The sequence below is a fragment of the Pongo pygmaeus genome, chromosome 8, assembly GCF_028885625.2.
Source record: "Pongo pygmaeus isolate AG05252 chromosome 8, NHGRI_mPonPyg2-v2.0_pri, whole genome shotgun sequence".
Taxonomy (NCBI): Eukaryota; Metazoa; Chordata; class Mammalia; order Primates; family Hominidae; genus Pongo; species Pongo pygmaeus.
Window position 1 is genome coordinate 38206500 of NC_072381.2, and position 121896 is coordinate 38328395.

A 121896-nucleotide genomic window follows, 5' to 3' on the forward strand; every position below is an offset into this window, starting at 1 on the left:
GGCACAATCTGTAATCCTTCATGGTTTCCATCTAGTGTTAAGTCTGCAGATGCTCAGAATACAAGCATGAAGGAGGCTTGGCAGCTTCCCCCTAGATTTCAGAGGATGTAATGGAAAGCCTCGGTGTCCAGGCAGAAGTCTGCCACAGAGATGGAGCCACCACAGAGAAACTACTAGGGCAATGTTGAGGGGAAATGTGGGGTTGGAGCCTCCACACAGAGCCCCCACTGGAGTACTGCCTAATGGAGCTGTGGGAAGGGGGCCACTGCCCTCCATAGTTTGGAATGCTAGAGCCACTAGCCACTTGCAACCTCAGCATGGAAAAGCTGAAAGCAGTCAACTCCAGCCATTAAGATTAATCCATTAATCCATTAAGATTAAAGCAGATTTCTTAACAGAAACTATGAAAGCCAAAAGGCAGTGTGATGACACATTAAAGTGCTGAAAGAAGAGAATTCTATTTCAAGAACTCTTTTCCATCAAGACTATCCATCAATAACGCAGAAGAAATTAAGGCATTACAAGATAAACAAAAGATAAAGGACTCTGTTTCTAGTAGACCTGCCTTATAAGAAATGCTACGAGGAGTCCTTCAGTCTGAAATGAAAGGACACTGGACAGCAATTCAAGGGCATTCGAAGCTATAAAGAACACAGGTAAAGGTAACTATATAGGTACATAGAAAAGCTGGTATTGTGGTATTTTTTAAATTATGTCTCCTCTGTTTGCTTCCTATAGGATTTAAAAGACAAATGCATAAAATAGTAACTATAAATATATGTTAACGGTCATACAACATACAAAAATATAATTTGTGACAGTAACAACATAAAGGGGGGAGAAACAGAGCTATATATAAGTAATTTGTATACACTACTGAAGCTAAGTTGGTATCAATTCAAACCAGATTGTTAAAAATTAGAAAAGTTAATTGTAATACTAAGAGTAACCACTAAAAACACCTTTAAACACTCACAAAAGGAAATGAGGAGGAAAGCAAAATGGTACATTAGAAAAAAATTTAAAAGAAGGCAGTATTGGAGGGTATTAGCGTGTTATCACATTGCTATAAAGAACTACCTAAGGCTTGGCGTGGTGGCTCACTCCTGTAATCCCAGCACTTTGGAAGGCTGAGGCGAGCACATCACTTGAGGTGAGGAGTTCAACATGGCCAACATGGCGAAGCCCCGTCTCTACTAAAAATAAAAAAAATTATCCAGGTGTGGTGGCATGCACCTGTAATCCCAGCTACTTGGAAGGCTGAACCAGGAGAATCTCTTGAACCCGGGAAGCGGAGGTTGCAGTGAGCCGAGATCACACCACTGCACTCCAGCCTGGGTGAAAGAGCAGGACTCCATCTCAATTTAAAAAAAAAAAAGAACTACCTGAGACTGGGTAATTTACAAAGAAAAGAGGTTTAATTGACTCATGGTTCCACAGGCTGTGCAGGAAGCATGGCTGTGGAGGCCTCAGGAAGCTTACAGTCATAGCAGAAGGTGAAGGAGAAGTTGGCACATCTTCACATGGCAGAGCAGGAGATAGAGGGCAAATGGGGAAGTGCTACACACTTTTAACCAGATCTTGTCAGAACTCACTCACTATCTGAAGAACAGCAAGGGGGAAGTCTGCTCCCATCATCCAATAACCTCCCACCAGGCCTCTCCTCCAATATTGAGGGTTACAATTTGACATGAGATTTGGGTGGGGACACAGAGCCAAACCATATCACAGAGGAATTAAAGGAAAAAATATAAAGTATGTTGAAGAAAAATGCCAAGTTGCAGAAGTAAGTCTTTATCAAACATCACTTTAAATAGATTAGACTCACCAGTTAAAGGTGGAGATTGACTGAATGGATATTAAAAAGATGATTCAAATATATGCCTTCTAAAATTAAATTTAGATCCAAAGACATAAGTAGGCTGAAAAGAAAGGATGGAAAAAGGCATTTCATGAAAATAGTAGTAACCAAAAGAGAGCTGGCTGGCTATACTAAGATGAGACCTAAATAAATGAGATGGCATCCTGTATTCATGGGCTGGGAGACTTAATATGGTTCAAATGACAATATTACCCAAAGAAATCTACAGATTCAAACCAGTCCCTATCAAACTCCCAATGGCTTTTGCACAGAAATGGGAAAGATTATCCTCCAATTCATACGGAATTGCAAGGGGTCCCCAATAGCCAAAACAACATTGGGAAAGAAGAATAAAGTCAGAGGACTCACACTTCACAATTTCAAAGCTTACTGCAAAGCTACAGTTATCAAAACAGTGAGGTACTGGCATAAGGACAGACATACCATCTAATGGGATAGAACTGAGTTCAGAAATAAACCCATATATCTATGACCACATGATTTTCTTCTTTTTTTTTTTTTTTTCTGAGACAGGGTCTCACTGGCTGGAGTGCAATGGTGCAATCATGGCTTACTGCATCCTGGACCTTCCCAGGCTCAGGTGATTCCCCCACCTCAGCCTCCAAAGTATCTGGGACTAAAAGTGCACACCATGCACCCAGCTAATTTTTGTATTTTGCAGAGACGGGGTCTTGTCATGTTGCCCAGGATGGTTTCAAATTCCTGGGCTCAAGAGATCTGCCCACTTCGGTCACCTAAAGTGTTAGGATTACAGGCATGAGCCACCACGTCCAGCCCCAACTGATTTTCAACGAGGCTGTCAAGACCATTCAGTGGGAAAAGAATAGTCTCTTCATCAAATAATACTGAGAAAACTCAATACCCACATGCATGAGTTAAATGGGACCTCTACCTCACATCATATGCAAAAATCAATTCAAAATGAATCAATGACCTAAATATATGAGTTAAATATGTAGAACTCTTAGAAGAAAACATAGCCTACCTTGAGTTTGGCAATGGATTCTTCTATATGACACCAAAAGCACAAACAAAAAAAAATGAATTTTACTTCATCATAATTTGAAATGTTTGTGCATTATAGAACACTGTCACAATGGAGAAAAGACAACACACAGTCTGGAAAATATTTGCAAATCATCTGAGACAGAGTCTCCCTCTGTTGCCCAGGCTGGAGTGCAGTGGCGCCATCTCAGCTCACCACAACCTCTGCCTCCTGGGTTCAAGCAATTCTCCTGCCTCAGACTCCCAAGTAGCTGGGACTACAGGCACATGTAATTTTTGTATTTTTAACAGACATGGGGTTTCACCATATTGGCCAGGCCTGTCTCAAACTCCTGACCTTGTGATACACCTGCCTCAGCCTCCCAAAGTGTTGGGATTACAGAAGTGAGCCACTGCACCTGGCCAATTTTTTTTTTTTTTAAAGACAAGAGTCTTGCTCTGTCACCCAGGCTGGAGTGCAGTGGCGCCATCTCGACTCACTGCAACCTCCACCTCCTAGGTTCAAGTGATTCTCCTGCCTCAGCCTCCCAAGTAGCTGGGACTACAGGTGCGCACCACCAAGCCCAGCTAATTTTTGTATTTTTAGTACAGACAGGGTTTCACCATGTTGACCAGGCTGGTCTGAACTCCTGACCTTGAGTGATCCACCCACCCTGGCCTCCCAAAATGCTGGGATTACAGGCATGAGCCACTGTGCCTGGCCATAAAATGTTCTTATAATTCAACAACAAAAAGATAAACAGCCCAGGCAGGAAATGTGCAAAGAACTTGAGTGCACATTTCTCCAAATAACACAACTCACTCTCGAACAACACAGGCTTAGATGCAGATTATTTTCAACCTAACATAGATTGAAAATGTAGTATTTGCAAGATTGGAAACCCACACATATGGAGGGCCAATTTTTTGCACACATGGGTTCTGAAGGGCTGACTGTAGGACTTGAGTATGTGTGGATTTAAGTACATGCAGGGGTCCTGGAACCAATCACCTGCATCTACCAAATGATGACAGTATACACAAATGGCTAAAAAGCACACTAGAAAAAAAATAGAAGAAAAAAGCATACTAGAAGATGTTCAACATCATTCATCTCTAAAGAAATGCAATGCAAAACCGCAACAATACCACTTTACCCCACCACCCCAATTATAATGGGCATAATTTTAAAAATGGCAGGTGTTGGGGGTATACGGAGAAACTGAAACCCTTATACATTGCTAATGGGAATGTAAAATGGTGCAGCTGCTGTGGAAGTTTGGCAGTTCCTCAAAAAGTTAAACATAGAATTGCCATACATCCCAGAAATACCATTTTTAGGTATATACCCAAAATAATTGAAAATAGGTATCAAATACTTACAGATAAATTTGCATACCAGCACTATTCATAGTAACCAAAAAGTGGAAACCACCCAAATGTCTGTCAATGGATGAATGGATAAACAAATTGTGGTGTATATATACAATGGCATTTTAGCCATAAAAAGGAATGATGTACTGATACATGCTTCAAGGTGGATGAACCTGGAAAACATGCTAAGTAAAAGAAGGCAGACACAAAAGGTCACCTAATGTATGATCTCACTTACATGAAATATCTAGACAAGGTAGATCCATATAGATAGATAACATAACATATTAGTGGTTGCCAGGGAAAAGAGGGAGAGAGAACAGGGAATGACTGCTTAATGGGAATGGGGTTTTCTTTTGAGATGGTGAAAATGTTTTGAAACTAGGTAGAGGTGGTGTTACACAACACTGAATGTACTAAATATCAATACCTCACAATTGTATACTTTTAAATGATGAATAGTATGTGAATTTCACTTCAATTAAAACAAGTAAACAAAGCCTTTGAACAAAGACAACTTCAGGCCTAAATGGTTTCATTGGTGAATTCAATCAAACAATAAGGCAGAAACAATACCAATTATATGTAATTTCTTCCATAAAACCAAGAAAAAATAACCATTCTCAACTCACTTTATAAGGCTCACATGACCCTGAGACCCAAATCTAACATAACATTACCAGAAATGACAACTAGAGTGGTTGCTGGCACCAGTGTGTATCAGCTCAGAAGAGCTGATGGTTGTTTTCAGGAACTGGCTGGCATGTTGTAGCTTCAAATTTGCCATGGTGGGAGTATTTATACCACAGAAATTGGTAAACAGTATAAACCAGATTTCTTTCCCAACCCCTAAAATCTGATTATTAAACATTTACTAGCATATTGATCACTGATCAATATTCCTCATGGTGATAGATGCAAAAATCCTCAACAAAATGTTAGCAAGTCTAATTCAGCAATATATAAAAATATACACATTGTGACCAATTTACCCTGGCAATGCAAGGTTGATCCCACATTTGAATATCAATCAGTGTAGTTCACTATGCTAACAAACTAAAAATGAAAAACATTATTATCCCAAAAAAGCAGAAGAACATTTGACAAAATTCAAGATCCATTCATGATAAAAACTCTGAACTAGGAAAAGAAGGGAACTTCCTTCATCTGATAAAAGGCATTTATATAAAATCCATAGTTTATACCATCCTTATTATTGAATGGCTAAATTCTTTCCCCCCTAAGGTCAGGTTTCATTATGTACATTCCTTTGATTATGTAAAGGATGATTTTTAAACGAGCAAACAAAACAAAACAAAATTCAATGTTTTCTACAGCCTACAAGGGTCATACATACTCTAGTTTCCTCTACCTTTTTGATGTTACCTCTTGCCATTCTTTCCCTAAGTCATATCTCTCTAGCTTCAATATCCTACATACTGTTTCTGGAACATGCCTTGGGGTGTCTGTCTTGCTGTTTTTCCTACCCACAATGCTGCTCCCTCAGATTTCTACTTGGCTCTCTCTGTAATTCAGGACTTTCCTCAAACATTATCTTTTAGGGTAGCATTGTCCTAATCAACCTATAACTCGTTCCTCACTTCTCTGTATCACTTTGTCCTCCTAAATTGCTTGAGTTTGTCTCCAAACACATACCTCAGAAATATTACTCAAATGTTGACACATTGTTATAAAATATATTTTTAAAATCACATTTGTGGCCTGGCGCAGTAGCTCATGCCTGTAATCCCAGCATTTGGGAGGCTAAAGCGGGAGGATCATTTGAGGTCAGGAATTTGAGACCAGCCTGGCCAACATGGGGAAACCTCTTCTCTACTAAAAATACAAAAAATTAGCTGGATGCGGTGGCAGGTGCCTATAATCCCAGCTACTCATGAGGCTGAGGCAGGAGAATCACTTGAACCTGGGAGACAGAGGCTGCAGTGAGCCAAGATTATACCATTGCACTCCAGCTTGGGCAACAGAGCGAGACTCTATCTCAAAAAAAAAAAAAAAAAAAAAAAATCACATTTGTTAGTATCAATGTCATTGTCTACTTTATGCCAAACAGGCAGTAACCTATTTAGCATGGTTTTCATGTCATCAGTGCAAGTATCAACAGTGTAAAAGGCAATCTACATCTTAGCACTCTCAGTCTCAACCTCATAGACCCCTTGAGAGGATCTTGGAGTTCCCAGGGATCTGCAGACCACATTTTGAGAATTGCTGTTTTATTCAAATGGTTTTTTGCCTGTAGGTGATTTTTAACTATTTGTACATTTCTAATTTAGTATACAGGCTCTCGTTCATAAAACTCACTAAACACACACACACACACACAGTGAAACAAAGTAAGGGCTAAGTAAATGACTCACCTGGAACTTGCTCATTTTCTGCTGCTCTTGGGAAAGGCTGAAAACTGCAAAGCCAGAGCAGAAATCATAAGGGACCTTAGCTGGCAGCCCCAGGAATCACCTGTGAGAAATTTCCATACAACATTTTAGTAAAATATATACCTTTGAGAAAATGTCCCTTTGACCCATTAGAAAGCATAGTAAGGACCATGATGAAGTAGCACTCACCTGTCCACTTCTGACTCTGATATTAATCTTGATGAGCCTGGGACATTTTTTAGTGAATCTACACATTTCTTTCCTATTGGCTGTTTTGAAAATTATGTTTCTGTTTTCTGAATAACACAAAAGAATCAAAAACTTAAATATCCAATAATGACTGATCAAATAACATGTATAATACATCCAAAGTATGGAGCCCTTTGCTGACACTAGAAATGATGTTGAAGAGATATATTTATTGGCACATAAAAGGTAATTAAGTTACAGATCATAAACATTTTTTTCTATTATAAACCCAAGGTTAGAAAGTCTGAATTTTCAAAGTTCTCAAACATAAGACATTTCTTCTCCCTAAATTGCAGTTTCTCAGAAACCATTTCTCCAAGAACCTTCTTTTGATGTAAATATAATGAACTTAAAGACTCAGTTCTACCCTAGGCTCTGCTATTAATAAACTTAGTGATTGTCTTAGTTTCAATGCTTTTGTCTTTAAAATGAGTAGGAATTAGATAATCTTGAACAACCCTTCATGTACCATTCTGCTTCGATAAGTCTTCACCCAAGATCACCAATACAGACAGTACCTGCAATGCACTGTCCCCTCAAAACTTGGGCTGGGCCTAAGGTAAAATTTAATTAGGCCCTGATGAACTCTGACTTGAGAATCTAATCTGCTGACAATGACACAAATCTACCTTCTAAAATAACAGTTAATCATCATAATTATCAAACAAGCACTTCATATATGTAGCAAAAGGCAACTACATGTCATAATCCTAAGGTCCTTTTCATAAGCAGCAGAAACCATGCAGGGCATCCAAATTGGAAAGGAAAAATCAAATTATCTTTGTTCACAGGTGACATGACCCTATATTTAGAAAAACATAAAGACTCCACCGAAAAAACTGGTATAACTAATACATGAACTCAGTAAAGCTGCAGGATACGAAATCAACATTAAAAAACCAGTAGCAGGCCAGGCACGGTGGCTCATGCCTGTAATCCCAGCATTTTGGGAGGCCAAGGTGGGTGAATCACCTGAGGTCGGGAGTTCAAGACTAGCCTGACCAACAAGGAGAAAACCAGTCACTACTAAAAGTACAAAATTAGCCAGGCGCGGTGGCACATGCCTGTAATCCCAGCTACTCGGGAGGCTGAGGTAGGAGAATTGCTTGAACCCAGTAGGTGGAGGTTGCGGTGACCCAAGATCATGCCATTGCACTCCAGCCTAGGCAACAAGAGCAAAACTCCATCTCAAAAAAAAAAAAAAAAAATCAGTAGCATTTCCATACACCAACAGTGAACAATCTGAAAAAGACATCAAGAAGCAATCTCATTTACAACAGCTACCAAAAAAACCCCAACACCTAGGAATAAATTTAACCAAAAACGTAAAAGATCCTATGATTAAAAGTATAAAACAGGCTGGGCACTGTGGCTCACACCTGTAATCCCAACACTTTGGGAGGTGGAGGCAGGTGGATCACCTGAGGTCAGGAGTTCAAAATCAGACTGGCCAATGTGGCAAAACCCTGTCTCCACTAAAAATACAAAAAAAATTAGACAGGTGTGGTGGTGCACTCCTGTAATCCCAGCTACTCGGGAGGTTGAGGCAGGAGAATCGCTTGACACTGGGAGGCAGAGGTTGCAGTGAGCCAAGATTGCACCAAACGGAGCCCTTGTCTCAAAAAAAGAAAAAAAAAAGTATAAAACACTGATGAAAGATATTAAAATGGAAAGATATCCCATGCTCATGGACTGGCAGAATTAATATTGTTAAAATGTCCATAGTACTAAAAGCAGTCTACAGATTAAATGCAATCCATATCCAAATACCAATGACTTTCTTCACAGAAATAGGAAACAAAATCCTAAAATTTATGTGGAACCACCAAAGACCCCGAGTAGCCAAAGCAATTTTGTGCAAAAAGAACAAAGGTGGAGGCATTGTACTACCAGACTTCAAAATATACTATAAAGCTATAGCAAACAAAACAGTAGGTTACTGGCATAAAAAGAGACACATAGACCAATGGAAAAGAGAATTGAGAAATACATACATACATTTATAGCCAATTTCATTTTTGACAAAGGCACTAAGAACATACATTGGAGAAATGACAGTTTCTTCAATAAATGACAGTTTCTTCAATGCTGAGAAAACTGGATATCCATATGCAGAAGAATGAAACTAGACCCCTGTCTCTCATCATATGCAAAAATCAAATGATAGTGGATTAAAGAGTTAAATGTATGACCTGAAACTATGAAACTACTTGAAGAAAACATTTGGAAATGCTTCAGAACATTGTTCTCAGCAAAAATTTTGATAAGACCTCAAAAGCACAAACAACAAAGGCAAAAATAGATGAATGGGATTACATCAAACTAAAAAGTTTCGGCACAGCAAAGTAAGCAATAACAGTGAAAAGACACCTAACAAATAGGAGAAAATATTTGCAAACTACCCATCTGACATGGAATTAATAACCAGAATATACAAGGAACTCAACAGCCAGAAAACAAAAAATTTGATTTAAAAAAACTGAGCAAATGATCTGAACAGACATTTCACAATATAAGACATACAAATGGCCAATAGGTATACGATAAAATGTTCAACATCATTAATCATCAGACAAATGCAAATCAAAACCATAATGGGATACCATTTTACCCCTTAAAACAGCTATCATAAAAAAGGCAAAAAAATAACAAATGCTGGGATATGGAGAAAGGAGAACCCTCATACACCCTTGGTGGCAATGTAAACTAGTACAGCCACTGTGGAAAACAGTATGGAGGTTCCTCAAAAAATTGAAAACAGAATTACCATATGATCTAGCAATCTCACTGCTATGTATATATCCAAAAGAAAGGAAATCCGTATATTGAAGATATCTCTGCACTCCCATTTTTATTGCAGCACTATTCACAATAGTCTAGATACAGAATCAACCTAAGTACCCATCAATGCATGAATAGATAATGAAAATTGTGGTATATATGCACAATGGAATATTATTCAGACATAAAAAGAATGAAATTTTGTCATTGCAACAACAAAGATGGAACTGGAGGACATTATGTTACATGAAATAAGCCAGGCACAGAAAGACAAATATCATGTTCTCACTCATACGCAGGAGCTAAAATAGTTGATCTCAAGAAGACAGGATGTAGAATGATGGTTACCAGAGGCTGCGAAGGGAAGTAGGGAGTGAGGAATGAAAAGAGATTGGTTAATGGGTACAAAAATACAGTTAGGTAGAAGGAATAAGTCCTAGTGTTCAATAGCACAGTATGGTTACAAGTGTTAGCAATAATTTATTAGCTATCAGAATAGCTAGAAGATTTGGAACATTCACAACACAAAGAAATGATAAATGAGGTGGTGGATATTGTAATTACCCTGATTTGATCATGATACATTGTATGCATATACCAAAATATCGCATGTACCCCACAAATATGTGCATTATGTACCAAAAAAAAAAAAAAACTAAAATAAGCAGCAAAAACCGCTTCCAGCTAGCATGGTGCTTACAAAATGCCTAAGCTCAGTTATCAGCCAATGAGAGGCATTATAATATCACCACCATAAAATGGGGGAACTGATGAACTGCAGTTCTCATCTTTAAAAAAATTTTTTGTCCCACTTCCTGTCTTTAGAAACTAGCCTCTGGGCTGGATGGGATTCCCAGCTTCTCCTGTAAAATGCAAAATTGAGGGCTCAAATTGTGGTTTCAATTTATACTATGTTTCACAGGCCTCTGAGAAGAGACTAAGGTTGGAAGATGCAGGAAGGCCTTCAATAATTCACCTTTTGACTCAAGGGCTCTGAAGATTCCCCAAGCATTTCTGGAAACAGAACACTACCTGGTTGAGACTGGGTTCAAGTACACTACACAGCTACCTTCTGGTGGTGCTCAAGGGACAAATGCTGTGCTAAATACAAGCCAAGACTGGATTTTAGTGTGGGAAGGCGCATTAACTCAGAGGAAAAAGTGAGGATTTACATCCCACCTGCTAATACTGCGGATAAACGGATTTCTCTCTCTGAATCTTTAGTAGTCACATTTATTTAAATAGAGATGGTTAAGTCGAAAGGATGGTTAGGATGATTAAATGAGCCAATAATGAAAACAGCATGTTTTGTAATAATAGAAGCAGCTCACCTTTATTGAGTCCTGTATCATACTTTACATCTATTACCCTATTCAGTACCCAAAGGCCCCCATCATTTGCCAGATGGGCGTCGAGCCGCACTGGGACCACCTACAGACACTGGACCGGAGCCCACGTCTCTGCGGCTTTGGAGCGCCGCGTCTGCAGCGGCCAGCGCCGCCTGACGTGGCGGCTCCGGTCACGTCACACAATGCGGCTGCTCCGGGCGCCCACCGCCCAGCCACCGCAGCCCTCCTCTGGCCGCCCCTCAAGCAGGTCGCGCAAACGCCATTCCGGGCAGGGGCGCCAGCGCAGACTGCCAACCTCCCCGCCAGGCCGCTCCCACCCGGGGCCCTCCGCGGAGGCCGCTCCGGGGCCAGGAGGCGGCTTCCTGGCTCGAGACCCCGCCTCCCAGGCCCTGCCCTCTCGCAAAAGCCTTCGACACACCTGCAGGGTCTCGGCCTCTGCTCTCGGCCCGCGCCGGGCCCAGGCCCCGCCCTTTGCGGCCCAGCCCAGACCCGAAGGCACCGGAGTCCTCTCCCCACCCTAGGGCGTAAGACAAAAACGCCAACGCCAGAAAGAAGGCACTGCACATGCGCAGAACGTTTCCCTAGCCCTACTCCAGAACTACGCTTCCCAGAAGGCCCGGATGCGACTCCATCTTGGATGACGTCCTGAGGCGCGGCCGCCTCCAGCGGCCTGAGTGATTGCTGTCGGGTTTCCTGGAGAGGGCGCTGGCCTTGCTCAGTGATGGCCGGAGAACTGCACACCGCAGGTCTGGGCCTGAAGACAGAAGGCCACCGTGAGGTGCTCCAAGGAACACTGATGGGCAGTTTTGTTAAAGTGATTGAACTCCGTGGGTACAGGAGTACGTGGAGTAATGAAGGATAATGCCCTGTAACCGCTTCCTCTTAGGAATGCTAGCTTTCACAATTGTGCAAACGGTACGCGAAACGTAATAAACTACAAAATATGTATAAGCTAAAACAGAAAACGAGTATACCACTTCCCAAAAGCAAAAGCGCTTAATGTTAGGTGAACATCTTTCTCATGAATTTACACAAATTTTAACCTAATGGTATAGAATACCATGACTATCATTTCACTAAGGAATATGTATAGCCATCCCTCCTTATCCTGGGGGTGCATATCTGTGGATTCAACTAAGCTCGGAATGAAAATACTTAAAAATTCTATCTTACTGAGCATGTACAAAGTTTCCCCCTTGTCATTATACCCTAAACAATACAATAAAACTATTTACATAGTGTTTACATTGTGTTAGGTGTACAATTAATCTAGACATAATTTAAAGTATACGGGAGGAGGTGTGTAGGTTAAGCAAATACCAGGTTATTTTCTACCAGAGACGAACATCCCTGGATTTGAGTAATCGAGGGAGGTCCTGGAACTAATCCCCCGCGGATACAGAGAGGACTTGGCTGTATATGTAAAACAAATTATGTATTTCCTGGTCAGTAACTTTATTACATTAAAACATGTAGAATCATCTAGAAAAAAAGGTATATATTGTCATGTGTATAAACACACATATATATACATATAAAAAATATGCACACGGCCGGGCGCGGTGGCTCACGCTTGTAATCCCAGCACTTTGGGAGGCCAAGGCGGGCGGATCACGAGGTCAGGAGATCGAGACCATCCTGGCTAACACGGTGAAACCCCGTCTCTACTAAAAATACAAAAAATTAGCCCGGCGTGGTGGCGGGCACCTGTAGTCCCAGCTACTTGGAGAGGCTGAGGCAGGAGAATGGCGTGAACCTGGGAGACGGAGCTTGCAGTGAGCCAAGATCGCGCCACTGCACTCCAGCCTGGGTGACAGAGCGAGACCCTGTCTCAAAAAAAAAAAAAAAAAAAAAAATGCACACATAATACACACACACACACCACCTTTCTGGATGGGAAGTATTGAGGAAATAATTTAAAATAAAGCCTCTTGCCAACCCAGAAAATTCTCTCCACAGATGGAGAAAAGAACAAAACAGTTGCATTATTGAATAAACATTAAACCAGATTGCGATGTGCGTCTCAGGCAACCCACTAATGAGTTTATGAAGACAGGAAGAACTATCATTTTTTGTATTAGCCGGTCTGGTACAACACATTCCATTTTCTCAAGGTAAAAATAACTTGTCCTCAAGTAAGACGACTGTACAACAACATTTGCTATGCATAATTCATCTGAAATTCACCTGATAATTAGGGTAGCCATCAGTGTTAGTTAATTGCCATTATGCAAATGAAAAGTAAAGTTTCTGGTATCTCTATGATATGCAGGTAGTTAACAGCAGGTAGCCAGGAGCCTAGGAGTTTACCACAGAGGCAGGGAGATGGGGTGCAATCTTCCTTGATGCTTACATTTCAAAGACATAACCCAAGGCCATTAAGAAAGACTTTCCTGGGTTGTTAAACTAGCAAGAAGCTTATTTACTTTTTAAAAAGTTTTGCTAAATCTCACAGGGACAGAAAAGGGATTTACAATTACAAGTTTTCCTAAGGAAATGCTGTAAGAAAAGAGGAGTAAAGGTCTTTTTCCCTTTTCGCAAGAAGGAAAATTCAGTTGTTTTATTTTTTTGTTTGAGACAGAGTCTGGCTTTGTCGCCCAGACTGGGATGCAGTGGCATGATCTCGGCTCACTGCAGCCTCTGCCTCCCGGGTTCAAGCAATTCTCTGCTTCAGCCTCCTGAGCAGTTGGTATTACAGTCGCCCACCACCACGCCTGGCTAATTTTTTTTTTTGTATTTTTAGTAAAGACGGGATTTCACCATCTTGGCTGAGGTGGCCTTGAGCTCCTGACTTCGTGATCCACCTGCCTCAGCCTCCCAAAGTGCTGGGATTACAGGCGTGAGCCACCGCGCCCAGCCCAAATTTTTATATTTATATTTACCCTTACAGAAAACTATAAAAAGTAACACAATTTCAATCAAAATTTAAATTAAAAAAATCTTAATGGGGAGCTTAGTTTTGTTTTACTTGATAAAATAACTTTCAACTTCTTCAGGAAACAACCTCAGGGAATAGCAAGGAACTGAAGACTAAACTCTTATTTTTTTATCTTACCCAAATTTCTATCTAAGGGGTCTGAGGAGTTATGCCCTACAAACCATAAATTCACATCAGATGGGTTTTATTTAACCCCATATACTGTGACTTACTTTCCAACCTGACTCTGGCATAACATTATGAGACAAGGAAGAAAATAAAAATATTTTACCCAAAAACATGTTTGTCACATTTTGAAATGGCCCTGCAAGCTGTCCTTTGTGGGAAAATTCGCATCTCTAAATAATCTCTATTAACATAGCTAGACCTTTTCCTTCCAGGCTCTTCCAATTCTGAATATATTGACTGAGAGTCTAGCACCTTTTAAAGGGTCTGAATAGGAAACATTTGTCATCTCTTGTTTTTAAGGATAGCCACTATGAGACTTCAAAAGAACTTTGGTCTCCACAACCTTTTATCTTAACCTGAACATTTCCTTTCTATTAATCCCAGCTCCTTAGACAAAAACTCAACCAATTGTCAACTAGAAAATGGTTAAATTTACCTGTAGCCTGGAAGCACCCCCACCCTTCAAGTTGTCTGCCTTTCTGGAACAAACCAATGTATCCCTTAAATGTATTCGATTGATGTCTCATGCCCTCCTACAATGTAAAAAACCAACCTGCACCCCAAACCACCTTGGGCGCATGTTCTCATGACCTCCAGAGGGCTGTGCCAAGTTCTATGATCACTCACATTTGGCTCAGAATAAATCTCTTTAAATATTTTACAGAGTTGACTTTTTTCATTGACAGAACTTTTTTTGAAAATGCAAATTTAAAAAGTAATTTAAGGCTGGGCGTGGTAGTTCACACCTGTAATCCCAGCACTTTGGGAGGCCGAGGTGGGAGGATCACGAGGTCAAGAGATCGAGAATATCCTGGCCAACATGGTAAAACCCCGTCTCTACTAAAAATACAAAAATTAGCTGGGCATGGTGGTACATGCCTGCAGTCCCAGCTACTCAGGAGGCTGAGGCAGGAGAATCACTTGAACCTGGGAGACAGAGGTTACAGTGGGCCAAGATCGTGCCACTGCAATCCAGCCTGGTGACACAGTGAGTCTGTGTCTCAAAAAATAAATAAATGAAATAAGTAATTTAAGTTTGATGCTAGTTTCGAAAAAGCACAGAAAGATCCAAATATACATGAGAATTTAGTATATGTTAAAATTTTCATTGAAAAAAAAACAGTATGGAGATATATATATATACTTTTTTTCTTTTCTTTCTAATTTGGTCTTGAGGTCTCTCTCTCCTAAGGGTGGCTATAAACTATCCATGTGGGGCTCCTGGAATTTGGTGTCATGGATATTTGGTATGCCATATGTAAAAGTTTCATTTCAAATTTACTGAAAGTCCACTCTTAATTTTTAGGAGTTAGTAAGTTCCAAGAGAAGAAGCAATTTGAAGTCACTGGTGAAGGCTTCACACAAGGTGAATTTTTACATTTGGTTTCTCCACAGCATAAGGAGTAAAACCATTCTTTTGAAATGAAGAAAAGAACCACCTAGGAGACTATCACCCTGACCTGAGGACTTCACTAGGGATTCAGGAAAGAAGACACAGAAAGAAAGCAATCCTCAAGGTGTTATATCTGAATAATTTAATTTTACTTAAAAATGTTTTTATTGAAGTACAAAAAAATACAAAAGTTTGCAATAACATGTGTATCACTGTATAATTGATAAGTGAATGATGAAGAGAGGTGAACACAACCACGTAAACACCAAGGAGTTCAAAGACAATATTACCAGTGCCTGAAGTCTCCTTGAATGACCCATTCTCTATTATGACTCTCCTTCTCAAAGGTAGCCCCATCTTGATTTCTGTTTTTTTGTTTGTTTTTTTTTTTTGAGATGGAATTTCTCTCTTGTTGCCCAGACTGGAGTGCAATGGCATGATCTCAGCTCACTGCAACCTCTGCCTCCTTTGTTCAAGTGATTCTCCTGCTTCAGCCTCCTGAGTAGCTGGGATTACAGGCATGTGCCACCATGCCTGGCTAATTTTCTGCATTTTTAGTAGAGACAGGGTTTCACCATGTTGGCCAGGCTGGTCTGGAACTCCTGACCTCAGATGATCCACCCACCTCGGCCTTGGAAAATGCTGAGATTACAGGCATGAGCCACCACGCCCAGCCCCCATCCTCACTTCTAACAATAAATACCAGTTTTGCAATTTATTATTGCAATTTATTTTACTAATTTATTTTGAGGTAATTTTAGTTTTAATTTTTTTTTTAGAGAGAGTCTCACTCTATCACCCAGGCTGGAGTGCAGTGATGCAATCTCAGCTCACTGCAACCTCCATCTCCCAGGTTCAAGCTATTCTTGTGCCTCAGCCTCCCAAGTAGCTGGGATTACAGGTGTTTGCCACCATACCTGGCTAGTTTTTTCTATTTTTAGTAGAGTTGGGGTTTCACCATGTTGGCCAGGCTGGTCTTGAAATCCTGACTTCAGGTGATCCATCCACCTCTACCTCCCAAAGTGCTGGGATTACAGACGTGAGCCACTGCACCTGGCCTGAAGTAATCTTTAACTTATAAATAAATTGCAAAAGTATGATAAAGAATTCTCATATAGGCCGGGCATGGTTGCTTATGCCTGTAATCCCAGCATTTTGAGAGGCTGAGGTGGATGGATCATGAGGTCAGGACTTTGAGAACATAGTGAAACCCCTTCTCTACTAAAAATACAAAAATTAGCTGGGTGTAGTGGTGCACACCTGTAAGCTCAGCTACTCAGGAGGCTGAGGCAGGAGAATTGCTTGAACCCGGGAGGCAGAGGTTACAGTGAGCCAAGATCATGCCATTGTACTCCAGCCTGGGTGACAGACTGAAACTCCATCTCAGAAAAAAAAAATTGAATTATCATATATCCTTCACCAAGATATTTCCATCATTAATATTTTGGCACATTTGCTTCATAATTTTTGCTATTTGTGTATATTATGTATTAATTTTTCTTAATCATTTGAGAGTCAGTTGTAGGAATCATTCCACATTCCACTCCTAAGTTCTTAGCTGTATATTTTCTATCAGCAAGGATAAAATTCTTAGATAACCATGGTACAGTGCTCAAAATCAGAAAAATTTAACAAAGATATAATATCTAATCTATAATGTACAGTCCATGTTCAAATTTCACTGATTGTCTCAATTAAGTCTTTTTTTTTTTCTTGAGTTGGAGTCTTACTCTGTCACCCAGGCTGCAGTGCTGTGGCACAATCTTGGCTCACTACAATCTCCCCTTCTCAGGTTCAAGTGATTGTCCTGCATCAGCCTCCTGAGTAGCTGGGACTACAGGCATGCACCACCATGCCCGGGTAATTTTTGTATTTTTTTTTAAGTAGAGATGCAGTTTCACCATGTTATCCAGGATGAGCTTGGTCTCTTGACCTCGTGATCTGCCCATCTTATCCTCCTAAAGTGCTGAGATTACAGGCATGAGCCACTATGCCCAGCCTTCAATTAAGACTTTTATAGATAATTGTTTTTCTGATTCAAGATCCAATTCAAAAACTGTTTCTGGGCTGGGCATGATGACTCATGCCTGTAATCCCAGTACTTTGGGAGGCCGAGGCAGGTGGATCACTTGAGGTCAGGAGTTTGAGACCAGCCTGACCAACATGGTGAAACCCCATCTCTACAACAGATACAAAAACTATCTGGGCATATCAGGGGAACCCGCCCCCAATATTTCAACGTAGGTTCTATTTTCCATAAGTGTCAGCCGGCTGAGAAATAAGGAGAAAGAGTACAAAGAGAAGAATTTTACAGCTGGGCTTCTGGGGGTGACATCACATATCAGTAGGACCGTGATGCCCACCTGAGCCTTAAAGCCAGCAAGTTTTATTAAGGATTTCAAAAGGGGAGGGGGTGCAAGAACAGGGAGTAGGTCACAAAGATCACATGCTTCTAAGGGAAAAATCAGAAACTCCTGATAAGGGTCTAACAAAGATCACAAGGCAAAGGGCAAAAACAAGATCACAAGGCAAAGGGCAAAGGCAAAGATCACAAAGCAAAGGGAAAAAACAAGATCACAAGGCAAAGGGCAAAAGCAGAATTACTGATAAGGGTCTATGTTCAGTGGTGCATGTATTGTCTTTATAAACATCTTAAACAACAGAAAACAGGATTTGAGAGCAGAGAACCAGGCTGACCTCAAATTTAGTGGGGCAGGGTTTTTCCCCACCCTAGTAAGCCTGAGGGACGGCAGGAGACCAGGGCATATTTTAGTCCTTATCTCAACCGCATAAGACAGACACTCCCAAAGAAGTCGTTTATAGACCTCCCCCCAGGAATGCATTCCTTTCCCAGAGTATTAATCCTTGCTAGGAAAAGAATTTAGCGATATCTTCCCTACTTGCATATCCATTTATAGGCTCTCTGCAAGAAGAAAAATATGGCTCTATTTTGCCCAACCCCTCAGGCAGTCAGACCTTATGGTTGTCTTCCCTTGTTCCCTGAAAATTGCTGTTATTCTATTGTTTTTCAAGGTGCACTGATTTCATATTTTTCAAACACACATGTTTTACATTCAATTTGTACAGTTAACACAATAGTGGTCCTGAGGTCACATACATCCTCAGCTTACAAAGGTAATAGGATTAAGAGATTAAAGTAACACAGGAGAAAGAAATTATGAAAGTATTATTTGGGAACTGGTAAATGTCCATGAAATCTTCACAATTTATTTTCCTCTGCCACGGCTCCAGCCGGTCCCTCTGTTCAGGGTCCCTGACTTCCTGCAACACAGGCATGGTGGCCTGTGTCTGTAGTCCCAGCTACTCAGAAGGCTGAGGTGGAAGAATCACTTGAACCCAGGAGGCAGAGGTTGCAATGTGCCGAGATCACGCCACTTCACGCCAGCCTGGGCAATAGAGGGAGACTCTGTCTAAACAAACAAACAAACCAAAACAAAAACCGTTTCTGGCCAATGTGGAGTAACAGGGACTGGATTTATGCTCCTGCCTAAAACAACTGAAGAAACCAGATAAAATATATGAAACAATGTTTTCAAGTCACTGGATATCAGGAGTGACCCATGAAACATGAAATAAGTAAGGTCTACATTTGCCACAGCTTACTGCCTTAAAAGAGTTTCCAGGCTGTGGCACAAGGAGGGGGATCCCAGGCTGAGCGTCATAGACTTCTTGAATTGAGGAGACGCAGCTGAGAGTCCAGAGACACCAAGGCAGCTAGAGTTTGTAGGACAAATTACCAAGGAAGAGAGCTGCATAGAGAGAGACAGCTCTGGTGATCTTCAGAAGGTCCCCTTGATAACTCAGCAGAGTGCTGTCTGGAACATGTGTATGAGGAAATCACCTGAGGCTGGGGAATCATCCAAAAAGATTGAAGAGAATAGAGCCCAGTGATGCTGGAAAAAGTGCCTGCTGTCACCAGCCAGGATGAGAAAATCATGATTCACGAGCATTGGGTAGAGTACTCAGAATGATCTCGTCTCAGCAACAAAGAATAATTAGCCCTAGAATAAATGCTACAAATGTTAAAAGCAAGACCCAATACTATCAATTAACTGCACCCCAGCAGAAGCTTCAAGAATATTTAGAGAAATACAAAAACATTTTATGGGGCTAAAAGCATCATAAAATTTGTAATATCTGCTAATCTCATTCAAAGATTAGCAGGCTTGGCCAGGAGTGGCTCATGCCTGTAATCCCAGCACTTTGGGAGGCCAAGGTGGGTGGATCACCTGAGGTCAGGAGGTGGAGAGCAGCCTGGTCAGCATGGTGAAACCCTCTCTCTATTAAAAATACAAAAATTAGCTGGGCATCATGGCAGGCACCTGTAGTCTCAGCTACTCAGTAGGCTGAGGCAGGAGAACTGCTTGAACAAGGGAGTTGGAGGTTGCAGTGAGTTGAGATCATGCCATCACATTCCAGCCTGGGCAACAGAGTGAGACTCCGTCTCAAAAAAAAAAAAAAATGATCAGCAGGTTTGCAAAGAAACAGAAAAATAGTAACTCACTATGAGGAGAAAAATCAACTATGCAAAACTGACCCAAAACTGATGCACATGTCAGATTTAGCAGACAAGGACATTAAACAAGTTTCCATAACTGTGTTCTAGATGTTCAGAGACAAGCAGAGACATGGAAGATATTTATGGAAGATATTTTTTCTTTTTTTTGAGACAGAGTCTTGCTCTGTCACACAGGCTGTAGTGCAGTGGTGCAATCTCAGCTCACTGCAGTCTCCGCCTCCTGGGTTCAAGCAATTCTCCTGCCTCAGCCTCCTGAGTAGCTGGGATTACAGGCACATGCCACCACACGCAGCTAATTTTTGTATTTTTAGTAGAGACAGGGTTTCACCATGTTTGCCAGGCTGGTCTTGAACTCCTGACCTAGTTATCCACCCACCTTGGTCTCCAAAAGTGCTGGGATTACAAGTGTGAGCCACCACACACAGCCAACATGGAAGATATTAAAAGATCAAACCAAATATGTAGAGATGGAACTTACAATGTCTGTGATGAAAGTACACTGAATAGGATTAATAACAGATTAGAAACTGAAGAGAAGATTGGTACATTTTAAGATAGCAGTAGAAACTTCAAAATGAAACAATAAGAAAATATAAAAAATAACAAAGAAGCATCAGTGAGCTGTGGGACAACTTTAAGCTGTCTAACATATATGTAATTGAAATCCACAAGAAGAGGGTGGAGAAGGGGACAGTAAAATTTTTATTTGAAACATTAATGGCCAGACATTTTATAGATTTTATGAAAACCATAGTTGGGAGAACCAGGAAGCTTGATAAACTACAATCTGCAATTATAGTTTGAGATCTCATACTCCTTCTCAATATTTGGTGGAATAGAAAATCAACAAGGATATCTATCAAAAACCTAAACAACACTATCAACCATGTTAGGTTATTGACCTAACATTTATAAAAAATTCCGTTTTCCTGGCTGAGCACGGTGGCTCACACCTGTAATCCCAGCACTTTGGGAGGCCGAGGTGGGTGGATCACCTGAGGTTGGGACTTCGAGACAAGCCTGTCCAACATGAAGAAACCCCATCTCTACTAAAAATACAAAATTAGCCGCACATGGTGGTGCATGCATGTATTCCCAGCTACTCAGGAGGCTAAGGCAAGAGAACTGCTTGCACCCAGGAGGCAGAGGTTGTGGTGAGCCAAGATCATGCCATTGCAGTCCAGCCTGGGCAATAAGAGTGAAACTTGGTCTCAAAAAAAAAAAAAAAAAAAGAAAAAAATTCCATTTTCCAACAATAAAATACACATTCTTTTCAAGTACACATGGAACATTTACCAAAAATGACTATAATTTGGGCCATAAAAGATGTCTCATAAATTTAAAAGAATTCAAGTCATTCAAAATACATTCTTTGGCCATAATGGAGTTAAATTATAAATTAATACCTAATTATATTTGGATAATAATCAAATATTTGGAAACTAAATACCAAACTCATTTCTTCTTCTTTCTCCTCCTCTTCTTCTTCTTTTTCCTCTTCTCTCCTCCTCCTTCTCCCCCTCCCCCTTTGCCTCCTTCTCCTCTTTCTTCTCCTTCTTTCTCCTTCTCCTTCTTCCTCATTTTCCTTCTCCTTATTCTTCTTTCTTTTCTTATTTGTTGCCTAGATAGGAGTGCAGTGGTGTGATCATAGCTCACTGCAGCCTCCACCCTGGGATGAGGTGATCTTCTGGCCTCAGCCTCCCTAGTAGCTAGGGCTACAGGCATGTGCCACCATGCCTCCAGCAGTTTTTCTTATTTTTTGTAGAGAGCAGGTCTCACTGTGTTGCCCAGGCTGGTCTCAAACTCCTGGATTTAAGCAATTCTCCTGCTTTGGCCTATAAAATGCTGGGATTAGAGGCATGACCCACTGCACCCTACTTAAATAATATACTTCTAAATAACCCATGGGTCAGGCCGGGCACAGTGGTTCACACCTGTAATCCCAGCACTTTAGGAGGCTGAGGTGGGTGGATCAGGAGATCAGGAGCTTGAGACCAGCCTGGCCAACATGGTGAAACCCTGTCTCTACTAAAATACAAAAAATTAGCCAGACGTGGTGGCGTATGCCTGTAGTCCCAGCTGTCAGGAGGCTGAGACAGAATTGCTTGAACCCAGGGGGCAGAGGTCGCAGTGAGCTGAGATTGTGCCACAGCTCTCCAGCCTGGGTGACAGAGCAAGACTCCATCTTGAAAAATAAAAAATAACACATGGGTCAAATTGAAAATTAAAGGGGGGAAATTAGAAGGTAATTTGAACTGCATGAAAATAAAAACACATCAAAATTTGTGGGATACAATTACACCTGCACTTGGAAGAAAATTTTTAGCACTAAACATTCAAAAAAAGAAGTCTGTAACGAATGACCTCAGCTTCCCACCTTAAGGAACCAGAAACATTTAAGAGCAAAAATAGCCAAAAGTAAGCAGGAGAAAGGAAATAATAAGCATCAGAGTGGAAATCAATGAAATAGAAACAAATAGAGAAAATAAATGAACTGAAAAGCTGGTCCTTTGAAAAGAGAAATAAAATTGACAAGCCTCCAGCCAGAGCGATTAGGAAAAGAGGGAACAAACAAATGACTAATATCAGGAATAAGAGTGGCACGATGGCTCACGCCTGTAATCCCAACACTTTGGAAGGCCAAGGCAGGTGGATCACAAGGTCAGGGGTTCAAGACCAGCCTGACAAACATGGTGAAACCCTGTCTCTACTAAGAATACACAAATTAGCTGGGAGTGGTGGCTCACACCTGTAATCCCAGCTACTCAGGAGGCTGAGGCAGGAGAATTGCTTGAACACAGGAGGTGGAGGTTTCAGTGAACCAAGATCATACTGTTGCACTCCAGCCTGAGTGATAGAGCCAGACTCTGTCTCAAAAAAAAAAAAAAAAAGTACAGATTCTTCAGACCTTAAAATTAAGCAAAGGGATGGGTGCCATGGCTCACGCCTATAATCCCAGCACTTTGGGAGGCTGAGGTGGGTAGATCACCTGAGGTCAGGAGTTTGAGACTAGTCTGGCCAACATGATGAAACCCTGTCTCTACTAAAAATACAAAAATCTCTCCAAGATTGGGAACAAGACAAGGATTTCCACTCAAACCACATCTGTACTACATTGTTCTGGAGGATCTGCTAGAGTATTCAGGCAAGATAAAGAAATAAAGTAGGCCGGGTGCAGTGGCTCATGCCTGTAATCCCAGCACTTTGGGTGGCTGAGGCAGGCTGATCACAAGGTCAGGAGTTCGAGACCAGCCTGACCAACACGGAGAAACCCCGTCTCTACTAAAAATACAAAAATTAGCTGGGCATGTTGGCACACACCTGTAGTCCCAGCTACTCAAGAGGCTGAGGCAGGAGAATCGCTTGAACCTGGGAGGCAGAGGTTGCAGTGAGCCAAGATCGCACCATTGCACTCCAACCTGGGTGACAGAGCAAGATCCTGTCTCAAAAAAAAAAAGAAAAGAAATAAAGTAGTTGTCTGGGTGCAGTGGCTCACGCCTGTAATCCCAGCACTTTAGGAGGCCAAGGAGGGCAGATCAGCTGATTTCCGGAATTTGAGACCAGCCTGGCCAACATGGCAAAACTCCGTCTCTACTAATAGTCAGGTGTGGTGGTGCCTGCCTGTAATCCCAGTTACTTGGGAGGCTGAGGCAGGAGAATTGCTTGAACCTCGGAGGCAGAAGTTGCAGTGAGCCAAGATCACCAAGATCACACAACTGCACTCCAGCCTGGCCAACAGAGGGAGACTGTGTCAAAAATAAAAATAAAAATAAAGTATTTGACTTCTGGAATGGCAAAATTATTTCTGTGAACCTTTTCTCTAGTGAAACAATCTTACTTGGTGAATTTTTTTTTAAATGACCACTTAATGTTTTTGGAAGTTGTTTGTTGCTGTTGTTCTTGTTGTTTGTTTGCTTGAGACAGAGTTTTGCTCTTGTTACCCAGGCTGGAATGCAGTGGCATGATCTGGGCTCACCGCAACGTCCACCTCCCAGATTCAAGTGATTCTCCTGCCTCAGCCTCCCGAGTAGCTGGGATTACAGGCACAAGCCACCATGCCTGGCTAGTTTTGTATTTTTAGTAGAGATGGGTTTTCTCCATGTTGATCAGGCTGGTCTTGAGCTCCTGACCTCAGGTGATCCACCCGCCTCAACCTCCCAAAGTGCTGGGATTACAGGCATGAGCCATTGTGCCTGGCCTCAAATGTTTATTTTAAAGTACACGTTTTTGGCCAGGCACAGTGGCTCCTGCCTATAATCCCAGCATTTTGGGAGGCCAAGGTGGGCAGATCACCTGAGGTCGGGAGTTTGAGACCAACCTGGCCAACATGGTGAAACTCCGTCTCTACTAAAAATACAAAAATTAGCTGAGTGTGATGACGTGTGACTGTAATCCGAGCTACTCAGGAGGCTGAGGCAGAAGAATCACTTGAACCCAGGAGGCAGATGTTGTAGTGAGCTGAGATCATGCCACTGCACTCCAGGCTAGGCAACAAGAGTGAAACTCCATCTCAAAAAAAAAAAAAGAAACATTTGAACATACAAAGTACCATGTGTCATATGTGTTATCTTCTCTTTCCTATTATATATTAATGTGTAGAGACATTGTTACAGAACTCTCCTTTTGGCAGATAAGCCAAATAATGTTTAATAAAACATTGTTTACTTAAATGTGCAAATATCAGGCACCTAATTGTTTATAACACATATCTGAGTTAATTTTCAAAAGTGGCCTTGAACACTAGTACTTATTACACTGTGCAGATTAAAAGCATGTTATTTGAAGAAATTTCTCCTGCTTTATACTTGTGATATGTTTAAATGATGTGCCTATTTTGATTTGTCTGAAGCCCAGATTGGATATAAACCAAGAACATTCTGCATTTGTATTTATTGTGATGGAATGCCATATTTTCCTTCCTAGGAGTATGCTCCACAGTATAGTTTTCCCAGACAGGCTATTCTGTCTCTGCCAATTATTATTTGTGTGACCTATGTGGTGGTTTAATCTTTCTATACCTCAGTTATCTCAGCTTCAGAGTGAAGATAATATTGCCTATCTCACAGATACTGAACAGTTTGACGTGGAGTTTTTCTGTTAGTAGAGATAAAGGCATTTAAGTTCAGAATTTAAAGATTAGAAATAAAATTGGTGGTCATTCCATTACATGAAAGAAGTTTCTTCTTTGTTAATATGAGATTCTTTTTATTTATATTTTTTATTTTATTTATTTATTTGAGATGGAGTCTCACTTAGTTGCCCAGGTTAGAGTGCAGTGGTGTGATCTCAGCTCACTGCAACCTCCACCTCACAGGTTCAAGTGATTCTCCTGCCTCAGCCTCCCAAATAGTTGGGACTATAGGCATGCACTACCACACCACACTAATTTTTGTATTTTTAGTAAAGAAGGGGTTTCACCATGTTGGCTAGGCTGGTCTTGAACTCCTGACTTCAAGTGATTCACCTGCCTCAGCCTCCCAAAGTGCTGGGATTACAGGCATGAGCCACTGTGCCTGGCCGAGATTCTTGTTAGAATTTGCATTTTTTTTTCAGGTTTTCCTTCTGTTTAAAACATATGAAACAACTGTGTTTAATTTAAATAGAATACTCTCTCTTTTTTAAAAAATAGAATTCTCTCTTGAGCCCTGTCTGTTATTACTTTATAAATATGGTGTGAACTAAGAAGCTGACTTTGTTTTCTTCTAAATGAATAGCCAGTTGATCTTTCACTGTTAAATTCATTCACTATTATTTCATGGATTTGAAATTTCTTTTTTATTGTATACAAAATTATCCTTCGGAGTGGCTGTTGCATTTGTAGGCTCTGCATTACTTTTCACAGTTTTCTACTGCTGGTGCTTAACCCAGATGGGCCAGTCACAGGACCTCACCCTCCTAGTCTCACATTGAAGATTTCACTGATGAGTTTTTGATTAAGTTGAACCACTGAGAGCTTATCCTAAGATTGTCATAACTGGAGGAGTTTATGTTCCAATTACTTGGTGACTGGAATGCATTTTCAGTAAGAGAAAAAATGTGTGGAAACGTAGGAAAGCAAAGAGAAGCATGATGGTGAACAGGCTCAAGCATTGTTTGAGCTGCTGATTCTACAGCTCAAAGACCCACACCATACCTCTGCTGTGGCTTCTTCATGAAGCCAATAAATACCAATATCTGGCTGTGCATGTGTGGCTCACTCCTCAAATCCCAGTGCTTTGGGAGGATTGCTTGAAGCCAGGAGTTGGAGACAAACCTGAGCAACATAATGAGATTCCCTCTCTGAAAAAAATAAAAGAAAATTAGCTGTGTGGGGTGATGTGCATCTGTCATCCCAGCTGTTTGTGAGATTGAGGTGGCAGGTTGCTTGAGTCCACGTGTTCAAGGTTATAGTGAACTGTGATCGCACCACTGCACTCCAGCCTGGGTGACAGAGCAGGACCCTATCTCTAAATACTTAATACATACATACATATCACTATTTTCCGTGTACCATCATCTGTTCTGAGTTCTGCTGCAATCAATTATTTATTGATACTGTGCTAAACATTTTAATTACTATGCCTTTATTTATTTATTTATTTATTTATTCATTTATATTTTTTGAGATGGAGTTTCAGTCTTGTTGTCCAACCTGGAGTGCAATGGTGCGGTCTTGGCTCACTGCAACCTCTGCCTCCCGGGTTCAAGCCATTAACCTGCCTCAGCCTCCCGAGTAGCTGGGATTAACAGGCATTCACCACCACACCCAGCTAATTTTGTATTTTTAGTAGAGATGGGGTTTCATCAAGTTGGTCAGGCTGGTCTCGAACTCCTGACCTCAGGTGATCCACCCACCTCAGCCTCCCAAAGTGCTGGGATTACAGGTGTGAGCCACCGTGCCTGGCCAATTTTTTTTTTTTTTAATATTTACTGGAGACTGGGTCTCACTATGTTGCCCAGGCTGGTCTTGAAGTCCTGGGCTCAAGTGATCCTCCTTCCTCAGCCTCCCAAAGCACTGGGATTACAGGCATGAGCCACTGTAGCTAGCCAAGTCTGTCTTTCATTCAACAAACAGAAGTCTCATTTGGACTTCCAGGAGGTGTCAGATTTCTGTCTATTCTCCCAAACTTGTCTAACCCACCCTATTTGTTGTTGTTGTCCTGTTTTGTTTTGTTTCAGGATTTTAGCAGCCTGAATCCATGGTTTTTAGTTTCTGTCTCTAGCGATAAGTGGAAAAGAAGGATGAGGAATGGGCTTTTCTGGCCCAACCAGAAACAGAAACTAAGAACCCATGACTGTGTTCTCTCCCTTGGACACCCATGCTATAGCATCTTCAGTGTGCTGTGGCAGGGTGGCAGGGTGGTAGGGTGGTAGGGTGGCTGCAGCTGCCATAACAAAGCACTGCAGCCTGGGCAGCAAAGACAATGGAAATCTATGGTCTTACTGTGTGGAGGCTGGAAGGCCAAGATCAAGGAGCAGGTTGGTTTCTCCTGAGGCCTCTCCTTGATTTGTAGATAGCCATCTTTTCCCCATGTCTGTCTCATGGTCGTCCCAGTGTGTGTGTCTGTGTTCTAATCTCTTTTTTTTTAATAAAGACACCAGTCATATTGGATTATGATCCCCTTTTAACTTAATTACGTCTTCCAAGGTCTTGCCTCAAAATGTCAGATTCTGAGGTACTGGGCATTAGGACTTCAACGTGGGAATTTTAAAGGGGATGCTGTTCAGCCCATCACAGATGGAGGGGATCTGTGCACAGAGGTTATCACACTGCTGCACGTGGGAAACTTTGGCTTGTTGATCTGATCCTTGCCAAACCCCTCTTGCTTGCCTGGCTCTAACCAACAAAGCCTCAAAATCTAGACCACGTACAGGCTTCACTGAGCACCTGCATGACTAAGTGGCTAAATGACTACCATCGACCCTTTCTCTGGCCTTAGGATCAGAATGGCCAGCAGGAGGCCATATGCACCTAAACCAGATGGAAGGAAATGGCCCGGGGTGACCAGCTGGCTCTGTTTATCAAGCTCAGGCTCCTCAAGTCCCCACTTGGAAGAACAGTCACAGATTCCATATGCAGATAAGCAGGAAACTGACATCTTTGTCTCCAGCAGTTGTTGAGCTGGTGCCTGCTAAGGAGATGCAGGAAGTTAATGAACTTCACTGAATGAGCAAAATTGTGTCGCTGCTTGAGTAAGTTCATGTTTCTGAAGAGACAGTTCATAGCATGCATCAGATCGTTAACCTGTGCCCCCTTTCCCCAAAAGAGTCACTTTCCAAAGGAGATTCAAATTCTGACCTATCCACAAACCTCACTTCCATGATTTTGAAAGTAAGAGGGTAGATTTCCTCTCAGAGCTCCATCTGGAGTCCTGTGCTCTATGCACCCTTGGGTGTCATCAGGGCCATGACTGTGTGGTGGCTTCCAGAGAGAAGTCCAAGGGAATCTGCCTGATTGCCTGGGGACCTCCTTGGCACAGAGTGATGGACCCTTTTCTCCCAGCACAGAGGGGCACTGGACTAAGGTGTAAGTGCCAGGGTTCTGAAGGGAGCAAATCACAGAAAGATAACTTGTATTTGGCAAGTTCCAGTGCCACACCCACTCCAGAAATTTCCTGGGAACTTGGAAGTGCTAAGTGAGCCCAACTGGAAAGGACAGAATGATGGGAGGAGTATATTTAAAAAGCTAGAGTTTAAAGCTTGACACTGTTCTCTTAAGTTCTTCTGGCTGTTTTTTTCCTCTGCTTATCATCTCTGGAGCTTCCTCTTGGTGCAGCTCCCTCCCCTGCAGACTCAGTCCTGTAAATGCCAGCTCCATTTCCTTTATTTTTATTTTGTATTTTGAGACAGAGTCTTGCTCTGTCACCCAGGCTGGAGTGCAGTGGCACAATCTTGGCTCACTGCAACTTTTGCCTCCCAGGCTCAAGTAATTCTCTTGCTCAGCCTCCCTAGTAGCTGGGATAACAGGCACATGCCACTACCACCTGGCTAATTTTTGTATTTTTAGTAGAGATAGGGTTTCGCCATGTTGGCCAGGCTGGTCTTGAATGCCTGACCTCAAGCGATCCACCCCCCTCGGCCTGCCAAAATGTTGGGATTACAGGCGTGAGCCATTGCACCTGGCCCCAGCTTCATTTTCTTTAACCAGGGAGAGCTCTGGGCTATGCCTGGGGCTCCCCTCCCCATGCCACTGCCTAGAATGTCTCATGCTGTAAGCTGGGGCAATCGTGTAAGCTGGGGCAGTCTGTGTAAGCTGGGGCAGTCGGGGGCTCACCTCACTTGATCCCTGTCTCTCAGGAATGCTGTCCTTCAACTGCCTGATGTCCATGGTTTGGTGTGCCACCATTTCCAATATTTTGTCTGCTGTTTGAGTTCTTTCAGATGGGAGGATAGATTTGGTTCCTGTTACTCCATCTTGGCTAAAAGCGTAAGTCTCATAGCCATTTATATATTCCAGAAAATAAGAGAAGCAAAGGCATGATCATTGTATGTTACTGTATTGTACCACTGTCCACACTGAACCTGTTGCTCCCACCACTGACATGTTTAGGAGTTAGTCTTTGTGGCTGTTCTGAGGCTGCCATAGTCCCCTCATCTTTCCAGTCCCTGTTCTGAGGCTGTAAGTCCTCTGGGGCTCTACCACTGTGTTTGTGGGAGCAAGGCAGATTGCAGCAGCCAGCATGCCCCTTTTGCTCAGGGGGAATAGGTGTGAACGAGATCCTGGTAAGAGGGGCTGCTTCTCCTGGAAGTAAAAGGCCTCTCTGGGGATGAGGCCTGCAGTTCTTTTATTTAAGGGAGTTGGGAGGCAATGGGTGCTACCCACCTTTCAGACTCTGGACCTGTCATTAACAACTTTGTTCTTAACGTCCCACCTTTCAAAGTCATCACCCAGCTGGATAAGGGGTTATAACCTCAAGCATATTCTAAGAATTTCATCACCAAGTCATCCCTTTTTCCTCCTACAAGGAATTCAAGATCTCCAAGCAGCAGGGAGGGGGTTCAGCATAGATATTCAGGTTGTTCCAGCTCAAAACACTGATGTAGACATGGCTGGCACCACCGTGGCTCTAGGACATACTCCAGGTGACAGAAAAGATGGTCAATGAATTAAGGATCCCAAATGGAGTCACAGATGGGAGTGGGGCCAGGGTTTGTGGAAATTGGATTCCAGGTCTCTGCATGGCTACTTGGATTAGCCTTCACATCTTGGGAGGCTGTCCCTATGCAGCAATGAATGGGGCCTCATTAGGGAACTGGGGTGCTAGTTCCTGTTTGTCAGTGAGTGCTCTGTGATCTCACTTTGCTTTTCTGGGCTCAGATTCCTCCTATGCACAACAATGAGGGTTAATATTTGTGATGATTAATTTTATGTGTTAACTTGGTCACAGGGTGCCCAGATATTCTGGATGTGTCTGTAAGTTTCTGAATGAGATTAACATTTAAACCAGCAGACTGGCAGAATGGCTATTGCTAAAAAGCGAAGGCTGGTCTGAAGGTACTGAGTTATCTCAACTGATTGTTCCCAGTCAGTTATAGACTGAACTCCTGGTTCTATTTCTTCTCCCCTTCTCACTACCGCACTTGACTAGTCTTAAAAAAAAAAAAAAAAAAAAGTAAAAAACAATGGATGTTGGCATGCTTGCAGAGAAAAGGTAACACTTATACACTGTTGGTGAGAGTATAAACCTCTACAGAACAAAGTGTGGAGGTTTCTCAAAGAACTGAAAATAGAACCAGCAATCCCAGTACTGGGTATCTACCTAAAGGAAAAGAAGACATTACATAAAAAACACGGCCGGGCGCGGTGACTCATGCCTGTAATCCCAGCATTTTGGGAGGCCAAGGCGGGTGGATCACAAGGTCAGGAGTTTGAGACTAACCTGGCCAACATAGTGAAACCCTGTCTCTACCAAAAAAATACAAAAATTAGGCTGGGCACTGTTTCTCACGCCTATAATCATAGCACTTTGGGAGGCCGAGGCGGATGGATCACGAGGTCAGGAGATTGAGACCATCCTGACTAACACGTCTCTACCAAAAAAAAAAAAAAAAAAAATTAGCCAGGCATGGTGGCAGGTGCCTGTGGTGCCAGCTACTTGGGAGGCTGAGGCAGGAGAAGTGCTCGAACCCAGGAGTCAGAGGTTGCAGTGAGCTGAGATCAAGCGACTGCACTCCAGCCTGGGCGATAGAGTAAGACTCCATCTCAAAAAAAAAAAAAAAATGTGTAGCTCATGCCTATTATCCTAGCAATTTGGGAGGCTGAGGTGGGCAGATCCCTTGAGCCCAGCAGTTCACGACCAGCCTGGGTAACATAGCAAAATCCTATCTCTACAAAATATACAAAAATTAGCCAAGTGTGATGGCATGTGCCTGTAGTCCCAGCTACTTGGTAGATTGAGGCAGAAGTATCCGTTGAGCCCAGGAGGTTGAGGCTGCAGTGAGCCAGGAATGTACCACTGCACTCCAGCCTGGGTGACAGAGTGAGACTCTGTCTCAAAAACAAACAAACAAACAAACAAAACCCAGCATTTATATATTCCTAGCAGAACTATTCACGATATCAAAATTATGGAACCAAGCTAAGTGTCCATCAACAGTTGACTGAATAAATAAAATATGGTACATATACACCACAGAATATTACCCAGCCTTTAAAAAGAATTAAATCATGTCCTTTGCAGCAATATGGATGGAGCTGGAGGCCATTATCATAAGCAGAATAACTCAGAAACAGAAAACCAAATACTGCATATTAACACTTATAAGTGGGAGCTAAACAATAGGTACAAATTGACACAAAGATGGAAATAATAGACAACTGTGGACTCCAAAAGTGGGGAGGGTGGAAAGGGGGTGAGGGCTCACTATTTGGATAATGTTGACTATTTAAGTAATGGGTACACTAGAAGTCCAGTCTCCACTAGTTCACAATATGCCCATGTAGCAAACATGCACATGTACTCCCGAATCTAAAATCAAACAAAGTTAAAAACATAAAAAGCTTAATTATGCTAAAAATAACTCCCCCCCTCAAAGAAAAACAGCAAAAGCCCCCACTAAAACAAGAGAAGCCATAGCTGGTAGGCTGAGTAGACTGTCTTCCTGATGTGAGTGTGCCTCATCTGGTCAGTTGAAGGATTGAATAAAACAAGCCTTCTTACTGACACATTAGCTTTTTCCTGCCTTAGGACTTGAACTGAAACCTCTGCTCTTCCTGGGTCTCATGCCTGCAGGCCTTCAGCCTGGAACTATACAATTGGCTCTCCTGGATCCCCAAACATGGACTCATCATCCTTCAGATCTTGAGAGTTGTCAACTTCCACAATTGCATGATTGCATAAGCCAATTTCTTATGATAAATCTCTCTCATATACACACATATGTAAATATATACACACGTATATATGCAAGTATACAAACACACACACACACATGCACACACACACTTAGTTTCTCTGGAGAACCCTGATATAATACTTAAAACACATTTAATGAGGAATTACAATATTCCAGGTAGGCCTTGGGCTAGGGGCTCCTACAATTTATTTTCAGAACCCTGGGTGGTAGAGTAGATTGACCCAATTTGAAGATGGGAAGAGTGAAAACCAGAGAGAGGAAGTTCCCATGCCATAGAGAAAGAGCCACGTTAGGTTGTCCCCCTCCTGCCGTCCCAACTGTGAGTGTATGTATCAGGTTTGTGTTGTCTATTATTTGAAATTATTAATTTACACTGTCATAAGTAATAGTAAAATGCATTGCCTTTTCATGTAAGTATAAAAGCTCTTTTGACCAGCATCGCCAGTGTAGCCTCTTCCACAAAGGTAATGACTGCTATCAGTTTCACGAGGCTCTTTTCAACCTTTCCTTTGTATTTTATCCATTATACATGAGCCTATAGAAAACATATATTCTCTCATATTTTATAAGAATTTAAATTTTCATACTTTAAGGGAATTCTTAATCATGTTTATAAATAAAGTCTCATGTTATGCTCAAAAGTTGAAATAGTTCAATTCCCTCAAAATTTTTGAAAGAGTCTTAGGAGTTACAGAATTTCACAGTGTGAACAGTGGCTTGAGATCCATGTTTATGTGAAAGTTATGTGATGGTTCCCTTAACTACATTTATGTCAAGAGCCTACAAATAAAGCATAGGCTTGTCTTATGTGCTTTGGAATCTTTTTTTTTTATTATTATACTTTAAGTTTTAGGGTACATGTGCACAATGTGCAGGTTAGTTACATATGTATACATGTGCCATGCTGTTGTGCTGCACCCATTAACTCGTCATTTAGCGTTAGGTATATCTCCTAATGCTATCCCTCCCCCCTCCCCACACCCCACAACAGTCACCAGAGTGTGATGTTCCCCTTCCTGTGTCCATATTTTCTCATTGCTCAGTTCCCATCTATGAGTGAGAACATGTGGCATTTGGTTTTTTTGTCCTTGCAATAGTTTACTGAGAATGATGATTTCCAATTTCATCCATGTCCCCACAAAGGACATGAACTCATCATTTTTTTATGGCTGCGTAATACTCCATGGTGTATATGTGCCACATTTTCTTAATCCAGTCTATCATTGTTGGACATTTGGGTTGGTTCCAAGTCTTTGCTATTGTGAATAGTGCCGCAATAAACATACGTGCGCATGTGTCTTTATAGCAGCATGATTTATAATCCTTTGGGTATATACCCAATAATGGGATGGCTGGGTCAAATGGTATTTCTAGTTCTAGATCCCTGAGGAATCCCCACACTGACTTCCACAAGGGTTGAACTAGTTTACAGTCCCACCAACAGTGTAAAAGTGTTCCTATTTCTCCACATCCTCTCCAGCACCTGTTGTTTCCTGACTTTTTAATGATGGCCATTCTAACTGGTGTGAGATGGTATCTCATTGTGGTTTTGATTTGCATTTATCTGATGGCCAGTGATGATGAGCATTTTTTCATGTGTCTTTTGGCTGCATAAATGTCTTCTTTTGAGAAGTGTCTGCTCATCTCCTTTGTCCACTTTTTGATGGGGTTGTTTGATTTTTTCTTGTACATTTGTTTGAGTTCATTGTAGATTCTGGATATTAGTCCTTTGTCAGATGAGTAGGTTGTGAAAATTTTCTCCTATTTTTAGTTTGCCTGTTCACTCTGATGGTAGTTTCTTTTGCTGTGCAGAAGCTCTTTAGTTTAATTAGATCCCATTTGTCAATTTTGGCTTTTGTTGCCATTGCTTTTGGTGTTTTAGACATGAAGTTCTAGCCCATGCCTATGTCCTGAATGGAAATGCCTAGGTTTTCTTCTAGGGTTTTTATGGTTTTACGTCTAACTCTTAAGTCTTTAATCCATCTTGAATTAATTTTTGTATAAGGTGTAAGGAAGGGATCCAGTTTCAGCTTTCTACATATGGCTAGCCAGTTTTCCCAGCACCATTTATTAAATAGGGAATCCTTTCCCCATTGCTTGTTTTTCTCAGGTTTGTCAAAGATCAGATGGTTGTAGATATGCGGCATTATTTCTGAGGGCTCTGTTCTGTTCCATTGATCTATATCTCTGTTTTGGTACCAGTACCATGCTGTTTTGATTACTGTAGCCTTGTAGTATAGTTTGAAGTCAGGTAGCGTGATGCCTCCAGCTTTGTTCTTTTGACTTAGGATTGACTTGGTGATGCGGGCTCTTTTTTGGTTCCATATGAACTTTAAAGTAGTTTTTTCCAATTCTGTGAAGAAAGTCATTGGTAGCTTGATGGGGATGGCATTGAATCTGTAAATTACCTTGGGCAGTTTGGCCATTTTCACGATATTGATTCTTCCTACCCATGAGCATGGAATGTTCTTCCATTTGTTTGTATCCTCTTTTATTTCCTTGAGCAGTGGTTTGTAGTTCTCCTTGAAGAGGTCCTTCGCGTCCCTTGTAAGTTGGATTCCTAAGTATTTTATTCTCTTTGAAGCAATTGTGAATGGGAGTTCACTCATGATTTGGCTCTCTGTTTGTCTGTTATTGGTTTATAAGAATGCTTGTGATTTTTGTACATTGATTTTGTATCCTGAGACTTTGCTGAAGTTGCTTATCAGCTTAAGGAGATTTTGGGCTGAGACAATGGGGTTTTCTAGATATACAATCATGTCATCTGCAAACAGGGACAGTTTGACTTCCTCCTTTCCTAATTCAATTCCCTTTATTTCCTTCACCTGCCTAATTGCCCTGGCCAGAACTTCCAACACTGTGTTGAATAGGGGTGGTGAGAGAGGGCATCCCTGTCTTGTGCCAGTTTTCAAAGGGAATGCTTCCAGTTTTTGCCCATTCAGTATGATATTGTCTGTGGGTTTGTCATAGATAGCTCTTCTTATTTTGAGATATGTCCCATCAATACCTAATTTATTGAAAGCTTTTACAATGAAGGGTTGTTGAATTTTGTCAAAGGCTTTTTCTGCATCTACTGAGATAATCATGTGGTTTTTGTCTTTGGTTCTGTTTATATGCTGGATTACATTTATTGATTTGTGTATATTGAACCAGCCTTGCATCCCAGGGATGAAGCCCACTTGATGACGGTCGATAAGCTTTTTGATGTGCTGCTGAATTCAGTTTGCCAGTATTTTATTGAGGATTTTTGCATCAATGTTCATCAAGGATACAGGTCTAAAATTCTCTTTTTTGGTTGTGTCTCTGCCAGGCTTTGGTATCAGGATGATGCTGGCCTCATAAAATGAGTTAGGGATGATTCCCTCTTTTTCTGTTGATTGGAATAGTTTCAGAAGGAATGGTACCAGCTCCTCCTTGTACCTCTGGTAGAATTCAGCTGTGAATCCCTGTGGTCCTGGAATCTTTTTGGTTGGGAAGCTCTTGATTATTGACACAATTTCAGATCCTGTTATTGGTCTATTCAGAGATTCAACTTCTTCCTGGTTTAGTCTTGGGAGAGTGTATGTGTCCAGGAATTTATCCATTTCTTCTAGATTTTCTAGTTTATTTACATAGAGGTGTTTGTAGTATTCTCTGATGGTAGTTTGTATTTCTGTGGGATTGGTGGTGATATCCCCTTTATCATTTTTTATTGCATCTATTTGATTCTTCTCTCTTTTTTCCTTGATTAGTCTTGTTAGTGGTCTATCAATTTTGTTGATCCTTTCATAAAACCAGCTCATGGATTCATTAATTTTTTGGAGGGTTTTTTGTGTCTCTATTTCCTTCAGTTCTGCTCTGATTTTAGTTATTTCTTGCCTTCTGCTAGCTTTTGAATGTGTTTGCTCTTGCTTTTCTAGTTCTTTTAATTGTGATGTTAGGGTGTCAATTTTGGATCTTTCCTGCTTTCTCTTGTGGGCATTTAGTGCTATAAATTTGCCTCTACATACTGCTTTGAATGTGTCCCAGAGATTCTGGTATGTTGTGTCTTTGTTCTCATTGGTTTCAAAGAACATCTTTACTTCTACCTTCATTTTGTTATGTACCCAGTAGTCATTCAGGAGCAGGTTGTTCAGTTTCCATGTAGTTGAGCGGTTTTGAGTGAGTTTCTTAATCCTGAGTTCTAGTTTGATTGCACTGTGGTCTGAGAGACAGTTTGTTATAATTTCTGTTCTTTTACATTTGCTGAGGAGATCTTTACTTCCAACTATGTGGTCAAGTTTGGAATAGGTGTGGTGTGGTGCTGAAAAAAATGTATATTCTGTTGATTTGGGGTGGAGAGTTCTGTAGATGTCTATTGGGTCCACTTGGTGCAGAGCTGAGTTCAATTCCTGGATATCCTTGTTAACTTTCTGTCTTGTTGATCTGTCTAATGTTGACAGTGGGTTGTTAAAGTCTCCCATTATTATTATTGTGTGGGAGTCTAAGTCTCTTTGTAGGTCACTCAGGACTTGCTTTATGAATCTGGGTGCTCCTGTATTGGGTAGATATATATTTAGGATAGTTGCTCTTCTTGTTGAATTGATCCCTTCACCATTATGTAATGGCCTTCTTTGTCTCTTTTGATCTTTTTTGGTTTAAAATCTGTTTTATCAGAGACTAGGATTGCAACCCCTGCCTTTTTTTGTTTTTTCCATTTGCTTGGTAGATCTTCCTCCTTCCTTTCATTTTGAGCCTAAGTGTGTCTGTGCATGTGAAATGGGTTTCCTGAATACAGCACACTGATGGGTCTTGAGTCTTTATCCAATTTGCCAGTCTCTGTCTGTTAATTGGAGCACTTAGTTCGTTGACATTTAAAGTTAATATTGTTATGTGTGAATTTGATCCTGTCATTATGATGTTAGCTAGTTATTTTCCTCATTAGTTGAAGCAGTTTCTTCCTAGTCTCGATCGTCTTTACATTTTGGCATGATTTTGCAGAGGCTGGTACTGGTTGTTCCTTTCCATGTTTAGTGCTTCCTTCAGGAGCTCTTTTATGGCAGGCCTGGCGGTGACAAGATCTCTCAGCATTTGCTTGTCTGTAAAGTATTTTATTTCTCCTTCACTTATGAAGCTTAGTTTGGCTGGTTATGAAATTCTGGGTTAAAAGTTCTTTTCTTTAAGAATGTTGAATATTGGCCCCCACTATTTTCTGGCTTGTAGAGTTTCTGCTGAGAGATCAGCTATTTGTCTGATGGGCTTCCCTTTGTGGGTAACCCGACCTTTCTCTCTGGCTGCCCTTAACATTTTTTCCTTCATTTCAACTTTGCTGAATCTGACAATTATGTGTCTTGGAGTTGCTCTTCTTGAGGAGTATCTTTGTGGTGTTCTCTGTATTTCCTGAATCTGAATGTTGGCCTGCCTTGCTAGATTGGAGAAGTTCTCCTGGATAATATCCTGCAGAGTGTTTTCCAACTTGGTTCCATTCTCCCCGTCATTTTCAGGTACACCAATCAGACATAGATTTGGTCTTTTCCCATAGTCCCATATTTCTTGGAGGCTTTGTTCATTTCTTTTTATTCTCTTTTCTCTAAACTTCCCTTCTTGCTTCTTTTCATTCATTTCATCTTCCATCACTGAAACCCTTTCTTCCAGTTGATCGCATCGGCTGCTAAGGCTTCTGCATTCTTCACGTCGTTCTTGAGCCTTGGCTTTCAGCTCCATCAGCTCCTTTAAGCGCTTCTCTGTATTGGTTATTCTAGTTACACATTCATCTAAATTTTTTTCAAAGTTTTCAACTTCTTTGCCTTTGGTTTGAATTTCCTCCTGTAGCTCGGAGTAGTTTGATCATCTGAAGCCTTCTTCTCTCAACTCATCAAGGTCATTCTACATCCAGCTTTGTTCCATTGCTGGTGAGGAACTGCATTCCTTTGGAGGAGGAGAGGCGCTCTGCTTTTTAGAGTTTCCAGTTTTTCTGCTCTGTTTTTTTCCCATCTTTGTGGTTTTATCTACTTTTGGTCTTTATGATGGTGATGTACAGATGGATTTTTGGTGTGGATGTCCTTTCTGTTTGTTAGTTTTCCTTCTAACAGACAGGACCCTCAGCTGCAGGTCTGTTGGAGTACCCAGCCGGCTGTGTGAGGTGTTAGTCTGCCCCTGCTGGGGAGTTCCTCCCAGTTAGGCTGCTCGGGGGTCAGGGGTCAGGGACCCACTTGAGGAGGCAGTCTGCTTGTTCTCAGATCTCCAGCGGTGTGCTGGGAGAACCACTGCTCTCTTCAAAGCTGTCAGGGACATTTAAGTCTGCAGAGATTACTGCTGTCTTTTTGTTTGTCTGTGCCCTGCCCCCGTAGGTGGAACCTACAGAGACAGGCAGGCCTCCTTGAGCTGTGGTGGGCTCCACCCAGTTCCTGCTTCCCTGCTGCTTTGTTTACCTAACCAAGCCTGGGCAATGGCGGGCGCCCCTCCCCCAGCCTCGCTGCCGCCTTGCAATTTGATCTCAGACTGCTGTGCTAGCAGTCAGCGAGACTCCTGGGGCACAGGACCCTCCGAGCCAGGTGCAGAATATAATCTCCTGGTGCGCCATTTCCTAAGCCCGTCAGAAAAGCACAGTATTCGGGTGGGAGTGACCCGATTTTCCAGGTGCCGTCTGTCACCCCTTTCCTTGACCAGGAAAGGGAACTCCCTGACCCCTTGGGCTTCCCAAGTGAGGCAATGCCTCATCCTTCTTTGGCTCGCGCACGGTGCGCTCACCACCTGTCCTGCGCCCACTGTCTGGCACTCCCTAGTGAGATGAACCCGCTACCTCAGATGGAAATGCAGAAATCACCCATCTTCTGCGTCACTCATGCTAGGAGCTGTAGACTGGAGCTGTTCCTATTCGGCCGTCTTGGCTCCTCCCCACTTTGGAATCTTTTTAGTGTCAGCTAATGAAGCATTGTGTTTTTAACATTGAATATCATTCTAATATTTTTTTTGAGATGGAGTTTCACTCTTGTTGCCTAGGCTGGAGTATAGTGGTGTGATCTTTGCTCACTGCAACCTCCGCCTCCCAGGTTCAAGTGATTCTCCTGCCTCAGCCTCCCAAGTAGCTGGGATTACAGGCATGTGCCACTACACCTGGCTAATTTTGTATTTTTAGTAGAGATGGGGTTTCTCCATGTTGTTCAGGCTGGTCTCAAACTCCCGACCGCAGGTGATCCATCCGCCTCGGCCTCCCAAAGTGCTGGGATTTCAGGTGTGAGCCACAATGCCCAGCCTAATTTTTATTTTTTTGAAGCAGAGTTTTGCTGTGTCACCCAGGTTAGAGTGCAGTGGTACGATCTCTGCTCACTGCACCCTCTGACTCCCAGGTTCAAGCAATTATCCCACCTCGGCTGCCTGAAAAGCTGGGATTAGAGGCACTTGCCACCACACCTGGTTAATTTTTGTATTTTTAGTAGAGATGGGGTTTCACCATGTTGGCCAGTCTTGTCTCGAACATCTGACACCAAGTGATCTGCCCACCTCGGCCTCCCACAGTGTTGAGATTACAGGTGCGAGCCATTGCTCCTGGCCTAATTTTTTAAATTTTATAATGATAACTGTAGGAAGGATAACAGATTAAAGCATTTCCTCCTTCCTGTTCGCAGTATGCTTTTGTTAATCTCACCCCAGGAATAGCCCTTTACTTTATCCATTAGTTCTAGTCTCCAGCTTTGTCTTTTAGTAAAGTATTTGGGCTGGGTGCAGTGGCTCATGCCTGTAATCCCAGCACTTTGGGAGGCCAACGTGGGTGGATCACGAGGTCAGGAGATCGAGGACATCTTGGCCAACATGGTGAAACCCCGTCTCTACTAAAAATACAAAAATTCACTGGGCGCAGCAGTGTGTGCCCATAATCCCTGCTACTCAGGAGGATGAGGCAGGAGAATCACTTGATCCCGGGAGGTGGTGTTGTGGGACAATCAGAGATGGGAGAGACCAAATAAAGTTCAGGAAAGCCTGTATTAAGGTAATCATCTGGCTCAGTAGGACTAGTGTCAAGGAAAGTCTGAGTCCCAGACAAAGAAAGCAGCCACCTTTTAAGCCAACAGTGGCTGGGAGCTATGTGATGTAGGAAGTGTACTTACAGAAGTGAGAACAAAGGCAGTTGATCAGTCTTTTACATTTGCCTATACTACATGTTCCACATCCTTGGGAAACTATGTTTCTGTAACATGTGCTTATCAACCTTTTAACTTTGCAGCTGCCCTAGGGAGGTGAAGCAGGTGCTCGCAGGAACTCGCTGAGCCTCAAGGAATATGAAACTGCTGAGAACAGATAAGGCTCGCAGAGCAAAGAAGGGAAAACAGGCAGTTAGTATTCTCTAACTTAGACTACGGGGGTGTGGGATCTACACTACACTTAGCTTTTGAAGGAAAAAGTAAAAATTTCTTGGTGGTCTTTGATTATACTTGTAAAATTCATGAAATCCTTCTTCATCCCCCACCTTTGGTGCTCAACATAAATATAGATTAATAAAGAGTACCACAATCATTTTTCTCTTCCTGTGTAGGCTCACATTCTTCCTGGGGGACTGAGTGGTATTTTTGTAATGCCATTATTTTGGTGGTAGTTGTTTGGTCCACTATTGCTTCAATAGTAGACTGGATGCTTCTGATGAGGAGAGGTAAAAGACAAGGCAGTATTAGACATCCTCCTACTATAGCTATGAAACCAATTATCAAGGTTTTAAAGCCTCCAAACCATGAGAACCATCCTCTAAAAAGTGAGTTTGGGCTCCACCCGGACAAAGTCTGGAATGGGACATGGGCTAACTTCCACATTCTCTCAGTAATTTCCATAACAGCTCTTCCATTGTCATCGATTTGTAAGCAACAGTTGGTCAAATTAAGCTTGCCACAAACTCCTCCTTCTGAGGCTAAGAGGTAGTCTAATGCTAGACTATTTTGGTATATAGCATCTCTCATTTGAGTGGCCTGTAAGGGTAACAGATCCAAGGCTCAGGCTGTTTCATTGACTACAATTTCTAGTACTGCTTGCAATCTTATAATTCAGTTTAACATGTAAATAGGGGTGCGGTAGCCCCATGATCCATCTTGTGCCCATGTAGCTGGCCCATCGTATTTGATAATTCTTTTAGGAGGCCATTCTTTATCTTTCCAGCTACCTATCTCAATGTCCTTCTTTATGTTTGTGTTTATCTTTTCTACAGTACTTATCTGAGTAACGACATTTCTTCTGGTCTTTTTTCTTCCTTCATTATAGACTGGGTAACTAAAATCTTCCCCTTGTTTTAGTGGGAGCAAGAAGAAAGATGGCCTTATTCTCCCTAAAACACAGGCTCTGGTCCACTTCTTGGGCAATAGTTAGTAGGCTTTTGTCCCACAGATCCAATATAGACCTGCCGGTGCTTTCCAAAAATTTGGAGCATTTAGTTGATACCACAATTGATTTAGTGCTGGAAACTGAGAGAGAGGGTTAAAATATGGTACAGAGGAATTGTCTATAAAGCTTCTCCACTGTCTTGTTCTTAGACTCTTCAAAATATTGCTGACCTAAACAAGTCATATCTCCTACTTGAGTTTGAAAGTCTTTTCCTCATTGTGCTGCATAGTATCTTCCAATGATAGGGGTTTTTAATAGCCAGACACCTGGGTTTGAATTGAACCTTGTAACAAATTCTGGTATGGTAAAGTTATCTTTGCTTTTTGGCTGGTTAGCAGAGCTACTCTCCCTGCATAAAGGCATTGGCTGAACTCATGTGTGGTCCGTTGAATATTACAATCAGGACTTTCTTCTTCTGGTTTTCCTGTAATGATCTTAGCAGCCTTGCTGCTGACTCTCTCTTGTCCTAAGTTCTTGCAGACTACTCCTAGGCTGTTTAGGTTGCTGAGGTGTGCAGCCTGACAGGCATCAAAATATATAGAAACAGATCCTTTATGTGAATAAGGGAATACCTGTGTTTTGCTTATGAGTATTCCAGTTCTAACGTCTTTAGGACTGGCATATGAGGGTAATAAAGGGTTCCCTATTTGAATTTCAAACCAGAAGTCATAGGGTAGGAGGCCTGGATTATAACATACTCGAGTTTGCCTATTTCCTGGGTTACAGACAGAGTAGCTGGTTTGATTATAAACACATGTCCCCAGGGGAGTTCCTGTACACTCATAATAAGTTTGATACAACAAGGTTTTAGTTATACCTTTACAAGACCAACCTTCTATCATACAATGATGACAATTATCCTGGTTTCCTCCTGTGCCTGTTAACATTATTGTCATTAGTGCAATTAAGTTTATACTATGCACAGGCATCCTCCTGTGCAAAAAGTTTGATAGCAATTGCAAAGATACCATGACAGCAGACAATCAGTATAAGCAATAGTATAACTACACTTGTAAATTCAATCTACATTTACTTATGTAATGCTGGCTTCCTCAGGCTTTGGCCGTGCATAAACTAGTCAGCTTCCGGTTGTGTGACTAGAGCAGGGTTTGACTTTTCCTTAAGCTTCAGCCATGCGTAGACTAGTCACCTTCCAGTTGTGTGACTAGAGCAGGGCTTAACGTTTCTTTTAAACTTCAGCCATGCGTTGACAGACCAGCTTCTGGTGTGGTCAGAGCAGGGTGGTCGCCTTTTCCTGCTGCATCTTGGTTCCTCTGCAAGATCAGTTGAGTTGGATGATCTAGATCTTGCTGACTCATCCACTGGTCTTGAACTGAGGCTGCAGATTTCAGTTGGCTGTGATGGATCCAAGGTGTAATACCTGCAACTTTAACAGCAGTAGGGGTAGACATGATCAAAATATGGGGGTCATCCCATAAGGGCCCGAGGGTGTTAGGATTCCAGCATTTAACCCATACAGAGTCCCCAGGTTGAAAGGGATGTATTGTATCTGTAAGGCTAATAGGTATTCTTTCTCTTACCTACCCTTGTACTTCTTGCATTACCTCACCTAATGCTTGCATTTGTCTTCTTAGGGTCAGTTCTCCAATTTCCTTTAAATTTGCTTTTACTTGAGATATAAGTGGGGGTGGTGGGCCATACACTATCTCATAGGGTGAATACCAGTTAATTTAGTAGGGGTATGCCTGACTCAGAGAAGGACCATGGGCAATACCTGGTCCCACCTTAAATAAGTCTCTTCACAAAATATCTTCAACAGTTGTTTCAGTGTCCGGTTCATCCTTTCAAACTTTCCAGAACTTTGTAGGTGATAGGCTGTATGCAGTTTCCATTTAATTTTTAACATCTGAGTTAGTTGCTGTACTACTTCTGCCACAAAAGCTGGTCCATTTTCTGAGCCTAAGGTTAGAGGCAGTCCAAATCTAGGAATAATTTATTTTAATAATATCCTGGTTATTTCTTGTGCCTTTTCTGTTCTGGTGGGGAATGCCTCGACCCACCCTGAAAAGGCACAGACAAACACTAATATGTACCGATAGCCTCCAGCCTGAGGCAGTTTGCTAAAGTCTACAAGTAGGTTTTCACATGGCACTGCTCCTGTTTCCTGAATTCCTGGAGGCCAAGTAGGCCCTTGCCATGGGTTACTCTGGGTGCAAGTAGCACACTGCTCGCAGACGACTCGAGTGATGGCAATTAGGCATGGCACATAGAAATACTGCCCTATGAGAATCTCTAAAGCTGTCTTCCTCATGTGTGTTCCTTGGTGAAACTGCTTTAAAATCAGGGGGCAATGTCTTCTGGAATGGCAAGCCTCCCATCTGAAAACTTCCACCAGCCTCCTTTCTGACAACTCCCATTTTCCTTTGCAAACCGTGCTTTCTCATTGGACGAGTAATTAGGAGTGTCTGCAAGGGGAGGTTCTAATAAGGGCATGGCATAATTCTCTTCTTTGTGTTTTCTGTCATTGCAGCCTTTTTTGCTTCCTTGTCTGCTTTTCTGTTTCCTGCAGCCTTATCACTTCTTCCTGTTTGATGTCCTTTACAGTGGATGACTGCTACTTCCTTTGGAGCCCACAGAGCCTCTAGGAACTGCCTATTTCCTTTTTGTTCTTTATTTCTTTTCCTTCCGCAGTTAACAGTCCTCTTTCATTGTAAATGGCTCCATGATCATGCAAAGTGGCAAAAGCATATCTTGAATCAGTATAGATATTCACTGACTTTCCCTTCTCTAGAAATAGTGCTCTTGTGAGAGCTATTAGTTCTACCTTCTGCGCTAAGTTTCCTGCAGTTAGGGGGCAGGCTTCAGCCACCAAGCTTAATGTGACTATGGCATATCTCGCCTTTCTGATACCCTCAGATATGAAGCTGCTTTCATCAGTAAAATATTCAACATTTGGGTTTTTTAAGGGTTGATCCTTTATGTCTTTCCAGCTTGAAAAGACTTCATCCACTGTTTCTACACAGCAGTGGTACCCTGGGGCACATAACAGGGCTTTCCTTGTTCTGCACATTCTATTGGTAACAGTGTGGCCAGATTTAGGGTATTCACAGTCTCTAAGGTGATGTATGGATTCTCACATAGGAGTCCTTGGTATCTTAACATCCTAGGGTTAGAGAGCCAATGAAGTCCTCTCTGTTCCATCAAGGTGACAACTATGTGGGACACCCAAATTATCAGCTTCTGCCCAAATGTGAGCTTGTGAGCATCTTCAGCTAACAAGGCAGTGGCAGCCAGCACCTTGAAACAGGGTGGCTATCCCATGGCCACCAAGTCTATTTGCTTGGACAAATATGCTTCAGGCTGATACTACGACCCTAGCATTGGCACTTAGACTCCTGTAGCCATTCCTTTTCTTTCATGAACATACAGGTAAAAGGGCTTTGTCATGTCTGGCAGTCCTAGTGCTGGGGCCTGGGTTAAAGCTTTCTTGATTTCCTTGAAAGCCATGTCCTGTTCTTTTCCCCAAAGGAGGGGCTCCTTTTCCCCTCCTTTGATTGCCTCATATAAAGGCTTTGCTAGGAGCGAGTGGTCAGGAATCCACATGTGGCAAAAACCAGCTGCCCCTAAGAATTCCCACTCTTGCTGCCTTGTGTCTGGCTGAGGAATGCTGCAGAGAGTCTCTTTTTGCTCCTGCCCAAGCTCATGCTGCCCTTGGGATATGTAAAGGCCAGGATACCAAACTCCTTGGCCACAGATCTGTGCCTTTTCCTTAGACACTTTATAGCCAGCTTCCCACAGCACTCGAAGGAGACTCTCTGTTTCTTGGATACCTTCTTTTCTTGTGGGTGTGGCTAACAGCAGATCATCTATATATTGCAGTAAGACACAGCGATCACTTGGTGGTGTGAAAGCCTTTAAGCCTGAGGCTAGTGCTTCTCCAAAGATAGTTGGGGAGTTTTTAAATCCTTGGGGAAGTCTAGTCCAGGTATACTGAGATGGGCCCAACTCAAAGGCAAAAAAGTCTCAACTTACAGGGGCTAATCGGATGCAGAAGAATGCATCATTTATGTCCAAGCATATGAACCAAGCAGCAATAGCAGGTGTATGTCCAAGCATAGTGTATGGGTTAGGCACAATAGCATGCAGTGTAGCAGCTACCTTGTTGACTGCCCTTAAATCTTGTACAGGCTGGTAGTTGCCAGAAGGGTTTAACATGAGCAATAGGGGAGTATTCCATGAAGAGATACATCTCTCTATTATTCCAAACTCAAGGAGCTGTTTTAAGTGTTTTGCAATCCCTTGGTGAGCCTCTATGAGAATGGGATACTGATGGATCCACACTGGGTAGGTTCCTTGTAGTAGCTCTACTATGACAGGTGCTTGATTTACTGCTAACCCTGGGGGATTGTCCTCTGCCCAGACTCCTGGTAACTTAAGGAGTAGGTTCATGAACAGTTTTTCTTTTTCTGCTGTGCTGTACTCCTTTCCACACTCCTGGCAACTACTTTCATAAAGTCTCCACTCCTCTGCCTTGGGTACTGCAAGAGTTAGTATCATAGCCTTCTTTTGCTCTAGGCTCAAGGTCATATCTCCACTTGGTGTGAAGGAGATTTGAGCCTGCAGCTTCTGCAACAAGTCTCTCCCTAGCAAGGGCACTGGGCAGTTTGGCAAGTATAAGAACTTGTGTTGGACTTCTCGGTTTCCAATCATACATCTCTTTGATTTGAAAAAAAGATGTTTCTTCTGTGATACCTGTGGCCCCAATAATATTAGCATAGAGTTTTGATAACAGCCCAATTGTTTGAGTCACAACCGAGTGTTCAGCACCTGTGTCTACCATAAAGTCTATTTTTAGGTTCCATACTACCATTGAGACTGTAGGCTCCTCAGAGCCTAATGAAATGAAGCCCGATCTGTCTCAGTCTTCAAGGTAGTCACTGGCTCCTGCCAGCCCAATTAGATCCACATCAGATCCTACTATGTCTTGCCTAGCAGTGGAAGGAGGCCTTGTCCCTGGCCATTCTGTCCCTGGTTGTTGCCTTTATCCTTTTCTTTCTCTGGACATTCATCTTTCCAATGCCCTCTTTGCTTGCATCATGCACATTGATTTCTCTCTAGTCTAGACCAACATTCCTGACCTGTCCTGGTCTCCTGACCTGGCCTAGCTTGTCCTTTACTGTGACCACATCCATGACCATGTCCATGTTGTCTTGCAAATTGAGCCTGTCTTTCAACCAGAGCTGCGGCCAAGAACTCTGCCTTTTCCTTTGCTCTACATTTGGCCTCCCACTTTGCTTCTTCATCTTGATTTACAAACACTTTGGTTGCCACCTGGATAAGCTGGGAAATGTTCATGCCTTCAAACCCCTCCAGCTTCTGCAAATGTCACTTAACGTCATTTTGTGCCTGACTCACAAATGCCACATTAACCATGCACTGATTCCCTGTCACTTCTGGGTCAAAAGGTATGTAGAGCCGGTAAGCCTCACAAAGCTTCTCACAGAAGTCACTGGGGCTTTCATCTGGTTTCTGATGGACCTCTGAAACATTTCCAATGTTTGTTGCCTTTTTCCCCACCAGCCTTTATTCCTGGTATCAGAGCCTGTCAGTATCTCAGCAAGTTCAGCAGCCCTTGGGCCTGATTTGGGTCCCAGCCTGGGTCAGTTTCTACCAGCAAAGCCTGCTCAGCATACTGTCTGATATCTCCTGTGCCTACTGGAGTGTTGCTTTCTAGGCACTGATAAGCCACTTGTATTACTCTGTGGCATCCTTCTGTATTGAATAGTGACAAAAGGAGCTGCTTGCAGTCAGCCCAGGTTGGGTTGTGAGTTAAGAAGATGGACTGCATCAGGTCAATAAGAACCCAGGCTTTTTCTGCATAGGAGGGAGTATGCTGTTTCCAATTGAAAATGTCTATAGTAGAGATGGGCTGGTGAACATAAAGCCATTCTCCTCCTTGAACCTCATTTTGTGCATCTAAATAGATCTGTCCCCTAGTTTCTCTCTGGGGCATCTGCATGGCTCAGGCATGTCCTGACTGGAAATGGCCAACCTCATCCTGGAGTTCCTCCTTTGATTTATTGGGCAGTGGCCCTGGCTCTTCCCTACATGGTGAAGTTTGGGGGGTACTCTCCTCCATGTCTGACCCTCTGGAGGCAGCTGCTGGAGTGACTTCCTGCCTAAGCTTTGCCAGAGGCTGGTAAATTGGAACATAAGCGGGTGGAGTCTCTAGCTCTTTTGGCAGGGCCTGAAGGACAGGTTTTTCCTGTTTTCCTTGCTGCTTTTTCTTCTGGGCCTATGCTTTGTGGGTCTTTTCTGTGGTTCCTTGTTTTGTATGAGCCACTAGGGTCTTACAATAATTTTCAAAACAGGCCTGTAGCCATTTTGGATGGGTTTGAATCACGTTCAGCTAGGAGTCTGTGAATGGGAACTGATCAGGGTGCCCAGGCTGTTCTCCGACCCCAGTGACCACCTGAAACACTTGGCCAATTATTTTCCTATCTATGGTTCCCTCAGCTGGCCACCCTACATTAAAGGAGGGGCAGTCAATTTCACAAAGGGTTCTTAGCCTCTGCAGTGTTAACTTAATTCCATAATCACCATCAAAGCCTTTCTTAAAGATCTTCAACATACATTCTAGTAGAGTTGGCTTCGACTCTTTTCCTCCTATTTCCTCCCTCATGGGGTACTTTCACTCTCACTTTCACTCTTGGATTCACCAGATGGGGTCCTATTACAGGAGGTTCAGATGCTGCTTGGCCAGGTCACAGCCAACTACTGCTGTGAAGCTATGAAGCGAATCTTGTCAGTCTTATGCAGTGACCTAGGTCTGGCTTGTCCCACAGTTGCCTCAGAGGACACAGTCTGCACTAAGAGTTCTGCACCTCCCCATGTCACTCCCCGCATTGGCCTCTCCTGAGACTATCTCTTCCACACACTTTCTCACATCTCCCCTGCCCCAGGACTCCTCATCGGATGAAATGAGCCTCTTTTGTGACCTGGGTGGTGAGCCTAGGTAGGCTTCCACATTCACAGACATACACAGACCACTCCTACCCCAAGACTCCTCATCGGATGAAATGAGCCTCTCTCATGTTCTGGGTAGGTTCACATGTACCCACACCCTCCCAGTTTCTGTCTCCAGATCCAGTGAACTACTTTCACTTGTTAGTGGGGACACAAGGTTCATCCAAATTGGTAGGCCACTCCTGGCGACCCCAGCCACTCTGGGTTGGATAAGTGGTCGTTCCCAGGAAGGTGATCAAGCACCCCTTCTGTCCTTATGGGACGGACTTTTCCAGGGCCCAACCTTACCGTGGTTCAGTAGTCTGCCTTTGTGCTGCTCCTGTGACTGTCCTGCAACTCCTGAGTCGGTTCCATTTGCGCTGTCAGGGGAAGGCTCCAATACACAGGACAGCCATTTTCCTTCTGGGCTAAGTCTTACTCAGTGGCACCAAGGATCCCAAATCTCCTGCATCCTGTGGCTCTAGCCCACAGGCAAAGGAGACAGAAACCTGCGATCTCCAATCCCAGACAGGCCCCCAGATATGTTATGGGACAATCAGAGATGCGAGAGACCGAATAGAGTTCAGGAAAGCCTTTATTAAGGTGATCACCTGGCTCAGTAGGACTAGCGTCCAGGAAAGTCTGAACGCTGAACAAAGAATGCAACCTCCTTTTAAACTTCCAATGCCCAGGAGCTATGTGATGCAGGAAGTGTACTTAAAGAAGTGAGAACAAAGGCAGTTGATCAGTGTTTTACATTTATCTATACTACATGTTCCACATCCTTGGGAAACTATGTTTCTGTAACATAAACTTATCAACCTTGTAACTTTGCAGTTGCACTAGGGAGGTGAAGCAGGAATTCAATGAGCCCCAAGGAATGTGAAACTGGTGAGTACAGATAAGGCTTGCTGAGCACAGAAGGAAAACCAGGCAGTTAGTATTCTTCTCTAACTTAGACTATGAGGGTGGGGGCTATATTACACTTAGCTTTTGAAGGAAAAAGTAAAAATTTCTTGGTGGTCTTTGATTATACTTGTAAAATTCATGAATTCCTTCTTCAGTGGAGGTTGCAGTGAGTCGAGATCGTGCCACTGTGCTCCAGCCTGGTGACAGAGCTAGACTCCGTCTCAAAAAAAGAAAAAAAGTATTTGTAAATTTGGGATACAATTTACATACAAAATTTACTCCCTTAAATGTGTGTAATTCAATAATAATTATAGTCACAAAGTTGCACAACCATCACCACTATCTAATTCCAGAACATTTTGATCACCCTCCAGCTTCTTTTATCTCTCCCAGAACTCTCCACATTGATTCCACTCTGGCTACCAGCACTAGCTGGACAGTAATGACTCTCAGAGGTGAACAAAATATGCCTCAACACGCCTTTCTGGAAGTTCAGATAGGAACTGCACAGCATCTGAATTCCAGTTCTGCAAAGCTCTTCTCTGAATACCTGAGGTACCATCATGATCCTGGCACTGCCCCTGCCTCCACTGTTTGTCTAATTCTAGCTCTCTGGGGCCACTCTTTTGAGTTTCTAGGTTCTGAGGACCTTAACCTTTTCCACTGTTTCCCAGCCCTAGACAGGTAGCTGCTACCTGATGTTGTCATCCCGTGTTGGTTCAGTGTTCATTTTTACCATTAAAACACCTGCTTTAAATAATCTTCATCAAATTCTCTCAGTTGTAATACTTGAGTGATCTCTCTCTTACCATTTGAACCCTGATTGATGTAAATATACTTGCACATATATCAACAATAATTTATTTTATTATTATAAAGGTATATAAGTGGAATTACAATATTATAAGTCCTTTAAAGTTTAATTAAAGTGAGGTTCTTGCCAAGAATGTACATTGTGTAAAGGGCCCCCTGCTTAATAAATTGTGCTGGGAAAACTGCATATCCATATGCAGAAAAACAAAACTTGATCCCTACCTATCACCATGTACAAAAATCAACTCAAAATGGATTGAAGACTTAAACATAAGACCAAAATTGTAAAAATACTAGAGGAAAACCTAGAGAAAACTCTTCAGGGCATTGGTCTAGTAGTGAAACCCTGTCTCTACTAAAAATACAAAAAAAATTAGCCGGGCGTAGTGGTGGGCACCTGTAGTCCCTGCTGCTAGGGAAGCTGATGCAGGAGAATGACATGAACCCAGGAAGCGGAGCTTGCAGTGAGCTGAGATTGGGCCACTGCACTCAGCCTGGGCAACTGAGCGAGACTCCATCTCAAAAAAAAAAAACAAAAAAAACCCCCAAAAGCACAGACAGGGCCAGGCATGGTGACTCACTCCCAGCACTTTGGGAGGCCGAGGCGGGTGGATCATGAGGTCAGGAGATTGAGGCCAAAATGGTGAAACCATATCTCTACTAAAAATACACACACACACACAAATTAGCTGGGTGTGGTGGTACACACCTGTAATTCCAGCTACTTGGGAGTCTGAGGCAGGAGAATTGCTTGAACCTGGGAGGTGGAGACTGCAGTGAGCCAAGTTCATGCCAATGCACTCTAGCCTGGCAACAGAGCAAAATTCCATCTCAAAAAAAAAAAAAATAGCACAGACAGGCCAGGCATAGTGGCATACACCTGTAATCCTAGCACCTTGGGAGGGTGAGGTGGGCAGATTCTTGAGCACAGGAGTTCGAGACCAGCCTGGGCAACATGGTGAAACCCCACCTCTACTAAAAATACAAAGTTTAGCCAGGCATGGTGGTGGGCAGCTGTAATCCCAGCTGCTTGGGAGGCTGAGGCAGGAGGATCACTTGAGTCCAGGAGGTAGAGGCTTTAGTGAGCTATAATCACACCACTGCACTCCAGCCTGTGCAACAGGGTGAGAGCATGTCTCAAAATAAATAAACAAACAAATAAATAAAAGCACAGACAACAACAACAAAAAGAAATGGGATTGTATTAAACTAAAAAGCTGCACAGCAAAGGAAACAATTATGAGAGTGAAGAAGAGATAACCTGTAGAACAGTAGGGAACACTTGCAAACTATTTATCCAAAAGGGACTAATATCCAGAATATACAAATAACTCAAATAACTCGACAGCAAAAACAAAAACAAAAACAAGTAATCTGATTAAAATGTGGGCAAAGGATCTGAATAGATATTTCTTAAAAGAAGACATACAAATGGCTAACAAATATATGAAAAATGTCCAACGTCACTAATCATCAGGGAAATGCCAATCAAAATCACAATGAGGCATCATCTCACCCTCGTTAGAATTTCTATTATAAAAAATACAAAAAATAAGTGCTGGTAAGGATGCATAGAAAAGGGAACTCTTAGACACTATTGGTGGGAATGTAAATTAGTACAACCATTATAGAAAACAGTGTGGAGGTTTCTCAAAAAATAAAATAGAACTACCATACAATCCAACAATCACACTGCTGGGCACGTATGCGAAGGAAGAGAAATCCATATTTCTAAGGGATACCTGCACTCCTGTGTTTATAGCAGCACTATTCACAATAGCCAAGATATAATATCAACCTAAATGTTTACCAACAGATGAACGGAAAAAGAAAATCTGGTATATAAACACAGTGCAATATTATTATGCTATAAAAATGAAATCCTGTCATTTGCAATAACATGGATGGGCCTGGATGTCATTAAGTGAAATAAGTCAGACACAGAAAGATAATTACTGCACATTTTCACTTATATTTGGGAGCTAAACAAATTGGGGCTCATAAAGTAGTGAGTAGAATTATGGGCATTAGAGGGTGAGGGGGTAGTGGGGAGGGAAGGATGGGGAAAGTTTGGTGTATGAACACAAAATTACAGCTAGATAGAAGAAATGAGTTCTGGTGTTCCACAGCTCTGTAGAGTAAATATGATTGACTGTAATATCAGTCTATATCCCCTAAATATGCGCAATTATTAGGTGTCAACTAAATATAAAAGGGAAAAAGGTACAAAAACAGAAAAAATGAGAGGCAAAAAATCAGACAGAGTTAATCAAATTCACAATAAAAATGAATAGCTGTGGCCAGGTGTGGTGGCTCATGCCTGTAATCCCAGCACTTTGGGAAGCAGAGGCTGGTGGGTCACCTGAGGTCGGGAGTTCAAGACCAGCCTGAACAACATGGAGAAACCCCATCTCTAGTAAAAATACAAAAAATTAACCAGGCATGGTAGCGCATGCCTGTAATCCCAGCTACTCAGGAGGTGGAGGCAGGAGACTCACTTGAACCCGGGAGGTGGAGGTTGCAGTGAGTCAAGATCATGCCATTGTACTCCAGCCTGGGCAACAAGAGTGAAACTCTGTCTCAAAAAAAAAAAAAAAAAAAAAAAAAAGAATAGCTGTGATGGTAAACTTGACTTGGTCACAGGGTGTCCAGATTAAACATTACTTATGGGTGCATCTATGAGGGTGTTTACAGATTAGCATTTGAATCAGTGGACTCAGTAAAGCAGATTGCTCTCCTCATGTGTATGGACATCATTCAATCCACTGAGGGCCTGGATAGAACACAAGGCAGAGGAAGGAGGAATTCACCCATATTTTCTGCCTCATTGTTGAGTTGGGACATTTCATCTCATCCTCTCCTGTCCTTAGACTGGGATTTATACCATTGGCTTCCCTGGTTCTCAGGCCTTTGGATTCATACCAGAATTACACCACCAGCATTCCTGGATCTCTAGCTTGCAAATGACAGATTGTGGGACTTCTTAGCCTCCATAATCATGTGAACCAATTTATCACCACCAATGTCTCCTTCTCCCTTGCTCCCTCCTATTGGTTCTGTTTCTCTTGAGAATCATGACTAATACACTGGGAATAAACATTTCCCCAAGCCCACACCATAGGTGTATATTAGTGTTTTTTTCAATCTTTTCAAATCTTAAATTTAAAAATATTTTATTTATTTACGATTTCCCCCAATTGGAAACAACTAGCATATCCCTGGACTGGGGAATGGATAAGGAAACTGGTAAATCCATACCAAGAAATAGGAGTCAGCAATATCAGAGATGATAAATTCCTCTTCAAAAAGCTTAAGTTCCCTGTTCTTTGTTGCTTAAGACCAACTTCCTTGTACTTCCTTGTCTCCTAGCTACCTGTTCTGTAAACAACCTTCCTGCCTTTGCCGTGCCCAGACAAGTCCAGATATGTCTTCTCGCCTAGTAATGGACAGTCCTCCTTCCTTCCTGCCTAATAGACCCTATTCAATTTTAAACCTTAGCCAATAGAGTTAGCTTAGATTGTGAGGTCCAACCCCAGCCAATGGGGAAGGGACACAGAAGTGCTAGGAGCTGTATCAGGGATAAAATCCCCTGCCCTACCCCTCTCAGTATACTCTTGTGATCGATCGTGACTGGCACAAGCTGCACCCTTCTGCAGAAGTAAATTTGCCTTGCTGAGGAATTTTCTGACTATGCACTGGTTTTCTCTGTGGCACCAGGCACTTGTTTCTAACAGCAGGAAAAGCAAACAGAGGTATTGGTACACAAAACAACACAGAGGGACCCCAATTGCATTGTGTTAAGAGACACCAGATTCAACGACTACATACTGTGTGATTCCATTTATATAATATTCTAAAAAAGGCAAACGTATAGACCCAAAGAATAGACAGTGGTTGCAAGAGGCTAAGAGTGGTGAATCTGACTTTAAAAAGGTAGCATGGAGGAATTTTATTGACAGAGAGGAAACAATTTTCTGTCTTGCTTGTGGTGGTGTTTACACAAATCTATGCATTGTCAAAACTCATAAAATTATGCATCAAATAAAGAACTTTTCAGTATATAAAGCATAAATTTAAAAATGTAAATTTCAATAAATGTTTCATGTATTTTTACTCAAATATTTGCATTTTATTTATTTCCTTTTTTTTTTTTTGAGATGCCGTCTCGCTCTGTCACCAGGCTGGAGAGTGCAGTAGTGCAATCTTGGCTCACTGCCACCTCCCCATCCTGGGTTCAAACGATTCTCCTGCCTCAGCCTCCCGAGTAGCTGAGACTACAGGTGTGCACCACAACTCCCCAACTAATTTTTGTATTTTTAGTACAGAAGGGGTTTCATCATGTTGGGCAGGATAGTCTCGATCTCTTGACCTCATGATCTACCCGCCTCAGCCTCCCAAAGTGCTGGGATTACAGGCGTGAGCCACCACGCCTGGCCATATTTGCATTACTTTCAATTCTCATAATGGACTTAAAAAGTTTTGCTGGAATGGAGTTGCTTATTTTTCTCTATTATAAAATGTGACTGATATTAAATTTATAGTTTCTGTCTTTGGCATCACATCCCTTGTTGTTTTTTTTTGAGACAAGGTCTCACTTTTTCACCCATGCTGGCGTGCAGTGGTGCCATGATGGCTTACTGCACCCCAGGGCTCAAGTGATCCTTCAACCTCAGCCTCCTGAGTAGCTGGGATCACAGGTGCCTGCCTACATGCCAGGCTAATTGTTATTTTTAGTTTTTTGTAGAGATGGGAGTCCCACTATAGTGCCCAGGCTGGTCTTGAACTCCAAGGATCAAGTGGTCCTCCTGCCTCCACCTCCCAAAGTGCTGGGATTACAGGTGTGGGCCACTGTGCCTGGTCCACTTGTCAATTTTCAGCAATTTTTACTCTTTTAGTGGTTTAAATGTTTAAGTGTTGTATACATGCGAGATTTTATCATGTGTGATCTATGTATATCACTACATTTCAAACTGCTCGGAATGACATGCTCTTTGGAATACTCCATTCTTTCCCTCACTGTTTTGAAATGCTGTATTTACTACACATTAAAGAATATTCTTAATCAAGCTGTCTTATTTCCATGGAGCAGGTGCCAAACTACTTCGAATAGAGCAATATTATATAGATAGATGTAGATACAGATATTTCTTAGGCATTTTTTTTCCTGCTTTTTAAAATGTATACTGGCTGTTCATTTGGGTTTTAACTTATTCTAGATAAAGTTGAGAATGCTTTTGTGAAGTACACAATACACTAAAGATCAAAGAGAAAAAATACATACAAAAATTTGTTGATACTCCTGTAGGAATTTTGTCTTCCTAAGGTACAGATAGACTAAAAGTATTTCCATTTACTCAAGCAATTTTAATATCACAGAGGAAATCATGTGTGACATTTATTTTCTTCTTTCGGATTATGTCTATTTTCTGACTTAGCTACAATTTCCGTTTATTGCTTTAACCATTTTGATGAAGTAGCTTTCCTGCGCACCTCCCCCTTTTTTCCCGCTCCCAAAGAATCGCTGATAGTGTCAAAGTCTTTTAAACTGTATCGACGAGATCTATTTCCTAATATTTAAACGGAAACTGACACACAGCTGTCCTTTCCTTGAGCGTCTGTGTCTAAACTGCACACTGGCTGCACACAGACCTCCCCCGCAGTATATCAGTTTGGGGTGCCCCGGGAAAGCCAGGGCTGCAGGCAGTTCCGGCACCAACTCAGACCGCATCTGCCCTCTGCCTAGCGGGGCACCTCTCTACCAATCCCGAAGGGCTGCTCGCCCGGCCTCACGGGAACGGTAGTTTCCAGGTTGGGCGCCAACAGCATCAGGCTGTGCGCGTGGGCTCTGCGCATGCCTCGTCCGCCGGCTACGTCTGCGTTTCCGCCTTTCCTTTTGTTTTTCTCAGGTTTTGCGTGGGAGGCGGTCCCGCGATTTCAAGGGTCTACACGCTCTTCTATGGCGAATGCAACCTGATGAGGGAGTGGCGTAAGCCCTGGTGGGTTGGGCAGGGACGGAGAGGGAGCCCCGCGCGACTCCTGGGGCGGACGGCAGGGGGCCGGTACCAGGTGGTGGGGAGGAGGCCCGGGGACCGGCGGGGCTGCAGCGTGTCGGCCAGGACGCTAGGCCGGTTCCTCAAAGGCGCAGCCTCTGTACAGAGCAGGGTACGCAGCGTGTGTCGCTCCGTTTGTGGGGGCGGCGGAGGAGGGCATGTGCGCTTGCGCGGTTGGCGCGCTGAGCCTTGTGGGAGGGGCAGTTCTCTGGTCTAGCGTGTGCGCGTGTGCTAGGGCGCCGCGGTACCTGGGCGGGGAAGGGCGGGTGCAGTCGCCCGCCAGACCGACAGACTCTGTTACACGTTTTGCATTCATCCTCTTTAGGTTCCGAACTGCCCTCCAGTCAGGTCCATCACTGCATCTTGGTATTTGCTGTTACTCTGTCCTGACTTGATCTTGCACTCAGGAAAGATCTTCAAGAATTACCTAATTTTGGCCTGGCTCGGTGGCTCTCACCTGTAATCCTAGCACTTTGGGAGGCCGAGGCGGGTGGATCACCTGAGGTCAGAAATTCCAGACCAGCCTGACCAACATGGTGAAACCCTGTCTCTACTAAAAATACAAAAAGTAGCCGGGCGTGGTGGCGCATGCCTGTATTCCCAGCTACTGAGGCGGAGAATTGCTTGAACCCGGGAGGCGGAGGTTACAGGTAGCCAAGATCGCACTATTGCACTCCAGACTGGTCAACAAGAGCGAAACTCCGTCTCAAAAAAAAAAAAAAAAAAAAAAAAAGATTACCTAATTTTGCCTTATTTGTTAGAAGAAAAAGTTTTTTTTTGGTTTTTTGTTTGTCAAGGTTACTGACTTGTTCAGGATCACAGTTTGTTTGTAGGGAAGACTAAGTCACATCTCCTGACCCCTAAGCCAGTACTGGCTACTTTTCCACACACATCAAAGCAAGTTTAAAATATCCCTTTGAGAAATAGCAACAAAGTTAGATGAAGAAATTAAAACAGATTTTTTTTTTGAAGCGCTGCCGCTTATGGCTTTCTTTGGAGTCACTCACCAGAGGTTAAGTAACATTACTGGGAAAATCGTTAGCTTAGTCCTATTTTTTTACAACGGTTTTAGTGTTAATGTTCCTTCATTAAATATATTGTTAACTTGTTTGGCCAATATTGTCATTATACTTTTTTTGTGGACACCGAGGGAGATTGAAATCCTTAGGAAGCAAATATTTACTTTCACCCGGTAAAAAATCTTGTGCCCAAGAGCTACATAATTATGTTGGAGTTATTCTTTCACCATTTCTACCGCCTATTCCGAAGTGTTCTTCCACCATTTCTACCCCCTATTCCGAAGTGTCAGAGGACATTGATATTCTCCCAGAGGAAGCATTTTACCTAGTGGGTGTGTATGGCTTCTTAGGGCAGAAGAATCCGGGAGTTTCCAGGCAGGCCAAATCTTTCATGACCCCATTCCTCTTTTTCTAACTCAGCTGTATCTTCAGAGTTGTCTCCGTCTTTCCAAGAACAGAACAAAATGAACAAGGTAAGTTGTTTATTAATTCCCTACTTTATTTTGCAGTGGACTTTGTGAGATTTGTAAGAGTCAATATGGTGGGGTTTTTTTTTTTTTTTTTTTTGTGAGACGGAGTCTCGCTCTGTCACCCAGCCTGGAGTACAGTGTCCCTATCTCGGTTCACTGCAACCTCTGCCTCCTGGGTTCAAGCAATTCTCCTGCCTCAGCCTCCCGAGTAGCTGGGACTGCAGGCGCACGCTGCCGCGCCTGGCTAATTTTTTGCATTTTAATAGAGACAGGGTTTCACCGTGTTGCCTAGGCTGGTCGCAAACTCCTGAGCTCAGTCAATCCTTCTGCCTTGGTCTCCCAAAGTGCTGGGATTACAAGCGTGAGGCACCGTGTCTGGCCAAGAGTCAATATGTTAAGATGAGAAATTAGTAATAGATAAAAATTGAACTTCCCAGAAAATATAAAGTAACAGATCAATAGCAGGGCCAAGTTAGAGTCAATAAGTTGAGTTTCGTATGTTTCTTATGTTTCCAACAACCATGGCAGAAAGGAAGACACTGGATACAGACAGACTGACTCCTCTGAAGACACAAAGACTTCCTGGCAGATACCTTTTTTGGTCATAACATAGGGACCCATAGTGAATAACCTTCCAGTGATAACCCTGAAATGAGTGCAGCCTATTGAGTCAAACTGCTTTTTTAATTTTTATTTTACACAGGTTCCAATTTTCTTTTGTATGTAGTGTTTGATCAGTAAATTAAAATGTATTTTAATTTTATTTTTTTTATTTTTTTGAGACGGAATCTTGCTCTCTTGCCAGGCTGGAGTACAGTGGTGTGATCTTGGCTCACTGAAACTTCTGCCTCCCGGGTTCAAGTGATTCTCTTGCCTCAGCCTCCCGAGTAGCTGGGACTACAGGCATGCCCCACCACACCTGGCTAATTTTTGTATTTTTAGTAGAGACGGGGTTTTACCGTGTTGGCCAGGATGGTCTTAATATCTTGACCTCGTGATCTGCCCTCCTCGGCCTCCCAAAGTGCTGGGATTACAGCCGTGAGCCACTGCGCCCCGCCAATAAATTAAAATGTATTTTAATTATTATTATTTTTTTGATACAGAGTCTTGCTCTGTCACCAGGCTGTAGCACAGTGGTGTGATCTCGGCTCACTGCAACCTCCGACTGCCCGGTTCAAGTGATTCTCCTGCCTCGACTCCTTGGTTAAAGTGATTACCCTGCCTCAGCCTCCCGAGTAGCTGGGATTATAGGCACGCACCACCATGCCCAGCTAATTTTTGTATTTTTAGTAGAGATGGGGTTTCACCATGTTGGCCAGGCTGGTCTCAGTCTCCTGACCTCGTGATCCCCCGCCTTGGCCTCCCAAAGTGCTGGGATTATGTATTTTAATTTTTAATGAATCTTATTTCTACATGTGTAGCAGATAGGTAGACAACCCCCTAAATTTTAAGTATAGAACTTAATGAATTATTACAAATCCATGGCGCAAATAATGAATACACAGGTCAAAACAAACATTGCCAGCACTCCTGAAGCTGCTGTCTTGTCCCCCTCACAATCCTGACACCTCCCTGCTCATTCACTCATTTACATATAAGCCACAGTATCTGTGGCTTCAGTGGCAGAGTTGAGTAGTTGTGACAGGAAGATTTTGGCCTGCAAAGCCCCAAATTTGATGATGTCTGATTTTTTTTTTTTTTTTGGAGAGAGTCTCACTGTCACCCAGGCTAGGGTGCAGTGGTGCGATATTGGCTCACTGCAGCCTCTGCCTTCAGGGCCCAAGGGATTCTCCTGGCTAAGTCTCCCAAGTAGCGGAAATTACAGGCACGCGCCATCACACCCGGCTAATTTTGTATTTTAGTAGAGACGGGGTTTTACTTGGCCAGGCTGGTCTCAAACTCCTGGCCTCAAGTGATCCGCCTGCCTTGGCCTCCCAAAGCGCTGGGATTACAGGTGTGAGCCACCGTGCCTGGCCAAATATTTAATGTCTGCTTTTTTACAGAAGAAGTTTACCAATCCCTAGATTAGTTTATAACGTTTATTTGTTGGTGGTGTGTACTATTCTAGATGACTTTTCCTACTTCAAGGTTATGAAGATACTCTTTTTTGTTATCTTTTAAAATATTTATTGTTTTGGCATTCACATTTACATCTCTTTCATTGGAATGAGTGTCTACTTTTGTATGAGGTAGATGTCAGATTCCTTTTTTCATGTGGTTAATGTAGAATTATTTTTGAAAACACCATCCTTTCCCCACTGTTTTACATTGTGATATTTGTCATCAATTATTTGTACATATATGTCTGTGTGTTTTTTGGGCTATGTTCTGTTGGTTGGTTGTGCCAGTACCACACTTGGTGAAACATCTTAGCATCTAGTAGCGGGTTTAACACATTTTTTCTTCAGCAAGATCCTGGCTCTTCCTAGTTCCTTGCATTTCCATACAAATATTGTTAGTATTAATAAAATAACTGCTGAGACTTTCTTTGGGGTTGAATTGAACCTATATATAAATTTGGGAAGAATTACTTACCTTTTTTTTTTGAGACAGAGTCGCCCAGGCTGGAGTGCAGTGGTACGATCTCAGCTCACTACAACCTCCACCTCCTGGGTTCAAGTGATTCTCCTGCCTCAGCCTCCTGAGGAATTGGGATTACAGGCACCTGCCACCATGCCTGGCTAATGTTTTTGTATTTTTAGTAGAGAGACGGTTTTGCCATGTTGGCCAGGCTGGTCTTGAACTCCTGACCTCAAGTGAGCCGCCTGCCTTGACCTCCCAAAGTACTAGGATTACAGATGTGAGCCACCGTGCCTGGCCTCCAATTCCATTCTTGATCGTTTTCTTTCCCCACTTTTCTGACTACCTTCTGATTTTCTCTTGATGGCTTTGAACACCACTATATTATAAATGTCTCTGTAGTCGTTGTTTCATTCTTGATCTTCATATTATGCTTCATTTTTTTTTGAGTTGGAGTTTTGCTCTTGTTACCCAGGCTGGAGTGTAGTGGTGCTGACCTCGGCTCACTGCAATGTCTGCCTTCCAGGGTAAAGGGATTCTCCTGTCTCAGCCTCCTAAGTAGCTGGGATTACAGGCACCCGCCACCATGCCTGGCTAGTTTTTTGTATTTTTAGTAGAGATGGGGTTTCACCATTTTGGTCAGGCTGGTCTCTTAACTCCTGACCTCAGGTGATCCACCCACCTCAGCCTCCCAAAGTGCTGAGATTACAGGTGTGAGCCACCATGCCAAGCCTATGCTTCAGATTTAATGTAATTAGGATGTTTCTTGCTAGAATACTGTGTCCAACCTATTTAGCCCTAACTTTCCTGGTTTACATTGTGGCCCTAGTATCTGGACAGCTGTTCATGGAGATAGCCAGAGGAAACATTTTTTCTCTTAATGAATTGGTGACCACATTTTGTTGTTCTTGTCTCCTATTATCTGTGCCCTATTTGCATCCTGGTTTCTTCTACAGTAGTTTATGTAAATGTTGTTTTGTCCTTTGCTGTTCTCAGTAGAATTGGTTCTGTAAACAAAACCTGGTCCCGTAATTGCAGTATATGCTCACATCTCATCTTTGGCTCTCCCTTTTTCACAGCAGTGATCCCTAAAAGATGTGCCCTAGAGGATATCCAGAACAATCCAATTGGATGTCTTCTCCTCTGTACTCCATAGAGGTTTCAAGTATAATGGTTCCAAAATCTTTCCATTTGCTACACATCCTTATTATTGTCTCTGAATTAAAGGATTAGAACCCAGAATATGTATTGCAATGAAGAAAATGTCAGGCTCTTTTTCTACATTTTTAAATCCAAATGAGAATTAAATTAGAATTCATAATGAATGTACTGACAATTTATTTCTGTGATTTGTAAATATAAATCTGTAGTTCTCAGTAATATTCTTGAAAATGGTAAATGATCAAATACTTTGGAGACCATTGGTCTAAAATTACTTTATAACCCATTTCCTTGGCTTTTTTTCTCAAGACAGCACCAGGCCATCTCCTGTGCTGTCTGCTGTTTTGTTGATGTCTGCAGTGTGTTGGAGGCCCTCATCTTTGCTTGTATCATGGCCTTATGCTTATGAAGAACGTAATGGAGTGTTTTTGATAATTCAACCAACAGCTGTACTTCCTCAATTAAGCTCAAAACAGAGCTAACTTTGCTCCTAATGTTAGTCTATTGTGTTTGTACTTCCACCTTAGTACTTGTAACATATTACCACATATATTTTCTTACCACTCTGTGTGTTCTTTGAACACAGGAAGATTTTTATTAATCTTAGTATTTTCAGCAGTGATGTTTGTTCCAGGTACATTGTAGGAACTTGATAATTTCTTTTGCATGAATTAATATCTTAATGCATTAATGGCAGAATATTTCTGTTATGATTTCTTTTTCCTTAAAAGTATAAAGCAAAACAAATATTCTATGAATAATAATCATGGTAAGGATTAGTCCATACTTCTTTTTTCATGCCACCTAATTCTGAATGTTTCAGGTAGAACAGAAGTTCCAGGGGTCAGTATCATTTAAAGATGTGACTGTGGGCTTCACCCAGGAGGAGTGGCAGCACCTAGACCCTAGTCAGAGGGCTCTGTATAGAGATGTGATGCTGGAGAACTACAGCAACCTTGTCTCAGTGGGTAAGGTCTGTTCACTGTATCATTCTAAATAGCATTTGTTTATTCTTTTGATTATGAAGCATATGGGCAGTCTGTATAGTTTAATGATATTTAAGGTTAGGCTTCAGGAGTCAGTGTTGATTGATCACCTCTGAGCACCAGAAGATACTTGTGTTCACCTTTCCAGTGAAAATGTTCCACCGGCAACTTGAAGCAGCCCCGGAAGCTTCTTCCTGCTTCAAAGGCCTGAAGTCTAGACTGCTTGGTCCAAATCCTAAATTATTTCCTGTTAAACAGGGTATTGTGTTCACAAACCAGAGGTGATCTTCAGGCTGGAACAAGGAGAAGAGCCATGGAAACTGGAGGAAGAATTCCCAAGCCAGAGCTTTCCAGGTGAGTTAATATGTACTGCACAGATTCACATCACGGGATTTGTTGTTTCCCAGTAGTTAATTCAGGGTTTGGCAATTTTGGAAGATTTTTCAAGACCATCTCCGTAGAGGTCCTAACCTCTGGAAGTGATGGAGAATACTGATTCCTAAATCAAACCTCCAGATACTACTCACAAAAAATTCCTCCTTTTTGAATCATTTTTTGAATGTTTACTATTCTTACACCTGCCAATAGTTCAGTCTTTGTCCACCTCAACTTTACTGTTGTTTTTCTTGGTTATCATTTTTCTCCAAGCACTTTCAGTGTCCTACCTTGCCTCCATTGTTTTGTGTTTATTCTGTTGTCAGAATTTTTTATACACTCATTTTTAAACTCAGCAAATAATGTTTGTGTACTTGCTGTGTGCTGAGGATATAATGATGAAAAACGTTAGGCCGGGCGTGGTAGCTCACACCTGTAATCCCAGCACAGGTCGAGGCAGGCAGATCACTTGAGGTCAGGAGTTCGACAACAGCCTGGCCAACATGGTGAAACCCCATCTGTACTAAAAATACTAAATTATCTGAGTGTGGTGGCAGGTGCCTGTAATCCCAGCTAATTGGGAAGCTGAGGCAGGAGAATCACTTGAACCCAGGAGGCAGAGGTTGCAGTGAGCTGAGACTGCACCACTGCACTCCAGCCTGAACAACAGAGTGAGACTCTGTCTCAAAAATAAGTAAATAAAAAAAAAGTCTCTATTATGTATACTTAATGTATATGTATATTAAATGTTCTGTGGTTTTAAAGACTATGAAAGAAATTAAAGCAAGTTAGATTGGCTGAATGTGGTACTTTAAAGAACAGTCAGGGGAAACCTTAATGAGGTCAACATTAGAGCAGAAATTTGAATGAAATGACTGTGTGAGCCATGAGGATTCTGACCCTTTTCACCAGGGGTAATAGCGGCTGCTAGCCTTGGACAGGAATGTGGTTGGTGGGTTTCAGGAATAACCAAAAAGTCACAGTGGCTGAAAGGAGGGGTTGATTGGAGGAAGGGCAGGAGGTGAGGTGAGGGAGGCAGCTAGAGTCCAAAGGTGAGCCTAACATAAGCCTTATTCAGTTAATTTTATTTTTAATTTAGTGGTAGATTTTCAGCAGATGAGCAACATCTGATTTATATTTCTATAAGATCTTTCTCACCTCTGTAGAGAAAATATTGGGCATGGCATAGGGCATAGAGAGCTCATTAAAGGCCTTGGTAGTTTTCCTTATGAGTGATTGTGGTAGCTTAGACAAAGCCGGAAGGCAGGAGGGAATGGGATGAAGTTTGATTCTCTCAGTATTTGGAAAGCTGGGCAATAACAAAAGAACATTTGTAACATCAGAAGGAGGGGAAAGAGGTGTTTAAAGTATTTGAAGAAGTAATGGCTAGACCTTCTCAAATTTAGCGAAAAGATATAAAACTACACATTCCCGAGTCTGAAGTAACATCAAATAAGTCCATGGCAAACTCACACTGTAATTAAATTTTTGAAAACCAAAGACAAAAATTTTCTTTTCTTTTTTTTTTTTTAATTTGAGCTTGTGATCATTTATTTTATTTTATTATTATTATACTTTAAGTTTTAGGGTACACGTGCACAACGTGCAGGTTTGTTACATATGTATACATGTGCCATATTGGTGTGCTGCACCCATTAACTTGTCATTTAGCATTAGGTATATCTCCTAATGCTATCCCTCCACCCTCCCCCCACCCCATAACAGTCCCCAGTGTGTGATGTTCCCCTTCCTGTGTCCATGTGTTCTCATTGTTCAAGTCTCACCTGTGAGTGAGAACATGCGGTGTTTGGTTTTTTTGTCCTTGCGATAGTTTGCTGAGAATGATGGTTTCCAGTTTCATCCATGTCCCTACAAAGGACATGAACTCATCATTTTTTATGGCTGCATAGTATTCCATGGTGTATATGTGCCACATTTTCTTAATCCAGTCTATCATTGTTGGACATTTAGGTTGGTTCCAAGTCTTTGCTATTGTGAATAGTGCCGCTATAAATATACGTGTGCATGTATCTTTGTAGCAGCATGATTTATAATAATATTTTCAAAGTAGCCAGAGAGAAACAACACATTGCCTACAGGGATGACTGTGGGTTTCTCTTCTGAAACTGTGGTGGCAGGAAGGAAGTAGTATATTTTCTCAAGTACTGAGAGGAAAGCACTATCAAATAAAAAATCTGTATCTTTTGAAACTATATTCATGAATAAAGGGGAACTAAAGGCATTATTAGACAGGGAAGCTAAGAGAAAATGTTGCTAGCAAACCTACCTTTAAAAATTGGCTAGAAGTTCTCTAAATAGAATGGAAATAACACAAGAAGGCTTGGAATGCAGGCAAGAAAGAAGATTGGAGGTTTGCAAAAATAGGGATGAATATATTTTTCTCTTGAGTTTCTAGAATCATTTTTGATGGTTGGAGCAAAATGCTCTGTATGTAGTGGAAACACTTAAGACAATTATATTTTAAAAGTGGGGAGGGTAAAGGGGCCTAAGTGGAATGAAACTTGGTACATTTCACTTCAAGTGGTAAAATGTCTGATAGACTGATAAGTTACATATGTACATTTTTATACCTAGAACAACTACTGAGAATACTATAAAATGTGATACATTTAGAAACACTATAAATAAACCAAGATGGAATCTAAAAGATGAATGGAGAACAGAAAACAAAACAAATAGCAGCCTAACAGAGCAATATTTACCTTAAATGTAAATGATCAAAGTATACTAATTAAAATATAAATTGATAGAGTGGAAAAAACATAAAACGATTCTAAAATTTTTAATTTTTTGAGTACATAGTAGGTATATATATTTTTGGAGTACAGATGTTTTGATACAGGCATGCAATGTGTAATAATCACATTTACCCTAATGTGATTATTTATCTTTTGTGTTATCAACAATCCAGTTATACTCTTTTAGTCACTTTAAAATGTACAATTAAATTTGACTACAGTGACCCTGTTGTGCTAGCAAATATTAGGTCTTATTCATTCTTTCTAATGATTTTTTTCTACCCTTTAACCATCCTCACCTTCCCCCCACCCCACCCCACTACCTTTCCCAGTCTCTGGTAACCGTCCTTTTACTTTCTACCTCACCTCCATGAGTTCAGTTATTTTAATTTTTAGCTTTCACAAATAAAGTGAGAACATGCAAAATTTAACATTCTGTGCCTCTATTTCCATCTAGGTTGTTGCATATGACAGGATCTCTCATTCTTTTTTATGGCTGAATGGTACTCCATTGTGTATATGTACCACATTTTCTTTATCTGTTTATCTGTGAATGGACACTTAGGTTGATTCCGAATCTTAGCTCTTGTGAACAGTGCTGCAGTAAACATGGGAGCGGAGATATCTCATTGATGTACTGATTTCTTTTCTTCTGGGTATATACCTAGGAGTGGGATTGCTGGATCATATGATAGCTCTATTTTTAGTTTTTTCAGGAACTTCCAAACTGTTCTCTTTCAGCCATATGAAGTGAAAACCATGCTCTGTAAGTGCTCACCTGACTTTTAGTTCCTGTGAAACTGCTTCTTTTGTGTAGATAGTTGCCAATCTTAGTCTTCCTGTGGGGGAGTGGGTATGATCGGTGGTGTTCTCTATTCCACCATCTTGCTCCACCCATCCTAAAAGTGTTTTCTTAGGAAACTCATAACATAGTGAACAACATAGGTTGATAAAGTATATAAAAAGATAAACTGTACAAACATTAATCAAAACAAAGAGTGACACTATTAATATCAAATACACTAGACTCCAGAGGAAAGAAAATTATTAGACAAAAAGAACATTATATAATGATAAAAGGATCAATCCAACAAAAGTGCAATGATCCTAAATGTGTCTCTAGCAAACCTCAAAGTACACAAAACTGATTGAGCTGAAAAGAGAAAAGCACATTTTTAATTGTATTTGGAAAATTCATCACTTCACTCTTAACAATTGGTAGAATTACTAGCCATGATTACTAGCAGATACAGAAGAACAGGACAGCAACATCAGCCAACAGGACTGAAGCAACATTGTAGAATAGTGCTTAACAAGGCTGGGTGTGGTGGTCCATGCCTTTAATCCCAGCACTTTGGGAAGCGGAGGTGGGTGGATTGCTTGAGGTCAGGAATTCAAGAGTAGCCTGGATAACATGGTGAAACCCTGTCTCTACTAAAAATACAAAAATTAGCCAGGCATGGTGGTGCATGCCTGTAGTCCCAGCTACTTAAGAAAGTGAGGCAGGAGAATCACTTGAACCGGGAGGCAAAGGTTGCAGTGAGCCAAGATTGTGTTACAAAGCTTGGGTTACAGAATAAGAAGACTCTGTCTCAAAAAAGAAAAGAAAAAAAAAAGAATAGTGCCCAACAATAGCAAAATAAAATTTTTTTCTCAAGTGTCCATGGAATATTCAGAGAGATAGACCATATCCTGGGCCATAAATAAGCCCTGGCAGATTTAAAAGAATTGAAATCATTCTGAGTATGTATGTTTTCTGGCCATAATGAAACCAAACTACAAATCAGTGATAGAATGACAATAGGAAAATATCTAATCATTTAGAAATTAAACATCAGACTTCTAAATAAAGTCTGGAGTGAAGAAGGGGCCTCAAATTCAATAGTAGAAATGCATAGACTTAATGAAAATGAGACCATACCGTATCAATATATGTGGGAGGTAGCTAAAGCAGTGCTGATAGAGAAATTTATAGCACTAATGCTGACAGTAGACAAGATGATAGGTTGCAAACTCATAACTGACTTTCTATCTTAAGAAACTAGAAAAGAGCAAAATAAAACCTCTGTTAAGTAGAAGGACAAAAATAACACTGGAAGCAGAAATCAGTAAAATTGAAAATAGGAAAAAGTAGAGAAAACTAATGAAACATAGGGTTCTTTGGGAAAAAATCAATAAAATTGATAAACATCTAGTAATATTGATTAAAAATATAAAATGAGATGACAAATCATCAATATCTGGAATGAAACAGGGAATATCACTCCACCATCCATTTAACAGTATAATAAGGGAATCTTGTCAACCACTTTATGTTTATACAGATGGCAACATAGGCCAGGTGTGGTGGCTCATGCCTGTTATCCCAGCACTTTGGGAGGCCAAGGTGGGTGTATCACCTGAGGTCAAGAGTTCGTGACCACCCTGGCCAACATGGTGAAACTCCGTCTGTACTAAAAATACAAAAATTAGTCTGGTGTGGTGGTGCACACCTATAGTCCCAGCTACTCAGGAGGCTGAGGTAGGAGAATGGCTTGAACCCAGGGAGTGGGAGGTTTCAGTGAGCTGATACTGCGCCATTGTACTCTAGCCTGGGCAACAGAGCAAAACTGTCTCAAAAAAAAAAAAAAAAATGACAACGTAGAAGAAATGTACCAGTTCTTTAGAAACCACAAACTGTTACAACTCAATCAGAGTGATATAGATAATTTGAATGACCCATAGGTTTTCATAAAGGTTGACATAATTTGAATCAAATAATTTAAATTTTAAAAACCTCCAAAAAACCAATTTCCGAGTACAAGAGAGTTGTAGTCCTCACTAGAGAATTCTACCAAACACACAAGAATTAATGATGATTTTACACAATGTCCTCAGAAAATAGAAGTGGGAACATTTATTTTATTTTATTTTATTTATTTATTTATTTATTTATTTATTTATTTAGATGGAGTCTTGCTCAGTCACCCAGGCTGGAGTGCAGTGGTGTAATCTCAGCTCACTGCAAACTCTGCCTCCCGGGTTCAGATGATTCTCCTGCTTCAGCCTCCTGAGTAGCTGGGACTACAGGCACATGCCACCACGCTCGGCTAATTTTTATATTTTTAATAGAGACGGGGTTTCACCATATTGGCCAGGCCGTTCTCAAACTCCTGACCTTGTGATCCGCCCACCTTAGTCTCCCAAAGTGCTGGGATTACAGGTGTGAGCCACCGCACCCGGCCAAGAGGGAACATTTCTTAACACATTTAAAAAATTATTTTGATGCCAAAACCATACAGACAGTACAAAAATAATACAACTACAGACCTATACCTCCCATAAATTTAGTAGCAAAAATCTTTAACAAAATACTAGCAAATAGAAAACAGTCATGTAAAAAGTATACACCATAATAACCAAGTGGGATTTATTTGAGTTATACAAGCAAGGCTTGTTCAACATTCAGAAAAAGATCAATGTAATTAACCCACCATAGGCTAAAGAAGAAAAATTACATAACATCAGTTAATAGTAGAGAAAGGATTTGACAAAATGCAATATCCATCCATGATAAAAACTCTCCATACTAGACATTGAGAGGATCTTCCTCAATTTGATAAATGAACATGCACAAAATATCTATAGCAAATATATTTGCTGGTAAGATGAATGCTTTCGCTGTAAAACTGGGAACAAGGCAAGGATGTGTGCTCTTGCCACTCTTATTCATTGTAGTACCGTAACTTCTATCAAGCACAATAAGGCAAGAAAATGAAATAGAAGTCATACACGTAGAGAAGAAATAAAACTTTATATTTACATATGACATGATTATATATGTAGAATATTACAAGGAATCTTAGAAAATAAAAACCTCAGGCCAGGCGCAGTGGCTCATGCCTATAATCCCAGCACTTTGGGAGGCTGAGGCAGGTGGATCACCTGAGATTGGGAGTTCAAGAGCAGCCTGACCAATATGGAGAAACCGTGTCTCTACTAAAAATACAAAATTAGCTGGGTGTGGTGGTTCATGCCTGTAATCCCAGCTACTCAGGAGGTAGGAGAATCACTTCAACCTGGGAGGCGGAGGTTGTGGTGAGCCGAGATCGTGCCATTGCATGCCAGCCTGGGCAACAAGAGCGAAACTCCGTCTCAAAAACAAAAAAAAAAAGAAAAAATGAAAACCTCCCAGAATGAATGAATGATTTCCAAAAAGTTTCAGGGTCCAAGATGAACACATATAATCAATTTCTCTCAACTAACAATGAACATATGGAAATCTAAATTAAAAGCATAATACCACTTATTCCATAGAAAATTAAATAGTTCGGTATAAATTGAACAAAATATGTATAGGAGTTTTGTGCTGAAAATTACAAAATGCTAATGAAAGAAATAATAGAAATAAATGAAGACACATGGCCTCTTGATAGATTGGAAACCTCAACTTAGTAAGTATGCCAGTTCTCTCCAAATTTATCTGTAGGTTTAATGGTTTAATGACTTTCCTGTCGAGATTCCAGTAAGGTTTTTCTCAGCTTTAAATAAACTTATTCCAAAATTTGCATAAACAGTCAAAGTCATAAACAGTTGAAAAAATTTTGATAAAATTCTTCTGAAAAGTTTTTAGAAAAAGAATAGTAGGAATTATTGTATCCAGTGTTAAGGCTTATTACATGTCTCCCCTTTTCTGTGGTTTTGCTTTCTGCAGTTTCAGTTACCTGAGGCCAACTGTGGTTCAAAAATATTAAATAGGAAACTTCAGAAATAAATAATTCCTAAGTTTTAAATTGCACACTGTTGTGAGTAGCATGATGAAATTTTGCACTGTCCTGTCCCAGGACATGAATCAACCCTATGTCTAGCATACCCAGGCTGTATATGCTACCCATGAGTTAATTACTTTGTAACTGTCTTGATTATTTATTGTCACAATATGTGTTCAGGTAACCCTTATTTTACTTAATAATGGCCCTAAAGTGCAAGAGTAGTGATGCTAGCATATTGTTATAACTTTTCTCTTTTATGATGATGTTAATCTCTCCCTGTCCCTAATTTATAAACTAAACTTTATCATAGGTTTGTATATTTAGGAAAAAACATAGTACTTATAGGGCTTAATACTATCTGAGGTTTCAGGCTTCCGCTGGGTGTCTTGGAATGTACCCCCCTTGGATAAGGAGTGACTACTGTATGTATATATTAATAGCTGTAATAAGAGGACAGGATGTTGGTAGAATATACACATTGGTAGAACATACATATAGAACGATGGAAAAGAATAGAAAACCTCAACATTGATTATGCTGTTATAGACTATATGTTCATGTTTCCCCAGAATTCATATGTTGGAGCCCTTACCCCAAGTGTGGTGGTGTTTGGAGATATGGAGCCCTTGGCAGGTAATTAGGGTTAGATTAAGTCATGAGGGTGGGGCCCTCAAGATGAGGTTAGTGCCTTACAGGAAGAGGAAGTGAGAGCTTGCTCGCTCACCATGTGCGTAGAGGAAGGCGATGTGAACATGCAGTGGCCTTCTGCAAGCTGGGAAGAGGCCCTCACCAGGCCCTGGCCATGCTGGCATCCTGATCTCAGACTTCCAGCGTTCAGAACCGCAAGGAAATAAAATTCTGTTGTTTAAGCCACACAGTCTGTGGTATTTTGTTATGGCAGCCGAAGCTAAGACATTTGATAAACTGTTGACAAAAATGCTAAAGAAATTCAGTCAGGTATTCAGCAAATGATGCTGGAGCGTTTTAACAGTATCTTGTATTGTGTGTGGTAAAATATATGTAACATGAAATTTGCCATTTTAATAGTTTGCCATTTTAACAGTCCAATGGCATTACACTCACAATGTTGTATAGCCATTACCACAATTTCTAAAACATTTTCATTATTTCAAACAGAAACTCTATTGCTATTAACCAGTAACTACTCATTCCCCCCTCCCACCAGCCTATGGTAACCTCTTATCTAGTTTGTCTCTGTGAGTTTTGACTGTTGTGAATATTTCATGTCAGTAGTGTGACAACATTTGGCCTTTCATGTCTGCCTTATTTCACTTAGCATGATGCTTTCAGCTTTCATCTGTATTGTAACAAGTATCAAGACTTTCTTTTCTGGCTGTTTAATCCATTCATCTGTTGATGTACACTTGGGTCATACACCTTTTGGCTGTTGTGAATAATGCTTCAGTGAACACTGGCATATCATTATCCGCTCAAGTTCCTGTATTCAGTTCTTTTGGATATAAACCTAGGAGTAGAATTGTTTTATCAAAGTGTATTTCTTTTAGCTTTTTGGGGTACCACTGAATTATTTTTAATGTGTATATAGATAGATAGATAGATAGATAGATAATTTATTTTTGAGACAGAGACTTACCCTGTCGCCCAGGCTGGAGTGCAGTGGTGCAATCTTGGCTCACCACAACCTCCGCCTCCTGGGTTCAAGTGATTCTTCTGACTCAGCTTCCTGAGTAGCTGGGACTACAGGTGCATGCCACCATGCCCGGCTAGTTTTTGTGGTTTTAGTAGAGATGGGGTTTCACCACGTTGGTCAGGCTTGAACACCTGACCTCAGGTGATCCACCCGCCTTGACCTCCCAAAGTGCTGGGATTACAGGCGTGAGCCACTGCACCCAGCCTTACTTACTTTTTCTTTTGTTGCTCGTGTATTTTATATCATAGGTAAGAATCCATCAGCAAACCCAAAGTTTTCCTTATGTTTTCTTCTAAACATTTTAAGTAGGGATCTAACTTTATTTTCTAACTTTATTTTCTTGTGGAAATCCAGTTGACCCAGCATCATTTTTTGGTCATTTGTCATCAATACAAACAGAAACTCTGTCGCCATTAAGCGGTAACTACTCATTCCCTCTTCTGACCAGTCTGTGGCAACCTCTAATCTGTTTTGTCTCTGTATGACTGTTGTGAATATTTCATGTCAGTAGTGTGACAATATTTGGCCTGCATCAACTGAAAGAAAAGGCTTTTCTTTCTCCCAGTGAATAGAATTGACACCCTTGTCAAAAATCAGTTGACCATAGGTAGTGTATTTTTGGGCTCTCACTTGTATTCCATTTGTCTGTCTATACCTATGCCATGACCACACTGTTTGGATTACTGTAGCTTTCTAATAAGTTGTGAAATTGGAGATTTTGAGTCTTCTGACTTTGTTCTTGTTTTTAAAAATCGTTTTGGCTATTCAGGGCCCTTATAATTCCGTGTGACTTTAAGGATCAGCCTTTTATTTTGGTAAAAATGCTGATGGAATTTTGATAGGGATTGTGTTAAATCTGTAGATCATTTTGGGTGGTATTGTCCTTTTAACAATAAGACATCTCTCAAACTATGAACATGAGATACTGTTTCCTTTATTTATGCCTTCTTTAATATTTTTCATGAGTATTTTGTAGTTTTCAGTGTACAAGTCTTGTACCTTCTTGGTTAACTTTATTTCTAGGTAGTATTTTATTCTTTAAGATGGTGCTGCAGATAGAATTGTTTTCTTAATTTTCTTTTCAGATTGTTCTTTGCAGGTGTGTAGCAACACAACTGATTTTTGTGTGTTGATGTATCCTGCAACTTTGCAGAATTCATTCATGGGCTATAGTATCTTTCTTGTAGATTATAATCTGTCTTTAGGATTATGTCACCTGTGAGTAGACATAGTTTTACGTCTTCCTTTGCGATGAATGCCTTCTTTCTTTAGTTGCTTGGTTGGAACTTCTACTGCAGTGTTAAATAGCACTGGCAAAAGTGGGTATTTTTGTCATCTTCCTGATGTTAAGAGGAAAGCTTTCTTTCATTAGTGAATATGATATAAAGCTGTGAATTTTCCATAAATGCCCTTTATCATGTTGAAGAAGTTCTATTCCGTTTTGTGTTTTCTGAATGTATTTATCCTGAAAGGGGGTTGGATTTTGTCAGCTGCCTTTCCTGTATCAACTGAGATGATCGTGTCCTTTTTTTACTTGTTTTATTAATGAAGTGTATTACATTCATTTTCTTTTCTTTTTTTTTTTAACATTGATTTTCTTATGTTGAACCACACAGGCATTTCCAGGATAAATTCCCCTTGGTCCCTTGGTCATGGTGTATAGTCCTCTTAATATACCATTAAATATATTTTACTGGAATTTGTGTGTGTGTGTGTGTGTGTGTGTGTGTGTGTGTGTGTGTGTAGCTTTGTATCTGTATTCATATGCATCATTCATTCATTCATTTATTCATTTGCATTTGTATTTTTTTTTTTAAGAGACAGAGTCTCACTCTTGCCCAGGCTGTAGTGCAGTGGTACAGTTATGGCTCACTGCAGCCTCGAACTTCCAGGCTCAAGTGATCCTCCCCATTCAGCCTACTGAGGGGACTACAGCTGTATACCACCATGCCCACTATGCCCAGCTATCTTTTTTTTTTTTTTTTGGTAGAAACAGTATGTTGCTCATGCTGATCTTGGACTCCTGGCATCAAGTGATCCACCTTGGCCTCCCAAACCTCTGGGATTACAGGTGCTATCCACCATGCCCAGCCTCAGTCTAAAACTATTAACTGTAAGAACTGTCAGTTTCTCCCTTGCATTCTGTCAGTGTTTGCTTTACATGTTTCAGGATGCTGCTTGGTACATACATAGTTATAATTTTTATATCTTATTGATGGAACGACCCTTTATTCATATATAGTATCCTTCTTTGTCTCTTGTAACAGCTTATGACTTAATCTATTTTGGGTGAAATTAGCATAGCCACCCCAGTTCCCTTTTGGTGGCTATTTTCATGGAATATCTTTTATCAGCCTTTCAGTTTTAATTTATTTGTGTCTTTGGATCTAAAGTCAGTTTGTTTTGGACAATGTGTAGTTTGATCATGTTTTTAAAAAATCTATTCTGAAGCTGGGTGGTTCACACCTATAATCCTAGCACTTTGGGAGGATCTCTTGAGCCCAGGAGTTGGAGACCAGCCTGGTCTACAAAGTGAGACTCCATTTCTACAAAAAAAAAAAAAATAAATAGTTGGGTGTGGTGGTGTGCGCTTGTGGTTCCAGCTACTTGGGAGGCTGAGGGAGGAGGATCCCTTGAGCCCAGTAAGTCAAGGCTGCAGTGAGTCATGTTTGTGCCACTGCACACCAGCCTAGGTGACAGAACAAGATCCTGTCTAAAATAAATAAATAAATAAAATAAAATAAAATCCATTCTGCCAGCCTCTGCCTTCTGATTGGTGCATTCAATCAATTATCATTTAAAGTAATCACCGACAAGGAAGCACTTCTGAGATACTGCATTTTGTTTTCTGTATGTTGTATACCTTCTTTGGTACCATATTCCCTTTATTACTGTCTTCTTTGTGTTTTGTTGATTTTTTTTTTTTTTTTTGAGACAAAAGTCTTGCTCTGTTGCCCAGGCCAGGGTGCAGTGGTATGATCTTGGCTCACTGCAACCTCCTCCTCCTGGTTTCAAGCGATTCTCATGCCTCAGCCTCCCAAGTAGCTGGGACTACAGGCAAGTGCCACCACACCCACCTAATTTTTGTGACTTTAGTAGAGATGAAGTTTTGCCATGTTGGCCGGGCTGGTCTTGAACTCCTGGCCTCAAGTGATTCACCCGTCTTGGCCTCCCAAAGTGCTAGGATTACAGGCATGAGCCCACCACGCCTGGCCTGATTTTTATAGTGAATCATTTTTATTCCCTTCTTTATTCCCTTCTCATTTCCTTCTGTGTATATTTTTTAGATATTGCCTTTGTAGTTAACCATGGGGATTACTTTCACATTCTAAATTCATGAAAATCTAGTTTACATTATTTCCCTCATAACTTCAATGTCATATGAAAACCTTGCTTCTACCTAGCACCTTACTCATCCCCTTTATGTTGTTGTCACACATTACGTATTTATACATTGTGTGCCCATAATGTAAATTTATATTTAGTTCTTATCCATTTATCTTTCAAGTCCCGCAGGAAGTAAAAAAATGGAGTTACAAAGCAAACATACAATGACCCTGGCTTTTATATTTGTCTATATAGTTAACTTTATTGGAAATCTTTATTTTTTCCTCCAGATTTGAGTATAGTTTCTTTTTATTTCATCTTTTTATTTCATCTTTAGTGCGTCCTGTATAGCAGGCCTAGTAGTAACAAACTCTCAGCATTTGTATATCTGGGATTAACTTCATTTCTCTTTCATTTTGAAGGACTGTTTTACCAGCTAGAGAATTCTCAGATGATAGTTTTTTTCTTTCAGCAATTTATATATGTCATCCATCTGTCTTCAGGCCTTCAATTGATTTCTAAGGAGATACCAGCTCCTAATATTAATGAGGATCTCTTGTAAAGTAAAAATGCCACAAAACTTTCCCACCATTTGAAGTCGCCTTTTTCCTGATTTGGCATTCACTTGGTTACTGTAAACCTTTGTTTTCCAGAGTTCTAACAAGGTTGGTTTTTATAGTTCTTGTTTTTTGGTGTTTCTGTGGGGAGACAGTTTGGAGCTGTGTACTCCACCATTTGGTTATGTCACTCAACAACATGGACCTGTTGTCCACTCAAGAACAACAAAATTAGATCTGCAAAGAAACAGGAAAAATGTGACCCATGCACAGGACTAACAACAGGCAACACAATAATATGGTTTCTGCCATTTAAGTTGGCAGAAACCGGTTGTCTGGTGCAGATCAGTATATATTGTGTAATTTGAGGAAGTGCCAGTAAAATAATGAAAAATGAACAAAACCTTGGGAAACGGATATCATTAGGTGCACCAGCATATACAAATGGGAGTATCAATATGAGAGAACAGAAAGGGAAAGAAAAGTTTTTTGAAGAATTCGCAGAAACACCCACAATTTGTTGAAGAACACTAATATATTCATCCAAGAAGCTCAACAAACTCATAGGAGGATAAATGCAAAGAGACTTATACCCAGACACATCATACTGAAAGATGTTTTTATCATGCTCTTATTTGACCTGCCTTATAAAAGTGATAATACAAGTGCTGGTGAGGATTTAGAGGAACTGAATTGTTCATACATTTTTGATGGCATGTAAAATGCTACAGTCATTCTAGAAAATAGTTTATCAGTTCCATTTAAAACTAAAAACAAACTTAACATGTCAATCACTAGTTTCACTGTTAGACATTTATCCTTGAGAAATAATTTCATAGCAGTTTTATGGGTAATAGCCCAAACCTGAATAATACAGATGTTCTTGAATGTCTAAATAATGTGTGGTGTGTCCATACCATGAAGTGTTACCCAGTATTAAAATGGAATGAATGACCAATACATGTAACATTATGGATGAATCTGAAGAGATATAGCTGAGTTTTAAAAAACCCAATCTCAAAAATTTACATATTTGTTCTGGTCCACCCCATAGAATTGGGATGAACCCTTCTACCCCCAACGTTTGGTTTGGATATCAAAACTGGTAGTGATATTAAGAGTGTAAAAAGGAGTTTATTAGTTATAGAGACAGGTTTCTAGGGAGACCAGAGAAGGCTCCTAAGCAGATCTAAATATGGATTGAGAAAGAAGGGAGAAGAATGGCTGCTTGTCATTGGGAATTTGGGGTGGGGTAAGCACACACAAAAGGGATGGAGTTTGTGTGGTTTGAGTTTCCTACTGGCATTGAGGGAGGGACCACCTAGGCTTTATTATTGGCTTGCTGAAATGTAGGGTAAGAGGGGAGATGGGTGGGATTTGAATCTATTAGCAGCCAGTTACCACAAATGCAGTTAGGCTGTTTATCATAATACCTCATGATTTTATTTGTATAACACTTTTGAAATGACAACATAGAGATGGAGAACAGATTCATGGTTGCCAGTGTTAGGAAGGCAGAGAGGGTGGGAGATGGCTGTAGTTACCATATGTGGCATCCTTGTGATGGTACTGTTCTGTATCACCAATGTTGTGATTTTCACAAAAATCTATACATGTGGCAAAATTTATAGAACTAAATATACACAACTAATGCATGTGAAACTTGTGAAATCTGAATAAGGTTGATTGAATGAATCAATGTCAGTTCTTGGCTGATATTGAACTATAGTTCTGCAAATTGTTACCATGGAGAAAACTGGGTGAGGGGTATACAGAATCTTCTCATTATTTCTTCCAGCTGCATGTCAATTTAAGAATTGTCTCCAGGCTGGGTGCGGTGGCATATGCCTGTAATCTCAGCACTTTGGGAGGCCAAGGTGGGTGGATCACTTGAGCTCAGGAGTTTGAGACCCACCTGGGCAACATGGTGAAACCCCATCTCTACAAAAAGTAAAGACATTAGCCAGGTGTGGTGGTGCATACCTGCAGTCCCAGCTACTTGGGAGGCTGAGGTAGGCGGATCGCTTGAGCCCAGGAGGTCAAGGCTGCAGTAAGCTGTGATGGCACCATTTGACTCCAGCCTGGGTGACAGAGTGAGACCTTGCCTCAAAACAAAACAAAACAAAACAAAAAAACAAAAAAAAAAAACAGTCTCCAAGTAAAAAGTTTTGTAAATTGCCTACCAACTATAAATAATTCAGCTTCTTAATCTTTAATAAAGGTAATAGGCCGGGTGCGGTGGCTCACGCCTATAACCCCAGCACTTTGGGAGGCTGAGGCGGGCAGATCACGAGGTCATGAGATGGAGACCATCCTGGCCAACATGGTGAAACCCCGTCTCTACTAAAATACAAAAAATTAGCTGGGCATGATGGTGCGCTCCTGTAGTCCCAGCTACTTGGGAGGCTGAGGCAGGAGAATTGCTTGAACCCAGGAGGCGGAGGTTGCACTGAGCTGAGATGGCACCACTGCACTCCAGCCTGGCAACACAGCGAGATTCCGTCTTACAAAATAAAATAAAGGTAATGGACAAAAACATATTGTACACTATTTGTTGAAAAATCACAGCACACTTTCTATATGAGAGATGCTGGATCTCTTGTATCACCAGTTTTACTGAATCTCATAGAGGATCTACTGTCCATTACACAGACAATAAAAAAAAATAAAACAAGGGTTGGGAAGTCAAATTGTCATTTTGCGTGCAGACAATTTGATTATCTGTACAAGCAAAAGTAAATGTTACACAGAAGTGATTCAAATTACTAAAAAATGTTAGTTTAGTGAGGTGGTTGGCTGTAAGAACAATACATAATATCAGTTGTGTGTTATTTATACACCATGAAACAGGTATATAAGAAACAAAATTTTCTTGAGAATTATATGAGATATAATTCACCTACTGTACTCTTCACCAATTTTATGTGTATAAATCAATCATTGTTAGTGTATTTGCAGGATTGTGCAACATTCCTGACAATTTTTTTTACTTTTTTTGAGATGGAGTCTTGCTCTGTTGCCCACGCTGGAGTGCAGTGGCATGATCTTGGCTCACTGCAACCTCTGCCTCCCGGGTTCAAGCCAGTTCTCCTGCCTCAGCCTCCTGAGTAGCTGGGATTACACAGCCTCCTGAATAGTTGGGATTATAGGCGCATGCCACCACAGCCAGCTGTTTTTATATTTTCACCATGTTGGCCAGGCTTGTCTCAAATTCCTGACCTCAGGTTATCCAGGCACCTCAGCCTCCCAAAGTGCTGAGATTACAGGCGTGAACCACCGCACCCGGCCGACAGTTGTTTTTTTGAGACAGAATCTTACTCTGTCACTCAGGCTGGAATACAGTGGTGCGATCTCGGCTCACTGCAACTTCCACCTCCCAGGTTCAAGCGATTCTCCTGCCTCAACCTCCCGAGTAGCTGGGATTGCAGGTGTGTACCACTGTGCCCAGCTAATTTTTTGTATTTTTAGTAGAGACGGGGTTTCACCATTTTGGCCAGGCTGGTCTGGAGCTCCTGACCTCAAGTGATGTGCCTGCATAGGCCTCCCAAAGTGCTGGAATTATAGGCGTGAGGCACTGCGCCCGGCTGACAGTGTTTCTTAGAACATTGTCATCATCCCTGAAACAAAGCCAATATCCATTAGCAGTTACTTTCTCTTTACCCTTTCCTGTAGCCCTTGGCAACCAAAATTGAATTTTCTGCTGTGTGGAGTTGCCTAATCTGGATGTTTCATAAAAATGGAACTGTGTGTGACCTTTTCTGCCTGGCTTCTTTTTCTTAGCATAACATATTCAAGGTTCATCCGTGTTGTAGCATGTATCAATATTTCACTTGTTTTTTATGGCCATATAACATGGTGTATAGATATACTACATTTTATGTATCCATTTGTCAGTGGATGGACATTTGGTTTTAGTTCTACTTCTTGACTACTATGAATAACTCTGCTGTAATTGTTCATGTATAAGTTTTCACATGGACATGTATTTTCAGTCATTTCAGATATATACCTAGAAGTAGAATGCTGGTTATATGGTGACTCTGTGTTTAACTTTCTTGGGAACTGCTTGATTGTTTCTCATAGCAGCCACAATACTTTACAATCCTGCCAGCAATGCATGAATTTTCCAGTTTCTCTAGTTTGCCAACATTTTTTATTAATATTTATTATACTAATCCAGTAGTTGTAAAGAGGTATCTCATTGTGGTTTTTTGCATTTCCCAATGGCTAATGATGTTGAACATCTTTTTTTTTTTTCTTTTTGAGATGGAGTCTCACTCTGTTTGCCCAGGCTGGAGTGCAGTGGTGGGATCTTGGCTCACTCACTGCAACCTCTGTCTCCTGGGTTCAAGCAATTCTCTGTCTCAGCCTCCCGAGTAGCTGGGATTACAGGTGCCCACCACCACGCCAGGCTAATTTTTGTATTTTTGGTAGAGATGGGGTTTCACCATCTTGGCCAGGCTGGACTTGAACTCCTGATCTCATGATCCACCCGCCTTGGCCTCCCAAAGTGCTGGGATTACAGGCGTGAGCCACTGCTCCTGGCCTGATGTTGAACATCTTTTTATGCACTTGTTGGCTATTTATGTATCTCCTTTGTCGATTTAAAACATTTACTTTATTTCATGACTTATAGAAAAATTGGGGAGATAGTAGAGAGAATTGTCATTTACCCAGTTTCTGCTGTTGTTAACATATTAGGATGGTATGTTTGCAACAGCTGTTGAACCAACATTGGCTCATGATTATTGACTGAAGTCCATATTTTTATTTAGCATCTGCTGATTTTTACCTAATGTCCTTCTTTGTTCCAGGATCCCTTCCAGGGCACCATATTACATTTAGTTGTCATGTCTCTTTAGGCTCCTCTTGGCTATGGTGGTTTCCCAGACTTTCCGTGTTTTGGATGACCTTGACAGTTTAGAGGAGTCCTGGTGAGGTATATATAAATTCCGTTTATTGGAATGTGTCTGATGTTTTTCTCAAGATAAGACTGGGATTGTAGGTTTTACCACAGTGGTAAAATACCTTTTTTGTCACATTATATCAAGCATGCATACTGTCACCATGTTTTATGACTTTTGATGTTGGCCTGAAATGTCTTGGCAAACAGAGTTTGTCCACTATAAAGTTACATCTTTTTCCTATTTTCCATATTGTACACATTGGAACAATGTTACTCTGCACAACTCACACATAAGAAGTGGAGATTTATGAATTTTGTTGCTGTTGTTTTTTAGAGCACTTTCTTTCTGTCACTACAAGATGGTTCAGGCTCATCCTGTATATTTCCTTTCTAAAATCAGCCATCATTTCTTCAGGTAATCCTCGTTCCTTTTATTTGAAAATGGTATTAGAAACCAAGATAGGGGCTAATGGTGTGCTTGCAGCAGTAGGGCGTGGCCATCTCAGCTGACAGAACAGGGAAATACACATGTGTATAAACCATGTAATATACTTATAAATAGTTCTACATGTAACCATCTGTATCTCTCTTAAGCTAAACATGTGTTTATACTTATACCTTCAACTCTTCATTACCACATGGATCATTCTAGCTTTCTTCCCTTGCTTCCCTGTAAATTACCATACCCAACAGTAAGAAATCTGGCTCTAACCTTCCATCATCCATTTACTTTCTTTTCCTTTTTTTTTTTTTGAGACAGAGTCTCACTCTGTCACCCAGGTTGGAGGGCAGTGGTGTGATCCCAGCTCACGGCAACCTCCGCCTCCTGGGTTCAAGTATTTCTCCTGCTTCAGCTTCTCAAGTAGCTGGGGCTACAGGTGCGTACCACAATGCTCAGCCAATTTTTGTGTTTTTAGAAGAGATGGGGTTTTGCCATGTTGAACAGGCTGGTCTCGAACTCCTGATCTTAGGTGATCCACCTGCCTTGGCCTCCCAAAGTTCTGGGATTAAAGTTGTGAGCCACTGCGCCTGGCCTTCCATTTACTTTCATTATTCTTTCCCTGTGTACATGTATGGCACTGTCAGAATTGTTAATCATGCCTATGTGGAAAATAATTTTATAATTTTATCAACTAATATATAGTACTTATGTGCAGATTTTCCTTTAGTCTCACAGACTTCTGTCTCTTTCCAAAGTAATTAAGGTCAGGACTTCCTCCTTCATTGAAGGGAGTCCTTCATTGATACTATTTTTTGCATTTGTAATGCAATTAGATGTTTTGGTACAGGATGCCTTTATTCCTGGCTCCTCCTGAACCCATGACTTCGGTGAAATGGGTAATTCCTTGAAATACACAAACTACCAAGAGTTACACAGAAGAAATAAACCATTCAAACGGACCAATATCAGTTAAAGAAATTGAATCCATAAAGCTTTCATAAAAGAAAAGAAAAAAAGAAAGAAAGAAATTATCAGACTTTTTTGGTTTCATTGGTGATTTCTGTGCAACATTTAAGGAAGAAATATGCCAGTTCTCTTCAGTGTCTTTCAGAAAAGAGATGCAAAGGGAACCTTCTTAACACTTTTTTAAAAGGCTGTTTTTTCTCTAATCTTAAAAGCATATGAAGACCTTGCAAAGAAGAAAAACCACACACTAATATCCCTCATAAATATAGATGCAAAAATCCAAATAGAATCCAACATTGTATGAAAATAATTGGATGCCATGACCACTCAAGGCTGGTCAGAGTTTGAAAATCAATTAATGTGGCCGGGTACATTGGCTTACGCCTGTAATCCTAGCACTTTGGGATGCTGATGCAGATGGATTACCTGATGTCAGGAGTTTGAGACCAGCCTGGCCAACATGGTAAAACCCTGTCTCTACTAAAAATACTAAATAAGCTGGGCGCGGTGGAGTGCACCTGTAATCCCAGCTCCTCTAAAGGCTGAGGCAGGAGTATCGCTTAGAACCTGGAACGCAGAGGTTGCAGTGAGCTGAGATTGTGCCATTGCACTTCAGCCTGGGTGACAGAGCAAGACTCTGTCTCAAAAAAAAAAAAAAAAAGATCAATTTCTGTAACCCGCCACATCAACAGGCTACAGAAGAAAACCATATCATGTCAATTGATGGACAAGAAGCATTTGATAAAATCCAACACCCATTCATGATAAAACCGAGCAAACTAGGAATAGAGAGGAACTTCCTCAACTTGATAAAAAAAAATCTACAAGAAACCTACTGCTAAGATCATACTTAGTGGTGAGACACTGAATACTTTCTCCCGAAGATAAGGAAGCAAGATGTCCTATCTCTTCACTCTTACTCAACATCTCATTGGAAATTGTAGGTAATGCCATAAGACAACAAAATAAGAGGCATACAGATGGGAAAGGAAGAAATAAAACTTTCTTTGTTCGTACAGGCATGATTGCCTAAGGAGAAAATTCTAGAGAACTCCCAAAACTAAGTCTTTATAGCAAAGTTGGAGGATAGAAGCTTAATATAGAAAAATCAATTCCTTTTTTCATTATGTAGTTGTGTTATTTGTCCTTTTATTGTTGAGTTGTAAGAGTTTTTTCCATATTCTGTTTAGCAGTCCCTAATTACATACATTATTAGCCAATATTTTTCTCCCATTTGTGGGTTGTCATTTTATTGTCTTTACTTTGTTCTTGGTAGCAAGAGTTTTTCATTCCATGAAGTCTAATTTATTTTTTCTTTTGTTGCTTGTATTTTTGGTACTTTATCTAAAAGGGCTTTGTCTATCCCCAGGGCATGAAAATCCACTCCTGTATTTTCTTTAAGTAATGGCTTTTAAATGTAGACCTGTGATCCATTTTCAATTAGTTTTTATATATGGTGTGAGGAAAGGAATAGTTTTGATTGTTTTGCATACAAATATTCAGTTGTCTCAACATCATTTCTTGAAAAGGTGATTTTTCTTTTTTTCTTTTTTTTTGAGAGGGAGTCTCTGTCGCCCAGGCTGGAGGGCAGTGGCGTGATCTTGGCTCACTGCAACCTCCGCCCCCTGGGTTCAAGCAAGTCTCCTGCCTCAGCCTCCCGAGTAGCTGGGATTACAGGCATGCGCCACCATGCTTGGCTAATTTTTTTGTATTTTTAGTACAGACGGAGTTTCACCATATTGGCCAGGCTGGTCTCGAACTCCTGACCTTGTGATCTGCCTGCCTCAGCCTCCCAAAGTGCTAGGATTACAGGCGTGAACTACTGTGCCCAGCCGAAAAGGTGATTTTTCAACATTAAATTGTCTTGGCATCATTGTTGAAAATTAACTGAACATAATATATAGTAGTGTTTATTTATGAACTCTCAATTTTATTTTATATGTTTTCCTCTATGCCAGTATCATACCATCTTGATTATTGTAATTTTGTAGCAAATTTTCGAATTGAGAAGTGTATGTCTTCTTTCTACTTCTTTTTTAAGATTGTTTTGATTATATTAAGTTCCCTAAATTTCCACATGAAATTTTAGACCAGCTTGTTAGTTTCTCCAAAAAGGCAGATGGGATTTTGGTAGGGATTGTGTTGAATTTAGGTATTAATTTGGCAGTTATTGCCATCTTAACCACATGAACACTGTTCAGTGCCTTTCCAGTTATTTAGGCTGTCTTTAATTTCTTCCATCATTGTTTTGTGGTTTTCAGACTATAAGCTCTGTATTTCCTTGATTAAAGTTATAAGTATTTCATTCTTTTTGATGCTATTGTAAATGGAATTTATTTTATTTATTTACTTATTCGAGACAGAGTTTTGCTCTTACTGCCCAGGGTGGAGTGCAATGGCGTGATCTCGGTTCACTGCGTTTCAGCCTCCCAAGTAGCTGGGACTACAGGCACATGCCACCATGCCTGGCTAACTTTTTTGTATTTTTAGTAGAGATGAGGTTTCACCACGTTGGCTGGGCTGGTCTCAACCTCCTGACGTCAGGTGATCCAGCCACCTCGGCATCCCAAAGTGCTGGGATTACAGGCTTGAGACATTATGCCTGGCCAGAATTATTTTTAAATTTTCATTTATGATTTGTTTGTTGTTAGTGAACTTGCACCCTGCAACATTGTTGAACTCTTTTATTAGTTTTAATAGTGTTTCAGCAGATTCTTTAAGATTTTCTATATGCATGAGCCAACTGCAAATACAGATAGTTTCACTTTTTTTTTTCAATCTGAATTCCCCTTCCCCTTGCTTTTCTTGACTAGAATCTCCTGTGTGATGTGTAACCAGCAAGAAGACATTCTTGTCTTCTTTTTGTTCTTAGAGTAAAATCACTGCACGTTTCATTATTTAGTATGATGTTAGTGGTAGACTTTTTGTAGATGCCTTTAATCAGGCTGAGGAAGTTTAACTCTATTCCTGGTTTGCTGATTGTTTTTGTAGAGAAGATGGTCATTGGATTGTGTTAAATGCTTTTTCTCTGTATACTGAGATGATCACGTGGTTATTGTTTCTTTTCTGCTTAACATGGTGTATTAATTGATTTTCAAATGATAAACCAAACTTGCATTACTAGGATAAATCCCACTTGATCATTGTACGTAATCCTTTTTATATACTACTAGATGAAATTTGCTAGTATTTTGTTGAGGGTTTATATGTCTGTAATTGTGACACATGGATCTGTAGTTTTTTTCATGTCTGATTTTGGTACCAGGGTAGTATTGGGATCATAGAATGAGCTGGCAAGTGTTTCTTCTTATTTTCTTGGAGTTTTTGAGTAATTGATAATTCTTTTTAAATGTTTGATAAAATTCTCCAGTGAACCCATATGGACCTGGGTTTTGTTTTTGTTTTTGTAATGGGAAGTTTTCTTGTCTGTTTTTTGTCTTTTTTGAGACAGGGCCTCACTATATTGCCCAGGCTGGAGTGCAGTGGTGCAGTCATGGCTCACTGCAGCCTGACTTCCCAGGCTCAGGCAATTTTCCCACCTCAGCCTCCCAAGTAGCTGGGACTACGGGCATATGCCAGCACACCCAGCTAATTTTTTGTATTTTTTTTTTTGTAGAGATGGGGTTTCACCATGTTCCTGAGGTTGTCTCAAACTCCTGAGTTCGAGTGATCCACCTGCCTTGGCCTCCCAAAGTGGTAGGATTAAAGGCATGAGCCACTGGATCCCACCTGTAATGGGGAGTTTTAAATTTACAACTTCAGTCTTTTTACTTGTATAGGTCATTTCAGATTTTTCTTTTTCTTCTTGAGTTGGTTTTAGTTGTTTTTGTTTTATGGATTTTTCCATTTTGTTGAAGTTAAATAATTGTTGGCATATATTGTTCATATCATTCTTTGTAATTATTTTTATTTCTGTAAGAGTACTAGTAATACATCTTTAATCCCTACTTTTAGTAATTTGAATCTTCTGTCTTTTTTTTTTTTTTTCAATGTCAGTCTAGCTAGAGGTTTGTATATTTTGTTGATCTTTTCTAGGAATCAGCTATTGTTTTTCTGTTCTCTAGTTCATTAATTTTTACTCTATAATCTTTCTGCTTTCCTGCCTTCTGCTTGGTTTGGGTTTGTATTGCTGCTCCTGTCCAAGTGTTTTAAGGTGGAAAATTAGTTTACTGATTTGAGATCTTTTTAAATACGGTTATTACAGCTACAAGTCTCTAAGGATTGCTTTATCTGTGTTCCATAAGTTTGAATACGACTTCATTTTTATCTCAAAGCATTTTTTCTAATTTCCCTTCTTATTGCTTCTTTAACTCTTTTTTTTTTAACTTCAGAATGTGTTATATAATTTGTGCATGTTTGTGCATTCTAAAAATTCCTTTGTCTTACTGATTTGTAATTTCCACTGTGGTCAGAGAATCATTTTAAATTTATTCTGGGGAATGTTTCATGTGTACTTTTGAAGAATACCTGCTCCACTGTTCGAGTGGAATGTTCTGTCTATATCTCAGATCTGGTTGCTTTAGAGTGTCATCTATATCTTCTGTTTCCATGTTTATATTGTGCCCAGTTGTCCTAACCATTATTGAAAATGGGGTATTACAGTTTGCAATAAGTATTGTAGACTTGTATATTTTTTCTTTTAATTGTCAGTTTTTGCTACGCATACTTTGAGGCTCTGTTAATGGTACATATGCTTAGAATTGTTATGTCTCCTTTATTGATTGACCCTTTTATTGTTATATTAATAAAATTCCCCTCTTTATCCTTAGTAAAATTTTTGTATTAAAGTGTATTTTGTGTGATATTAGGATAGCTACTCCAGCCTTATAGGTGCCATGTGCTGGATATATCTTTTTCTGTTTTCAAATTTTCAACCTGTTTGTATCTATCTCTTATAGACAGCACATGTTTGGATTTTCACACTTTTGACAACCTGAGAATTGTTGCTTTTTGATTGGATTTTCAAATCATTCCCTTTTTCCTGTTGTTATTGCTATACAGATGGTTCCTGACTTAAAATGGTTTGACTTACGATTTTTTAACTTTTCAATAGGTTTATTGGGTTGAAACCCCTTTGTATGTTTAGGATTTACAAAGGTTCAACTTACTATTTTTTCTGTCCTTACTAGAATGTATTCCCATTTTAAGTGGAAAAACAATATTTTCAACTAATTTGACTATTATCAGGATGTAACTGGATCGTAAGTCAAGGAACATCTGTAGTTGGTTTTACCTCTGCCATTTTTGTTTTTGGTTTCCTGCTTTTTTGGTACTCTATTCCTTTTACTTTTGCTTTCTTTTACATGACATGAATATATTTTATTTTATTATTTTTATAGGTTTCGAGGGTACAAGTGCAGTTTTGTTACCCAGACATAGCACATAGAGGTGAAGTCTGGGCTTTTTTGTGGCCATCAGCAGAATAGCACCCATCAAGTAATTTCTTATACTTCACCCTCCTCCCCACCCCTCCAAGTGTCCGGTGTCTCTCATTCCACTCTCTATGTTTATGTGTATACAACATGAAATGAATATATTTTAGTATAACATTTTAATTTTTAGAATTACTGTGTCCCTTTGAAAATTTATCTACCTAGTGGTTGCTCTAGAACTTACCTAATAAGTCTTGCCTTATCAAAATCTACTTCAGATTTCTGCTACCTTAACTCTAGTAAAATACAGAAATATTACTTATATGTATCTCTATTTCCTCTTCTCCATTTGTTATTTTTATATATATTACATATATATTTAAAACCCAACAATACATTGTTATACAGGCTAAGTATCCCAAATCCGAAAATCTCAAATGCTCCCAAATCTGAAACTGAGTGCCAACATGTTCAACATGCTCAAAGGAAATGCTTGTTGGAGCATTTCAGATTTTAGATTTCTGGATTTGGGAAGCTCAACAGTAAGTGTAATGTAAACATTCCAAAATTTGGAAAAAAATCTAAAGTGAGAAACACTTTTGATGCCAAGCATTTCAGATAAGGGATACTCAACCTGTAATTGTTACTTTATGTCATTTGATGCCTTTTTTTTTTTTTTTTTTTTTTTTTTTTTACTTTAAGTTCTGTGATACATGTGCAGAATGTGGAGGTTTGTTACATAGGTATATGTGTTCCATGGTGGTTGACCCATCTTCTTAAGTTTCCTCCCCTTGCCCCCACACCTCAACAGGCCCCAGTGTGTGTTGTTCCCCTCCCTGTGTTCATGTGTTGATGTCTTTTAAAGAAGCTGAAAGATAGGAAGTATCTATTTGTAGAGTTTGTTATACTAACCTTCTTATTCATCATTTCTGCTTCAATTCATTTGTTTGTGTGGATTCGGGGTTACCATCTAGTGTAATTTCCTTACTCTGGCACAGATTTGTTCCTCTGTCTTTTTTTTTCCCCCTGGGAGTCTCGCTTCGTTGCCCAGGCTGGAGTGCAGTGGCACGATCTGGGCTCACTGTAACCTCCTGCCTCCTGGGTTCAAGTGATTCTCCTGTCTCAGCCTCCTGAGTAGCTGGGATTACAGGCATGCGCCACCACAGCTAATTTTTGTGTTTTTAGTAGAGATGGGGTTTTGCCATGTTAGCCAGGCTGGTCTTGAACTCCTGACCACAGGTGATCTGCCTGCCTTGGCCTCCCAAAGTGCTGGGATTACAGGCGTGAGCCACCACACCCAGTCGCTCTATTTTTTTGCTTTATTCTTTTTTTTTTTTTTTTTTGCTTTATTATTTGTTTCCTTGTTTATCAATGTATTTATTTATTTTTTGAAACAAGGTTTCTCTGAGTCATTGAGGCTGGAGTGCTGTGGTAAGATTGCAGCTCATTGCAGCCTCAACTTCTGGGCTCAAACAATACTCCCACCTCAGCCTCCTGAATAGCTGAGACTATAGGTGTGCACCACTGTGCCCAGCTAATTAAACAAATTATTTTTTAGAGATGGGGTCTCAGTATTATTGCCTAAGCTGATCTTGAAATCCTGGGCTTAAGTGATTCTCCTGCTTCAGCCTCCCAAAGCATTGGGATTACTGGCATGAGCCACCATGCCTGGCCTGTCTTATTGTTAAATACATTGCATTTTTATATGTTATAGGTCCAACAATACAGTTATAAACATTGACTTATACATATTTGCTTATTAAATTGCGTAGGAAAAGAAAGGAGAAAAAATGTGCCTTTTTTACTCTTCCATATCATTGCCTTTACCCACAATAATTGTGGATTTGAACTAGTGTTTTCGAATCACTTGTTTTCACCCTAAAGAACTTCTTTTCTTTCTTTTATGGTTAGTGTACTGGCAATGGATTCTCAAGTTTTTTTGGTTTCTATTTGTTTTTTAATTTGAGGATTTTTAATTTTCACCCTCTGTTTTGGAAATAGTTCTGCTATTTTAGGTGACAGGTTATTAAAAAAGCTGGAAACCATCATTCTCAGCAAACTATCGCAAGGACAAAAATCCAAACACAGCATGTTCTCACTCATAGGTGGAAATTGAACAATGAGAACACATGGATACAGGAAGGGGAACATCACACACTGGGGACTGTTGTGGGGTAGGGGGAGGGGGGAGGGATAGCATTAGGAGACTCACCTAATGCTAAATGAGGAGTTCATGGGTGCAGCACACCAACATGGCACATGTATACATATGTAACAAACCTGCACGTTGTGCACATATACCCTAAAACTTAAAGTATAATAATAATAAAATTAAAAAAAAAATAGCTGTGTGACCTCAGGTCAAATTCTGTAAGCCTTAGCTTCTTTATTTGACAACTGGGAACACAATATTTTCCCCACCTACCCCCAACAACTCCACCAGTATTGTGGTGAAGATCAAATAAATAATTTCCTGTATGAATAAAAGGTATTTCATTGCAAAAAAAAAAAAAATTTTTTCAGTACACTGAATATGTCATCATGCCTCCTTCTGGCCTCTGCTGTCTCTGATGAGAAGCCATATGTTAATCTTAGGACATTCCCTTCATGTGAGAAGTTGTATTTCTCTTGATGCTCTCAAGATTTTCTGTTCGTCAACAGATTCGCAAGTTTTTGGCCTCTTTTTTTTGTTTGTTTATTTTGTTTAATGCAACACTTCATGAACTTGTGTGTCATTCTTGTGCAGCTGCTGTGCTAATCTTCTTGGTATTGTTCCAGTTTTAGTATATGTGTTGCAAGATGAGCATAGCCATTCATTTGTTTGAATATTTTTTCTGCTACTTGATATTTCTCCACTCCTTCTGGTACTTCCGTTATGAATATATTGATGTAGTTAATGGTGTTCCTCATTTTTTTGAGGGTTTCTTCATTTTTCATCACTCTTATTTCTCTCTGTTCTTTAGATTATTTAATCTCTATTGATCCATCTTTAAGTTTACTGATTATTTTGCCAGCTACAACCTTTTTTTTTGAGATGGAGTTTCTCTCTTGCTGCCCAGGCTGGAGTGCAATGGCACTATCTCAGCTCACTACAACCTCCGCCTCCCGGGTTCAAGCAATTCTCTTGCCTCAGCCTCCAGGGTAGCTGGGATTACAGGTGCATGCACTACCACACTCAGCTAATTTTTTTTGTATTTTTAGTAGAGATGGGGTTTCACCATGTTGGTCAGGCTGGTCTTGAACTCCTGACCTTAGGTGATTCGCCTGCTTTGGCCTCCCAAAGTGCTGGGATTTCAGGCATGAGCCACCCTGCCTGGCCCAGTCTTTTGTTGAGTCATTCTATTGAGTTTTCCATTGCAGTTATAATTTTTGAATCTGGAATTTTCATTGTATTCTTTTCTGTCTTCTTATTGTTATTTTCTGTTTGATGAGGCATCATCATACCTCTCTTTTCTAAGTAGTGTTTCCTTATGAACATATTTATTTTTATTTTTTATTTTGATACAGTCTCGCTCTGTCACCCAGGCTGGAGTTCAGAGGCATGATCTCAGCTCACTGCAACCTCCACCTCCCAGGGTCAAGTCATTCTCTTGCCTCAGCCTCCAGAGTAGCTGGGATTACAAGTGCCTGCCACCACACCCAGCTCATTTTTGTGTTTTTAGTAGAGATGGGGTTTCACCATGTTGACCAGGTTGATCTTGAACTCCTGACCTCAGGTGACCCACCTGCCTCGATCTCCCAAAGTACTGGGATTACAGGCGTGAGCCATCGTGTCTGGCCCGAACATATTTATAATAGCTGCTTTGAGGTCAGCTAAGTCTGATAGCTGGGTCTTCTCAAGGGCAGTTGCTGTTGCCTGTCGTTTTTCCTGTATATAGGTGACAGTCTCCTGCTTCTTTGTATGTCTTGTAATTTTTTTGTTGAAGTACAGACATTTTAGAGAATACTTTGTGCTTCCTCTAGATACTGGTTCCTCTATTCTCTCTAGGGCTTGTTGTTTCTTATTTATTTAGGTGACTTGACTGTACTATTTGAGAGAAGCTTTTTCACTCCCATTGGGTTCTCACTGATGTTGCTTGTCAGAGGGCTCCGCCTTGGAATGCACACTATCTTTGGGATGGCAGTGGTGTTAACAGTGCTCTGTTTGAGTGTCTCTTTCTGTGATTGCTGTGTTAGCCTGTCTGCCTCTGTTGCTGTTACACTTTGGTGATAGCCGCTACTGATTGCTGATGCATTGCTCTATTGTTTTCAACACTGTCCTGGACCATATGTTGCCCTTAGTTTGCTCTTGTTAAATTTGGGTTCCTTCTAGAGGGTTGTCTTTGAGGCTTTGAGTTTGCTTTTTATGTTGCCATTCTGAAAGTCACCTCCTAGAAAACATAAATTGAAAAATCATTACTGTAGAAAATCTGTGTATGTATTTGTATGAGTGTTTCTGGTAGATAGGAACACATCTAATTGCCCTGGATGTCTCTTCTTAGCCATCTCTTTCCCTTGCTCTCTCCAGTAAACTTTCAGTTGGTCTGTGGTTTAGCTTGTTGCTGTCATAGAACTGCCACCCTCTTCTTAATTGGTTATCATTGAATTTCCATTCTTTTTGAGGGTGACCTTAGGCTTGCACTCACCCACACTCTGCTCTGAACAAAGTGAGTTTTCTGGAGGAGAGTTTTGGAACTCTCTGTCCTTACAGCTTGCCCTTGGTGAGAGTCCTGCTCCATTATTCAGGATCTAGAGGCTACAGCCGTGTTTTGCTTTTCTCTGGGTGGGTGATACTGTGCTTTATGATCAGGGATCTGGGTTGGGGCAATAGTCTCTGGTCTTCTTGGTTTCTTTTGGAATCTCTTCTCAATGACTAGGTGGGCATTGTACTCCACTATTCTCAGACTGCCATGACTGGGCTGGATATTTTCATTGGGGTGGTGGAGGAAGCTGGCTCAAGGCCTTTTGGCAGTTCTTTCCTAGAATTTGAAGCTGTAGGGGTTGAGGAGCGCTGGTGGCTTGCAGGAGATAGATGCACACAGAGAGAGGTCTGGAGATCTGTAAAGGGGCCTCCATGAATGTTCATCAAAGTACTAATCAGCTCATGTATATGAGGAAATGAGTGAAATAACTTTTGAAAAGAATCAGAGGGAACAGTACACAGTACTCACATAGGGCCTGGAAAAGGACTGATCCTGCCAGCCAGAGTGGAAAAACTCATAATTCAGAGTATTGGGTAGAGTGTTCAGAAAGGTATTTTCTCCGTGGTGAGGAGTAATGAGCCCCAAACTGAGCAGTGTTCCAGATTTGCTTAACAAATCATAAAAGCAAGACGTGAAAGTGTCACATTGTTTCCAGGTGACTTAAGTGCATCCTAGAAAAAAGCAAAAAATACTTATAGGAAGCCAAAAGGACTCAGCATCCAACTAAGTAAAACTCTCAGTCTTCTGTCCATTGAAATATTACCAGACTTACAGACATGTGGGAAAACATGAGCTTTCTCAAAGAGACTAACCAGGAAATTGAAATGGACTCAGAATTGCCATAGATATTAGAATTAACTGAGAAGTTCATTGAAAACAGTATTATAATTAGATTCCATATGTTCTAAAACTTAAGTAGAGACATGGAAGATTAAAAAAACAAACAAATCAAAATTCAGTATAACAGAAAAGATAGAAATCAGATTTCTAGAAATGAAAACTATAATGCTTGAGATGAGAAATACATGGCCAGCCATTGGTGTCTCACACCTGTAATCCCAGCACTTTGGGAGGCCAAGGCAAGGATCTCCTGAGCTCAGGAGTTTGAAACCAGCCTGGGCAACGTGGTGAAACCTTGTCTGTACCAAAAATGCAACAGCAAAAAAATTAGCTGGGTGTGGTGGTGCATGCCTGTGGTTCTAGCTACTTGGAAGGCTGAGGTGGGAGGATCACTTGAGCCTGGGAGGTGATGTTTCAGTGAGCCAAGATTGCACTGCAGCCTGGGTGACAGAGTGAGACCATCTACCCCAACAACAAAAAAAAAAGAATAACACATAGGGCAACAACTAATGGCAGTTAAAACATTGCAGAAGAAAAAGATTAGTGAACTTAACATAGTAATAGAAGCCATCCAAATGAAACAGAGAAAAAACATTTGAAAAATAAGCAAGCCCTTGGGCTGGGTGTGGTGGCTCATGCCTGTAATCCCAGCACTTTGGGAGGCCGAGGCCTGTGGATCATGAGGTCAAGACATCGAGACTATGTTGGCCAACATGGTGAAACCCCGTCTCTACTAAAAATACAAAATTAGCTGTGCGTGGTGGCAGGCGCCTGTAGTCCCAGCTACTCGGGAGGCTGAGGCAGGAGAATCATTGAACATGGGAGGTGGAGGTTGCAGTGAGCCGAGATTGCACCACTGCACTCCAGCCTGGCGATAGAGCAAGACTCTGTCTCAAAAAAAAAAAAAAAAAGCAAGCCCCTGTGAGCTTTGAGAGAACTTCAGGTAGTCTCTAACACACATGGAACTGGAGTCTGTAAAAGGAAAGTGGGAAAAGAACAGAAAACAACATTTTGAGATGATGAAAAAATTTCCAAATGTGACGGGAACTTACTGATCTAAGAAGCTCATCAAACCCTGAGCACAAGAGGCATGAAGGAAAACTACACCAAGCCACATGAGTCATAACCAGAATGCTCTAAATCAGTGTTAAAATGAAATCCTCAAAGCAGCCAGAGACAAAGGACATGTTTTGTTCAGGAACAAAGGTAAGGATGATAGCAGATTTCTCCTTAAATGAGGCAACAGAGGAAATAGTAGAACATTATTTTTAGTTTTAAAAGCAAAAAAACTCAACGTAGAGTTATATACTCAGTAAAAATAGCTATAAGAAACAGTGAAGAAATAAGGATGTTCCAGTTAAACAAAGCTGAAAGGTTTCCTCTCCAGCAGACCTGCACCACAAGAGGTGTTCTGATGTCTGATGGAAATCTGGCTCTTCCTAGGGGAATGAAGGACAGGAAATATTGACTACTTGGATATGTATACAAGATATTTTTCTTCATGTAAATCTCTAAAAAGGATATTGACTTTATACAAAAATCAAATGTATTATGGGGTTTATAACATATATTTAAAATATATGACAATCATAGCCTAAAAAGGCTGCGAAAAAGAAGTATATATACTATTGGAAGATCCATATATGTACTATTACCGAAAAGTACACTGCAAAACTTTTATAAACATTGATGATCACAGAAAATATAAATGGTCTAAAACACCCCATTTAAAGGCAGAGATTTCTGGATAAGATAAATAAAAATAAGATCCAGTTATGCTGCCTATAAAGGAAACATGTTAGATTCAAAGACAGATAAAAAGAATGGGAAAAGATATAGAATGGTAAAATTATTCACAAGGCTGCAGTGGTGTGACAGCCAGATGAAGTAGCTTTCAGAGCCAGGAATACCAGTGATAAAGATTTTTTTCATATTGATAGAGATCCATTCATCGAGAGGATTTAACAATCCTAAACTTCAGGTTAATAACGGATTTACAAAATATTTGAAGCAAAATCTGATAGACCTGGAAGGAGAAATAGATCCACAGTTATACTCAGAGGTTTTAGCATCCTTTTAATAATTGATAAAACAGGAAATGGAAAAGGAGCAAAGATATAATAGACTTAACCCTAAATAACTGAATTGACATTTATAAAATATCTTCTGCACCCTCCTCCCCAAGTAAAACAGTGGAATATACATTCTTTTCAAGGGCAGATGAATGAATATATTAACAAAGGTAAATCACATTCTTGATTATAAAGCAAATCTTAATAAATGTAAAAGGATTGAAGTCATATAGAGTATTTTCTCCCACCATAAGGGGTTTAAATTTAATTAAATTAAAAATCAATAACAGAAGTATCTATGAAATCCCTAATAGTTGGAAACTGAATATACTTCTACATAATGGATTCTTCAAAGAAAAGTTCAAAGGGGAAATTAGAAAGTATTTTGAACTTTGGGTTAATGAAAACAGAATTTATGGGAAATTTACATATAGGAAATTTAGATATAGCAAATATAAAATACCTATAATACTCATTGATTTCATTGTTTTCCATTTTGATCCTTACTCCTTTTTTCTACTTTTGGGTTTAATTTGCTTTTTTCTAGCTTTTTAAGGTGGAAGCACCCGAGGTCATTGATTTGAGATCTTTCTTAGGTAACACAAATACACATTGTGTGTGTTTGTATTATGTGCATATATATCTACCATATGTAAATACATGTATGAAGTTTCTCATATATGGGATATAATGTATTATGTGTAATGTATATTAATGTGTAAATTTCACATATAGGGAATTTCATATGTATATGTATTTATGTATATGTATATATCTAATATACACATGTATGAAGTTTAACTTATGTTGGGTAAGAAGAAAGGTCTAAATCAATGGTCTTAGCTACTTCCACTTTGAGAATGTAGAAAAGAAGACAAATCCATATAGTAGTAGAAGAAAGGAAATAAAAAAAACAAAATGGAGACCAATATAATCTGTAGAACCAGAAAAACAGTTGAGAACATCAGTGAAACCAAAAGTCGTTTCATTGAGAAGATCGATAAAATGAATAAACTTCTAGGTGGAACAGATTATCAATATCAAAAATAAGAATGATGAATCACTGAAGATTCTATAGATATCATGAAGGAAGTGAGGAAATACTATACCTGTAAGTTATCAATTTGACGATTTTGATGAAATGAACAGTTTCCTTCAAATAAACAGCTACTACCGCTTACTTCAAAACAAATAGATAACCTTTCCACAAAGAAAACCCCAGGTCCCCAGATGCTTCAGTAATGAATTCCAGCAAACAATTAATAGTACCACTTCTATACAGACTTTTCCAGAAAATTCAAGAAGAGGGAATACTTCCTAAATCATTCTTTGAGTCCAGCATTGCCCTAATAACAAAACCAGACAAAGACATTGCAAGGAAAGAAAGCTGTAGACCAGTGTCCTTCATGAACATAAATTCAAAAACTCTAGGGATTGGAAACCAGTGGTGTATAACATGGTTATTAATACAGCATGACCAAGTGTGGTTAATCCCTGGCAGGCTTTTTCAACATTTGAAAAGCAGTCAGTGTAATTCCCTGTGTCTAGGCCAACTTCATGGCTAGGTGACCTGTGCAGTCACATGTTGCTGCACTCTTCTAAGAAGGGATCCTGTACTTGGCTTAATGCCCGGTTGTTGCCATCTTGAAGTTCTTCACAGTTTTATCTTTGAACTTGTGATTTGTATGTGAAGTCTGATGGACACTGGACTATGTGTGCAAGTAGACAGGATACTTGAGAGGCAGTGCCCTACTAAGCTGTTGGTCTGTGTAGTATGGCCTCGGAGTGTCCTGGAATTGTGTGTGGGTAGCCAGGGCCATGACCTTTGTCTGCACTGGTTGCAGCAGCAGTAAACTCACAAACAGTTGCACCCGAGAGAGGACCCACAGTGTGAGGCTGGCTTGCTTGTCTCTCCCCTGAGCCTGTCCCTCTGACATTCTTAGGAAATACTAATTTTCTGGGCTGAATACTGGGGCAGTAACTTCCAGCTTTCAGACAGTCATCATTGTCAGTAAAGTATTAGAAAATAGAAGCATACTTGTGGACATTGTGTTAATGCACACTAGGCAGTTCCTAGAATTCTTTGGAGTGTAGATTCTCTGATCTTAAGAACTGCTGCAACATTGCAAAGCAAATATCCACAGGCTTAGAAATAGGAATGCCATTTGATGGGAGAGAACATGATTTTTATATAAAATTTTGGATGAATCAAGTATTAACAAAGAAGTCAGTTTTAAAAATAGTATTTTTTTGCATTTGAAAATACAGCAATACACTGCATAAACAGGTGTTTCCAATTATATATGCAAATCATGAAGCCATTTTTGGTTTCTTGTACAAGATGTAGCAAATGTCAGAGGAAACATTAAAATGCCATTGTATAAATTTACATGTAAAATTGAATTCTGCTTTGTACAAAACTAATATTTGCGAGTAATTAATTTCAGAGAACTGCTACTCCAGTCTTTATATATACTGAAACTTGTATTTTTTTAACTTTTATTGTGCAATAATGTATCAGAAATCAGAAATTTAACCCATATTGTCACAACGTATAAAGAACCAACAGGTTCCTACTGATTGCGTCAGCTGAAAAATCAACCTTCTCAAAATTAAAAATTAGCAAAAATTACTTACCTTGCATTTGCCAAGAATACATGTTACTTTCAATTACATATTGAAAATAAAGTTGCTAAAAATATAAATTTTGATGACTTAAATGAATTTGCAAAAAGAGGGCCAGAAAATCTTATGATCAATCAAGATATCATATTAACAAACTATTAGTAATTATTGTATCATTTAAAGTTATTACAACAAAACTTTTTTGTGATTTGTAAATTTGTTATTATATACTATGATTAATACCTATTACATTTTACAAGTAATAAAATATATTAAAAGAAAAAAGCATAATTTATTTTACTTTTACTATACTTCTTTTTGTACATTCTGAGTAACTGACCTCACATTTTTATTTTGCACTGGCCCCATCAATTATGTAGTCATCTCTGCCCTGTATTTAAAAAAAAAAAAATAGAAAAAAAGTCAAACCCATATGACCATTTCAATATATGCAGAGAAGGCATTTGACAAAATTTAGCATCCATTTCTGATTAAAACTCTCAAATGAAGAATAGAAGATAACTTTCTTTAATCTGATAAAAGTCATCTATAGAAAATGTACAATTGACATTGTATATAATTGTGAAAAACGGAATGATTTCTTTCCAATATCAGGAACATGACAAGGATGTCCAACCATACTTGACAGTGTAATATATACTACCTAGTATAACCAGGGAAGAAAAAGAAAGGAGACTAGAATGGAAAAGAAGTAGAAATGTCTTTAGTCACAAAAGATATGATTATCTATGTAGGAAATCTAATGGAGTCTCCCAAGAAAAAGAATGGGAAAAAGAATGACTATAATTATTAAGTGTAGCTAGGTGGCAGGAGAAAAATATGTAAAAATGAATTTTACTTCTATATATTAGCAATGATCAATTGGAACTTGAAATTTTTAAAAGTTCCATTTTCAATAGTATCAAAAATATTTTTTTTGCAGCTATGTCTGGCAAAAGATGTGAAAGACCACACTAGAAACAATAATCCACAGAGAGAAATTGAAGACCTAAACAAGTGGAACTCCCTGCTTATGTCAGAAAGCTGAATGTTGCTAACATTTTTTGTCATTAACATGACTTATAGATTCAAAATAATATAATTCCATGTAGTAATTAGCAGGATTTCTTGTAGTAATTGAGTACGTAATTCTAAACTTTATGTGGAAATACACAGGAACTAGAATAACTAAAACTTTGAAAAATAAAAGCTGAGTTGTATGGATAGGATTACCTGATTTCAAGACTCAAAGTAAAAGTTTGCTGAGACTTGGTCTTTTTGTCCAGAGTACTTTTTCTTCAATTTTAACATCTAGTAGTTTTATTAAGATATGTTTTGGAGAAAACTGTTGCTGAACATTTTTCCCAGGTTCATGATGGTTCCTTTGAATATGTGGATCAGGTCTTTTATTTTTGGACAGTTTTCTTAGATTATACTTTTTAATATTAGATTTATTCTGTTGTTTTCTTTTTTCTTCTTTAAGGACTGCAATAACATATATACTATATTATAATTTTATTTATTTATTTAATTGTAGACCATCTTTATCCAGAACTTTCTTTCTGATCCAATTTTCTTTTTTCTTACTCTTTTAAAATTATTGCTTCTTCTTTTTCTTGTTTCATTCTCCTTTGCAATGCTGTTTATTCAAGTTTCAGTCAAGTGTAGTTTCCCCTTTGGCTCTGTATTGGTTTACCCAGGCTGCTGTAACAAAATTCAACAGACTGGGTAGCTTAAATAAATTTTCTCACAATTGTGGAGGCTGGAAGTCTAAAGTCAAGGTGCCAGCAGGGTTGGTTTCTGGTTAGGTCTCACTCCTTGGCTTGCAGATGGCATTTTCTTCTGGTGTCCTCACACAGCCTTTTCTCTGTGCATATGACCAGTGGTTGGGGGTGGCGGGTTGGGGGAGAAAGAGAGCCTCATGCATGTGCTTTCCAGTCTCCTCTTCTTCTTATAAGGACACCAATGCCATTGTATTGGTGTCTTACCCTTATGACCTCATTTAACCTTAGTTAATCTCCTTAAAGTCCCCATCTTCAAATACAGTCACACTGGAGTTTGGGGTTTTAACATACACATTTTTGGGGGGCACAGTATAGTCCATAACAGATTCCTTAAAAAGGAATGTCTTTAATAAGTCTTAATAAGACTTGAATTACAAGTCTTATTTTCTGTGATTGCTCTGTCCTCTTTACAACTTCATTCCTGAGTTTGATTACCCTTTGCCTCTTTAGTTTGCATACAATCCAAGTCTCTTCTCTTGGATTTCACAGTAGCCTGAGCTTTAATCTATGTGAACTCAGACATCTTCTGAGTATTTTCCCACTTATAGTGAAACTTTCCCTTTCTGGGAGTAGTTTTGTGTTTCATCCTCTCTGGGCTGTCTGTCTCCTCTATTCCATGTAATCACCACAGTCTCTGGCTGACTCTCTTTGTAGGCATGGGCTGCCACTTTTTGCTGTATTTGAATATCTGTTGCTTAGTGGTGATTTGAAATTAGTGGTATTCTCCATCTCCTAGTTATGTTAAAGTCATGGATTGTTATAGATAATGTTATTTGCTCCACTTATGGTGACCTTTATAATTCTTGGGGGGATGCATGGGGAAATGCAGATGTAAGCAGTTGCTATTATTCTTCTTACATTAGAAACCAAATGTGTGCGTTCAATAGTTAAATTCCTCTCTGTTTTTCCACTAGCCTAGGACTTTTGTTTCTGGTTTTTGTTTTTGTTTTTTCACCCCAAACCCATGAAATACAAAAAATATGCAGTTGCAGTTATGTTCATCTCTGGAAATTGGCCAAAAAACCAGTCAGCTACAACATGGGGCATTTGTATAGTGATTTCATTCCCTAAGAAATGTTTTGGTATTTATATGGTAAGATGAATTTTGCTTGTTTCTAGAAGTCTGGACAGCTGATCACCTGAAAGAGAGGAGCCAAGAAAACCAATCTAAACATTTGTGGGAAGTTGTATTCATCAATAATGAAATGCTGACTAAGGAACAAGGTGATGTAATAGGAATGCCGTTTAATGTGGATGTAAGCTCTTTTCCTTCCAGAAAAATGTTCTGTCAGTGTGACTCATGTGGAATGAGTTTCAACACTGTTTCAGAATTGGTTATCAGTAAGATAAACTATTTAGGAAAAAAGTCTTATGAATTTAATGCCTGTGGGAAATTGTTACTCAATATTAAGCATGATGAAACTCACACTCGAGAGAAAAATGAAGTTTTGAAAAATAGGAACACACTGAGTCATCATGAGGACACTTTGCAGCATGAGAAGATTCAAACTTTAGAGCACAATTTTGAATACAGTATATGTCAGGAAACCCTCCTTGAAAAGGCAGTATTCAATACACAGAAAAGAGAGAATGCAGAAGAGAATAACTGTGAATATAATGAATTCGGGAGAACTTTATGTGATAGTTCATCCCTCTTGTTCCGTCAGATATCTCCATCAAAGGACAATGCCTATGAATTTAGTGATTGTGAGAAGTTCTTATGTGTGAAGCCCACCCCTTCTAAACATCATGGGGTATCTATGAAACACTATGATTGTGGTGAAAGTGGGAATAATTTCAGGAGGAAATTGTGTCTGTCACACCTTCAGAAAGGTGATAAAGGAGACAAACACTTTGAATGTAATGAATGTGGGAAAGCTTTCTGGGAGAAGTCACATCTCACTCGACATCAGAGGGTGCACACAGGAGAGAAACCCTTTCAATGTAATGAATGTGAAAAAGCTTTCTGGGATAAGTCAAACCTCACTAAACATCAGAGATCACACACAGGGGAGAAACCTTTTGAATGCAATGAATGTGGGAAAGCCTTTAGCCATAAGTCAGCCCTCACATTACACCAGAGAACACATACAGGGGAGAAACCCTATCAATGTAATGCATGTGGGAAAACTTTTTGCCAGAAATCTGACCTCACTAAACATCAGAGAACACACACAGGGCTGAAACCCTACGAATGTTATGAATGTGGAAAATCCTTCCGTGTGACTTCGCACCTTAAAGTACACCAGAGAACTCACACAGGTGAGAAACCTTTTGAATGTCTTGAGTGTGGGAAATCCTTTGGTGAAAAGTCAAATCTTACACAGCATCAGAAAATTCACATAGGAGATAAATCTTATGAATGTAATGCATGTGGGAAAACTTTCTACCACAAGTCATTACTCACCAGGCATCAGATAATTCATACAGGGTGGAAACCTTATGAATGTTATGAATGTGGGAAAACCTTTTGCTTGAAGTCAGACCTCACAGTACATCAGAGAACACACACAGGGGAGAAACCCTTTGCATGTCCTGAATGTGGGAAATTCTTTAGCCATAAGTCAACCCTCTCTCAACATTACAGAACACACACAGGGGAACCCTACGAATGTCATGAATGTGGAAAAATCTTTTACAATAAATCATACCTAACTAAACATAATAGAACACATACAGGGGAGAAACCCTATGAATGTAATGAATGTGGAAAAACCTTCTACCAGAAGTCACAACTCACTCAGCATCAGAGAATTCACATAGGGGAGAAACCCTATAAATGTAGTGAGTGTGGAAAAGCTTTCTGCCATAAGTCAGCTCTAATTGTACATCAGAGAACCCATACACAAGAAAAGCCCTATAAATGTAATGAATGTGGAAAATCTTTCTGTGTAAAGTCAGGACTTATTTTCCATGAGAGAAAGCACACAGGGGAGAAACCCTATGAATGCAATGAATGTGGGAAATTCTTCAGGCACAAATCATCACTCACAGTACATCACAGGGCTCACACAGGAGAGAAATCTTGTCAATGTAATGAATGTGGAAAAATCTTTTACCGTAAATCAGAACTTGCTCAACATCAGAGGTCACATACAGGGGAAAAGCCCTATGAATGTAACACATGCAAGAAAACTTTCTCTCAAAAGTCAAATCTCATTGTACATCAGAGAAGACATGTAGGAGAAAAACCTTATGAATTAAATGGATATTAGAAATTTCCAGCCACAAGTCAGCCTCCATAATGCCTCAGAGTATTCACACTGTGGAGAAAGCCCTGTTGACATCCTGAATGTTCAATAACTATCCACAAACTCGCCTTATGTTACTCCAAAGTAATAGTAGGGGATGAACCCATAGACTACAACAATTATAGGACAGCTTTTGTTAGGAAGTGATATTCTATGTAATATCAGATGGTTAATATGGGCATAACACCTTACAGATTTTTTTGAATTTGTGAAAGTTTTTGGCAAAAATACAAATAAGATTATGTTAGAATTTACACTGAGGAGAAAATTGTCAATTTAAGAAATCTAAAGTGAAAATTTTCCTTAGAAATAAAATACTACAAGTTCTGTTTTGAGTTTGATGCCATAATAGTTTTTAGGGCACTTAACAATAATTTATAGATGTATATTGTGGAATGTAAAGCTTTAAGAACTTAAAAAAAAGTAATAATTAAAATAACCTCACAAGAAGTTTAATGAGTAGAGAGAATTCCCATGTATACTTCACCAAACTTCCTCTAAGGATAACGTATAATCATAGTATATGGTCAAGTCCAAATAATCGTGTTACCTTGCTAGTAGATACAGACTTAGTCAGATTTTACTGTGGTTTGCATGCACTCTGTGTGTGTGTGTGTGTGTATGTGTGTGTTTGTGTGTGTGGTTATATCAAACTTTTACCACTTTTACACTTGAGTAACCATCAACACGATTAGTTTACAGAACTGAAAAGGAGTCTGAGATCTGTACTATATCAGGATTACAAAGGAATCAGGATTTAGCCTCAAGTAGTTCCCTTGTTGTATTAATAACCACACCCTTTCTGCAACCCTATCCCTTGCATCCACTTGACTATGAAGCTTTTTTTAAAGCACAGATAAATTGAATAATCACAGCAATAGCATTAAGCACATCTGCGAATTATCCCTGAAGTTCAAAAGACTTACATATGTATAAGTGGTATGTGATATAAATCATGTGTTTCATATGCATAATGGAATTTAACATAATTGTGAATAGGAAGTAGGTATCCTAGTTTAGTAGTGGTTACATCATCAGGCCCATCCCAGATGTTTGTCATGTCCTGAAACAATTTAAAAGGAGACCCACAGAGCTAATGTTTATCCATTTAAAAGGTATAAATCAAAATAACAAATTATCTTAAAAAAAAATCTATCCTGTACATGCGAAGATCTAGGCTTGCCTCCGTGTTACTCCCTTTCTCTTCCTACCTGTGGCTCATCCCATGTCATGAAGTGCCTAGGGTACATATGTGAACATTCCAGCCTTCAGCATAAGTGATAGTCCAAATTTTCTTTAAGCAGCTGCTCTCCAAGACAGGGCCCTGGAAAGAGGCCCACACATACAGCCCAGGACTTCCCAGGGCTGTTGGACTGTCATTTCAAGGCTCATTGTACCCAGACAGGGATCTGGGCCCTCAGAAACTTTTGAGAATATGAAGAGGAGGGTTGAGGCTGGAGCAGAGCGAGAATCAAGCTGGTGTGGGGCTTTTATTGACAGTGTGAAGATTGTACACTATATTACATGATCAGATCATACAAATAATCTAAGATTATACAGTCTGATGATCCTAGATTACACAAGTAATCTAAGCTTCCACTTTAGGAAACTAGAAAAGAGCAAATTAAATCCAAAGTAACCTGAAAAAACATTAGAGTAAAAATCATTGAAATTGAAAAGAGAAAATCGATAAAACCCAAAACTGGTTCCTTGAAAAGGTCAGTAAAATTGATAAACCTCTAGCTAGTTTAAGAAAAAGCAGAAGACAAATATTGCTCATACCAAAAATGAAAGAGGCCATCACAGCTAATCCTATGGTCACCAAAAGGATTAGAAAGAAACATGGACAACTCTGTCCATAAATTTGATAACTTAGCTAAAATGGACCAATTCCTTGCAAGATGCATTCTTTCAAAGCTCACACAAGGATGACCTCAATAGGCATATATATCTATTAAATAAATTGAAGCAGTTATTAATAACCTTCCAAGGCCGGGTGCAGTGGCTCACGCACTTTACTTTGGGAGGCTGAGGCGGGTGGATCACGAGGTCAGGAGTTCGAGACCAGCCTGGTCAACATGGAGAAACCCCGTCTCTACTAAAAATACAAAAAATTATGTGGGCATGGTGGTATGCGTGTGTAGTCCAAGCTACTCAGGAGGCTGAGGCAGAAGAATCACTTGAACCTGGAAGGTGGATGTTGCAGTGAGCCGAGATTATGCCACTGTACTCCAGCCTGGGTGACAGAATGAGACTCCATCTCAAAAAAGAATAATAAAACTTTCCAAAACAAAGTGCCAGGACCAAATGGGTTCACTGATGTGTTTTTGAGATACTTAAGGTAGAAATGATACCAAGTCTCTACCATCTCTTTCAGAAAATAAAAGCAGAGATAACACTTCTCAACTCATTTTATGAGGCCAGTATTACCCTAATAGCAAAACCAGGCAAAGATATTACAAGAAAGGAAAACTACAGATCAGTATTTCCATTGAACACAGATGCAGAAATCCTCAAAATATTAGCAAATCGGGAATGCAAGACTTGTTCAACATTTGATATTCAGTGTAATCCATTGCATGCATTAGCAGCTCAAAGATGAAATATGATCATATCAATAGGTACAGAAAAAGCATTTGACAAAATCCAATATCCATTCATGTTAAAACCTCTCAACACAGAAGGAATACAGGAGAACTTACTCAAGTTGATAAAGAACATACTACAAAAAACCCTACAGCTAACATCATCCTTGATGTTTCCAACTAGACGCTTTCCTACTAAGATCAGGAACATGGCAAGGAACACCACTGCTTTTCAGCATTGTACTGGAAGTGCTATCTAATGCAGTGATAAAAAAAAAAGGAAATAAAATGCACATAGATTTGGAAGGATGAAATACAACTGTCTTTGTTCACAAATAACATGATTGTCTTTGCAGAGAATTCTAAATAAACAACAAAAACCCTGCTGACATTAATAAGCAATTACAGCAGGGTTGCAGGATACAGTCCTCAGGTAGATGACAAAAAGGAATTAGACATCAAGTCATTAAAAGACGCGGAGAAACCGTAAATGCTTATTGTTAAGTGAAAACCAATCTGAAAAGGCTTTCTATTTTGTATGATTGCAATTATATGACATTCTGGGAGAGGCAAAACTATTGCGCCAGTGAAAGGACCAGTGGTTGCTGAGAGTTGAGGGGAAAGGAGGGATGGCAGGTAGAGAGGTGATTTTTAGGGCAGTGAAAGTACTCTCTAGGGTACTGTAATTCGTCAAAATGCAGAGAATGGAAAACAGTGAACGGAAAACACAGAGTAAACCCTAATGTCAACTCTGGACTTCAGTTAATAATAATGTATCACTGTTGGCTCATTAATTGTAACAAATGAACCATAGTGATGCAAGATGTTAATGATTGGGGAGCCTGTGGAAGATGGGAGGGGAAAGGTTATATGAGAATTCTCTGTACTTTTTGCTCAATTTTTCTGTAACCCTAAAGCTACTCTAAAAAATGAAGTGTATTAAGTAAATAAATAAATAACCAACCAACCCACCCTGAGGAACATCTTGTTTCTGTACTAAGGTGTTCTTTTGTTAGTTGTATGTTTCTGACTGAACATGTAAGTCATCATTAATGAACATTTGAATTGCTTTTATACGTCCTTAATATATTTTAAATTATGGTAATTGTGACCTGAAATTAAGGACTAGTATTCTTGGTTCTCTTGACATCTGAACCCAATAGGGCCTCAAATGACCTAACCTCATTTCCATCCCCACTCTGCTTCCACAGGTGAGGTAACTTAGCAGACAGTCCTCCTTGTCGGGGGTGGCCAGACGCAATTCCTGCTTATTCCTAAGTAGTAAGATTTGCTTCCCTGCCAGCTCTTGGAATTATTCACCAAACCCCTCACATCCTCCCACAGCAAACAGTGGTCACTGTACTCTGGATAATACAGCTGCTCGCCACAACCCCTCCTTTTCCACTCTGCTCCCAAGTGGAACCCTGTGTGGCTCTGCCCAGCATGTGGTGTCCTCACCTTTCTGAGAGTTGGTGTGACTGACAAACTCACCTAGATCTTATCTGTCCAGTGTCAGGTGTTCAGTGTTCAACCTTTCTAAAGCATCGGGGTGGGGATCCCTCCTTCACCATCAGGGTGAAAAGGAAGCAGTTACAACCATTGGCATAAACAGGATGGCCCATTCAAAGCCAGGGTCATCTAGTCCAATTTTAACTAACTGCTCTTAGCTAACTGACAGGTTCCATATTATGACAAAGTCTTCTTGGACAGAACCACCAGTTACTGGTAGGTTTGCACTTGGCCTGTGCTGTAATGCACTTTTCTTGGGGGAGGTGAGTGTCACATCTCTTCCATTCTAAAATGCTCTTGTGCACAGGACAAGAGTGCTCACCCATTGGCTGTATCCCTTCATGACTTGACTTGGGCTCAGCCTGTTTGGCAGGTGGTCTCTGAGGCTCCCGCCTATACAGGTAGTGACCACACTGCACACGAACTGATCAGCACTTGAGCCCCACTTTCCAAAGGTCTGGCTGGAGCTCTCTGATTATCATCACTGGCTGCATGGAACATCCCTACAGACTTATTTGTTACTGCACACCCCTGGGTTGTGCATGCAGATGGCCTATTGTGAGGTTTGTGGAAAGGCAGGAGACAACTGAGGGAGGTGAGTGTGGCACTCCAGTTGCCTAACGAGGCATTCAGGAAGGGTAGTACCTGCACCCCCTTCCTGTGCTGCTCCTTCACTTGCTGCCATCACACATGCTTTCCTGACCCCTAAGAGTGTCAAGATGCACATGCATGGTGGCCCATGGTCCAGGTGCTGATGAGAAGAGAAAAAGATACCAGTTCTCCTCAGATTACCAGAGGAAGTAACTCTCCTGCCCTCCCAATGCAAAACCCTTTGCCAGTGTGCCTGAGCGTGGCCTGGCATTGCTACTTGTCAACATGCCACAGGGTGAACCTTGCAATCATGGGGCCTGATGGCCTACACCTGGGCCACAGACTATACGACCTTACCTTGAACATAGAGTGACTGTGACATCCAATATGCTTTGAGTGTTTGTGCCCCCTCCAAAAGTCATGTTGAGGCCAGGTGCAGTGGCTCAACAAATCCCAGCACTCTGGGAGGCCGAGCACAAATCCCAGCATTTTGGTAGGCCAGGGCGGCAGGATCACTTGAGGTCAGGAGTTCAAGACCAGCCTGGCCAACATGGTGAAACCCCGTCTCTACTAAAACTACAAAAATTAGCTGGGTGTGGTCGTGCCTGTAATCCCAGCTAGTTGGGAGGCTGAAGCAGGAGAATCGCTTGAACCTGGGAGGCGGAGGTTGCAGTGAGCCAAGTTGGTGCCACTGCACTCCAGCTTGGGCAAGAGAGCAAGACTGTCTCAAAACAAAACAAAGCAAAACAAAAAATAAGTCATGTTGAAACTGAATCCTCAGTGCAACAGCTTGCAAAGGTTTGGCCTTTGGGAGGTGGTAAGGTCATGAGAGCTCTACCTCATGAACGATTAGTGATCTTAGGAGACAGCTGGAGAGAACATGCTAGACCCCTTTCTGCCCCTCCCCCTTCTGACATGTGAGGGCCCATTGTCACTCCCCTCAAGAGAAAACAGCAAGGAGGGGCTGCCTTGGAAGCTGAGACCTGGCCCTCACCGGATACTCACCTTTCTGGTGCTTTCATCTTGGACTTCCCTGCCTCCAGAGCTGTGAGAGGTAAATTTCTATTGTTTATAAACGACCTAGTCTCAGGTAGTTTGTTACAGTCCATGGTTCGCACAAATGGACGAAGACAAAATGTCTCTTGGAAATTTGGCATTTGGCCATGCTACACTCTCATCTCTGCATATGAGGAATATGTTGGGACACTATTGAAAAAAATCAAACTCAACACCTAACGGCATGGTCCCAATGCTGCCTAAGACATTTGTCAGATTATTTTCAGGGGAAACTGTGAGACTATTATGAGTGCATGTGTATGGGCATGCAGCCTATGTGTATGTGAGGTGAGGTTGGGAGAGGGATTTATAATACCCCAGTTAATAGAATCAATCTGAAGGATCTCTTGAGCCCAGGAGTTCAAGGCTGCAGTGAGCTATGGTGGTGCCACTGCACTCCAGCCTGAGTAACAGAGTAAGACTCTGTCTCTTTAAAAAACAAAAGGCTGGGTGCGGTGGCTCACGCCTGTAATCCCAGCACTCTGGGAGGCCGAGGCGGCCGGATCATGAGATCAGGAGATTGAGATCATCCTGGCTAACATGGTGAAACCCTGTCTCTACTAAAAATACAAAAAGTTACCTGGGTGTGGTGGCAGGCGCCTGTAGTTCCAGCTACTTGGGAGACTGAGGCAGGAGAATGGCGTGAACCCGGGAGGCGGAGCTTTCAGTGAGCTGAGATCGCGCCACTGCACTCCAGCCTGGACGACAGAGCGATACTCCATCTCAAAAAAAAAAAAAAGAGGAAAAGTATCCTGTGCCGATCATCTGGAAGTAAACAGTGAGTTTGGAGTATGCACACCCTAAAGAAACCCTAAAGCAAAATGCAACTGTGTGTGTGTAGTAATAACAGACTAGCATCTTTGCAGATACAAGCTATGAACTAGAGCAAGGCATTCTGACTGGTCCCACAGGTTCACATGGAAAGAAGACAGCACAAATGAATGAAGGAACTGTGGGAAAGACAGGTATCTTGATAAATCACATTTCCTTTTTAAGGATATTTTTAAGGCACCAGTGGAAGCAGTGGAAACCCTGTCTCTACTAAAAATACAAAATATAGCTTGGTAATCCGTGGTGTATTCTCGGAAGGTACCACTTGAATGGAAGAGAGGAGACAGACAAAGGCAACCAAGAGGCTTAAACTTGACAAAAATTATTTATAACAAAAAGGGCAGCTTTGTGCATAGAGGTGCATGTAAATATATACAAAATGCTAACAGTATCAGAAGATGAACATCCTGCTTTGTTCAGTGATTTCATGGAGTTGCTGTTTTGCATTTTCTTGTCATGTTCTCTGTCTACATGTTTAAAGGGAGGATTACATGTGAACACTATCCAGTATTATGCATCTAAGCTTGTGTTACCAATCATTGGTAGATAGATAGTGAGACAACTTCTAGTTCCCATCTCCTCTGGTAAGAGCTAAGATGCAAACTCATTGTGATGAACTGACATCAAGACGAAATATAGCACCCCCGTTTTTTCTGCATCATTCTGCCTTCAGGCTCGCCCTGTGAACTCACCAAAGGAAGTGAAGTGTGGATGTGTCTCTTTTACCTATTTTCACCTTGGTTCAGTTCTGGTTTGTGCATTGTCCAGTCTACCCAGGATGTGACGATCGCAGGGAGGCGGTCATGTTTGTCATAAAAATGCTTTGGCTCCTTAGGATTCAGCAAAGGTATCCACTGCCTGGTGTCTGTGGTGCCTGCAGGACAGTGTGGATCTTAGAAACAATCACGTAGGCCATAAAGTGAGGCCAGAAACTTAAGCAGTGCCCACAAGGCAGAGAAAAGACGCTCCTTTTGGGTTTCCAAGTGTTCAGTTTCCTCTTGCATTAGTCTTGTTCCAGGACATGGTGTGTCCCCTTGTTTATCCTCCTGTGGGTCATGCAACTTCTTCATCCTGGGGAGGAGCCTGATGGGGTGGTGAGAAGGACACCTTCTCCCTCCTAAACCCGAAGCCCTAGTGAGCTCTGCAGGGCATTGAGCAGAGCCTGAAACTCTTCCTGGCTGCGGCTGTGGAGGGTTCTCCTGTCCTAATCCTAACTGGTGATGCTGATTTCTGAAACTCTGAGGTTGTCAGGGCATTCATCTAAAAGGCATGAGTTGAGGCCGGGCACAGTGGCTCACACCTGTAGTCCCAGCACTTTGGGAGGCCAAAGTGGGTGGATCACCTGAGGTCAGGGGTTCGAGACCAGCCTGGCCAACATGGTAAAACCCTGTCTCTACTAAAAATACAAAATATAGCAGGGTGTGGTGGCAGGCACCTGTAATGTCAGCTACTCAGGAGGCTGAGGCAGAATTGCTTGAAACTGGGAGGCGGAGGTTGCAGTGAGCTGAGATCACACCATTGCACTCCAGCCTAGGTGACAAGAGTGAAACTCTGTCTCAAAAAAAAAAAAGTCTCAAAGGAAAGGGATGGCCCCTTGCTTGGCCATGCCCTAGGCTGCTGCAGGTGTGTCCATGTGAGCACATTGTGGACCAACTCCCTGTCCCCAGGTGGTGATTTGATCACCATGCCCTGGGGCTGCTCATGCCACCATTGCCTAAGGTGGGCTGTGTCTTGCACACCTTGTTGTGATCCTTGCTCAGGATGATCAGATGGAGGCTGAGTAGTGTACTTGAAGGGCAGAACTCCCAGGCTAGTGCCATCACTGTCCTTGTCATTCTGGCAATTTCCTTAGTACACATGCAAGAAAGGAGATTAAGTGGGTGGGAGCACCCCTCCAAGAGTTGGTCCTGTTGACACATGGGTCCTGAGAGGAGCGATCTCCTGGCACAACCCAGGTGGACTGGTACACGATGGCACTTGGTGCCTGGCTCACACAGCCTCCACAGACCTGCTTAGTGGAGGAAGGGCTGGTACAGATGACCAATGGCTGCTGGGGGAGTTGGAGGGAGGCCTGTGCACAGAGCTGCTTGGGCAATGCACAGGTTGCTGTGCTGCAACTGAGCAGTAGGGTGAGGTCTGTGACTGGAGCTGCCAGGGAATTCATGGGGCTGCCTCTTCTCTGGCCTGGGGGCCGAGCTCTTTGATTCTGAGCCCACATCTAAGAGAAAGGGAAACAAGGATGTCAGAAGATGTAAGAGGTTCCAGCTTCATTCCCTCATCTGTGAGGCAGAAGAGACATCTGTTGGGCTTTATCTCGGTGATTCTGTCTGTATATAACATTTAGTCTGCAAAATGTGGACGAGTTAGGGGAATTATTGCACTGGCCCACGAATGGATCCCACATTGATTTGCTAGAATTGCAGGATTTTCCCACAAAAGAGAGGACCCTAGATGATTAGATTGTCACACTTCGGGGTTAGTGGAGGGGCAAAGTCTACACTGGTGTCTAGTGCGTAGAAGACTGGGTTGGAGATAAAGGTCACAACACATAAGAAAGACATAAGACAAATATGACATAAGACAAGACACATAAGACAGCACCCTCATAACAAAGAACTCTCAGCTTCTTTCAAGATACCAGCTCCCATTTCTTTAGTACCATCTCAGTGGGCAATACCACTTCCAAAATTATGGGACAAATTGTGCACCACAGACAGAAAACACCTAGATTCTGGATTCTGGAATGCCTGTTTGTTTTGCCAGCACTTCTTTGTTGGCAGTTCCAGGGAATCATTTCCTCTGAAAAGCTTGAAGGACACCTGTCTGTGGTTTAGTGATGGCGTCACTTTTGTCTCCCTCCTTTGGTTAAGCATGCTGTAGGAAAACAGGAAGAAACGAGGGCTTTTGGGCCATCTTCACATCAACCCTACGACAGACATTTTCAAATATTGTTCTCACCATGCTTACTCCCTCCCAGGCCCCTGAGATGCTCATGCCCTTGGATTAAACCCCTGCAGTACTGGAAGAAGAGGACTCTGCACTGCCTGCCACACCAGGACTGGAAGATCTATGGCCTTCCCTTCTTCCAAACTACCTTCCCACAAGATGGGGATGGTGGTCACATCTCCAACACTAGCATGCTGTGGAAGAGACATCAGCATTCTTGCAACAAATCTGGAAACAGCCTAACGAGATGTTTCTACTTTAAAGAGTTGCGCTGAGGAAGTGCACTGGCACTGCTGGGGACTCACCTGGGGCCCAGTGCTGAGGCTTCTCATGTCCTTGGAGTTGCTGTCCTCCCGAGGAGTGTCCACACTGCAGCCAGCTCAGCCTCAGGTGTCTTCTCTGGTTTTGAAACCAAATCTAAGTGGGAAAAGAAGATTCAAGTTTTATCCGATTTAGTCTACATAATTTTAAGTATCTATTTGAGCTCAATACCAAGAATCACTTCCTTCTCTGTCCCATCTGTGATCTCCAAAGGAAAGGTCCCTGGGCTAGGAGACACTGGCTGGCATCCTAAAGCCAGAGCTGGCCAACAGGTGTGTGTCCACTCTTCCTTCACCTCTTCCCCACCCCACACTTGTTTTTGTCTCACGCTCACTTGCTCTTTCTGCCTCCCTCTCACTCTTTAGGTCTCACAAAGGCTTTGGTCAAGGACTGACTGACTTTCCTTGGCTCTCTGTCATCTCCCCATAGTCAAAGGCATTTCATAACACACAATCCATGTGAAGGGACCTCTGATGAAAATCCATTTAGAGAGGAGCTCACTAATTACCAATACTTACTGCTGAGCCTGGAATCATTCATATATACCTCAGAGTTCATTCATTCCAGATGCAATACTAGATAAGGAGACTCCTATGAACCAAATACCTAACTCCGAATAGATAGTGACTGTCATAATCAAACCCTGTGGCTGCCTCCTCACTGGAGGGTGTAGACGAATGCAGTTTTTTGTTTCTTTATTTGTTTGTTTTGAGATCATCTTGCTGCAATGCCCAGGCTGGAGTACAATGGTGTGATCTTGGCTTACTGCAACCTCCACCTCCCAGGTTCAAGCAATTCTCCTGCCTTAGCCTCCCGAGTAGCTGGGATTACAGGCACACACCGTTGTGCCCCGGCTAATTTTTGTATTTTGTGTAGAGACAGGGTTTCACCATGTTGGCCAGGCTGGCCTTGAACTCCTGACCTTGGATGATCCACCCGCCTTGGCCTCCCAAAGTGCTGAGATTACAGGCATGAGCCACCGTGCTCAGCCAGGAATGTGCTTTTAATCATTCCTTAGTGTTTCATGTGGGGACTTGATAACTCACGACAAGGATTCTATCCTAAAAGACAAGCAATACCTGTTGACCTGCTCTTATGTCCCAGGCAGTTTGTAAAACTGTTACATCTGTTCTCTCAATATGTCACTTCAAATACGATCAGGAAAGAAGTCTTAAACATGGCTGGAAATGTGGAGGCAACAAATACATTAGTGAACACCCTGGCAGATCCAGCCTCATTCTACATGGTTTCTTGTGCTTTCCTTCCACACCACCAACTCCAGTGGGCTGGTTGCCAGTGCACCAGCCAATTTCCATATCTTCCCATGGGACACACTTTTTTTTTTTTTTTTTTTTTTTTTTTTTTTTTTTTTTTTTTGAGACGGATTTTCGCTCTTATGCCCAGGCTGGAGTGCAATGGCCTGATCTGGGCTCACTACAACCTCTGCCTACCGGGTTCAAGCAATTCTTCTGTCTCAGCCTCCTGAGTAGCTGGGATTACAGGCACATGCCACCATGACTGGCTAATTTTTGTATTTTTAATAAAGACGAGGTTTCACCATATTGGCCAGGCTGTTCTCGAACTCCTGCCTCGGCCTCCAAAAGTGCTGGGATTACCGACGTGAGCCACTGCCCCTGGCCTGGGACACACTTTCATTCTGGGATTTGATGTAGCACTCTGACACCTGGACTGGGTGCATAAAGAGAAAGAAATACATCTTCATCTGGCCTGCCTGAAACTCAGAACCCTGTATCCCAGGGCTTACTCAGGATTATAGCATTTGATATAAAACCCTGACCATAGGCTTTTCTTCAACACAGTCCCTTTTACTTAGTTATTGACAGTCTGGATACACTTCTCCTGGTGTGATTGTGATCTTTCCAGCTATTTCTTTCTTAACTGGAGAAACAGAAGGGTTTTATTTTATTATTTGTTTATTTATTAAGACAGAGTCTCGCTCTGTCACCCAGGCTGGAGTGCAGTGCTGTGATCTCAGCTCACTGCAACCTCTGCCCCCTGGGTTCAAGCAATTCTCTGCCACAGGTGCCCGCTACCATACCTGGCTAATTTTTGTATTTTTAGTAGAGATGTGGCCTCACCATCTTGGCCAGGTCTGTCTTGAATTCCTGACCTCGTGATCCACCCACCTTGGCCTCCCAAAGTGCTGGAATTACAGGCATGAGCCACCGCACCCAGCCGGTTTTATTTTTATATCCATCATTCCACTCAAAATATTCCAAAACGGGATCAGGCATTAAACTCTCCAGTGTGTAAAGCCCACATAAAAACACTTAGTAGAGGCCAGGCACAGTGGCTCACTCCTGTAACCCCAGCACTTTGGGAGGCCAAGGTGGGTGGATCACTTGAGGCCAGGAGTTCAGGACTAGCCTGGCCAACATGGCAAAAACCCATCTCTACTAAAAATACAAAAATTAGCCATATGTGGCACACACCGGTAATCTCAGCTACTCGGGAGGGTAAAGGGATGGGAATGGCTTGAACCCGGGATGTGGAGGTTGTAGTGAGCTGAGATTGCATCACTGCACTCCAGCCTGGGTGATGGAGTGAGACTCTGTCTCAAAACAAAACAGTAGAAAAGAAACAAAAACCATGGGATGAGAAACGGGACTTTATGGCAGCCCTGACCTCACTGTCCTCAATATGACCTATTAAAGAACAAGCATTCTGAGCATTCTGTAATATTGGTTCCAAGTATCAATGACAACCTATCATGATCATGGTGACCCTATTACCTATATTCTCTAGAGCATGCAAATATGATTTAATTTTCTCCTACCAGGAAAAAGGCCCAATTTCACTTCCTTCTCCCATCAATGAATACACCAGACCACATGTTCCACGACTGGTAAAAGGCAGAGATAGGGGTCTTACTTTCAGTTCATTCTTAACATGGTATAATTGGAGACTGCTTAGCCCAGCTTGTCTTTTTTCTTTGACCCCAAGGAAATGAAACAAAAATACAAGCCCACCTGTATCCTAGACTCCAGACTGCCGATTTCTTTGGCGAGTTGTTCTCTGGTTGGTATGCCAGGGTAGGAGTTCTGCTTAAACAATGCTTGAAGGGCATCCTTTTGACTCGAGCTCAAAACAATTCTTTGTTGAGATTCTCTTGGGGGACAGCCTGGTTTAGAGAAATGGGTCAAAGCCATAGGAAGGATTTGTTGTGGATTCACATCTGTGATGCAGATACAGGCCTTCTATTGATACCAGGTTGAAGGTGTTGAGTCCCAGTGGTCACTCTGTGTTTGTACTTTTTGGATACACACTCCATGATTAACTGGGTGCAGGGCATTACACAGATTAGAAAAGGTGATAGCCTTCATCCAGAGATTCACATCAAAAAGTGAATCTCATGCCATTCATAACATCGCACACAAACAACTCAGAAACCAGTTGAAAAAGGGGACATTGAATGAAACATTCAGTTTCAAAATGTGAAAACCAGATTTGGACTTTCTGGGTTAAACACATATAGGGCAAGGGTTGAAAAACTACCTGTTGCGCTCTATGCTCACTACATGAATAACAGAATCAATTGTTCCCCAAACCTCAGCATCACACAGTATACTCATGTAACAAAACTGCACATGTACCCCCTGAATCTAAGATAAAAATATAAATTATTGTTAAAATTGTCAAAAAAAATTAAAGATGTTATCTTCGAAGGGTGGTCATTAGGATGAACCTTGATGTGGTAGGAGGGAGGCATGTAGCTGAGTCCCAGTGTTTATATCTGGAGAGGAGAGTGAATGGCCTTGCATCCCCCGTGCAGGGACAATCACCAGCAGGGTGTCAAGATCTGTTGTAATATTTGCAGCATTACTGAAGATCTGTATAGCAAACTGGTCCCCAGGGAACTCTTGGCAGGAATCAGAATGCATCTATGTCACTCCTTGTAAAATTAAAAACGAAACAACAGGAACAACAAAAAACCCGGCAACATTTCCTAGAAATTATGATGCCAGACATTTCCTGAGAGCTGTGTGGCAGCCTTCTTTGTGGAGAACACAGTTTTTGTCCCACATCTCCATTCATCTGGGTCACTGTGCTTTACTCACATGGCATTGCAGTGCTGTGAGATACACCACAGATACAGTCAGCTTTGTCCTGGGACTGGATGTTAGAGATGGTTAAGGAGTGGTCAGCCTCAGACCTGGAGCCTGAGAAGTGATCAGGGATCCCGTCCCCCTTGCCGTGGTTTCCATCACTCTTAAGCCACATCACACACCAAGGGTCTTCCCTGACCATGCTACCATGCAGTGGTGTAGGTGCTACGCTTACTGCTCGGTGTGCAGGTGAGCTTGTCTGAGGCTCCCAGGCTGGGAGAGGGACCCTGAAAACAAACTCATTACATCCTGGAGGAAGGAGAAGAGGGGACAATTCTGTCATGAGTGAGCCAGGGATCAGGATGCTGAGGGCCATCTTGGCCTATCCCATGAAGGAGGAGGATGAAGAGGAGGAGTAGGGTGTATGCCACAGTCCAGATACCCCAGTGCTCTACCCAGGCAGCCATGCTGCAGGCCTCTTATCCATCCTCCAGTCCCTAGAGAAACAGGGGCCCTTCATGCAAACCCTTGGACAACCAAACCCTCGTGGGGTCTTTCCTGCCCTGTGACTAGGTGTCATTTCTGGGAGGCATGGGCCTGTGCTTAGCCTGGCTTGAGGCTCTGCAGGGGCCCAAGGAGGACTCAGCTGCTAGCCCAGTGAGTCCTGAGTGGAGGCCAGGATCAGTGTCTGTTTCCCCATTTCCCCAGCTGAGAGCCCCACAGGTCCCCTCAGGGCAGGCCCACAGGTTATCCTCTCTGTGACTAGAGGAGGGGTGGTTTTCACAGAGGCTCCTGCTTCCACCTAGGCCAGGACCCCTGCCCGCTCACTGCCCAGTGACAGAGTGAGGTTCTTCCTCAGGGCAGCCGCCTGATGTCTCAGTCTTTAGTTTTCTATGTAGGCCTCAGTGGGAACAGGGTGCAAAATTCTTACTTCATAAGGAGTTCTTAAGGGAAGGGTTATCTCATATACAAATTGCAGCTGAAATAAGCATACATTATCTACAAGCAGGGGTGATTCAGCCCTGAATCCACTTGCCAGGGTACTCATGAAGCCAGGTTTCTCTCTCTCCACTTGATTGCTCAGGAGATCAGCACATAGTGAGCAGTCTGGTGAGTGCTTGGGAAGACAAATTCACCTGATTGATAGATCCACTGAATTCTCTGTCAAGTGAGGAGAACCCCGGGAGTAGAAGGAGAAAGTACTGGAGAATCAGAAGACTTGGGGCTTTTTCTGAAGTGAGGGGTTAGAGAGATTCACTAAAGGAAGGGGATGCAAGTGACAACTTCACTAAAGGAAGGGGATGCAAGATCTGAAAAACTTCCCATGGCTTTTTGGACATAGAGAACTTGCTGACTAAGTGAGGAGATCACAGAGAAGGAGATGGTAGGAAAGATAGACTGGAGAATCAAGACAGGAAATTGTGAATCAGAGATAAGGAATGGGAGAGGGTGAGGATGTTCCACATTTTATCAAAGACTGGAGGAGGCTCCAGTGGGGAGATTGAACAGGAGTCAGAGGGCAGGTTGAGGTTTGGGGTGTGTTTACTTTCATTTCTGGTTTGTTTCTTAAAGTGGCACCTCTGTCAGCATCTCAGCTGTCCTCTCTAGCCATCTTCCTACCTGGACTGGGAATTTTTTAATTTAATTTAATTAATTTATTTATTTTGAGATGGAGTCTTGCTCTGTTGCCCAGGCTAGAGTGCAATGGCATGATCTCAGCTCACTGCAACCTCTGCCTCCCTGGTTCAAGCAATTCTCCTGTCTCAGCCTCCTGAGTAGCTGGGACTACAGGCACCTGCCACCACAGCTGGCTAATTTTTGTATTTTTAATAGAGATGGGGTTTCACCTTGTTGGTCAGGCTGGTCTCGAACTCCTAACCTCAGGTGATCCAGCCACCTTGGCCTCCCAGAGTGCTGGTATTATAGGCGTGAGCCACGGTGCCCGGCCCTGCACTGGGAAATGTTTAAGTCAAAAGTCTTTAGTTCTCTCTGCAAGAGATTACTCTTTGGTTTCTGTCTGCTCATGGCTTTCCTTCTTGTTTTCCACCATTCTTATGAATTTGAGGATATTAAAATATGTATGGGAAAATTTGGGGGAAAGGATCCTTTAGAAATGCAAAGTCAGGTCCTATTCCAGACCCACGGAATCAGAATTCACACTTTACACGATCTCAGATGATGTGTGCGCACAGTAACATCTGAAAAGCTCTGGTCTGACTCAGGCATGAAAGCACTGGTGGGTGTTGGTGACAGATTTTTTCTCATGCCTCAGTCTAGTCTCCCTCCTGCAAACATGCCCAGCAAGCTCCCTGCCTGCACTCTATCTTGAGCGGGAGATGCCAGGCATGCTGCACTTGAGGCTTCCCACTGCACATGGAGACATCTCCCCTGAGCTCACAGATCCATAGAACTTCAATAACAAGATGATCTGCACATTTTTATTGATATTAATAAGCAATTACAATTAGCTAAAAATCAATATGTATTAGTACCTATGATACAAATAATATTGTGGCCAGGCACAGTGGCTTACACCTGTAATCCCAGCACTTTGGATGGCCGAGGCGGGCAGATCGCCTGAGCTCAGAAGTTCGAGACCACCCTGGGAAACATGATGAAACCCTGTCTCTACTAAAATATGAAAAATTATTGGGGGGCTGAGGCAGGCAGATCAACTGAGGTCAGGAGTTCGAGACCAGCCTGGCCAACATGGTGAAACTTTGTCTCTACTAAAAATATAAAAATTAGCTGGGCATGGTGGCAGGTGCCTGTAATCCCAGCTACTCAGAAGGCTGAGGCAGGAGAATCACTTGAACTCAGAGGTGCAGGTTGCATGAGCTGAGATCACGCCATTGCACTCCAGCCCGGGGGACAAGAGAGAGACTTCATCTCAAAAAAAAAAAAAAAAATTAGCCAGGCATGGTGGCGTGTACCTGTAGTCCCAGCTACTGGGGAGACTGAAGCATGAGAATTGCTTGAGCCCTGGAGGCAGATGTTGCAGTGAGCCGAGATTGCGCCACTGCACTCCAGCTTGGGCTACACAGTGAGACTCCATCTAAAATGTATATATACATATATATATATTTGGTGTATCTTCACGACCAGGGAAATTATTTAAATTAACCTAAAATGACACTAATGGTATATAAAATATAGAAAGATAAACAGAAAAATAATCACAATTGTGGAAATATTAGGGGTATACATGAAATAAATGCATGCAAATTCAAAATATAGGTATATTGATTTGTCTTGGTGTATTGCTTCCTAGGCCTGAAATCACATGGACCACAAACTGGGTGGGTTAAAACAACAGAAATGTCTCAGTTCTCAGAGCTAGTAGTGTAAAATCCATAGGCAGGGCCAGGTTCCCTCTGATGCTTCTAGGGGAAACCTGTCCTTCTTCCTGGCTCCTGGTGGTTTCTCATTTCTTTCCTGCTCCTCCTCTTTGCCATCCTTCCTGCCCCAGCAGGATGGCCCTGCATCAACTCAGTCCATGCATGTGAACCCACCACCTCCATGCACCACATTAAGCACAGCTCCCTGAGTGATCCATAATCATCAACCTCTGGGCACTGACAGTCATTCTGTGTCCTCCCAGCTTTTGGAGAAACTTTTGGACAAGTCATCTCCAAGTAAAGAAGACCTTGTCAATGTAAGACCATGCTTCTTTCTTACACAGAAATTTTGCTTTCCTGGTTTATTTCTTTTCCAATCAAATTTAGAGATAAAAATCTGACAATGTACATTATGGGAAACATAAAATATCCTTGGTTGAGGTGGTATTAGGTGGACATCTCTTACCAACTGACAGTTTCCATTATAAACTGTAATGAAGAGGCACTAGTTTTCCCCTTTGAATTAAGGACTCTGCCACAGCTAATCTAAATCAACTTGAAAGATAAATTTGGCAGAAAAATGTCTTATCTTTTCCACAGGTATCCTCTGTGCTAGTTTTGGGGAACTTTGATTTTTGACTTAACCACTGTACCCCTTCTGGGTTTCTAAAGTCATCCAGAGAAAAAACAGACCTGTGTGAAGGGCACAGCATAATATAATCCTCACAGTGCTTTTAAAATATGATTGCAGATGTCATCAGCCTCAGCCTCAGGGGAGAGTGGTATGTACCTTGAAATAACTCACTGAGGCACAAACTTGCTGACTTCTTGTCCTCCATCTTGGAGAAGATAAGGAGAATATGAAGGATGGAGAGAAAGAGGAAGAGGAAATGTGATGGTGGAGTGGGTAACATAAAAAAAGGAAGGCAAATGAGTCTATGTTTTCTCAGTGGCTTCTCACTTTCTTTTGGTCCATCAAGGAGACCAACACATCTGAGGAGAGTGGTGATAGGCTGCTCTTAGCTGGGACCACACTTGCACTTTGAAAACAACCCCCAAAATCCCTGCAGGCAAATGAAGGATGTCCTGAGAACATCCTCCCAGGGAGCAGATACCCATTCTGTAGAAGCTCTAAGCCTGCTGGGCTAAACCCTCCACAGGCCACTTTAATGAGGAGGAGAGGCTGTAGGTGGTGGTAGGACCACCATGTTGCATGACTTTTCTGTGTGCCCCGTCTTTTGACTCCATCTCAAAAAAAAAAGTGTGTGTGTTGCTTTGAAACACAAGTGCAGATGTTTATCAGCAGCCTTTGCCTTTGTGGGAGTTGTAAACTAAAAATAAAATTATAACCCCCCACTGACTGAACAGGCCCTCCCTTAGTCAAAGAGACCCCAGAAAAACCTTAAAACTGAGTTTCTGGCCATGATGAGATGGGAGGAGGTCAGACACATCTCATTATCCCCCCTAATGTTTATGGTTTAGACAGAACTGCCCAACATTACTGTGAAAATAGAGATAATAAGACTGACATAGCTGGGCGTGGTGGCTCACGCCTGTAATCCCAGAACTTTGGGAGGCCGAGTCAGGTGGATCATGAGGTCAGGAGATCGAGACCATCCTGGTTAACACGGTGAAACCCGTCTCTACTAAAATACAAAAAATTAGC

The 121896-nt window shown here is 41.2% G+C and overlaps 2 protein-coding genes and 1 non-coding gene across 20 annotated transcripts in view; 1 reads left to right on the forward strand and 2 right to left on the reverse strand.

Annotated features, from left to right (window-relative positions):
- LOC129006807 (zinc finger protein 25) overlaps positions 1 to 11569 on the reverse strand; it is a 26754-nt gene extending 15185 nt beyond the window's left edge. The window contains exons 1-3 of one of the 4 annotated variants that reach the window (XM_054436932.2): positions 11431 to 11569; positions 6823 to 6929; positions 6616 to 6715 (exon numbers count right to left, since the gene is read on the reverse strand). In XM_054436932.2, coding sequence (XP_054292907.1) covers positions 6616 to 6630 — 15 coding nt within the window. In that variant the 5' untranslated portion in view covers positions 6631 to 6715; positions 6823 to 6929; positions 11431 to 11569. Of the gene's footprint in view, positions 1 to 6615; positions 6716 to 6822; positions 6930 to 10994 lie in introns of all 4 variants that reach the window. The other 3 variants (XM_054436931.2, XM_054436933.2, XM_054436930.2) reach the window with 3 other exon arrangements.
- Positions 11570 to 56236: 44667 nt separating this feature from the next.
- LOC129006808 (zinc finger protein 33A) lies at positions 56237 to 106542 on the forward strand. Of its 15 annotated transcripts, none has more exons than XM_054436935.2 (5): positions 56237 to 56385; positions 57889 to 57941; positions 62443 to 62587; positions 62864 to 62959; positions 100855 to 106542. In XM_054436935.2, exons 1-5 carry the CDS (start codon positions 56373 to 56375, stop codon positions 102948 to 102950), a joined length of 2403 nt encoding a protein of 800 aa, XP_054292910.1. In that variant the 5' UTR covers positions 56237 to 56372; the 3' UTR covers positions 102951 to 106542. The 15 variants fall into 15 exon arrangements, with proteins under 15 accessions (XP_054292910.1, XP_054292911.1, XP_063525866.1 ...); XM_054436936.2 differs by having other exon boundaries at positions 100858 to 106542; XM_063669796.1 differs by lacking the exon at positions 57889 to 57941 and adding an exon at positions 71060 to 71123 and having other exon boundaries at positions 56291 to 56395; positions 62443 to 62592.
- LOC129006975 (U6 spliceosomal RNA) lies at positions 90434 to 90539 on the reverse strand. Its single transcript, XR_008492161.1, has one exon. It is a non-coding gene; the product is annotated as a U6 spliceosomal RNA (small nuclear RNA).
- Positions 106543 to 121896: the final 15354 nt, after the last annotated feature.

Excerpts from the sequence above, each read along its gene's own strand:
- LOC129006808 (XM_054436935.2), top strand. Across the intron at positions 62,588-62,863 it reads CAGCAACCTTGTCTCAGTGG|GGTATTGTGTTCACAAACCA; the intron begins GTAAGGTCTGTT and ends CCTGTTAAACAG. Across the intron at positions 62,960-100,854 it reads CCCAAGCCAGAGCTTTCCAG|AAGTCTGGACAGCTGATCAC; the intron begins GTGAGTTAATAT and ends GCTTGTTTCTAG.